Raw genomic sequence first — 124,251 nt, forward strand, 5'->3', positions numbered from 1 at the left:
CAGTCTCTCTTTCAATGTTTTAGCCACCCTTCACTTCTGACAGTGTCCATTAAATGGTGCTGCACTGTTGCAGCACGTGAATTGATGACTAGATTGCGTTGAGACAGACAGGCAGTCAGACAGACAAACAGACGGGTGCGCCGATGCACGGACGGACGGACGGACAGACAGACAGACAGACAGACAGACAGACAGACAGACAGACATGCGTGGGGACACGTGAATTTCATCTTTCATCAAACTCAGTTATTAGTTTGCTGACAGGTATAGCACGAGAACAGAACCACGACGAAGGGACACGAAGACGAAGCGCTCGTCTCTTTCGTGTCCTTTTGCAGTCGTTCTCCTCTCGCGCTACAACTATCGTCATGTCATACCAACTAGCTCAAACCACCACACATCTATGTTACTTTGCGCTTGGTTTCCTGCATGTTCCCTCATGTCTGGTCCCATCGCAGCAAAAAAAAAAAAAAAAATGCATTGGCAGCGTTAAGCTGCCTTCGGCTTCTTTCTGTGATTTTATTGTTCAGAAAAGGGAGAGGGCAGTCCAAACGAGCTGCTTTATCTTGTATAGAATTTATAACAATCTATTCACTGTTTATAAAAGTATGTAACTACTGGATAAAAAACGTGCTTTACTTGCGTCGGCAACTCTGGTTGCCGTGAAAAAAGGCAATTTTTTTACTCTATGCTCTCTGCAGGTGCCATTTATTCCCTTCGTTTGTTTTATTCGACCGTACTTTAATCAGTGTCGCCATCCTCCAGGAGGCACTCCTGTAAAAAAAACAGCATTTCATTACGCAAGCGCTAAAGAATTTCATTTTTCAAGCTCAAATACACATATGCATGGTGAAGCCTTAGACCCTATAATTTCAATGATATAGTTTTATAAAGGAATGCACAGCGTGCGTGAAACCGGCAGATACAGAGTCACATGACGTTTTACCCTAAAGGCACTGTACAAAAAAGCAGGAACAAACAGAAAAGAGAGTACCTATCATGGTTTAGGTGTGTCCTGAGTAGTCACATATATAGCGCTCCAAGATACATGTTAATTTCCCTTTAGAGAGTCGCACCTCTTTTCAACACGCATCTTTTAAGAGAGTTGTTAAGTTTTCTGATAAAATGAAAGGGTCACCATAACTGGCTGATAATTTACGCTTATGATATGCTGCAGGGTAACCGAAAAACCAGAGAGGACACAGATGCGGATTATTGCGCACCTCTTTGTGTCGTCTCTCATTTTTTTCATAACCCTGAAGCGAATCGCATGTATGAAGCCGTACCAACTAGGCCCTATTGCAGCCTTATTGGCTCATAATATCCGATATTTCGTAGACGTAGCGGGCATTTAGTGTACATACATACTACTGCACTAACCTAAAACGCATTGTGGGTGGAGTGGGACCCTAAACATATTGTGGGTGAAGTAGATGCCTGGTGATACACCACAATATAGCCATACTCAGACATGAAAAGGAATAATCAGCCCTATCTTACTGCAGTTCAATATTGTTACGGGAGTTTATTTTGATGTATGCGGTACATATAGGTTTGTGACGCGAAGTGCTCACTATTGAGTTCACCATTTTTCTCGATCTACGCGTGATGGTATTTTAGGCATAATTTCTCGCGAGAGGGTGGTGCTACATTTGACTCTAGAAATGGGAACCTGTTGGTAACGACGAAATTATAACTAGACTAGTTCAAAGTTATGCATGTCAAGGAAGTCTAGTTTGTGTTGCAGAAGATGTCATTGTGCCCACACAATTTAGCCTTGGCGTTCCCGTTATTTGCTCGAACACCGTTTCTAGATCATTTCATGCCACAGCGGAACCCTCCACTAGGCCTGTGTAATGAAGAGTGTTTTGGTTCCACATGGCTTAGTGGCGGTAGCTCGACGTTTCGTATTATGGACGATGAATTACACGCCCTAGTCTATACTTTCAACTTCCGGCATGAAGCTCGCGTGATTCAGGGAGGAAACGCCGGCGTTACTAGTTTTACTCGAAGCCGCTGCAGAAAATCCTCTTCATCCCTGGCCTTCAGACTCTAAGCTACTTCACATGGTAAGTCACTCAGCACGAGTGATCGACACACGCTACTGGGTGTTTTATCCGAGCACTTGCAAGTGTTCGACTTCTCCTTAAACAATAAAGCGTCCACGATGCCTACCTTTCAAGTTCGTCATCGTATCAACAGAAGGTCACCACACAATATACGATAAATGTCGTAGCATGTATCACCAGGTGAACGTAAAATAATTGACGAGCAAACCTAAAAATTGTTTCTGAAGGGAGTAATTAAGGAGCTCGAGAGCCCTGGGGCTGCATGTGTCATTCTCGAAGGAAGGGAAATGGCACTTGGTGATCTTATGTAGATTACTCGCGAAATACTGGTGGTTGGACCTTTTTGAGCGAGAGTTTACAATCATCACCGACCTTCACTCCTTAGTCTGCCTTGACAATCTTCGTGATTCGTCGGGACGCCTTGTCCATTGGGTCATCTGTTTGCAGGATCACAGTTTCACTGTCTTCAACAAGAGCGCGCGATGGCATGCTGAAGCCAACTGCCTCTTCAGAGTCCCTCTTCAGGCAACGGAATGTGACGCTGACCTCTTTGGCCATTTATTCGCAACCGTACATGGGAATTGGGCAGAGGTCGCAATCTTCGCGAGAGAGCATATAGAACATCCGAGCTTAGAGCCACTTTTTAATTCCACGAGAAGGAAGACGACATGCCATTTTTCTAAACAAAGATCAACAAATCACTTGGTGGCGGCTTCAAACGAATTCATTCCCTTCCCCGTATACGTATTTCCAGCGTCAGTTACATATTCGCGCGCCCTTTGCCAGACAAAGACCACAACCTTAGACCACATCATCTGGGGATGCAGCAAGGACCCCCCCCCCCCCCCCCCGCCCCAACCAAGCTTCCAAGACAGTCACCTTCAAGTGAGGCCTGGGAGAGAATCCTCACGACCACAAGCCTAGACACCCAGCTTCGTGTCGTCAAACGCGCCGATAAGAGGTGGCAACCAGGCATGGCCTGACAATCCTCGCCACTTGAGAAACCGTCAGCTGCACTAATAAAGTTGTTTACCATGGCTACTCTTCAAGATGTGCCGCTATACAAGAATTTTTCCGCGACAGGTGCACACTTTCTTTCCGTGGTGCCAGAAGACCTTCACTCATGTGTATTGCGCGTCGTGAACGATGACCTATTGGCAGGTTGCCTAGGATCCGCGCAGACAGTGTATTGTGGCAAGGACAGATTTTACTGGCCTCATATGCGCAAGACAACGGAGACTTATGTAGCCAGCTGCGTCAAGTGCCAAAGCCACAAGGTAGCTACCATAGCCCCAGCCGGTTGCCTGAAACTTGTGGTGCCACATAGCTCACCATTTGAACAGATAAGCATCGACCTAGTAGGAGCATGCTCACGTTCATGCAGAGGCAACCTTTGGATTATAGTATGCACTGACTACCTGACTCGGTTTTGGGAGATGGCAGCGCTACTCTCTGCGACTGCAAGCGAAGTGTCAAAGTTTGTACTGAATTCAATAATACTTCATCATGGTCCTCCTTGAAAGGTCATTAGCGATAGTGGTAGTCTGTACACCGCTGAAAAGATCGAACAACTTCTACGTCAGCATACCTGAAATCTTCGAGATTCAACGCCCTATTTTACTGAGATAAAGTGCTGGGCAGAGCTGACGAATAGAAACTTCGGGAACGTGCTGTCCACGTATCTCAGCGCTGGCCACAAAAGCTGGGATTACACATTGCTATTCGTCACATTTGCCTACAATATCGTGCTGCGTCACACCACTGGATATAGCGCGTTTTCCCATCTTTACACGCGTCCGCCGAGGTAAACTTTACACACCATCTTTCCTTTCTGTGATCGCAACAACGCATGTATCGCGGAAACCTTCTGCCACGTGGAGGAGGCTTGGCGCCTCACTCGATTGCGTACTCTGGATTCAAAAATACTATATATAGTATACACCATCATGTCACCTACAATTCTGGTGACCTTGTGCGGCTATGGACTCCGGTACGAAAACGCGGGCTGTGTCAAAAAAGTCACACCTTTGCCACAAAGGCGAAGCAATGAACGTGATAGCAACAAACTAGAAGGTCACGCGCAGAATGGCAAGCAGATCGAAACGTGTGCAGCGTTTCTCACACAGAAAGGAAGTACGAAACGTACTCACAGGTACAGATTAACACCAATAAGCGTCTTAGTTGTTACTTCGATGTGTCTGAAAAGCATGCCCTTTTCTCAAACGGAGGCTGTGAAACGACTGCAGTGACCTTTGGACGCCCGGTAAGTACAGCAGAATCGTTCCGAGGAAACTCAATGGCTAGCCAAGACGTACGATTCTCCCCACTGCAAGCTAAGGGCACGCGATCAAGCGTCCACCTCCTTATTCTCTACGCGGGCCAAAGCACGCGTGAGAGATGAGAGCCACCGCGCGCTCACAGCCCCATATTTCTGAGAATGCTGAAAATACGTTAGTTCCCCCGAGATTCCCGCCAATGGCGGTAAGTTGTAGATATGAATAGATTGCCATTTGAACGTTGAAGGAGGTAACTTTCAGTGACCCGGTGATGAACGCCTCGAATTCACGCGGAGGTTCCACGTTCGATTCTGCGCGACGCACTGCTCTGGAATTTTCTTTCTTGCCTTTCAATATATATATATATATATATATATATATATATATATATATATATATATATATATATATATATATATATATATATATATATATATATATATATATATATATATATATATATATATATATATATATATACTATACATCAGCGTAGATGTGATACGGTGCATCACGTCGACGTGGACGCCGACGCAGGCGGCGAAATCCAGCTGAGAGTGTCTATATAATTGCTATCGCAATAATACTGCTCTCTAACTATGTTGCACGGTTTGTTGTGATAGATCATCTCAGTGAGTAGGATTGCAGGATTGGACGACTCACTGCCAGGCGAAGACGATCATCGAAGTCGTGCATATTGAACGCTTGAAGCCCTTCACTCAGCGACCCTCTCGCTTGCAAACGAAGCCTGTGGGAGCTCCGTCTTCAAATTGGGCAGTATTACATTGGGTCTAATCAATAGCGAACCAATAGCAGCAGCAACAGCAGTGGAGCAGGGGGAAGAGAAGAATGACTTGCAGTACCGGCTGACACTCACCATCCAGCTCTTACAAATGAACCTCTCTTTCAAACCTCCTAACAATATGCACAACATGGACTTCAAAGTGATTAAGCTGCAACTAAGTCCGTAGTTTGACGTTCGTATATATGCCTAACGTGAATGAGTAACAATATAATTTTATAGGCAGCTAAATCTAGACCTTTGGGAGAGTTGATATATATTGACGCTGAAGCATAGCCCCCCAAAAAAACAGGACACAGTAAAGAACGCACAGGACACGCACTATTCTGTGTGTTCCATAACATTTTTCTTGTGCTTTTTTTACTGCTTCCCGTTTTCCTCGCGTTATTCTTAAACTCTAGATATACGAAGTTTAATGTCGCCAAACCACGACTTGATTACGAGAGATGCCATAGTGGAGGAGTCCGGAAATTTCGACCACTTGGGGATCTCTATAATGCACCTATATAAAAAACACGGGCCACTAGCATCTTTAGCTCCTTCAAAAATGCAGCCGCCGCGACTGGGATTTCACGACGCCACCTGTGTGTCAGCAGTCGTGAACAGTACTGGAATCACTGAACCACCGTGGTCGGTAGTTGCTAAGAAAGCTCCCTCAACTGCGGCTGCCTTATGCACCCTTTTCTCGCTGTACTCATAGGCCGCGAATTTCACTTTCTTAAAACAATGTTTTCAATACATTAGCTTCTACGGGAACTGTGAAGAGAAGGGACGATTTGCGTGTCATACCTGTTATATTGATACAGCCTGACTAATTACGAGGTTTAAAAGAGGTGACAAGCCAGGGTACACAAAACAGACTAGAATTATTCTTATTTTTGAGAGAAGGAGAGTGCGACGTAGCGGATCTTCATGTGATCCTTAGGAAGGCGCCTTCCTCCTGTCTAGACACGAACAGTCATGTGAGCTGAACACAGTGCTTGCCCATGCACTAGACTCTTCGTCATACACTACAATTTTTCCCCGGAGGTAGCCAAAAATTAGATGGTCATTCTTTTGACAAATGGGAACTAAAGGATATCAAAAAGTGGAAAAGACGCGACAGCATTTCCAAGAGTATCTTCTTATAAAGGAAGTGCTGTATGAGTACAGATAAAATTACTTTGTTCTCAAAACTTTTTTTCCATATTTGACAGAAAGAATATTTTCCCGCACATAATATCTTTATGGACTACTGCAAGACGTCAGATGGAGGGCGCATTTACAACGACGTTGATTGCCGACATCGCAGGAATATATTGTTCTGTGGTTTTGACTGATGGTAACAGGGTACAGTGAGACATACTCTGAAATGTTTCTGAGACAAGAATTGAAGAGTTTGCAATTGTGTGTGAGCTGCTTCGCTTGATTGTCCTATGATTTCAGTACTCTCGGAAATAGAATGCCTATCAGATATAAAAGAAGTAGCTATTGGGGCAGATATAATGGAGAGTTTTACAAAATGTGAAGGCTATCAGCACCTCAGACATTTCTGAAAATTTCAGTGGAATCATTATTGAAAGTTAGAAGTTGTATTGATGAAGTTGCGATACCGTGCCCCCCCCCCCCCCTAAACGTTTCTTTACACAGAGATGGTCTGCCAATATCTCTCCTCTGTTCCCATTCTGCGAAGAAACAGAAACAATTTAGTAGTTTTTTATACTGTCGTACTTATTCATTCGTAAAAAAAAATTAAATATCATTTCAGTGTGAGTGGAGTTACAAAGATTTGTCGCATGCTGCAATTGCATTATCTCTTTTTTTGTCCTGACGACAGCGCTGGAAGCTAGGCAGGCAGGGGTGGTAGAGCAAACTACCATGCCTCTTGACCTTGAGCGCTTATTTTTTTTTTCGAATGCGTGGTTTTTCAGTGTGATCGCACGTGCACGCGTGGACAAGTAGCGGCCTCGCGCGGCGATCTCGGTAACTTGATTTTTTGGTGACAGATGCATGGATGATTTTTTACGATTGTATTTGAGTGAAGTAAACTCAGCTGCCTGGTCTACTCAAAATTTCAGTTTTCTGACGTAATTTGGCTTCTTTTCGATTTTATTCAAGTGAGATAAACTCAGCTGCCTGGTCTACTCAAAATTTCAGTCATCTGACATAATTTAGCTCCGTTTTCCTTCTATCGATTATTATTTATTTTATTACTGATTTATGTTTGAAATATATTTTGCTAATATTTTCTTTTACAATTCGAGTATTAAGCTGACAATCATTGTATAGTGTTCACATATCAGCTACTCCAAGCTTGCTTGGCTGATCCGCCAGAATGGGTATGTGCCAGTGTTCACAGGCAACAAACAAACGAACAAGCTATGCGATTGCTACGGACTGACTGGTGTTATTTTCAAGTTATTTACATGTTATAAACATGTCCTAAAATGTCCTTTGGCCCCACCACAGTGCTCTAGTGGCTAAAGTACTCAGCTTTTCACCCGCAGGTCGCGGGATCGAATCCAGGCTGTGGCTGCTGCATTTGCGATGGAGGCGAAAATGCTGTAGGCCCGTGTGCTTCGACTTGGGTGCACGTTAAAGAACACCAGGTAGTCGAAATTTTCGGAGCCTTCCACTACGGTGTCTCACATAATTATATAGTGGTTTTGGGACATGAAACCCCACATATCAATCAATTGAAATCTCCTGCGCGAAAAAATAGTGTTTGTTAGCGAAATCTATGCCACCAGTCAGCCCAAGTAGCCACTTTGCTCTGAAATTGTAGGACCAAGTGTTTGACTCGTATTTAATATGTCGCGCACTGTTAATACTAGAGATGCCAATTATTGTGAAAAGTATACGTCCCGAAATGATATGATATGTGGGGTTTAACGTCTCAAAACCACTATATGATTATGAGAGACGCCGTAGTGGAGGGCTCCGGAAATTTTGACCTCCTGGGGTTCTTTAACGTGCACCCAAATCTGAGCACACGGGCCTATACGTCCCGAAACCCAAATATAAATTTGTCAAAAGCCGTAATGAATAGCTCAGGTTCTTTTGATCATCTAATGTTTTTAACGCATGCGGAAATTTAAGCACATCAGCTTCCAGAATTTCGCCAGCACCATTTACTGTGCAAGCAGACTTGTACTCATTCGAGAGTAAGTGCATCTTACCCTCAATTTCTGGGCTCCTTGCACTACATGGTGCCTCGTGCGGGCACCGGCGTCAGTAAAAACCTGTAATTAGAAGAGAGGATTGTTCAAAATCAAGACGCACGCAATAAATATGTTGATAATTTACAGAAATAGAAATGATAGCAGGTACATTCTGTTTTACATACCCATCGAGGAAGCCTAATTCATTCGTGTGCAGAGTGACGGAGAGCTCACTCTGCACAAAGCGCACTCAAACCGGCGCGTTATCCGTTGGTGTGATGTCCCTGCTAAAGCCTGTGTTCGCCAATTGTTCATTTGCTTAGGCTGTTTTTCGTGATATCGCCGCTCCCACTGACCGATACATCGTTGTTGGAACTGTTCAGCGGCGCGCATTTGCGCTATCGACGCAATATTGAGCTACGCGTGTGCGAACGGCGGTGCTTTGTCATCGGTAGTACAGAAGCAGCAAGCGCAGTAACTTCAGTGATTTGTGTACTCACGTAATCACATTTGTTTGTAGCAGTGGGGCGCGTGCCTGGGGATGCTGTTGCCAGCAGGTGCTACTTCACAATAGCTACATGTTTCCCATTAAGCTTATGTTATAGCAGAAGAGGTAATGCGGTTCTACTATGTTACGTGTTCTTTCAGCATTGGTATGCGCATATTTTGGCCGAAAATGGCAGGTAAAGTGGCGGACGGTGTGCTCTAGACACGCAAGACTCAGCTGTACCTTTTTCTCGGCATCGAAGATGCAAAAGTGACAACACAGAAATGTTGTTCTTGTCGGTTTGCTTATCGCAAGTGAGGTGACGTGATTAGAGGCTTGATTATGGTGACACGTGCAGATACTTTCGATTTACTGGTGACACCCATTGCGCAATTCAGGCGAGGACGCTAAGTGATGGAGTGCGAACATATCCCCCCTGCACTAGCCGCGTGGCGTACTGCGTTTAAGACACGATTTCAATCCCTTGTTCCTCTTGCGCTGATTGTATGTGCACCCGTGCACGACATAGTGATGCCTAGATAATCTTGACACACACACACGCACACACACACACGCGCACACACACACACACACGCACACACACACACACACGCACACACACACACACACGCACGCACACACACACACACACGCACACACACGCACGCACACGCACGCACACACACGCACACGCACACACACACACACACACACACACACACACACATATATATATATACATACATATATATATATATATATATATATATATATATATATATATATATATATATATATATATATATATATATACATATATATATATATATATATATATATATGTGTGTGTGTGTGTGTTTTTGCCTAGCAATTTTGTTTTCTTTCTTTGTTTCCTTTCTCCTTTCCTAGCTTTTTCTTTCTTTCTTTCTTTATTTCTTTTTTTTCTGTGCTGTAGTTGTTTTGCACATGCAATTTAATGCATCCAATGCCGGAAAATGCAGCGCAGTCAGAGGGTTCCGGCCCATAAAAAAAGGAAAACAATAAACAAGCTCCTGGAGTGGAAATTACATTTGGGAATTGAAGCCAGACCACCGCCGTCTTACTTCTGACACAAGAAGGCCCGTGTGAATGGAAAAGATGTTTAACAATTTAGAGTAATTGGCACTGTACTATGAGAAAGTATGAAGCCAACCCCGTTACGCAAGCTCACCCAACATTTCCAGGAGCTACCGCCTGTCTTTTAATACAGGCATAATAGGACATGTGTTTAGAAAACGTTGTTAATGATTTAGAGTACTTGGTTCTCTACTATGGGAGAGCAAAAACCTATCCCGTGGGCCTCACATTCTATGAGGCCATGTCGAGAAAAATACGCCGTGAATGAGTTAGCGGGCAGCACCAAGAAATGGCTAGTCACAGAATGCAACAATGGCGAACAAGACCTTAGCAGACAGCCATGGTGTTCTGCTCACAGGCTCTACGAATTTATTAGCGGAAATTTATCGAATTGATATGCTCCGCATGTGTCCTAGTGTTACTGGTTTCCTTTCGAAACCTCTCGAGGTCTTGGAACATTGGTAAAAGAAAGCAAGCTTACTTTACGAATTCATATTTATTACTTTTATCACAAGCATCGATCTCTAACTGATGCTCTAGCTAGCATTTACATCAGCAAGTCAAAAGCGCCATCTTGTATTCAGTATCACACGAGAAAGCCGTGCTTTGAGGAAGACTCCAGGCGAATGCTGGCTTCACATCTGCTGCCAAGACATAGAGAAAGCTTCCACTCAAGAATTTGCCAGGCACACATGTTTGGGAAGCAATGCCGAAGAGTTGAAGAGGATGAACAGACTGCGTGCAAGCCATGTTATTGTGTTACACGCGTTAGAAAAGTACAGGGCAGTTATGGTATATCCAGTGCACGAACGTGTTATCGTTTAGCGAAAATTATAACAGATATATTGTACAGCAAAAAAAGCAGAGCAATAGCAGGGGTACCCACCTGCTTCATAAGAGGCTCCCTGTCATTCCAGCATAAGAACAACAACGGGAACTGCAAAAATAAGAGGTGAGAAATTCTCATTTTAACACAATCCTATATATTACGAATATTTGAATATTAACGTACTGATGCTGTTTTGCAAGGTATAGTTATTTGAGACTTTGACGTATAGATGGGTATTTATCAATACCTTTCGAACGTTCACATATTGCAGGTGCACTATTTCTCGAAAAACAGAAAAAAAAACACTGAGAACAAAATTATTTTCTTTACTTACTCTTGATGTTTTAATCTCCCATAGCCAGACTTTAGAGTATCATTAACAAAGGAAGTAAGAAATACGTGCGACTGAGCGTTGTTGCTGTACAACTGCTTCAAATTTGTGAAATAAATAAACAACATACATTTTATTCTCCGCACAATTTGTTACATGTTACAGTTAAAAAGAACATCTTCTATTATTAACACTCGCTGCCACGAAATGACTTCTTTCAGTTCGTCTCATGTCTTGCATAAAATCGAAATCAATCGATATTTATTCTAAAACGTTGGCTTGCCGTAAACCGTAAAATATTTGCTGAGCCATAATCTTGTTTAGGTATCTAATTGAACAAAATATAAAATGAAGAGAATAAAACATGCTCTCTAAGAAAAGTCTTGCAAGGAATGCAAAGAAACAATGCTGCTTGTGAAGATCAGGCAACAACATATCTGCTGACCGTCAGGAGGCAGATTATGTTAGGAAACCTAGCCACCCTGTTTACGAAGTGTCGCCTAACGGGCAGGGTACGAGAACGTTGGAAGAATGCTAATATAATCTTAATACATAGAGAAGGAGATGGCAAGGACTTCATGAATTTCAGGCTGATCAGCTTGCTCTTCGTCATGTAGAAGTTATTCACAAAGGTAATTGCCAACGGAGTCAATACCACATTAAAATTCAATGAACTAAAAGATTAAACAGGCTACTCAACAGTCTACCATTTTCAAACCATCAATTCAGTGATAGAGAAATGTTCAGAACACACTGAACCACTAGATTACGAAGATAGATTTGCTTCAGTAGAGATCTAAGCTCTCATGCACGCACTTTGAATCAGGTAGTCGACAAACCATATATAAACATCCTGGAATAGGTCTACAGAGGAGGAACTGCCACACATAGTGCTTCATAAAGAAAGCGACGGAATACCAATGAAGAAGGGTGTAAGTCAGGGGGATACAGTCTGCCCAAGGTTATTCACCACGTGGCTAAAGCAGGTTTTGAAAGACGTAGAATGGATGGAGTGAGGGTACAAGGTAATGGAGAGTATCTTGGCAACCTACACTTTGCGACGAGATTGCATTGCTGAGTAAGTTGCGGGATGAATCACCATCAATGTTTGTTGATTAGACAACAAAAGCAGAAAAGTTGGTCTTCGGTAGCAGTTCACTTGAAGTTGTACAAGAGTACGGTTACTTAGGACAGGTAGTAACGGCGGAACTGAACCACGAGATGGAATTAACTATAATAATAAGAATGGGGTTGAGCACATTCGACAAGCATTCCCAAACTTTATAGGTAGAATGCCTCAATTCCTTAAAGGTATATAAGAGCTGCATTTTACCGGTGCTTACCTGCGAAGCAGTAAACTGGGTGAATAAAGAGAGGGTTCAACCTAAGTGGAGAACGACGCAGTGAGCAATAGAAAGAAAAATGATGAATGTAACCCTAAGGGACAAGAAGATATAAGAGTGTATCATGGAACAAACGGGTGTTCTTGATTTCATTCTAGATGAAATCAAGGAAAAGAAATGCTCATATGGGCAGGGTGCGTTGCGAAAAGGCAAGATAACCGCTGGTCATCAAGGATCACAGAGTGAATTTGAAGAGAAGGAAAGTGGGTGAAGGGGAGACAAAAAATTAGGTGGGCAGATGTTTCTAGGTATAAAGTGGGAGTAGCAAGCACCGAACTGAGTTGAATGGCAGAAAATGGGAGAGGCCTTTGTCCTGCAGCAAACGCAGTCAGGCTAATTATGATGATGATGATGATGAATCTGGTTTTGGCACCCGAGCGCCTGGTATGGGCACCCGCATGGATGAGGGAGCGCAAACTTTGGTAGTCCCCCTAATTGAAAGGCGTCCACTCTTAATTAAATCATGAACGTTTGCGTGCCTACACCACGGCGTAATGATCATGAGTGTCTTAGTGGAAAGATGCGTCGGAGCACTTTTCTTTTCACCTGAGGAGAGCCAAAAGAAAACAACGCTACAAAACGTCGTGATATTACACACCTTGGTTCTCTCCTGAACATTGAAGTGCACTGAAGCATAATGATCGCGCAAATCAGAAGGCGAAATGTCCTCCATTCAGCAAGTGGAAGTAGGAGTTTAGTGTTTTTCAAACTCTTTCTAAACGCCTATATAAACAGGGCCACAGTTCATAACAAAAAAAAAAAGCTTCTGACAGGGCAGCTGAGTTTTGGATGTATGTACGCAAACTGCCAAGCAAAAGTGGGAGGTCCTTCAGCCTACTTAATTCGGATGCTGTAGAAGTCATTGCCATCGCTGACTGTTTCGCCGACCATTTTTCATCCATTTATAAGGCCTACAACTCTAAGACTCACATAGGCCAACAGCACAAAGTAATTAGCACATATAGTAGAATTTGGCAGCATTAAAACTCACATGCTATAGATTAGGCGTTTAAGACCGTCCATATCGTGTGGCCTAGATTTCACGTGGCTTTATAATAATATTTTACCCCAGAAGTGACTGCAATATTTATCAATTGTGTGAATGCTTCCACATAACGCATCATGTGAAAAACTGCTCAAGTTTTTTTGTCAATATTCAAGTCGCACTGCAAGATTTGTTTCTAATTATCACCCGATTTCTCTACTGGGTGCCACATTGAAGATTTCTGAGCTGCCTCTTCACAACATATTGTATGTTCGCGTGAGAACCTCCTTCTTAACTAATCAACACGGGTTTTTCCCGGCGGCTCAACTACAAAGCATTTTGCAAGTTTCATAACGCTCATAGCCCCACCTATTTCTCAGAAAGAACAGATAGATGTAGTCTTTTGCGGCCGGAGCAAAGAGTTTGGCGTAGTCAGCCACTCTCTTTTTTTTATTAAACTTGGGTACTTTGATATCGACTCGTCTGTTGTGGATCTCTTGCACAGCTTTCCGGCTGTTATATTGTTATATTGTTGTAAATGGCGTAGGATCTTCATTTTACAGTGTTACTATTTGGTTCCCTCGAGAGTCGGTATTTGGCCTACTCTAATTTTAATGATTCCTAAACAACATTGTTTTGGCATTCATTATACTCCTTTTTTTCTTGTATGCCAATGTCATCAAATATCTAGAAAAATTCGTTCAGTTAATGACTGTCGCTTGCTGCAGTCAGATTTCGCTCGCCGTAAACGATGCGCACGTCAAGTTTTCTGCTAAACGAGCTCATGCACCCTATCGCTTTAACACAAATTAAGTATCCCGTGAGTATTTTATTGTTTGAAGTGCAGGCACATAGAACGATTATCAAATGCGCAATATTTCTTAGCGAACTTCGGCGACATTGAGCGTATCTATCTATCTATCTATCTATCTATCTATCTATCTATCTATCTATCTATCTATCTATCTATCTATCTATCTATCTATCTATCTATCTATCTATCTATCTATCTATCTATCTATCTATCTATCTATCTATCTATCTATCTATCTATCTATCTATCTATCTATCTATCTATCTATCTATCTATCTATCTATCTATCTATCTATCTATCTATCTATCTATCTATCTATCTATCTATCTATCTATCTATCTATCTATCTATCTATCTATCTATCTATCTATCTATCTATCTATCTATCTATCTATCTGTCTGTCTGTCTATCTATCTATCTATCTATCTATCTGTCCGTCTATCTATCTATCTATCTATCTATCTATCTATCTATCTATCTATCTATCTATCTATCTATCTATCTATCTATCTATCTATCTATCTATCTATCTATCTATCTATCTATCTATTTATCTATCTATCTATCTATCTATCTATCTATCTATCTATCTATCTATCTATCTATCATCTATCAATCAATCTATCTATCTATCTATCTATCTATCTATCTATCTATCTATCTATCTATCTATCTATCTATCTATCTATAAAATATCATCAAACGCCGGAAGAAGAAGAAAGAAGACTGCTGCCTGGAGCGAGCACGTGCTACTCCACTTCTTCTAATAAACCGTATTCGTTCGAAGCAGTCCCTGGTCTCCATCGTCTTAATAATGATACCATGAACCAAGATACTACCTCCTCGCCGACAAGAAAGGTCAACCTGCCACGGAGCAGCAGAGAAGAAAAGGGCGGAGGAGCAGAGGATCGACCTGGATCGAGTGACGAGACCACGGTGGACAGTACGAGCATAAGAACGAACGACTGACACGTTAGACGTCATTGTTAACCGCCTCAATATGAGCAAGGAAGTGATAACGAAGAAAAGAAAAGCGCTTCGCTCCCAGATCACGCGACTGATTAACGCAGCCGAGCAGGAAATTAATGATGGAGCTAACCGGGAGCAGCTGCTTACAAGGCAGGTGCATAATAAAGCAATAAGTGACAGTCTCAAGAGCGCGAACGAGGAAATGGAAAAGTTTCTGACAGAAGACAATGCCGAAGCTGAATTCGAAAGCGTCATAGAGTTCGACATGAAATTAACGGCGACCTTATATTCAATGGAATTCAGACTTCGACAGCCTGCACAATCGGATTCAAGCGATAGGACAAGGCAGGTGACGCCCTCAAGTACAGGTCAAGAAGCAACGGAGCTAGTTAAGCTACCAAAGCTAGAAATGATGAAGTTTGGGGGAAAAGCTTTGGAGTGGAACCACTTGTGGTCTCAGTAAGAGTCGGCATTTCACCTGAGACCGAACATGAGCGAGGGACAGAAGTACAATTACTTGTTAGCATGTCTAACCGGGAAAGCGGTGGCTGCTATTGAAGGACTTCAGTACTCGGCAGAGAAAAATTATGATGACGCAACGAAAATACTGCAAAGAACGTACGGCAATCGAGAACATTCTATTGAAATGCACATGAATCAGCTATTGAGTTTGGAGAAAGTGAGGTCTGTTCAAGATACCAATGACTTAAATAGGCTAGTACAGAGAGTGCAAGTTAGCATATTGGCACTCAAGTCACTAAAAGTGGAAACCGAGAGCTATGCGCCGATGTTGTTACCGGTATTGAAAAGAGCAATCCCACCAGAATTCTCAGTGCAGTTCAAGTCAAAAGAGGCTATTAGAAACAGCTCAGCTTCAGAAAACGGCAAGCAAAACACCACAACAGAAAAAGCATGCGAGGAAAAGCTCGACAGGCTTATTTTTAAAAGAGCAAGCGGTTTTTCGTGAAGAAACGCAACGGGAACAAGAGAGGATAACAGCAAAACCAAGAAAAAACTGCGGACAGATGCGCACAAGTTCAAGCTTCTATAGCTCAGCGGACAGAATATGCTTATTCTGCAAGCAGAAAACCCACGCAACCGAAAACTGTCGTAGGAGCATTCCAATGGATGAAAAAAAGGTAGGCTTACCAAACATAGAGCATGCTTCAAATGCACGCGACCAAACCACACTGCACGCATTTGCAAGGCCCAAGTAAAATGTAAGCAATGCAAGGGACGACATGCCACGTCAGTGTGTAGAACGGTGATGCAGAAAACAAGGGCACAGCTGGCCTCAACAGCGCAAGCCGAAGCGACGACGTCTACGCTACACGCAACCAAAAATATCAAGCATAAGTTTGTGCTTTCGCAGACTGCTGTAGCATGCGTAGAAGGAGAAACATGTGGCCGACATCGCCGTTTGTTAGTAGACAGCGGAAGTCAACGGTCATTTATTGAAGCAGGATTAGCAAAAGAAATAGGTGCGAAAGTGTTGCGACAGAAAAGGCTGACGATTGGTTCATTTGGAGGAGACGGAAAGGTCAAACTAATAAACGTGGTGCAAGTGACTGTAGGATCACGAGAAACAAGCACGACAACAGTGATAGAAGCGTTACAAGTCGACGTTATCTCGCACAGTTGTATACCCACTCCAACTAAGGAACTCAGCGAGAAAATGAAACAGCTAAAGATGCAAGTGGCTGATCATAGGAACGAGACGACTGCAACAGATTCTGTAGAACTACTGATCGGCTCAGACTATTATTATGAATTCTTGGGAAGTGATTCTCTCACAGAACGCTTGTGCCTGTGTCTCAGTATTTTCACTTTGTTTTCCTGGAAATGCTGGGGGCTGCCGCTCCCTCCTTTGCGGTGATGCTTCAGGACACACCTGAGAATCTTTCAGGCGTGCAGCCATCGCGCCGGGCTTCGTCGTCCAGGAAGCGTAGCAACGCGTCGAGCGACACGGACAGCGAGGCAACCGATTTGTAATCGGACGGATTTGAGTCATCGGATGATGACTTCACGGTCGTCATGAATCGATCTACAAAACGAAGACTACTGCGGACGGCATCGTCGGCAAGTGTTTCCACCGTTAAGACTGCACCACAGCGGTGGCCGCACACCATGCTGTTTATGCCCGAAGACCCTGCATCTAACTTGCGACTCTTCAACAGGCAAGTTCTTTCTGTGATTCTCAAGGGAACCGCGCCGAATGAGATCAAAGACGTGAGGATCAATGCACGGAAGAATGTCCTTGCTGTAGACGTTATGCACCGTAGCGCACTGCAAAGCCTTCGGCACATAACAGAAATCGGCAACGTGAAAGTTCGGCCAATGGTCGCTACAGGTTGTAATGGCACTGTAGACGTCATTTATGATGTGGATCTTTCCATCTCAGCAAATGACCTGCCAATACTATTAGAGCCAGCTACAGAAGGCACCCGCATCACGCACATTAGCAGACTCGGCTACTCATGCTGCTTGAGGCTTGTGTTCGAGGGAGACAGCCTTCCCTCGTATGTCAAAGTTGGCCATGTTCGCCACTCAGTGCGTCCATACATACCGAAGCCACTGAAATGATACAAGTGCTTCAAGATGGGACACGTAAAAGGTGTCTGTGAGAACAAAGTTGTGTGTCCGCGGTGCGCTGAGTCTCACTCAAAAGACGTCTGCGGTGCCACCGTGTTACGATGTCCAAACTGCCACGGCGCTCATGAGGCCTCATCCAATCATTGCCCGCGGGTGCGAAACGAGCACGCGGTGCTCAGGCGTATGGTGCGGGACAATTGAACGCACAGGAAAGCTGCCACTACACTACGCCGACGACGGCATCGGGGGCGAAGACCATCACGGAAAAACTGCTCTACCGATAGAGAGATGTCATCCTCTATCAAAGAGGCTGACCCACAAACACCGAGCTCACTGAAGACGGATACTGCCAAACAGAAGAAAGGGACAGCAGTCGCCCCTTCCGAACAGTGGCCCTAACTTCCACGAAGTCAACCTACTTAGGAGCTGCATCAAATCCCGCCCCCCTCGACGACCCCTCAAACCAGTGATGCGATGAATGAAGATCAAGTGATAAGCTTGCTGCAATCGCTGATGAGTACCATGCGCGTCCTACTGAGTAATATGAAGACTTCGGCTGCGCAGACCGCACTGCATGTGCTGGACACCCTGAGCCTGGTGCTTGCAGCTCTAAGGTCAAATCATGGCCAGCGAGGCACCGTCGTTTTGAGCGGAAGTCAAGAATGCATCTGCCTTTCAGTGGAACGCCAGAGGACCTAAGTCGTGCATGTCTGACTTAAGACAGTTTGTATTTGTGAACCGCTTCCCCATTATCGTGATTTGTGAACCCGACCTGTGTGCTTCAATCAAGCTGTCAGAATATGAGTGCTTTATGTCCTCCACACACAGAGACTGCAGCAAGGTTATTGTATTCATGCCCCATGACCTCACTTACGTTCTCCACAGAGTCTCGCCTGATGAAGGGAATCAGTATGTGTGCCTTACTGTGAAGGAGGATAAGGTTGCTTTCACGATTATCGGAGCTTACTTATCCCCATCAAGCCACGTTGACTGCGAGCGCTTACGCGGTATTCTGACATCGACTCCAAGACCATGAGTGATCACTGGCGACTTCAGTGCCCACCATTTCATATGGGGACGCTGCAGGGACAACTCTAGAGGAAGAAAATTGGTGTGCTTAGCCTCGGAGTACGAACTCTGTGTTTGTAACGATGGAAGCCCTACATATTTACGCGGATCAGCCTATAGCAGCTGCTTGGACTTTACATTGGTTTCTCGCTCACTTACCAGGAAAGTGCACTGGTTTTCGGATCTGGAAACGCGGGGCAGCGACCATATACCAACTTACCTGTGTATAGAAGGCTTCTCCAGCTCCAAGTCCTCAAGAGGCTTCAAATGCACCGATTGGCCGATATTCAAAATGTTAATGCAAGACTGCTGTACCGACGGCTCATCTTATAACCTAGAGGACTCGATAAAGGATGTCCTGCAGAATACCACGCATACACATTTGACTAGTCACAAGCGCACTGATTTTGACATCGAGCTTGAAAAAATTCACGCAATACGCCGTCGTGCAGAACGAAGGTACCGACAGACAAAGTGCATAGATGATTTGAGGCTGGCTAGACGCATTCGAAAGAAAATGCAGCGGAACATGGATAAACTGGCTAGGCGATGTTGGACATCCTTTTGCGAGTAGTTTGATCCACGAAAGCCCCTTTCACTGATATGGCGAACTGTCCGGAATCTTAGCACAACCTTGGGTCAGCGACACCCGTTTACATCTCTGGCACTTCACCTTCGATGCAGAGAGATTGTCGTCGCAGAATCTTTCTGTAGAAGAATTGCCGGTGATTCCAATTTCACTGTATGAAGAAGGGGAACATTTGACAACCCACCGCCCTCACGTGATCCCCGTATGGAATGCCAGTTTTCTATGGATGAGCTAGAGGCGGCACTGGCACTGTGCAGACTGTCATCAGCACCCGGACCTGACGGCACAACCTATCATGCTCTTTGTAATCTTGGAGACGGAGCTCGGAAGGCACTCTTACGCATATACAACGACTCCTGGCAGACTGGTACGGTTCCCGAGGAATGGAAGTCAAGTCGCCTCATTCCACTTCTAATGCCGGTAAATCTCCTTTGGATATTGCCTCATACCGTCCTATCGCACTTGCCAGTTGTGTGGGAAAAAATGAAACGAATAATTCTAACACGAATGGAGTGGTATTTAGAACACTACGAAATCTATCCAGTATCCATGACCGGATTCAGGCGCGGCCATTCGTCAATCGACAACGTTGTTGATCTGATGACATATGTTCAACACCAGAAGGCCTGTAAGAGACTGTGCGCCGCCCTGTTTCTAGACGTTAAGGGGGCTTACGGCAATGTAACCCATGAAGCCATTCTTAGTGCTTTGGAAACAGTAGGTCTTGGTGGCAAGATATATATGTGGGTGTACAGGTACTAACAGCTGAGATCATTTTACGTGATGACAGCGAATGGCCCAACACCTGATTATTACAGCCGCCGAGGAGTTCCTCAGGGAGGAGTGCTAAGCCCTACACTTTTCAACCTAACTCTCATTGGTCTAGTCGAGCAGCTACCTAGCACTGCAGAACTTTCTGTCTATGCTGATGACATCTGCATTCGGACATCAGGTGTGACAAGGCCTCAGCTTCGCGCCCGCCTTCAGAAGGCTGCTGCAACGACGTCATGCTAACTTCGTAAACATGGCTTTGAGGTGTCCTGCGGAAAATGTGCAGTGGTAGCGTTCACGCGGAAACCAATGTTTGCTTACAGCATATCGATTAATGAAGAATACATATCGTTCAGCAGAAGCCACAGGTTCTTGGGAGTCATAATAGATACAAACCTGTCGTGGACTCCACACGTGAACTATGTGAAGAAGCGGCTGATCGCAACATGCCACTAGTTCAAATTCCTTGCAGGAAAGAATTAGAGAGTGCCCATACCATCCATGCTATAACTTTACAGAGTGCTGTTTATCGAATTCTTACGGTACAGCTTACCTGCAATATCTAACACCGGCAAGACCAACCTGCGCACAATTCAGAGCATTCAAGCCCAAGCACTTAAAAAATGCCTTGGATTACCCCGCAGTGCTTCAACGGCTGAAACCATCGCCATCGCTCAAGATCACTCGATAAAGACGCATAACAATACTGAGACGATGCGCATGCACCTCAAGCAATATGCCAGGACCCCTTCTCACCACCTGGCGAGCCTAGCTGCTGAAAGGCCCCGCATGACATACGGCACTACTGTCTACAAGAATCGTTCATCGTCCACTCAGACATACGCACCTGCATCAAAGCCACCGCTTCCTCCTTGGAGCTTGAGCCGGCCGCGAGTTCACTTAATGATTCCAGGAATGAGGAAAAAATCGGACTTACCGACACATGCCCTGAAACAACTGAGTCTATTCTTACTGGAAGAAAACTACAGTAACCACGTGCACATTTACACGGATGGCTCTACTACGCCGTCTAGTTCAGGCGGAGCAGTGGTTATACCATCACAAGGGGTAACTTGGTGTTTTAAGACTTCACATGTGACAACGTCAACGACGGCAGAACTCGAGGCTCTGCGCAATGAACTGTACCTCATCAATTCAGAAGAAATACCAGGTGAATGGGCTGTGTTTTCTGACTCAAAACCAGCGTTACAGTGCCTGATATCAGTTCTCCGACGCGGATGCCACGACCAGTTGACCTACCAAACCATGAAACTTCACCACCTTTTAATACAAAAAGGCCATGACATCGTCTCTCAGTGGTTACCTGGGCATTGTGGTATAGGCGGCAATATGTCTGCAGATCATGCTGCTCGCACGTCACATAAGGAAGCGAACAGCGTTCCGATTCCGCTTTCAAGAGCGGATGTGGCGAGGCAGATTCGTCAACTGGCCCGCAGTCTTACACTGACTGAGTGGAACACACCAAGCGTACGACGTACAAGACTGCACAAGCTCGACCCTTCACTACAACTCCGGCCTCCACCCAGCCACATAGACGTCCAGCTTCGCTTTTGTATCGCCTTTGGCTGGGAGTTGCTTTCACGAAAGCTTATACCACGTTAATCAGAATTACTGACAGTGCGGCGTGCGATGTTTGCGGCACCGACGAAAATATCGAACACCTGCTGTGCCATTGTTCTCGATTTGCCTCAGATAGACAAGTACTTGCCAACGCAATGCGGCGACTGGATGATCGGCCTCTTTCTGTGCAGGTGCTATTACAGCAAAGTCCACATGCCTCGACAGCCCACAAGGCAGTGAAAGCCCTGCTGTGTTTCCTGAAAAATACAGGCTTGTGTGAACGCCTCTGACATGCGGTAGTGAATTTCACGCTGCAGTGAAATTACTGTCATTCTCTCCCTCACCCCTTTTTTTCTTTTCCCTGTCTTCCTTCTTTCTCGTCTTTCTTGTCCCCTTCCCTAATCTCCCAGTGTAGGGTAGCCAACCGGATGTCTTTCTGGTTAACCTCCCTGCCTTCTCTCTCTTGTTGCTTCCTCCTCCTCCCTTTACTGGGAGAACTCAAAGAATCGAGGACAGACTGATGGCAGTAGAAACTATACTGGGATGGGTACTGCAAGGGCCGTCAGAGCAAAGCAAGACAAAACTAACACATAATCAAGAAGTCATGGTTCTGAAGGTGAAAGCTGCGGAGACAGAACCCCAGCAAGAGCTACAGAAGTTCTGGAGCCTGGAGTCAATGGGGATCACAAGAAATAGTTTGGATAACACCGAAAAGGAAGTGGTCGAAGAATTGGAGCGCAAGATTGTACTACAAAACGGTTGCTATCAAGTCAGCTTGCCATGGAAAAAGGATGTAAACTTGGAAAGCAACAAGGAAAATGCGATAAAAAGACTACAGCAACTGACTAAAAGGCTGCAGAAAATTGAAGACATGCTGTATCGCTACGAAAAGGCTATATCAGAGTATATGGCATTAGGAGTCGTAGAGAAGGTCCAAGGCCATCAGAACAGCCAAATGCACTTTGCTACTACATGCCACATCATGCAATCATTAGAGAACACCGAGCCACATCAAAGGTTCGAGTAGTGTTCGACGCCTCATCACATTCTCGAAAAGGTATGTTTTTAAGCGAGAACCTAGAGGCAGGACCCAATTTGAATGAGGAAATGCTATCGCTGCTCTATAATTTCCGAAAAGAAAAGAAAAGAAACCGGTCTTCCACTTGTTTCAAATGGTGTTTAATTGTAGCTGCCAGTATAAACGTGCTCGGTGTTGTTCCGAACGTTACTCTTGTCATGCGCCATGTTTGCACTTCATTCATTAACCTTCCTTCAGCGTCATGCTTCCGTTGGAAGCATGACGCTGAAGGAAGGTTAATGAATGAAGTGCAAACATGGCGCATGACAAGAGTAACGTTCGGAACAACACCGAGCACGTTTATACTGGCAGCTACAATTAAACACCATTTGAAACAAGTGGAAGACCGGTTTCTTGATACGACAAGGAAACTGCAGAAAGGGATCTACGTGGATGATGTCATTCAGGGAGCAGCAACGCTTGATTAAGCAGTCAAGTTGTACAAAGAGGCAAAGCAAGTGTTCAGAGAGGCAGCGATGAATTTGAGAAAATGGACAACCAATGAAGAGCGATTAAACAAAATAATAAATAAAAATTAAAGTGACGATTCTCATATAAATATTCGATCTAGAGAATTTACAATGCTTCTGGGCTTGATATGAAAACACTCAAAGGACATGGTTTGCTTTCCTATAAAAAAGGAGATTTTATTACCAGATACAACGTACTTGACAAAAAGGGCCGTGTTACTAACCACAGCGAAGATATTTGACCCACTCGGTTCGTTGTCGCCATTCACAGTACGCGCAAAAATAGGACTGCAAAGACTGTGGAAAACGAACGTCACGTGGGACGACCAGCTCCCTAAAGATGAATGCGACAAATCGAAGAACCTTATGTCTGAAGCAGAGGTCTTTAGAGTTCTAGAAATCCCCTGATGCTACGCAAGCAAGAATCAACCAGTACAAGCAAACAAGCTGCATGTATTTGCCGACGCGACTCCATTAGCATACAGAGCGGCAGCATACTTGGTAGCAGTATACTGCGATGGAAGCAAAGAATCAAGGCTGGTAACAGCAAAAAGCCGCGTAGCTCCATTTAAAGAGCTGACATTGGCGCAACTTGAACTGATAGGAGTGGTGCTAGCATCAAGATTATGCGACTACATTGAAGGTCACTTCAACGAAAGATTGCAGAAAATACGCTGCTGGATGTACTCGATGATTTTGCTTCACTGCATCAAGGAAACAAGCAAAAGAGATTCGTTTGTTGCCACCAGAATCGAAGAACTTAGAGAAAAAACACTTCAAGCAAGCTGATCATTCGCTCAAAGTGACGACAACCCTGCTGACCTACTTACACGAGGAATAAGCGCAAAGGCATTGATAACGTCAAAGTTATGGCGGAAAGGTCCCGAATGGATAACATCACTGGAAAAGAACTTATTAAGCATAATTGACACAAATACAGACGTGGAAGACCAGCATAAAACACAATGTCACATATGCATGGGAAGAGCCAATATTGAGCCAATCTTGGAAATCGAAATGTATTCATCATATGAACGGCTTATAAGAGTGACAGCACGGGTGTTCAGATTCATAGACAACACAAGAGAGGGAAATCACTAAGGGCCATTGACAAGAAAAGAGGTAACAAATGGAGAGAAATACTGGATAAGACAGACCCAAATACCACTGAGACAAACAAAAGGTGAGGCGTATTCAAACATTCAATCATTTGAAATTGATGGACACGAAGTCTACCTTGAAGACGATGGAATCATCAGACAGACGGGACGATTGCAGTGCAGCCAAGAATTCAACAAACACGTTATAGTAATTAAAAAGGATGAGCATTTCACGGCACTGCTAATACGTCACGTGCATAAAATGGCATTACACGGAGAAGTTCAAGTTACGCTAGCGCAACTTCGAACTAAGTTCTGGATATTGCAGGGTAGACAAGTAGTGAAAGGAGTTCTGAACAGATGTGTCGTCTGCAAGAGGCATAACTACAGACCGGCGACTCAAGACATGCCTCCACTTCCGGCAGACAAAGTCACTGAAGCAGAACCATTCAAAGTTACGGGAGTTGACTTCACAGGACCTTTTTACGCAAAGGACAAGCACCAGATTAAGAAGCAAAATGTACTGATATTCACCAGCGCGGTAACGAGAGGAGTACACTTGGAGGTTACCAACGATTTGTCAAAGTCAAGTTTTCTACAAGCATTCCGAAGATTTGCAGTTTGACGGGGAATGCCAGCAGTAATCTACTCGGACAACGCCAATACATTTATAAAAGCTGGAAAGTAAATCAACATAATTCTCGAAACAATTAAAAACGAGGTCTTCAAGAATTACTGCAGTGGCCAACAAATTCAATGGAAAACAATAGCCGAGTGTGCGCCATGGTGGGGAGTATTTTACGAGCGCCTCATAAGAAGCTTCCAGACGTCGATGCGAAAAATATTATCGAAAAGCGCAGCTTCGGAAGAGGAGCTACGCACTATTGTAGCAGAAGTTGAAGGAACACTCAACAATCAACCATTGACTTACGTATATGGAGAACCTGACGAGCCAATTCCACTAACACAGGAAGACATCATAGGTGGATGTCGACAGCTTCAAGACGGACAAACAAGACTGTACAACGGTGACATTGAAGACGAATGGTGAAGCAGATGCAAATTCGTGCGCGCTTGGTGGAAAAGATGGCATCAACAATACATCAAGAAAATAGAAGCTACGGTCAAAGCCAAGACACGGAGCAAAACCACTCTTACAGGGTGACATCGTGTTGGTTGAGGACAAGGCTCCGAGAACAATACGAAAAATGTGCCAGATTCAAAAACTTTACCCTAGGCGAGACGGAATAACAAGAGCTTGTTTCCTTTGCGCAAACAAAAAAGAGCTTCTTAGAAGATCGGTGAACCACATATACCCTATGGAAGGTTGTTTCAAATAGCCAGTGAATGCTTATCCCATTTCAACTTCGGTAGGCGGGGGCCTATAAAATATCATCATCAAACTTCGGAAGAAGAAGAAAGAAGACTGCTGCCTGGATCGAGCACGTGCTACTACGCTTCTTCTAATAAACGGTATTCGTTCGAAGCAGTCCCTGGTATCGATCATCTTAATACTATCTATCTATCTATCTATCTATCTATCTATCTATCTATCTATCTATCTATCTATCTATCTATCTATCTATCTATCTATCTATCTATCTATCTATCTATCTATCTATCTATCTATCTATCTATCTATCTATCTATCTATCTATCTATCTATCTATCTATCTAATCTAGCCGCCTAAGACTTTTAGCTCCCGGGGCCATGTCGTTTGCGGTATCAACACCAAATTTGATATGGCATAACATAACATTATGGCGAACATACTTGAGTAGCCATAACATAACTATCATGATATGTATGTCATAAATGTCATTGTTTTATTTCGTAGTCTTTCCGTAGTCTTGCTTTTCGCATAGCCTTGCCTTTGCATAGTCTCACATAGGCTCGCATAGTCTTTTCGTTGTCTTGCTACGCATTTCATAGTCTTGCTGCTCTTGTGGTGATTTTGTTCACATGACTTATTGCAAAATCGGCATGGTGTGACATGACTGCATGGGGAACACTAGAGACAGACCCTAACGTGGAAATAATGACATGCTTGTATTGTAAGTCATGAAACATGACTACACGCCCTGCTCATGGTTCGCTTGCAGTCGTTTTGCTAGCTTCGCATTTACCAAATTTGCTGTTATGGGACGTGAATGCATGACGAAGGTATGTGACTGGTGTTAACATGATAACAATAAAATGCATGTCATGTAACATGACTACATGCCACACTCATGATGCGCTCGCGGCTGTCTCGCTAGTTTCACATACACGAAATTTGGTATTACGGACGGGAATAGATGACGAAGGTTTGTGACTGGTTCAAACATGATAATTACGAGATGCGTGTCATGTAACAATATGACTACGTGCCACACTAAAGGCGCGAATACACATTTACGTGAACCGGCGTGTGTTGACGCCACGTTCGTTTCATCGAGTCACGCCGGAAATGCAACGCCAGGCGCCCATCTGTCTGGCATATGCTCGGAGGTGTGCGCTGCGTTGCTTTGACGCATGCGCGTTTGAGTGCGCCCGGCGTCCCTTTGTCGAGTAGCTTGGCAGATGAAGTGCTCTCTGGGTAACATCGTCGGCGCGAAAGGCAGCGTGTCGCATTTGGTGCCGGTTGCCAGCGGGCCTCGCCGACAGACCCTGGTCGCAACTAGCGTCCGACTGTAGAGTGCTCAAGGGTTGCTTGCATAGCGTCGCTGTGCCCAGTGTGCACGCACATCAACGCTACGTGCGCTCACCGCCGTTTCGCTAGCTCCACATATACCAAATTTGGAATTGCATGAAGTGAATAAATGACGAAGACAAATGAAAAGTCCGAACGTAATAATCATGATATCCGTCTCATGTAAAACATGACTACATGCTACGCTCGCAGCCGTTTCGCTAGCTCTACCTATACCAGATTTGCTATTAGGTGACGTGAATAGATTAAGAAGGTGAAGGACACGTACAAACGTGATATTCATCACATGGAAGTCCTACGCGGCAAAATTTACCTGCACCTCTTAACGTCGTGCTGATTTTAAAACGACATATCAACCTTCTTCATTCGTGCTTCGCATGTCAACGATTCCCACTTTACGTGGGATCTGTCATTTTCTATCTATCTATCTATCTATCTATCTATCTATCTATCTATCTATCTATCTATCTATCTATCTATCTATCTATCTATCTATCTATCTATCTATCTATCTATCTATCTATCTATCTATCTATCTATCTATCTATCTATCTATCTATCTATCTATCTATCTATCTATCTATCTATCTATCCATCTATCTATCTATCTATCTATCTATCTATCTATCTATCTATCTATCTATCTATCTATCTATCTATCTATCTATCTATCTATCTATCTATCTATCTATCTATCTATCTATCTATCTATCTATCTATCTATCTCGGCAGCTACATCTAGGTGCATTTATTTGAGGTTTAACAACGTGAAAAAAAAATACACGGCGGACAGGAAAAAGACAGGACAAGCGCTGACTTCCATCTGTTTTTTTTTGTGTTCACTCGCCTTCATGTCTATACAATTTCAGTTGTAAGTCAGTGCTTGTCCCGTCCTTTTCCTGTCCACCATGTAAGTGTTCGCGCTGTTAAACATCCAGTATGCTAAGCCAACTAGCCTGGTCAGCCACTTTGTTAAATTTAGGTGCAGTCCTGACCGCCTTGGTATGGCATCATAACCGACCTTGACGAAGATGACTATCTTGTCACGGCAGGAACAACGTGAAAATCCCGTCGCGTATGTCGTCGAACCTTCCCCTTCAGACATGTGTGTTTATAAAACAATGGTTATTTGCACTGCAATTTCAGTAATGTTATATTCATGGTATCGAGAAGCAAATGAGTGGCTGCGCGGAAAAATAATTGGAAATTCTGCGAAACGAGCTCATTAAAGCTGTCACGTTAAAACGCAAAGCAGATGCTTTGTGGAGGTGTCGCATGCTCAGACGGAATTAACGCTGATGCACATCGGCGACTAGCAGCGGTCGCGCGACCATTCGCGACTGGCGACCAAAAATCGACTGGTGCTCACACCGGCAGAGGCTCCATGCGAGTGACCGAAAGTCGCGAAACGGATTTTGTAGTCAGCGAGAACTTTGGAGGCCGGCGCCGATCAGCTGATCACCGCCAGCTGAGTGAGCGCAGCAAACTGAGCGCGCCGCATTTGTTGTTTTCGTGCGTTCTCGAACAGCGTTCCCAACAGCGTCATGGAGTTCAATTCAAGCGAAGAACAAGAGATTGTCATGGTGCTGGTGCTTTGTGCCATGGTTTCAGTGCTGGGAGCACAGATGCCTCCAAAGAAAAAAGCCGGGGGTGGGTGTGACCATCCCGTCGATCGCGAGAGTTGGCCGGCCATGCAAGCCGCTTACCTCCCAACTGTGATGAGGCAACGAGAAGTATTTCCGAGAGTCGTAGGCATTCAGAAACGCTCTCGAATTTATCTTGACTTGCCACAGCCTCAAATGCAGCACAAACGCGTCTCGAACGCGGTGTCTTAAGTTGTTGCCAAGGCATGAAGCACAAGTGCGTTCCAAAAGCGCTGCATTGAAGGCGGTGACAAGTCAAGTTCAAGAGAAAAAATTCGCAGCATATTCACGGAGTGAATGATGGAGAGTGGGGCGAAGTATTCGTCCGTCCAATCGTTCTTGCTTCCGTCCGTCTGTGTGACCGTGCATGCGTCCATACGCCCGTTCATGCGTGCGTCTGTTTGTGCGTCCATCCCTGCGTTCGTCCATGCATCTGTTCCTGCGTCCGTTCGTGCGTCCATCCATGCACCTGTCTTTGTGTCCGTTCGTCCATCTATTAAACACCCCAAGTACCACCATCTCGCATCTTTACATCATATCTTCCTCATATACAAGCACCGCCCTCCAGCGAACATTCCAAGGACTAAACGAGAGGTGGAACACGCAAACTTTCTTACGGCTTGCGCTTTGGGTCTACTTCCCACCTTTAACCACCTCGAGTTCATGTTATGTACTAGTTCACTGTATTCATGGCACTGCAGCCCAACGCTCGCTAAACCTTTCTAAAACCAAGGAGGTTACGCCGAGCGAGTATAACATGGCAACCTTTTCCAGTCAGATAGTGCTCAATATACATGCCAATGGCTGCTAATGGGAAATGACAGACAGGAGAATTCGGCTTTTACTTTCTTACGGCTTGCACTTCGTATCTACTTCCCACCTTTAACCACCTGGAGTTCATGGTATATATTAGTTCATTATATTCAGGGCACTGCAGCTCAACGCTCGCTAAACATTGTAGATGCGGAGCATCTAATACTCGAGGCTTGTAGTGCGGCGCCATTTGCAAGCTTCCTCCTCCTCCTTCCACCATCTGTGCATCCCTTCCTTCTCTACACACCACGCGCGCTTCCCTCCTCCACCATCTGTGCAACCTTCCTCCTCTACACACCGCGTACGCTTCTCCCCTTCACGAACATTCGCTAGGTGTATAATGTAGCGCGCATGCGCCGTCACGCTTCGAGAACATCGGCAGCTGACGCGCGCGCATGCGCTGTCGCGCTTCGAGAACATCGGCAGCTGACGCGCGCGCATGCGCCGTTGCACTTCTCCCCCTTCTCGAACATTTGACAGCTGAGCGCGCATGCACCGTCACCCACCATCTGTGCCGCGCTCGCTTCTCCCCTTCGAGAACATTCTACAATTCTCCTGATTCTCCAGTGGACGCGCATGCGCCGTCGCGCTTCGAGAACATTCAACAGCTGACAGTGCATGCGCCGTCGCGCTGTATATATACTCAAGGTCGGCGCTCGCTCGCTCAGTTGCCGCTCGTCGGTTGGTTTGTACGGCGCGTCGACGTCCAAGGTCGCGGTGAAATGAATGCCAACGAATCCACAAACACAATGATCGACGTCCCTTCGACCAGCGCCGCCCTTTCGCATACGTGCGTACGTGTTCACTCATTTAACACCCCCTCCTACAACCACGTTAACCAATTTAGCCATCGACCCAAGTAAGTCGCACTTTAACACCCCGTTAACCAATTATATGCTGCGCATCCTCCTCAGTGTTCCCCAGAGGGAAGCTGCGGGCAATCTTTTTAAAACTAAGGAGGTTACATACATCTAGTATAACATAGCAACCCTTTCTTGTCAGATAGTGCTCAATGTACATGCCAATGGCTGCTAATCGGGATCGCAGCGTGCGCGTTAACCAAAAGCCAAATTCTTATGTCTCTCATTTCCTTTTAGCAACCATTGGCATGTAGATTGAGCACTATCGTTTATTGTTCATCAACGCACAGAAGAAATCTCTCACCGGCACCACCTTGGAGGTCAAAATGTTATACTTGTTACACACTACAACGGCTACGAGTGATGAACGGGTGCCGCTATGAGGAGCTTCACCCCTAAAAAATGGCAGCATATCCACGGAGTGAATGACGGATAGCGGGCGCAGCATCCGTCTATCAATTCGTACTTGCTTCCGTCCATCCGTGCGCGCGTCTGTGTGGCTGCCCGTGCGTCCATCCGCCCGTACATGCGTGCCTCTATTCGTGTCTCCACACGATTATCTGTGCGTCCGTCCCTGCTTTCGTCTATGCATCCGCTCCTGTGTCCATCCATGCATCCGCTCCTGTGTCCATCCATGCGTCCATCTGTCCGTGCAGCCATCCGTCTGTCCGTCCGTGCATCTGCTTGTGTGTCCGTTCTTCTGCCTATTCAACACTCCAAGTATCATCATCTCGCATCTTTTCATCATATATTCCTCATATAGAAGCACCCCAATCCAGCGGACATTATAAGGACTGAACGAGAGGAGGCACACGCACACTTTCTTACGGCTTGCGCTACGGTTCTACTTCCCACCTTTCACCACCTCGAGTTCATGGTTTATACAAGTTCACTGTATTCATGGCACTGCGGCCCAACGCTTGCTAAACCTTTCTAAAACTTAGTAGGTTATGCCCAGCGAGTATAACGTAGCAACTCTTTCTTGTCTTCTGTGCGTTGTTGAACAATAAAATATTCGCAGCGTGCACTTAACTAAAAGCCGAATTCTCCTGTCTCTCATTCCCCTTAGCAGCCATTTGCATGTAAATTGAGCACAATCTTTTATTGTACGACAACGCGCAGTAGAAATATTTCACCGGCACCACATTGGAGGTCAAAATGTTATACATGTTACACACTACTACAACAGCTACAAAGGACGAACAGGTGCAGCTATAAAGAGTTTCGCCCCTAAACACGATTCTGAATGTGGGGGAAAAATTGTGCACAATTTATTTCCTCTTTGACGGTGTTTAGCTTCCTGCAAATGCCGCCACGTAAATCCGGTACTTTTCTAGAGCTTCTGCACCCCGCCATCTCCAAGCCAAGTATTACGTGGAGGCTATGGTGCCGCATACCCAGATTAACGCACTCATTTGTATCTGGCGGCATGAGACCAGCGCAATGAAAACACAAAAAACTGAGCATCGCTGATTGGTTCCAGCAGCTTTGCGGCTGCAGTGACGCGACTGAAAAATCGATCAGGAAAGGCTGGTGCACACCGGCGACTAGCAGCGGTCGCACGACCATTTATTTGCGACTGGTCGCCAACAGTCTCGAACGGTCACAAACGGTCACAAAGTGACTGCTTTGGCTATTCGCTTCCTGGCCGATTTTTCAGTCGCGCGACTGCAGTCGTAAACTTGGTGGAACTAATCAGCGACGCTCAATTTTATAGTTTTTTTCATTTCACTGGCCCCCGGCCACCAGATACAAAGGAGTGAATTTCTATGGGTCTGTGTCACTGTGGCCACCGCGGAATACTTGGCTTGGAGATGGCGGGGCGCAGCAGCTCAAGCAATGTGTTGAATTTACGTGGCGGCATTCGCGATAAGCTAAACAGCGTCAAACTAAAGAGATAATAAATTATGCACTATCTTTCCCCCGTAATTTCAATTGTTTTTTATTTGTCTTGAACTTGAATTGTCACCGCCTTCAAAGCAGCGCCTTTGGAACGCGTTTGTGCTTCACGCTTTGGCAAAGGCTACGCGTTCGAGACGCGTTTGTGCTGCATTGGAGGCTGGGGAAAGTCAAGATAAATTCAAGAGTGTTTCTGAATACAAAGCGACTCTCGAAAATACTCCTCGTCGTCTCAGCGCAGCTCCGGAAGCAGGCGGCGTGCATGGCCGGCTGACTGTCGAGATCGAAGGGACGCTTTTTTAGGGGCTAAGCTCCTTAAAGCAGCGCCTGTTCGCCCTTCGTAGTAGTCGTATTCGTAGTCATAGTGTGTAACCAGTCTTACGTTTTGACCTGCAAGGTGGTGCCGGTGGGAGGTTTCTCCTGTGCGCTGTTGAACGATAACACATTCGCAGCGTGCGCTTTAGCTAAAAGTCGAATTCTCCTGTATCTCGTTCCCCCTTAGCAGCCATTGGCATTTACATTGAGCACTACCTGACAAAAAAGAGTTGCTACGTTATACTCGCTGGGTGTAACCTCCTTGGTTTCAGAAAGGTCTAGCGAGCGTTGAGCCGCAGTGCCATGAATACAGTGAACCAGTATATACCGTGAACTCGAGGTGATTAAAGGTAGGAAGTAAATACGAAGCGCAAGCCGTAAGAAAGTAAAAGCCGAATTCTCCTGTCGCTCATTCCCCATTAGCAGCCATTGGCATGTAGATTGAGCACTATCTGACAAGAAAACGTTGCTACGTTATACTAGATGAGCGTAACCTCCTTTGTTTTAGAAAGGTTTAGCGAGCGTTGGGCCGCAGTGCCACGAATACAGTGACGTATATACCATGAACTCGAGGTGGTTAAAGGTGGGAAGTAGACACGAAGCGCAAGCCGTAAGAAAGTGTGCGTGTGCCACCTCTCGTTTAGTTCTTGATATGTCCGCTGGATGGCGGTGCTTCTATATTGGGAATATATGATGAAAAGATGCGAGATGTTGGTACTCGAAGTGCTGACTAGATGAATGAACGGACACACAGACAGATGAATTGACGTACACAGGGATGGCTGCACGAACGGATGGACGCATGGATGGACGCAGGAGCGGATACTTGGGCGAACGCAGAGACGAACGCACAGATAGACTTGCGGACGCACGAACAGACGCACGCATGGGCGGGCGGATGGTCGCATGGACGGTTACACAGATGGACGCATGGACGGACGGAAGCAAGAACAATTGAATGGACGGATGCTCCGCCCCACTCTCCATCATTCACTCCGTGAATATGCTGCCATTCTTTTTCTTTGAAGGCATCTGTGCTGCCAGCGCTGACACCATGCCACAGCGCACCAGCACCATGACAATCTCTTCTTCTTCGCTTGAATCGAACTCATTGACGCTGTTGGGAAGGCTATGTGAGAACGGACGAAAACAATAAATGCGGCGTGCTCGGTTTGCTTCGCTCACTCAGCTGGCAGGCCACCCGGTCACTCGCATGCAGCCTTTGCCGGTGTGAACATCAGTCGCTTTTTGGTCGCCAGCCCCAAATGGTCGCGTGACCACTGCTTGTCGCCGGAGTGCACCAGCCTTAACGCGAAACCACGTATTTTTTACAGAGTGGAGAGTCCACCTAGACAGCTGCGGCGGCTGCATTTTCGATGGAGGCCCATGTGCTAAGATTTGAGTGCACGCTAAAGAACCCCAGGTGGTCGACGTTGCCGGAGCCTTCCAGTACGGCGTCTCTCATGATCATATGGTGGTTTTGGGACGTTAAACCTCACATATAATCATCATCGTTATCATCATCATCGTCGTCGTAGTCGTCAACCTAGACGCCCCGGCATTCTAGACAAGGGCGTTGACGAGAACATATTTCACACGTTGTGTTCCACTGATTAGACGCATAGGGGTCATTGTGGATATGACCGCATCGCGTTACACATCATTTATGTTTAATAGTATGGGACTCTAGTAGGCCGCTTGCACATAACCACGACAATATAGGCTGTTGAAATTTTCGAGCTTACCAGTGTGGAATCTAGACAGTTCGAGCCATCCGAGTCACCGTACACGGTTTGAAGGCAGTTAGAGCCAGAGCGAGTTCTTCCCTGCATCCGCACGTTAATCTAAAACAAAAAAAGAAAACACGATTTGTTGAAGACAGATCCAGCTTCATTATGCTATAGCATGGATAACGTGAGTATTTCGAAGCACACGGAAATGGGTAAATTGGTGAGAAAGCAGCTGAAATAGAGAACGTGCGTCGAGATTCAAATCTCCACTGACCCGCTGAAACGTTTCAAGCAGATAGCCATGTATGCTATTTTTATCATAGAAGAGTAATGGTAATTGGCTTAGCTTAATCACGCAAAAACATCTCTTCAGTTTTAGGCCGATAGTAAAATGAATGTTAACTCGTATGTGACACTATATATTAGTAGCCATCCCATTTGCCATGTAACCAGAGTCTGTTTCTTGGACGTCATCATCGAAGAGAAGCCATTCGTCGTCCTGCTGTTCAAAGCGTCATGGCTTCGTGATGGAATAGGCTCAATCACGTAGGAGATTACTGATGAGCGTAATTTTGAAATAGAGGGAAGCTCGATCTGACGAGTTTAATATTAGTATGCTACATGAAGTATCAACTGCTTTTGATATTATCCTCAAAGGGTCAACTTTCGCACTTGGAGACACTGCACAAAAAAAAGAGGCTGCGCTTAGCCATCAATTGGCTTCGAACAAGAAGATTAATAACGACACTTACACTTTATATCTTGGGCTTTGTTAACATATAATTTGAAGCTTGGAAAATGATTCGCAGATGCAGCACTTGTCCGGGAAACATAAGCACAGACCACTTTCACCGTGGCTATGAACGCCTTGCGAATAGCAAGCTTAGAATTCGCAACTCCATAAAATGGTCCGTGTGCTGGTAACAGTGGTCGAAAAAGCAAAAGTGGCTACGCCTATGATAGGGTCAATGTGGCACTTTCGTTTGGTGCTGTGATGATGTTCTATATTTAGGCAACGAATTGCCGTTGCTTTGTCGAAGGCGAGAGGGAATCAGCCGCGGACCACCTGATTCTCGTCGGCACAAAGGATTTCCCTGGCAAAACAGCGGAAACAGTTGCACTGTGACCACAAACATTGAGGCTCTGGGGCAAACCACATCAGATTTACTTCAAGGTGAAGAACCTGTATAGTGAGCCCTAGGTGAAAGAAAGGAATCACACATTTTTAGCGGGACTCCTCGAAAGGTGCTAGCAATGTTGCGCTGCATTGCTACACTGCAAACACTGATCAGTTGTAGAGGTAACTATGCTGCGACTCATGCGGCCGATTCCATGTATCCCATTGAGTTCCATTGTGTCGTCAAAAGCAGAACACGCATGCCGTTCACTTCATTACAGAACGAAGGAATACCTGGGCCAGGGTATTACGAGTTACGGCATATCGTAGTTTCGATTGTAATAGAAGTGCTCCTTTTGTTTCGTTCGCCAATTCATGTTATTAGGCTTCTAATGAATAAGGCTGTGCGCTTCCGAACACTCGCTTGTTCCTGTTGGCACTAGCTAGAATTAAAACAGATATATGCGCTCACACTACACACACCCTGAATGCACGGAAATTCTATTTATATATTGTTACGATGGGGCGTATGTACGTTAGGGAAAGAAGGTCTTTAAGTACACGCGCACAGACACACACGCACAGACACACACACACAGTTTAATCCAATCATATATATATATATATATATATATATATATATATATATATATATATATATATATATATATATATATATATATATATATATATATATGTATATATATATATATATATATATATATATATATATATATATATATATATATATATATATATATAGATAGATATAGAGATATGACGCTATGATGAATGGCAGACGTGGCCTGGCTCATACGCTATGTTTATTCCATTCTCACTTCTTCGTCATCAGCCTCGACCTTCAGTCTTTACTTACTTACGTTACACGATTCCCCTTCCCCCCCAAAACATGCCTGTGTTGTATAATACAATGCATAATGAATGAGCAGTCCTACAACGAAAAAAAAGACATCAAAATGGGCCGTAGTTGCACATCACCTTGAAGTTCTATAAGATCGCACAAAGTCTTCACAAGAGAGGGCAGCAATCTGGCGTTATCAAGTACAGCTCCGGTGGGCTAGGCTGGCTGTTACGCTCTGGACAACATAAACATGCTTTGAGTGTGGAAGCAGATGGAAATACAGCCGGTATTCTTGTAAAGAATGAATGATGTTGGAATGGTTTGCAGGATGGAATGTTTCGTAGGCGTCGCATTTTTTGTCGTGGGTCATACAACCGCCGTGCATGCAGTTTGCGCGCCCGTTGATTGTGTCTGATTAGGCGCTGCTTGTGTTCCTACGGAGTAAAAGCGGTTGTTTTGTACCTTTTGAGGAGTTTTCTATGGTGATGGCGCAGATATTCAGACCGAAGGCGCAATCTTGAACGCTGGTGCAGAAAAGTTCCTTGGCTTTTCTTTGTGCGAAGATAGCTCGGATGCGGAACCAGTCTTTTCTTTAGTGTTTGTTGATCCCGACACTCTTTAAGCCGCAAGTATCCTTGCGATGTCGCTTTAGTTGTTCGTTGCCGTTGTTGGTGTGGCCGTTTCAGCTGTTGATGTTCCTCTTGTGGCATTTGTTGACATTGCTGATGTTTCACTATCTGACGAGGTGGACTTCCTATGGAAACATGAGCCCGCTTTTCTTCGTAGGTTGACGTGACCAGCAAATAGTTGATACTTGTTAGGGTTTCGCGATTTGTGTGAGGCAATGAAGATAGTGCGCCGGAAATGGCAGAAAAATCTGCTGAGGCTCTTGCAACTCCATTCTTAATGAACGCTTCTGGCACAGGGCAGTGCTTGAGAGCTGATCCTTCCGAGCTCCCTGTGTGGGTTGGGCTCTCAGGTGGCTGGGTATTTGACGGCGACACTGCGAAAGGACCGGTTTGGTCAGATTTTACTTGGGAATGACTGTCTTTCTGCGCAACGAACGATGCGAGCTCTTCTGGCGCATGAAAGTGAACTCTAGGTCCCGGGCTTGACTTAGTATGCTCCGAGCTTCTCCGCTGTATTCCGACCACAGTGAACGTGTGAGACGCGAGGTGGGCGTTGTGAGCGACCGAAGATCCACGCGACGGAAAAACAGCAGGTTGGCCAATGCATGAAGACTGCCTTTGACTGTGGTGACTGAGTGCGGTTGTCAGCGGATGGTGGGTTATTAGCAAGTCTTTGTCGTAGTCGTCATTGTATTCTTTAAACCAAACGGTCATTTCTTCTTTGATCTTTTCCCATGACTCGTCGTTTTGAAATATGTGGGTGAGGTATAATTTGAAAGCCTCACCAGAGATGTAGTCGGTGAAGTTGGTGATAATCTCCCGTTCTGACCAAGATGCAGTGGTGGCGTGGAGATCGAAGAGGTTGAACCAGTCTTCTACGGGTCCGTCATCCGCTGATCCGGTGTACTTGGGGATGTCAAGTTCAGCAGATGTTTTTGACCTGATGCTGGTCTATGTGTGATGCTAGGCGCTCGTACGGTAGTCCGTTTGTGGTCAGCGTGTCTTGCGGAGAACTGCGTCGATGCTAAGCGACTGATGAAAGGGCAGACAGGTCTCCATCCAGTCGACTCGAGTGACGCTATGATGAATGGCAGACGTGGCCTGGCTCATACGCTATGTTTATTCCATTCTCACTTCTTCGTTATCAGCCTCGACCTTCAGTCACTACTTACTCACGTTACATATATATACATGACGTAAAAAGGTAGCGATGGTTGGTAGAAGCCGATGAAGAAATGCCTTAGGAATAACCACGGCGTATGAGACAGGGCACGTCTCTCGCATCCAGCGTCACACGAGTAGGCGGGATGGATGGGTACCTGCCAGCCTCTGCATCAGTTGCACGTCATCGACAAGGTTCTTCGCAAGACACCCTGACCATAAAGGAACCACCAAACCTAGTAGTACACATCGACGAGCATCATGATGGAATGATCGACTGACCTTCCCATCCTCAAGTACACCGGATCAGTGGACGATGCACCTGTACAGGACTGGTTCGACCTGTTCATGCTCCACGCTACCGCTGCATCATGGTCAGAACAGGAGATGATCACTAACTTCACTGACTACGTCTCTTGTGAGGCATATAAGTTTTACCTGACACGCATATTCGAAAACGACGAATCATGACAAAAGATCAGTGAAGAAATGATTGCCCGTTTTAACGACTACAAGGACTTAATCATTACCAACCATCTGCACACAATGACACTCGGTCGTCACAGTCCACGCTCATTTCTCAAAGAAGATAGCTTCCCACCAGGTTCCTCTTCACGAAAGCTGGTGTTTTCAAAGTCGTCGCTCCAGCGCACGACACGAGACGTTGCTTACCCACCTAATGTACTTCCTTCTTGGTCTCGCGTACGTGGTCCACCACCCGGGTTTCAATCACGCGGCTCTTCAAGCGCTCCTGACGCTCACCGTTTGCCTCATAAGGACGCCATGTTTATGAAAGACGAGCAAACGCAACGGGATAAAAACCCTGTCGAGCCATGCTCCTGCCGCACGTGTTCATGTATCGCGTTCCGGTGCATACACACTCGAGAGTCGAAGCAACACCGAAAGCTCAGACGCATCGAACGTCGCACGTTGCAATGCGCAAGAGACTCTCGAAGTGAACAGGGTAGAATAAGCGCTTGAAGAACTTTCTACCAACTCTTAAGATTTATCTTCATTGCCCGAACTACATAACAACAACCCACAGACTACCAGCTGCTGGCTGGGCACCACATCAAGTTGTCAAGAAAACCAGTGCGATGTTGACGAAGGAATCCCTCCGCGATACGTTCTACAGCAACATCAGCAACGCCAGCAAAAGCTAGTGCACGAACCGCAGACACTCCAACAGATACACCGACAACAACGACGACGCAAAGTAAGACTCTTAAAACATATTAAAGACGTGAGGCATCTTCGCATGAGGCATCGGCGCCAGAAACGCATTTGGCGCAAGAGATCAAGACTGCGCCTACGAGTACAACTCCGAAACGACAAAAAACAACAAAAGAGATGAGAAGGCACTGCTCATAACACAGAGACCAAGACATCATTCCGATTTCATCAGCTGCGACCATCGCACACGCAAACTGAAAGCACGCCGTCTGTTCCCGCCACGACACACAACTCGACGCCTTCAACATGCGAACTTATGCTACAGGGACACTGAGTCTCGTCCGTTCCTCGCAAGAACTTAACCCATGTAAGCACCAGTGCAGATCTCCAGGGTGTGGTTATGCCATCCAGAACGCAACAGCCGACGTCGCCCACCTGAGGTCTCCTAGATATCACCGGACTGCCTTTCCTGTGAACGTTTTTTGCAAGTGCATGGAACCACCGTGTGACATAGAACTACTGCCTTTTTTGGCATTATTTTTTTGTTTTGAGACTGCACTTGTTCATGCGTTGTAGATTCTAGTTCGCACATTCATTCGGGGGGAGGCAGAATTATGTGGTGTAGAAAGGTAGCGATGGTTGGTAGAAGCCGACGAAGAAGAAGTGCCTTAGGAATAAACATGGCGTAAGAGCCATGCTACGTCTACCGCATCTAGCGTCACACACACACACACACACTTTATACATACATATATATATATATATATATATATATATATATATATATATATATATATATATATATATATATATATATATATATATATATAAGCGTGCATGCACGCGCGCGCGCGCGTGTGTGTGAAGAAAAGACAACGACGAAAGACAACAGCAATCAAGCACAAGCACCACCGTTAGTAGCAGCACCAGACTCGAGCTCGCGCTTGGCCGGATATTGGCTCGTTGATGCCTGCTGCTCTTCGTGACTCTGCGTTTAACGTTTGTCGAGATGCCCTGACGTCCAGCGTGAATAAACCACGTCGCATTTGGTTGAGGTACGTGGATTCCTTGTACTAATTTGGAGCTTTGCTTCCGGGGAAACTCTCCCTGTTTCGCGACCCCACTCGTGGGGGGGAGGGGGTGAAGATCATTGTGTTTGAATAACGAAAATGTCATCGGTGGGCTTTGCCATGAGAATGGCAGCTCGCCCTTTCCTTAACAATTTGGTGTTGTGAAATCCGGGACAAAGTGCCTTCAGAGGTGAGATGGAGTGGACTTCATACATTTTCACCACAGTCGTAGCGTCGATGATGATATATGTTGTTTAATGGCGCAAAGGCCAATGATGGCCAAAGAGCACCAGGAAATGATATCGGATCGGAGCAATGGTGATGTTAAATGGCTGTAAAAGGGTCTCAGATTCTGCGCTCTAAAGGTGCGTAAGACATATTTATGAAAATCATGAAAGTGAAGTGAAGCATGCCTAGTGAGAATGAGTTCTAAGTTATCATGACATCATAGAATAGGAGTGTTATATTAGCACTGATGCCTCGCCAGCGCCCTTGGTCCGAAGGACCGGGAGACAGGTGCTCTCTTAAAATTTAGCATCCGCAGCAGCAGCTTCCTTTCAGAGGCCCCTGCTACCGATCACTTGAGTAGATAACATGCAAAATATTTACTTCCTTTAAGAACGCATTCAATGCATTATATTTTAAAAAGTGGTTCGCGACCAATAAACAGAGCTGGATGAAGGGGTATGTGTTCCTTGAACACTAGTGGGAAATGTTTTTTCCTGTAAGCCTCTAGCTCAGAGCATTCAAGGAGTATGTGGAATACGGTAAGTGGACGGCCACATTTGTGACAACTGGCTGGGTCACCACCGGACAAAAAGTGTGTGTGCGTGCTATGTGTGTGTCCTATTCTAAGCCGACAGAGACTGACCTCTCTACGGTGCGTTTTCAACGTGGGTAGCCAGTTACCGAGGTATGGTTTGATCAAGTGTAACTTGTTATGAGTTTGTAGATCCTATAACTTGCGCCAGTAAGCCCTGAGCTTTTTCCGTATGTTTGGTTTTAGGTTCATTATAGGGACAGCATATGAAGAGTTGGCAGTGCTTCAATTGATTCACGGGGCGAGCTGGTCAGCCAACACATTTCCTTCGATAGCGCGGTGTCCTGGCACCCAGCACATGACGATATGTTGTTTGAAAGCATAGGCCGCGCAGAGTATTGAATAGAGGGATATAATTACAGGGTTTTTCTGTTTTTTTAGATTTTTCAACGTTTTTACGATGCTCAGGGAGTCTGTGCATATAACTGCGCTTGGCGTATTCAATTCTTTGATGTGTTTAACGGCTACGAATAACGCGTAAGCCTCGGCTGTGAAAATGCTTGTGCTGGTGGACAGAACGCCGGCATCCGAGAAAGATGGGCCGACCACCGCACAGGACACACCAGTATGGGACTTGGATGCTTCAGTATAATATTCTGGACAGTCATACTTATGTTGCAGCTCTAAGAAATACATTCTAATGTGTATGGGGGAGGCATGCCTTGTGACAGCAACGAAAGATGTGTCAAAGTCTATAACCTGCCGCTGCCATGGCGGGAGCGACAGAGCGGGGGGCTGAGGTGGTATTCAAGCAGTGGGACATCTGTTTCTTCAGCTAGGTCTCTAACACGCAGCGAGAAAGGGCGTGCTATTGCGGGCCGATTGCAAAAAAGTTGAGAGCTGGACAGGTCGTTGATGGTGGAATATGCGGGTTGCTCACTCTTCGCATTTCCTTTAAAGAAATATATGAAGGAAGGATATGTTCTCTGCAGATAGAGTGACCACTCGTCCAATTCCATAAAGGCTTTCAACGGGGCTTGTTCGAAAGGCGCGTGTGGACAGGCGGTGCCTTGATGATGAACAGGGTGTAGCATTTTCAGAGCGTTTGGCGTGGCAGAGTCATAGACTATTGCCCCATACTGAAGGCGTGAGCATATAAGGCTTCTATACAGATTCAAGAGGCACTTTATGTCACTGCCCCACGTTGTTCGTGACAACACCTTTAGGATATTCATTGTTTTCAAGCATTTATTTTTAATATGTTTTATGTGCGGTACAAAGGCTAACTTCACATCTAAAATATACCTGGGAACTTATGTTTTGTGTTTACGGGTGGACGTTCACTCTTAACGACCACTTCAGGATCAGGGTGCAATAGCCTCTTTTTAGCGAAAAAAGGACACAGGTGCTGTCTTGTGGGTTCAGTTTGAACCCGTTTTCATCAGCCTATTTGAATACCTTGTTAAGGGCAAGTTGAACCTTTCGCTGACAGATCCCAAGAGAACACGATTGAAAACCTATCTGGACATCGTCGGCATATGTTGAATAAAAGATATTACGTGGCATGTACAGACGGACAGAATTCATTTTTATAATAAAGAGCGTACAGCTGAGCACACCACACTGTGGCTCTCCAGTTTCCTGTACAAATGTTCGGGACAGAACATTGCTCACTCTAACACGGAGTGTACGATCAGACAGATAGCTTTCAATGACACTGAACATACTGCCGTGTATACCTATGTATGAGGCGCTCAATATTCCAAACCTCCACGTAGCATCGTAGGGCTTCTTCATGTCGAGGAACACAGATAAGAAAAACTGATTATGAACAAAAACCTTACGTATTTGTGCCTCAATACGTATAAGATAATCTGTGGTAGATCGGCCCTCTCTCAACCCGCACTGGTATGTGTCGAGCAATTTGTTTCTAAGTAGTGGAGTAAGCGGCAATTGATCGTTTTTCCAAATAGTTTGCAGAGGCAGCTTGTTAACGCTATAGGCCTGTAACATGATACAGTAGAGGGATCGCTTACCAGCTTCGAAATTGGAATTATAACAGCCTCTTTCCAGGAGGTGGGGATCCCACCTGAAAACCAGATGCGATTATAAAGAGAGAGGAGGTTTTTTTTTAGTTTCGGAGGGTAGTTCCTTCAGCATCGCGTACATTACGTTGTCAAAACTTGGGGTAGATGTATTACAGCAGCTGAGTGCTGTTCGCAGTTCATGATATGCCTCATTCCTTGCGGATTTTCTTTCTAACTATTGTTTTTCTGTTCGTGCTTTGTAATTCTGAAAGGTTTCGGAGTAGTGTGAGGAGCTCGATATGTGTTCGAAATGTGTGCCAAGAAAGTTGGCTTGATTCTCCAAGCTTTCATCAAGACTATTTACTAGTGGCAGGGAATACGTTTGTTGGCCCTTAATTTTCTTTACCTTATTCCACACTTTGCCCTCATCTGTGTATGAGTTGATACACGATATAAACTTTGTCCAGCTCTCGAGTCTAGCTTGTCGACGCGTTCTCCTTGCCTGCGATTCGACCTGCTTAAAATTTTCCAAGTTTTGTGCTGTTGAGGAATCGCGATGCAACGCCCATGCTATGTTCTGAGTGGTCCGTGCTTTTCTGCATGTGTCGTTCTACCATAGAAGTCGCCGTTTAGAAGATATGTCGTTCGTTTTGGCAATACATTTATATGCGACATCAAGTGTAAAAGCTGTAAAATACGTGCCAGTGTCATCTATCGTCAGGGCAGACAGCTCAGTCCATGTCATGTGTGTAAGAGTTCTATATCCTTCCCAATCAGCTGAGTCAATCTCCATCGAGGAACCTGCGGTGGTAGTTGATCTTTGTTTGGCGCACTCAGGATGATTGGGAAGTAGTCACTCTCATAAAGGTTTTTAGGAACGTTCCGTTTAAAAACAGCTAAAAGGGACTGTGATGAAATGCTACGATCTATGGAGGAGTACTTGTTGTTTGCAAGGCTAAAATATGTAGGCTCCTTTATACTTAAAAGACATAAACCACAAGAGAAAAGGAGCTTTTCAATGAGACGTCCTTGCGCATCACAGTGAGCATCGCCTCACAGGACATTGTGTGCGTTAAAATAACCTAGAATCAGAAACGGCTCTGGGAGTTCATCTATTAATGATTCTAGATCACGTCTGTGTAGCTGTTGATGCTGTGGTATGTACACAGAGCATATGGTAATGAGTTTATTGAAAAGTACTGCTCGAATGGCCACTGCCCAAGGGCCGTTTGGAACTTCAAATGCTGGCATGCTATACTTCGATCAGCTATGATGGCCACACCACCAGATGGTACGACAGCATCCTCCCGGTCTTTTCGGAAAATAATATATTGCTGTAGGAAGTCCTTGTGTTTGGGAGTTAAGTGTGTTTCTTGCACACATAGCACTTTCGCGTTAAACTTACTCAAAAGTTCTTGGACATCATTTAAATTTCTAAGTATTCCTCTTACATCCTACTGTATGATTTCGTCCATTGTGGAAAAAAAGAAAAAGTGCTGTTTGCAGAGAAGACGGAGATCAGCTCATTTTACAGGGCCTTTGTCAGGCCCTGTAATCGGCGTTTTGTCCTTTTTGGGGCGGTCGAGAGAAGCTCGCCACTCCTTTGGCGCTTCCTGGTCTGAACTGGTGTCCATAGCCTCTTGCGAGGCACTGGACGCCCGCTCTACAGAGCGATCTGTGCGTTGCTTAGACTGCACCTCGATCGACGAAGTCTTTTTACCCACCGAGCTGGAGGTCGATGAGACCCTCTTGGCCTCGTGATTGCCCTGGCTGCTGCCAGAGCTTGTAGAGGTCACTGGTGGAGACAGGCTGAATGTGGGCAGGGCAGCGCTGTCTGCTCCCGCCGAAGGGGCTTGTGGCGTTGGCCTCGGCACGCTAGGTGCGGTCCGGGCAACTGCCAAGGGCCTTTGTGGTGCCGCCCCTCGTGGCACCATTTCGGGAAAAGGTGTTTTTAGTGCCAATGATTACGAAATTCGCTGTCTTGCTTACCTGAATGTGATATTTTCCTTAACTTTTATAGTTATGATTTCTGTTTTTTTCGAGGCTGGGCACGCTCTGGACTATGCGGGGTGACCACCTTCGCAGTTTGCACAAAGGACCTTGTCATGACTACATTCATCAGCACTGTGACCGGTTGTGCCACACTTTGCACACATCAGCTGCCCTCGGCAGCTCTGGGATGCATGACCAAATCGCTGGCATTTGAAACAACACCTCGGTTTAGAATGAAGGGTCGGACATGGAGTTTTATATGGCCAGTTTCGAGAGTCTCATGTAAAGTGGTTGAGCTGAAGGTGAGTATCAAATGCTTTGTTGCTATAACGTTGTTGTTACGTCTGATTTTGATGCGCTGGACATGTATTACACCTTGGTCCTTCCATCCATCAAGGAGCTTTTCTTCACTCAGTGTCATCAAATCTTCGTCCGATACCACGCCCTTCACTGTATTCATGGTACGGCGTGCACTCACAGAGACGGCAATATTACCAAAGGCCACAAGTTGCGAGAGTTTATTTCACTGTCCCTTGTCTTTCAATTCCAGAAGCAAATCTCCACTTGCCATCTTCATGGCCTTAGAACTGGTTCCAATGGTCACTCTCAAGCACTTGGCCTTAAGGAAGGGTGAGATTGCTCTAGCTTTTGTAGATGATTGCTCGCAGTGGAGGACATGGTATTTTGGGAAAGTGTCTCTGATTTTGGGCCAAAGTAGTGAAGTTGCGTCGGTGCGTACCCTTTTCGAGGCACGATCAGTTAGAGAGGGGGTCTAAGATCCCATGCGACGATGTGCATTTTTCGGTAACGGCGCCTACCACCCACTACGGAGCCCAACAAGGGGACGTGGCAGAGCATGTGGACATGTCTGCGCAACGCCAGCAGTACGCAGTAACTATAGCCCCATATGGTTTACCCTAGTTTGGATAGCCACACAAGGTTAACCTTTGCCGCCAGGAAAAACAGAAGTAAATTGAAGAGAGGAGAGAACAGGAAAGATTGAAAGCGAGAGGGAAATATGAAGAGGGAAATATGAAGAAGAGGGAGAGACAGGAAAAGGCGACTGCCGGTTTCCCCTGGGTGGGTCAGCCCAGGGGTGCCGTCTACGTGAAGCCGGGGCCAAAGGGGTGTGTTGCCGCCGCTGGGGGGCCTTAAAGGTCCAATCATCCAGCATTGGCTCAACCTCCAGGATCCCCTTTTCCCCGAACACGGCTCAGCCACGCACGGCTAAGCGTGGGAGGGAGTCGACACTCCCCCGTTAGCTCGGGTCCGTGGTGTCACTACACACCAAACGCCTACTTGCACAGGTGCCCCTGCGGGGAGTCATAGAGTCGAGGACTTCTGTGAAGCCGCCGTGAAAAAAGTTGATGTGCAAGCCTAATCATATTACAGACCTTTACCATAGATAATGATTTCTCGACGATACCTGAATCTTAGTTGTGCGACCCTCTTGCGACATTTGGAAGCTGATATTTGCATTTGGAGCAATTTGGAAGGTGAGACGGAGAAAGCGCTTATTTACCAGGACCATATATTTGAGGAACGTTCAGAGCAGAATATAATATCACAGAAATCTGCAAATTTTGACAGGCTCCCTTGACGTCATTGAGGCAACGCATTAAAATGCGTTGCCTCAATGACGTCACTGGGCACGGTGGCACCACAAACATGCGGACCGCTGCTAACCCGTTCCTGTTTATTATACAGGTTTTTGGCCTCCTGCATAACGTCAACACCACGCGTCGTGGCAAGTGCATTGCCGTTCCCACGGCGCATGACCAAGAGAGGACCGACTGCCTCGTGCCGTACCACTTGGAAGGGTTGTCATGGACTTTGCTGCCCCGTCACTCGTCCACTGCGCGCGCAGAACGTCACGTGATGGAGCTGCGGATGACGACACCCGTCTACTCGGCTATAAAAGGAAACCCTGCTCAAGGCACGATCACTGGGCACGGTGGCACCACAAACATGCGGACCGCTGCTAACCCGTTCCTGTTTATTATACAGGTTTTTGGCCTCCTGCATAACGTCAACACCACGCGTCGTGGCAAGTGCATTGCCGTTCCCACGGCGCATGACCAAGAGAGGACCGACTGCCTCGTGCCGTACCACTTGGAAGGGTTGTCATGGACTTTGCTGCCCCGTCACTCGTCCACTGCGCGCGCAGAACGTCACGTGATGGAGCTGCGGATGACGACACCCGTCTACTCGGCTATAAAAGGAAACCCTGCTCAAGGCACGATCACTGGGCACGGTGGCACCACAAACATGCGGACCGCTGCTAACCCGTTCCTGTTTATTATACAGGTTTTTGGCCTCCTGCATAACGTCAACACCACGCGTCGTGGCAAGTGCATTGCCGTTCCCACGGCGCATGACCAAGAGAGGACCGACTGCCTCGTGCCGTACCACTTGGAAGGGTTGTCATGGACTTTGCTGCCCCGTCACTCGTCCACTGCGCGCGCAGAACGTCACGTGATGGAGCTGCGGATGACGACACCCGTCTACTCGGCTATAAAAGGAAACCCTGCTCAAGGCACGATCACTGGGCACGGTGGCACCACAAACATGCGGACCGCTGCTAACCCGTTCCTGTTTATTATACAGGTGAGAAAGCATTACGGAAAGTGCTTTTGCTCTAGCGACCCGTTTGTGGTGGTGCTGCCGTGCCCACGGCTTTTCTGTTCAGAGATTTGTTGCTTGATGTATGACGCTGCTTCGTTGTGCTGGAAGATACTCTTGCTAGGAGGGGATATTGAGACCAACCCTGGTCCAGACCTGGCTAAAATAGCGAAACAACTTAACGAAATCGCTAATGATATTAAAGAAATCAAAGAAAAGCGGCTTGGAGACATTGAAAGGAAACTAGATGCCTTAACAGTGCTTGAAACCAAGGTCTCCTTATGCCAAGAACAGATTGCTTCCATGTCTACTACAATTCAAACCCTTGAGAACAAGCTAGATGACCTCGATAATCGTAGCAGAAGGTCTAACCTTATCATTTACGGACTACCTGAAGCTAAGGACGAAAGCAGCGACACGTTGGAACATACTGTAAACCAAGAGATAGTCAAAGGCATTCTTGATTTGGATCCTGTGGGTATAGAGCGCATTCATAGGCTGGGAAGGCCATCGCCCAGAAAAGTAAGGCCAGTAATCTTCAAGCTGCTGGACTCAAGGGACAAAATTGCCATTTTGAAAAAAGGAATCAAATTAAAAGGCACAAATTATTCGATAGGCGAGGATTTTTCAAAAAGAGTGAGAGAGTTGAGGAGGAAGCTCTGGCAAAGTTCTAAGGAAAACCGCGAAAATGGAGAGAAAACTTCGCTTAGTTTTGATAGATTATACATAAACAAAAAGGCCTATGTCTGGGATGACGAGAAAAACGACAAAGTTCCTGCCCAAAAAAACGAAATCGCAGAGTCAAGCCGCCCAACTACGCGAAGCCAAGGGCAATTACAGAGCTAATTGAAAGGCATGTCAGCGTCTCAACTGTACGCTCCGCCGATTCATTCACTGCGAAGATCACATCGTCTTGCTCAAACACAAAAAATGTGGTTAGTGAAAAACAACTAAGGCTACTGAATATAAATGCACGCAGTATCATTAATAAGATAGATTCACTGGAAATTCAATTATTGCAACATGATCCGCACATAGCCGTAATAACTGAAACTTGGTTGCGAAGTGAAATAGGTGATGAAGAAGTTTTTCCACCCTATTACAACGTATTTCGCAAAGACAGGGCCACCAGAGGAGGGGGCGTAGCCGTCCTAGTGAAGCCGCCATTAGAGGCTAGGATTCTAGCAGATGTGGGCAGTCTTGAATGTTTATGCCTACAGATTAAGAGCTGGGGCCATAGCTTTCTTTTGTACGCGTGCTACAGGCCTCCAGACTCAGCTCCAGATTATCTAATCACGTTGCAAGCACATATGTCCCTGTATCTTAATAAAAAAATATTTTTAATAGGTGATTTCAATTTGCCCACCATCGACTGGGACCGGTTGCAAACTTGTTCGCAGCCTAACAAAAATGAGAATGCTATTTTTAACATCATGCTCACACACGACCTAATTCAGCTAGTTAAACAACCTACTCGTGTACAAGGACAGTCGAGCTCTATTTTAGACTTGGTGTTTGTGAATCGCGACTTTTCTGAGCACTCTGTATTAATAGAACAAGGGTTATCGGATCATAGCCTTGTCAGCGTATCTATTCCGCTCCTGAAATTCGTTTGTTATAAAAAACCGTCCGTTCAAACTTTTAAAGATTATTCTAGAGCAAACGACGCTTGCGTGATTGAACATATGGAAGCGGCCTTAGTTGACTTTAGCAATGAGGACAATGACGCATGCGCTCTTTGGGATCGCTTTTTGGAAATATGCCGCTACTGTATCACCAACTTTGTACCGAACAAGCGTAAAAAAACTAACAAACGCACACCTTGGATGACACGCAGTATCATCCATCTAAAGCGGAAAATTAAAAAATTGAAAAAGAGGCATGCCCAGCGAGATGTGATCCAAAAGCTACAAAGAAGCCTGGCAAGTGAAGTGCAACAATCCAAAGACTATTACTTTAAAACGTTAATGCCAAACTTTATTAAAAACGACCCAACAAAGTTCTGGAGTTATCTATCCGATAACAAAAAGCCAGTGACGTCAATTTCTGTCAAAGGGTGCACGGTTACAAATCGCAGTGACATCGCAAATCACTTCAACAGTTATTTTCAGAGCGTGTTTGCCAATTCAGCAATATGTGTACCAGAAACGTTTTTGTTTGAACCATGTGAAGCGAATTTCATTTCTTATTCTGGTTTGGTTTCAATGCTTTTAAACTTGAAAGCAAAAAAATGCTGTGGTCCTGATGACCTTCCCAATGTGTTTCTTCGGCGTTACGCTGAATGCGTCGCCAAATTTCTTGTTGTAATCTTCCAAGCGTCCCTGTTAACTGCAACACTACCACGTGACTGGAGGATCGCTAGAGTCATCCCTATCTTTAAAAAAGGGGATCGATTAATTCCGGATAACTACCGTCCTATATCTTTAACTTCATCATGCTGCAAATTAATTGAACATATCATAGCCAACCGTATTCTTGAATTCCTTGAAAGACACTCAATTCTAACAAGCTTCCAACATGGTTTTAGGAAAGGCTATTCGACTGTGACTCAACTGGTCACCGTCACACACGAGTTTGCAAAAGCCCTTGATAATAATGTTCAGGTAGATACAATTTTTCTTGATCTTAGCAAAGCATTTGATAAAGTTCCTCATGACAAATTAACTCAAAAATTAAAGAATATAAATCTTCCCGAAAGTTTGGTAGCATGGGTGTCTAGGTATCTGATGAATAGAGAGCAGTATGTCTTGATTGATGGTCATGCCTCGAGCTGTCTTCCCGTCACATCCGGAGTGCCTCAAGGTAGTGTTCTGGGGCCGTTGCTTTTTCTGTTATACATCAATGATATTGTCACTGTAGTTACACCCACCACTCATGTCCGGCTGTTTGCAGATGACTGTATTTTATTCCGTGAAATCTCCAGCATGCAAGATCAAATAGAACTTAACACAAACCTAGACAATATATACAGTTGGTGTAGGGATTGGGGCATGGTTGTCAACGCAGAGAAAACTGTTTCTCTCCGCATAACGCGCAAAAAATCTCCATTCCAATTTCAGTACACACTGGGATCATGCGCGGTGAAACAAGTCAACAGCTTCAAATACTTAGGCGTAACGTTCACTAGTAATCTTTCCTGGAACTTGCACATAGAAAACATCTGCTCCTCCGCTTTTCGAAAACTGTGTTTCTTGAGACATAAACTTCGTAATTCGCCTCCAAGTGTTAAACTTCTTTGCTACCATTCATACGTTAGACCAAAACTTGAGTATGCTGCTGTAGTATGGGACCCGTATACCAAAAATAACATCGATAAATTGGAAAAGATACAGAGGAAAGCTGTCAGGTTCATTTTTTCAAAATTTCGTCGCACGGATTCTCCCTCTGAATTAATGATTGCCAATAACATTCCCAAGCTTCAATTAAGAAGACAAAAATTTCGTCTCGATTTCCTCTGCTCACTTACTAAACATGAATTAGCTATCGACCCCTCCCTGTATATATCCGCCCTGACCACAAAACACACGCGGCACCATAACCCTAGATCGCTAACACCATACCAAGCGCATACCGATACTTACAAATTTTCATTTTTCCCGCGTACCGTGGCTGAATGGAATTCCATTGCTGAGCCATACTTATTAGATAATGTATAGCCCCATTTTTTGTTAGTGTTGTTAATTGTGTGTTGGATTGACAATGCAATGTCCGCCGTTTAATTTCATTTTCATTTTTTGTCCCTTTTGCTATTTTTGTATTATTGTGCTATTCAAGTGCTCGTCCTGCCAGGACCACAACTGTGGTCTGCAGTATGTATTAAATAAATAAAAATAAATAAATAAATAAATGAATGCAGAAAGAGAGGTACTCTATCCGTCTGCGGTACCACCGTTTAGATGATGCCTATTGCACAAAAATTTGGTGGCCCAGATGCGAGACGAGTTGGCCTCACGAAGAATTCTTGAACACAGTGAAAACCTGCAGCTTATTACCTTAACGCAGTAAATAACATTCAAGAAGCCCGCACAGAACAACCGCTGTTTAAAAAGATCTAGACCACGCCTTCAGAACTGTCGTCAGAGTGCGGTGCCCATGAAACCCTTGACAAGACGTCTTCAACAACTGCAGTGTTTGAAATGGAAGGCATTCCAATGATTGAAAACATGGCAGACTTCAATCATTGCGTTCAGGTGAAAGCTGGCAGACTCAGACGTTGTTAAGTCCTTATCACCATGCGCATGACAGCCCAACTGATGAAATTTAAAGACAGTTCACAAAGTGAGAAAAACACAAGAAAGAAAGAAGGGGCATGTCTATATAAAAGCAAGCCTCTTGCACTGCTGAAAGTGTATACTCTTCGAGAAAGCTACGAAAGTCGATAGAAATGTGTATGCCACATATTGTTTCCGCGAAGTTTCGAAATGCCGGAACAGCGTCGCAGCAACGAATGAACAGGGCAGACAAAAGCGGGCCCAGAAGGCTGATGCTTGGAAGGTAAATGCAGCAATGATTGATATATGTGGTTTACCATCTGAGAACCACCAAATGATTTAGAGAGATGCCATTGTGAAGGGCTCCGGAAATGTCGACCACCTGGGCTTTTAACGTGACCCAAATGTGAGCACACAGGCCTACAGTATTTTCGCCTCCATCGAAAGTTCAGCCGCCGAAGCCGGGATTAGATCCCACAACTTGCGGGTAAGCAGTAAGTACCTTATACATAAGACAACCGACGGGGCATAAGTGAAGAAAGGAAGAGAATGCCAAGGAAAAGGTTTCTCAAAAACTAGCTACACGAGATCCTTCTGGAAGAGTGTTATCTGCGATTTTTCATGTGAAATAAAATTGCTCAGCGACAATGAAGGCTTACCAAAGTCAACACGTTTAAAGGCACGGGGTAGAAGAAGCGTCGTAAACATGGCCGGAAGGCCGGGCACAAGAAAAAACTCAGATGATTTGACCAGGACTGACTTAGAACTCGTATGGATGACCATTGCGTGCTCGGAACTCATGTGTGGTTTGCTTTTGGTGTGCTTCGTTACTAGTTGTCACTGTTGGGGAGCGGATGGTGGAGAATATTGTGTATACGATGACGAGAGGCGCTATCATCATTGGAGTTGGTGGAGATCAATGTGTTCGAATAAGACAGTGCTCATCAATGGCTTCGCAATGGGGACGGCGGCTCATCCTCTCTTCAGCTAGCCTCTCAGATTTGGTCTTGACAGGGACGGCTACTTGTCGCTAGCTTGATCCCTTTCGGTTATTTCCGGCACTCACCATCCTCTGGACGAGATGTTAGGCTTTGTCTGCTGCTGCCTCAATGCTTCAAAACAGCTTGGTAGTCGTCCTTGACTTTTCGTGATCAAAGGCCTCGTCCAGTGGTTGTATAGGGTGCAGTGATCTTGTCGAATGTGCCAGTAATTTTTTTCAAAACTGGGCGGTGTTCGGACATAATCTTTGAGAGCGTAGCGAGGTGGAGCCCGAGCCTCATGATGGAGATCGCCACCGTCTTCGAGGGGTCCAGAAGAAGACGCCTTCACAGCTGGAGGAATTCAACAACATAACTTTATACAAGACTACCAGAGCAAAAGGAAAACGTGATTACCCGTGGGTCCATCAGCAGCAGTGCCACAGTCATGCCGGCAACCTTCTAGTAGCCAAAAGACAACGGTGGCTCTCCAGGCAGCGTCTTTTATTCCTTCACCCTCGTCCCCCAATGACTACTCATCGCCTTTGGTCATTAACACCACCTAATACTAGACAGGCCGGTTTGTTGAAGAAATGGAAGAGGAGGCGATGAGTGCGGCTGTCTTGACTTATGCAAAAAATGGCAGCATATCCATGGGGTAAATGATGGAGAGTGAGGCGAAGCATTCGTCCGCCCATTTGTTCTTGCTTCCGTTCGTCCATGCCTCCGTCTGTATGACCGTCCTTGCGTACATGCGCCTGTTCGTGAGTGCGGCCACAAACGCCCATAAGCTTGCCCACTCCCAGGCGCGATACCTTACTCGCCGCGTCGGGAGAGAGGGCGGCTCACACCCAAAGGACGAAAAATGGCCCTGCACTATCGTCTGTAACGGCGAGAGTTCTCGTTACCGCACCCTTTGCTCAAACGACCGCAAGCATATATCCTTCCGCCTCCTACAAACAGGAGCATATCCCTCACCGGCAGTTTATGCGAGATTCATGAGCGGAGTAAAGTCGGGGTGCCCTGATGTGGCATCTCGTGATGAAACTTACAGGTATGCAGTGGTAATTCCCCCAGTTGCGCGTGGAAGACGGGTCTCCAATCACAGAAAAAGACTGGGATGCTTTCCTGACAATTCTCCACGAGGATGACCAGCTTCGGGCCATCCAAGGGCTCATGACATGGTCGTCGAGTTTAACCTCCTGGTCTTGTCATGTGCGCGGCCCGCAGGCGGGGCCCCTTATAAGGTCATCGCCTCCTCAGGACCAAATGAAGTTACTCAGCCAGTCAGTCAGTGGCCAGGGTCCGTACAGTCGCGGAAGACATAGGGGGGCCGGACTGGGGACTACTCCATTATGTACAGTGTCAGCCCCTTAGGCCTCCTCAACCAGTGACTTGTAAATAGTTGAAATAAATATTTTTCACCACCACTACCGCAGATGTTTTGCTAGGTGAGTGTAGTGTATTGTAGCAGTGGTGACGAGGACAACGAGAACCTGCACGAGTCCTGGACACGCAGAACCATGAGAGTGGGACAGCTACAGTGTTTGAAGGAACGTGGTCGACGTTTTGAGTTCGCCTCGAAGCCTACTTTGATGCCCAGGACATCACAAAAGCGATGAAGCGACGAGCAATGTTAGTGGCCTCGCTACCGGACAACGTGATTTGAGTGGTTCAAGGACATTGCCATCCGCAGCAAATTAACGCATTGAACGGTGACGACGCTGTTAAGTACCTCGAGGTGTACTACGCCCCGGATGTCAACGATATAGCTCGAAGTGATACTTTTTTCCATGATCACAAAAGAAGGAGACTGTGTAGAGCAAAATTATTGCCGAAGTGTGGCTGCTGGTGGCAAATGCAATCTCAGATGGTCTCTCGCACGATTTCTATTATAGCGAATCGAGTGTAAGATGAAGATGGGATATATTTGCTGACTCTGAGACGGCTGATGCTTACGAAGGCAGAGGATTTCACTATTTCAGCTGAAAACGCTGCTGCAAAAGCTAGAAACATGTAATCTGTGGATTATAGCAGCATCTATCCTTTTCATGCGGCAGAATAGACCAAGTAAAGGGGAATAGAAGGCCGAAAGCATGGCACCTTGGCATAGTTGTGGCAACGAAGCTACTCCACCGAACAGTGCTATCGCGTCTTTACAGTATGCCGCTGACGCAGTAAACGTGGACGTGTCACTCTAGTGTGCCCGGAACAAACTCAATAGAAGCTTCATAGAGCTTACGAATTGTCGGCAGCAGCCTATGCAAGCTCAGAAGATGAGAAGACGCACTCTGATATAGTGGCTCATAAAACGAGTAACGGCCGCATGGCTAAACGAATTTTCAAAGATAATACTTGGGATGGGGAGACTGTTACTATGGTAATCGACATGGGGTCACCTGTTAACATTACTTCAATGAGTCGGCTCGAGCAGAATCGTAGCAGAAGGTCGCATTCAAGTAGCACCAGTCTCTGATTGTCATAATTTTTGGGACAACTTCCAGTGGTCGGAAAACTCCACCTGAAACAACCTGTGATTGGCACGACGTACAGGGCACCTTGGTTGTTGTCGATACACCTGGATCAGCGCTATGCGCATGGGATACGATGAAGGCGTTTATCAGCTATGGAGTGACCATATTGAAGCCAAATGTCGTCGCAAGCATCAACACGTGCAAAACAAAAATCACAGGAGCCAGGAAGTTCAGACTTCGCTCAAGCAGTTCGAAGATGTATTTCTGCGATGTGTACAAAGGTCCAGACATGAAGCTGATCCTGGAAGAGAAAGCCACGCCTTGCTTTTCCAACGCACTACGGTGCCATACGCTTTGACAATGAAGGTGTCTGATGCTTTGGACCAATCTGTTCCTGACGGTGTTTTATCTAAGGTTATGGTAGCAAAATGCGCGACACCAGTGGTTCTTGTCGTTAAGACTAATGGGTCGACTCAAATTTATAGGCATTTTTGACTGACAGGGAACACGGCCTCAGTGACTAAGCAGTACCAACCACCTCGTGTGCATACCATCTGCCCAAGACAGAATGGCGGTGAAGCAGCCAGTGTAATAAATTTGACTCAAGCGCACAAGCAGCTGCCCCTGGACAACGAGGTGAGGAAGCTTACAGTCATAACTACTCACAAGGGCCTATGTTGCCTCAATAGTCTTCGTTTTCGAATTAGCTAAGCTCCAGCCATCTTCTAAATGCATATGTATTCTCTGTTTAATGTATTTTTGGGTGTAGAAGCCTATCTCGATGACATCATAGTCGCCGAAAAGCGAGTGACACGTCATTGCTAAAGCACGTTTTGCAGCGCTTACGTGACTATGGTTTCAGACTGAACATCAAAAAATGCAAATTTAGTAATGAAGTCAGCTTTCTCGGACATTGAGCTGATGGCGACGGGCTCAAATCGAATGATGACTACAATGAAGCAGTTCTCCAAGCATCGGCCCCCAAGCTGGTCAGCTAACTGAAATATTTTTGGCTGAATCAACTATTAAGCAAATATTTTAACGAACGTTTGCACAGTATTTATACAATCTGCTAACAGAACGACGTGAAAATGGCGACAGGTACACGAGAAAGCGGTTTGACAGGCTTAGCAGGCCATACAAGCACCAAAGCTTTTGACACACTTCATCCCTACCAAACCTTTCAAGTTGAAATGTGATGCCTCACCTGTAGTTGTGGGGGTACTGATTTGCCACAGCATCGATGGAACAAACTATTCTGTTGGATTTCGCCCCAGAACTCTCTAAAGCGGAACTGAAGTACTCCAAGTTAGAAAAGGAAGCATTGACTCTTGTATTCGGTGAGTTGTGATTTAAGAGCAACTTATATGGGAATCGCTTTGCTATGGTGACCAATCATGAACCTTTGGCGGATTGTTTAACCTAGTAAAAGCCGTTCCTCCCAGGGCTACGGCAAAGACTCAAAGGTGGGCTCTTAAACAATCACAAATACACAAGCCAGTATTGCAAGGGAACATAAAACTCAAATGCAGATGCCTTAAGTCACCTGCCATTACCGAACAAACTGGACGATACCAGAACAGAAAATCTACCATAGTATTCCCAATACTCAGAATATTTAAAAAAAGATTAGTGTCAGATATGTGGTACACTTTACGGAAACGATTCCTTTGCTGGAACAAGATAAAATCTGAATTGAGAAAAGCTTGCCGAAATTTTTGTGTGTTTAACAGATCCGCTTCAGCCGGTACTCCATCAAGAAGGCTGCGCTGACTTACTACCAAGACTTCATCTACTGGGAACACTGATCGATTTTCCTATGGCTTTAACATACAAATGCTGAACTTGCTTCAAGAAACATACCCAGGGAGTGCGACCATGAAGATTCCAAGACCCTGTTTGGGTTTCCGGGTGTAGATGACGATAATGAACCATTAGTGTATGGATGTGCTGCCTGTGTACAGGCTGCGGCGATGCCTGCCGTGCAAACAGTTGTACCATGGCCCATGACAGGAGGCAAATAGAGCCGGTTGGACGCCGACTATACCGTTCCTATAAAGGGCTGTTAAGAATGACAAGATGAAGAAAAGAACAAGAGAAAGAAGTTGCCCTAAATATGTAATTTAAATGCTGGAATGAGGGAGAAGAAGAGGAAAAAGAAGAGGAAAAAAATTCCGCCATATCCACGAAGTGAATTATGATGAGTGGGCGAAGCTCCGGAGGTAAACCTGGTAAACCATGAATCCTCTGTATATTTTGCCCACTCGATTTTATTACATCGCTCCCCCTAGCGTACGTCGCCGCACTAAATCGAACGATTGCCTTCAACCAATGAAACGCGCCATATGTGACATCATTCCTATTTTATAAGATCTCGCGTCTTTCATCAACTACAAGTACCACTTTCTAGTTTATAACATCTTGCATCTTTTCATCATCAGCTACAAGTACCACCATCTAGTAAACTTTACAAGAACTAAACGAGAGGTGGCTACATACAGGAGACGGTACCGCCATCTAGTGAACACTGCAAGAACTAAACTAGAGGTGGTTACATACAGGGGACGGTACCGCCATCTAGTGAACACTGCAAGAACTAAACTAGAGGTGGCTACATACAGGCTACAGGGGACGCACAGCCCACGCCCTAAGGAGCTTCGCCCCTAAAAAAAGAGGACGTGGGGCGAGTGAGGAACGTGAGAGCCGGGACGTGGCGTTCGAGAGGCCAAGGGCTGCGGAAGTTCGAATTAGGTCTCGCCCCAGGCTCCCGCCCGAGCACCTGACTCGGTGAGCAGCGCAAGGAAGTACCGCTGATCCTGGACGACAATGGTTCTCGCAGAAGCACCTGACTCGGCAAGCGGCTCACAGAGCAACCGCTGATCCTGGGCTGCAGTTTCCCGCCCGAGCCCCTGACTCTGCGAGCAGCTCACAGAGCAACCGTGGATCCTGGGCTGCAGTTTCCCGCCCGAGCACCGACCTCGGCGGGCAGCCCCGAAACCATCGCCGATCCATGGCTGCAGTTTCCCTCCCGAGCATCGACCTCGGCGAGCAGCCACGGAACCACCGCTGACCCTGGTCTGCAGTGTATTCTGCCCGAGCACCTGCCTCGGCGAGAAACCACTGGAGCTACCACTGTAGTGGTTCTTCTACATCGTCGCCACCATTGAGCATCGATATGGCGTGTCATCACGCCTGAGAGGGACTCCCAGCGGACCGGAGGCCACGTCACGACTGTAAGCGCGAGAACTAGAGAACGCAAACGGTATCGGACGTTGAAACGCGCGTCATTAAGACATTTCTTTTTTAGTTTATCAATGTGTGTGTGTTTTTGTTGTTGTTTCGTTTTGTGATTTTCATGGTAATTAAGTGGGAGTTTAGTTTGGTACCACCAGCCTCTATGGTTCATTTCTCAACGCCCGACGAGCGAACCAGGCGTCAGCATATACGCGTGACAATGGCGAGCCTAGCAGGATCCATGTAACTTTGTCACGCGCCTATGTCTGTCGGGAGCAGTGAAATGGATCTGGAACGCTTGATGGCAGCCGGTAGTGCTGCGGGATTATCGGTTGAGGCTATAATGACGCTCTATCATGAGGAACAGAAAAGATTACGTGAAGAGCGTGCAGAGGCACGAGAGGCCGCGAAAGAAGATGAAGAGCGAGCGAAAGCCGCTGACGAGCGAACTTATGAAAACTTAATGCTGGAAAAGAAGCTCACTGAAAAAAATTTGCAGTTGCGCGCAAGCACTAGTGTGGAAGTACCAGATATGTCAGAGATGGTACCTCAGCTACCAAAAGTGAGTCCGCGTAAGTTAATCGCACCTTTTGACGAAAGGCGATATGACCTCGACGCTTATATACAGCGGTTCGAGAGAATAGCGATAGGACAAGGCTGGCAGAGAGGTGATTGGGCGACTGGATTACGCATGTACCTTGCGGGAGAGGCATTGGCTGTTTTTAGCCGGATGGCAGCAGCGGATGCGCTGGATTACGACAAGGTCAACAGGGCTCTGCTCCAACACTCCAGATTAACTGCCGAGGGTTTCCGAGAGAAATTCCGGAGCTCGAAACCACAGGAAAATGAGACAGGCCAGCAGTTTGCTGCTCGAATCCCCAATTACTTCGATCGGTGGTTGGAGATGGCTAACATAGAGAGATCATTTGATGATTTAAGAGATAGCATGATTGCGGAACAATTCCTTGCATCGTGTAACAAGGGAGTGGCAATATTCCTGAAGGAGCGGAACTTGAAGACGGTGGCTGAGCTGTCCGAACACGCCGGCCGGTATTTGAAAGCTCAAGGTCAAAGGAATCTAGGGAAAGCCCAAGATGAGAAAGGTTTGGAGAAGAAAGAGCAAACCCGGAGTTCAATCAAATGCTACCTTTGTGAAGAGACTTGGCATAGAGCAGCAAATTGTGCCGCGGGTCGCACTCACAGTTCATCGTCGAAATGCGATCGGTGCGGAGAGCGGGGGCACACAACAGAAACCTGCCGCGATCAGTCAGGAAATAAAACGGCTTGCATGGTTGCAGATGAAAGCTCTGCTAATGCTGACAGGGAAAAGCAATGTGACCGGGTGGACAAGGATAAGACAAGTGCTGTTACGACATCTGTCAAGGCGGGAGAAGCCGAAGATGATATGGCAGTTGTCATGTGGATGTTGCATGGACGTAAAGTGTCGGTACTTCGAGACACGGGTTCCAACATTGTATTGTAAGAGAATCCATGGTGCCAAAAACGGATATCACGGGTACAGAAAAGCCGGTTCGGTTGGGTGATAAAACAGTAAGGTGGATGCCAGTTGCTAGGGTAGTGATTTTTTCGTCGTGTTACTGCGGTTGGATTGAAGCCCAATGTGTCAAAGACCCTCTTTTTGACGTAATTCTCGGTAATATGCCAGGAGTCAGAGGTGCTGACGATCCGGATCCCCTCTGGAGATTGCCTACTGCAACGCGCGCTGAGAACACGGAGTTCCAACCTCATAAGGTTATGAATAAACGTGAAGAGAGATGTGTTGATTAGCATACCAGAGAAGATTCAGCCTATGCCGTAGAGAAAGCTACGAGGAAAAAGAGTAAAAAGGAAAAGGAGGGCATCAAGGAGAACAACTCAGTAGCAGCCATGGACATAACTGCAGCAGAAATGGGGAGAATGCAGGAAGCGGACAGTACGCTGCGACGATGTTTTGAAATTCAGGGCAAATGGATCTATTGTAAGAGGAGTCGGGTCGTGCATAAGTTGGAGAAGCCTTCAGGTCTGCTGTACAGAATAGTCAAGACCCATGAGGAAGGGGAAAAGAGACAGTTAGCAGTACCGGTGAGTTTACAAAGGACTGTTATAGACTTGGCACATGACACTATTATGGCTGGCCATCAGGGAGTAAGAAAGACAACTTGCAGAGTCGCTGACGAGTTTTTTTGCCGTGCATGCAAAGCGACATCAAAAGGTTTGTGCAATCTTGTGACACATGTCAGAGAACAACACCAAAAGGTTTGCTCTCGAAGGTACCTTTGAGGACTATGCCTATTATTGAGATACTGTAGCGCCCTCGTTCGGGCGGCGCGCAAACCGGAGAGCGCGCGATGGCGACTGAAGAAAATAAAGGCGCTAGGCCGTGGCACGTGAAGCCACGGCTCACGTTTCGTGCTGGCATCGGTTATCGTCCAGGCGTGTCTTTCTTTCGCTCCTGTGGCATAAGCCTACAAGTGGTGACCTCGGACGAAGACAATGACTGACTCGTATGCACCCTCAACCGAGCAAGCCTCACGCCCGCAGGATGTCTCGGCCGTGCAACTGCGTCTCCCATCTTTCTGGCCACAGGACCCGAAAGTTTGTTTCATCAGGTCGAGGCGCAATTCTCCCTGTACCGCATCGCCTCGGAAACGACACGCTACTACCACGTAGCCTCCGTCCTTCCTTCTGACGTTGCCAGCGAGCTGTCCGACGTCCTTTCCAACCCCTCGGACACTACGCCATATCAGCACCTTCAAACCAAGGTGCTGGAACGATTCATGCCTTCGGAACGCGTCCGCCTACAGCAGCTCTTTGCAGAGGGGGACCTTGGCGACAGGCGCCCCTCCCAACTACTGCGCCGAATGCGACAGATTCTTGGGAAACACGACGTCTCTGCCCACTCAGCGTTGCTTCGCGAGCTCTTCCTCCAACGTTTTTCTCAGCCAATTCGCCTCGTACGCGCGGCGGCCGGCGACGTCAATCTCAACCGCCTGGCGGAGCTCGCCGATCAGGTTCATGAAGCGACCTCCCCATCTGTCAACGCTGTCTTACCACCAGCAGACACAGCGATTTCGCGCCTTGAGGCCCGCATCGACGAACTCGCCGCCTCCATTGCCGCACTCCGGAGCCCCCTGCAGGAGACTCGTTCGCCTCGTTCCGGTCGTCGAGCTCTTCCACGCACACGAGATGCTCGGAGTCCCAGCCCTCCACCCCTCTGCTGGTACCACCGGCGTTTCCGACACCGAGCCATTAAGTGTACACCCCTATGTTCATGGCAGGGAAACGCCTGCCGGGATCACTGACGGCGGCGTGTGATCTCCCTTCTCGTCCCAGCCGCCTTTTCATGGTCACGGACCAGCTATCGGGCGCTAGGTTCCTTATAGATACGGGCGCGGAAATTAGCGTTGTGCCCCCGACTAAGGCTGATCGTTCAAAGTCACAGGGACAAGTGCTTCGTGCTGCCAACGCCTCGTCTATAGCAACGTATGGGCTCCGATCTCTCACCCTCGACTTCGGCCTTCGCTGCATTTTCCGGTGGCTTTTCGTCATCGCAGACGTGGTTCAACCGATCATCGGCTCGGACTTCCTCTCATACTTCGATTTAGACGTCAGCGTGCGGCGGCGCTGCCTCATAGATAGTAAGACTCGTCTCTCCATCTCGGGAGTCCTGTCCGACATCGCTCCAATGGCCATCCGCATGCTGATACCTTCCTCTCCGTTCGAAAAAATCTTGGCGAGTTTCCCGGAGTTAACTAAACCGTGCAACCTCACTCAGCCGCCTAAACATACGGTGACACACCACATCGCCACCCGGGGTCCACCGGCAGCCGCTCGACCACGCCGCCTGTTCGGAGACCGCCTAGCTATTGGTAAACGGGAGTTTGACCACATGCTGCAGCTCGGCATTATCCGCCCGTCGTCAAGCGCTTGGGCTTCCCCTATGCATTTGGCGCCAAAGCGTGATCCTGGGGACTGGCGTCCTTGTGGGGACTATCGAGCGTTGAACGCCAAGACTGTCCACGACAGCTATCCTCTACCTCACATCCAGGATTTTACATCGCGCCTTGACGGCTGCACAATTTTCAGCAAAGTGGACCTTGTTAAGGTGTACCACCAGATTCCTGTCGAGCCCGCCGACATACCTAAGACCGCCATCGCGACGCCCTTTGGGTTGTTTGAATACGTGCGGATGCCTTTTGAACTCCGCAATTCGGCTCAAACTTTCCAGCGGTTCATTTCAGAGGTCACACGGGGTCTTCCTACTGTGTTTGCGTACCTTGACGATGTCCTCATCGCCAGCCGCACACCTGAACATCATGAGCATCATCTACGCGCTCTGCTCCAACGTCTTCAGCAGTACGGCCTCGTTGTGAATGCCTCTAAGTGTACTTTCGGCGCATCTGAGCTCGAGTTCTTGGGCCATCACATATCATCCAAAGGAATACGCCCTCTCCGGTCCCACGTTAAAGCAATTCAGGATTATCCTCAGCCTACAACACTGCACCAATTACGCCAATTCCTGGGGCTTGTGAATTTTTCCAGGCGCTTCATACCACACTGTGCCGAACTGCTACGACCGCTCACCGACCTCCTTCGGTCAACCGCCGGCCCGTCCTCCGCCATTCCTTGGTCGTCAGAGGCTCAGGCCACCTTTGCTGCTGCTAAGCAAGCGGTCGCTAACGCCGTGCTTCTCATACATCCACGCAGCAACGCCCCTACTCGGTTGATGGTGGGCGCATCCAGCGTGGCCGTCGGAGCCGTCTTACAGCAGTGCATTAACTCCGAGTGGAGACCCTTGTCGTTTTACTCTCGGAAGCTACTTCCTGCTGAGACCCGCTACAGCGTCTTTGGCCGGGAATTACTAGCCATCTACGCTGCAATACAGCACTTTCGGCATTTCCTGGAAGGATGCTCGTTTTACGTGCTGACTGACCATAAGCCACTGGCGTATGTTTGCCGCACTGACTCATCCAAGTACGTGCCCCGTGAACTCCGCCATCTGGCTTATATATCGGAGTTCATGACTGACATCCGCCACGTGAAAGGAGCTGACAACACTGCCGCAGATGCCCTTTCTCGTATAGACGCGGTTGACTCTCCACCGCCAACCATCGACTGGGCCTCATTCTCCCCGGCACAGCAGGATGATAGAGAGCTTGCCGCTTTTCGGGAGAACCCCCGTTCTCTCCGACTACGCCTGGTGCCTCATCCATTATCATCTGAGCGCTTGTGGTGCGATGTCTCAGCTGACCTTCCCCGCCCTTTCGTTCCCACTTCATTACGACGCACCGTTTTCCACTCCTTACACGACATCTGTCACCCTGGCATTCGGGCTACTCAGCGTATTCTCACCCAGCGCTATGTCTGGCCCGGAATCAACGGTGATGTGCGCGCTTGGACGCGCATGTGCCTGCCCTGCCAGATGACAAAGGTCTCCCGTCATACTAAGACGCCGCCCCAACCTTTCCTTCCACCCGGCCGTCGTTTCGACCATGTTCATCTAGACATTGTGGGCCCTCTACCAGTGTCTCAGGGGTACCGTTATATATTGACCATGGTCGATCGCTTCACACGCTGTCCAGAGGCTGTTCCAATTCAAGATATCACAGCCGAGACAGTTGCCCGCGTATTCATTTCTACGTGGGTATCCCGTTTTGGCTGTCCTGACAACGTGACAAGAGACCGTGGACGTCAGTTTGAGTCCTCGCTGTTTATTTGCCTTAATCGCATCCTCGGAGCCAGACATTGCCGTACCACGGCTTATCATCCCTGCGCCAACGGCATGGTGGAACGCCTTCAGCGACAACTGAAGACCGCCTTGACTACCCGCCTCAATAGAGCCACCTGGGTTGATGCCTTGCCACTGGTGCTCTTAGGTTTACGAGCTGTCATCCGGGCAGACCTGCAGTGCTCAACAGCAGAGCTGGTGTATGGCACTTCTCTACGGCTTCCGGGAGACTACTTCACGTCAACGAAGCTACCAGACCAGCCACAGCAATTCCTACAACGCCTCCTCGACTGCGTTCAAGACCTCCGGCCCACTCCACCCAGACCTTCCGAACACAAGACCATATTCGTCCACCCTGATCTGGCCACTGCAACACATGTTTTCATGCGCCACGACGCGGTCAGACCACCTTCGACACCAGCCTACGACGGACCATTCCGCGTCCTTCACCGCACCCCCAAAACTGCCACTCTACTTCAGAACGGCCGTGAAGAGACAGTCAGCTTGGACCGACTCAAGCCGGCGTACCTGGAGACCGCCCTAGAAAGCCTGTCATCTACGACTGATCTTCCGTTGGAATACCACAAACGGCATGTCACATTCCGACTTCCAGTCTACACGGCGGGCCCTGTAGCGCCCTCGTTCGGGCGGCGCGCAAACCGGAGAGCGCGCGATGGCGACAGAAGAAAATAAAGAAGGCGCTAGGCTGTGGCACGTGAAGCCACGGCTCACGTTCCGTGCTGGCATCGGTTATCATCCAGGCATGTCTTTCTTTCGCTCCTGTGGCACAAGCCTACAATACCTTTTCAAAGAGTCGCCGTGGACACTGTAGGACCTATAAAACCAGTATCCCAAAGAGAAAATAAGTGCAGACTTACAATGGTGGATGTGGCTACTCGGTACCCGGATGCGGTTCTAATGAAAACCACGGATACGGTAATAATAGCGGAGGTCTTGGTGAAAATGTTTACGAGGTATGGGGTTACGAGAAAGATACTAACGGATAGAGGAACCTATTTCACCTCGGAATTGATGAGGGAGATTTGTAGACTGCTGTCTATGCGACACCTCTTGAGGACACCTTATCAACACAGGTGTCACGGCTTGGTTGAAAGGTTCAATGACACGCTAAAGAATATGTTGCGCAAGGTGTGCCAGGAGAAACCCAAGGAGTTGGATCGATACCTACCGGCACTCTTGTTTGCATATAGGGAAGTGCCGCAGGCTGGCACCGGCTTTTCGCCGTTCGAGTTGATTTATAGAAGAGCGTATAGAGGACCACTAATGGTTCTGAGGGAAGGCTGGTCGAAGACTGAATTGAAATAAGAGCAAAAGTCATCGTATATGTATCTATTAGAACTTCGGGGCAAGCTTGAACAAACTTGTCGCATCGCACGGGAGAGCCTCGCTGAGGCCCAGGCATCATACAAGAAGTATTATGATAGAAAAAGCCGAAAAAGGGTCTTGCAGGTTGCGGACAAGGCACTGGTACTCCTACCAAGTGACAACAACAAGCTCACAATGAGTTGGAAGGGACCTTTTGAGGTGAAGAAAAAAGTGACTGATGTCGACTATGAACTTGAAATTGGAGAAAGACGAAAGGTATTGCATGTCAACATACTGAAAAGATACGAGGACAGGCAAACCAACAAAGCAGAGGACGTCGCAGGCATGGTCGTTTCGTAGACGCAGTTGGGAGATCCATACGAAGAAGAAATACCCACATACAGCATAACCAAAACAATACGTCGAGAGAAGGTGGTTTTAAACCCCGATCTCAATTAGGTGCAGAGGAAAGAAGTGGCAAATGTGTTACAAGAGTTCGACGAAATCTTTTCAGACATTCCAGGCAAGACGACGTTGCTCAAGTGCAGTATGCGAATAACCATGGAGAGGCCGGTTCATGTGAAACAGTATCCTCTGCCACTAGCTGTCCAGAAAGACATAGATATGGAAATCAAACAGATGTTGGACCTGGGGATTATTGAGCGTTCCACATCTGCGTACAACTCACCTCTTGTGGTGGTAAAAAAGTCTGACGGGTCTAACAGAGACTGTGTGGATTTCCGGCATCTAAATAAGGTACTGTTTGATGACGCAGAGCTCATACCACTAGTTAACGCAGTATTTGCGAAGGTCGTGGGAAGAAAGTATTTTTCAAAGCTGGATCTAACTAAAGGGTACTGGCAGATACCCTTGGATGAAGCATCAAAAACAAAAATGGCCTTCTCATGTGCACAAGGGTTATTTCAATTCAGATTCGTGCCCTTCTGACTGAAAATTGCTGCGCAGACTTTCACTAAACTCATGCAAATAGTGTTAAATAAACTCCAAAACGTGGAGCATTATATCGACGATATCCTGGTGGCGACAAATTTTTGGCAGGAACATGTGAAGACATTACAGGAAGTGTTTCGTAGGCTCCAAGGGGCGGCGATCACAGTGAAACTGACGAAATGCCGAATAGGGTTTCAAGCGATTCCCTTCCTTGGACACACCCTGGGAATAGGACACATCGCAGCTCATCCTGACACATATGAGAAGATACAGTCTGCTCCGAGGCCATTGAACAAGAAGCAGTTGAGATCATTCTTGGGCCTTACAGGCTAATATAGAGAATTAATCCCTCATTGTTCGGATATAGTGAGTCCCCTTACCGATCTCACCAAAAAGAACGCACCTAACATATTGTCTTGGTCGAAATGTCATGAGCAGGCATTTGAGCAACTGTAGAGGTGTATGGCTGAACCCCTGGTCCTTATGGCACCAGATCTCAGTAAGACGTTTGTTTTGCGAATGGATGCATCAGAAAGGGGTGTAGGAGCGGTGCATTTGCAGGAATCTGATAGGATCTTGCATCCAGTCTTGTACGCAAGTCGGAAGCCGAATGACCGGGAAAGAAACTACGCTACGGTGGAGAAGGATTGTTTTGCTTTAATATGGGCTGTTAAACGATTTCACATTTATTTGTGTGGAACCCAGTTTGTGGTGCAAACGGATCACCAGACGCTGGAGTACCTCAACCGGGTGAAGCATAAAAACGTTGAAGTCATGCAGTGGAGCCTTATCTTACAGGAGTTCAGTTTCTCGGTCCAGTACATAAAGGGGAGAGACAATGTTGGCGCAGATTTTATGAGTAGAATGATGATATAGGAGACTCTGTGCGGACACATACCTAGTATCGTTGTTTCATTGCAGATGTGGGGTGACAGTGAAGTGTGACTGTGACTCACGAAGATGGATGTGCGTGTTACTGTAGGCAAGTCTAGTGGTGCCACAGTGAATTTAAGTGTGCCATGCAGTGACGTGATGTGCCGTGAAGTGAAGTGTCGTGCGGTGAAAGGAAGTGCCGGGATACGTCATGAAGTGAAGTGCTGTGTCGTGCAGGGAAGTGTTGTGCGGTACAGTGAAGTGTATTGTGCTAGTGGAGACGAACTCAAAAAAGTGGGGGCCATTGTCAAGAACGACCAGATGAAGAAAAGAAGAAGAAAAAGAAGTTGTCTTGAATAGGTAATTTAAATGCTGGAATGAGGGAGAAGAAGAGGAAAAGGAAGAGGTCGTGGGGCGAGTGAGGAACATGAAAGCTGTGACGTGGCGTTCGAGGGGCCAAGGGCTGCGGAAGTTCGGACTGGGTCTCGCCGCAGGCTCCCGCCCGAGCACCTGACTCGGCGAGCAGCTCACAGAGCAACCACTGATCCTGGGCGGCAGTTTCCCTCCCGAGCACCTGACTCGGCGAGCAGGTCACAGAGCAACCGTGGATCCTGGGCTGCAGTTTCCCGCCCAAGCACCGACCTCGGCGAGCAGCCCCGGAACCACCGCCGACCCTGGTCTGCAGTGTATCCCGCCCGAGCACCTGCCTCGGCGAGAAACCGCTGGAGCTACCACTGTAGTGGTTCTTCAACATCGTCGCCACCGTTGAGCATCGATATGGCGTATCATCACGCCTGAGAGGGACTCCCAGCGGACTAGAGGCCACGCCACAACTGTTAGCGCGAGAAATAGAGAAGGCAAACCGCATCGGACCTTTAAACGCGCGTCACTAAGACATTTCCTTTTCTTTGTTTTTCAATGTGAGCGTGTTTTTGTTGTTCTTGTGTTTCGTGATTTTTATGGTAATGAAGTGGGAGTTTCGTTTCGTACCATCAGCCTCTATGGTTTATTTCGCAACGCCCGACGAGTGAACCAGGCATCAGCATATACGCGTGACAAGGACATATGATATTGGTAGTTGTGAGTTCCAAAACGAGGTGGATAGAAGCAGTTCCAATGAAATGTGCAACAGCAGGAGTGACAGTGGAGGCCCTCAAGGCTATTCTTGCGATGTTCGATCAACCTCCTACTCTTGTGATGGTTAATAGACCTCAGTTCTTGGGTTTCCCTTTGCGCATTTTCCGAACTCAGAGTCAAGTAAAACACTTGGCTACAGTGCCCTATTGTCCCGCATCACATTGTTTAACGGAGCGAGCCATCAGAACGTTGATAGAAGGCTTGAAGGAAAACGATTAAAGCCCCGCCGCGGTGGTCTAGTGGCTAAGGTTGTCGCCTGCCTGCCCGCAGGTTGCGGGATCAAATCCCGGCTGCGGTGGCTGCATTGTCGATAGAGGTGGAAATGTTGTTGGCCCATGTGCTGAAATTTGGGTTCACGATAAAGAATCCCAGATGGTCGAAATTTCCGGAGCCCTCCAATACAGCATCTCTGATAATCATATGATGGTTTTGGGACGTTACACCTCACGTATCAATCATTCAATAATGGAAATTGAAGAAATGTTGCTACAAACTCAAGCATGAAGACTTCTGTTGCCTCACCGCCGCGTGTCAGTGAAGGGGTCTCCAGCAGGGGGGGGATGATGATCAATTACGAATAAAACTTGATTGAATTTTGCCGACCTCTGAGGCTGCTAGAGCAAAGCCCAGCAGCGAGCAAGATCATTGATGGCCGGCTGGGCAGAGTGCGTGGACGCAAATTGTCCGGCCACGGAAAACATACAAAGCATATCTACGGCCTGAAATATGATGACTGGTGTGAAGCGTCCGTTCGTTTGTCTGTCTTTCTGTCTGTCTTTTTGTATGTATGTATGTATGTATGTATGTATGTATGTATGTATGTATGTATGTATGTATGTATGTATGTATGTATGTATGTATGTATGTATGTATGTATGTATGTATGTATGTATGTATGTATGTATGTATGTATGTATGTATGTATGTATGTATGTATGTATGTATGTATGTATGTATGTATGTATGTATGTATGTATGTATGTATGTATGTATGTATGTATGTATGTATGTATGTATGTATGTATGTATGTATGTATGTACGTACGTACGTACGTACGTATGTCCGTCCATCAGTCCATATGTCTCTCTGTCTGTCCATCCTCCGCCCGTCCATCGGCCCCCTCCTACCCCAATATAGCGCACATCGTACAACTAGGTGGTCTCGTGCCACGATAAATACAAGGGATGGACAGACCGATAGCTTTATGAGCTTTGCCCCTAAAAGTGGATACCAAGTATCATGCGTTACCGGCAGCGAAAGCGCATCATTACAGCAGGCACGACTCAGGGAATGAAATGGCGGCATGCTGACCAAATGCGACGTTGGGCGTTACATTTGGTAAGCCGCGCGACACTGACACACCATCGGCCGGTCAGAACTTTCGGGCGAAAGCGAATATATTTTATGACTCTGGCAACTGGACGTTTGCGGCACTCAACGTGACAGCGCCTTGCTCCAGATCGTTCGAGCTCCTGAGAAAGGAAAAGGATTTGACATCTAAGATTACGATCGTCATCAAAAGAAAGGAGTTCGGTTCGCCTGGCTTGTGACGCTCACTCTACTGGTGATATCTGCTTTGCCTACTGAAAATAGCGCTAAGAAACGGGAACACAAAAAGAGGACACACGGCACAGGCGCTAACTTCCAACATAATGTTTATTACCACCGCACGCTCGCCTATATCACCAAAAAAAATAACATCACATGATATGAATGATGCGCAGAAAAATTAATTTCTTAGAAAATACAATTCTTTATCACTGAGCGTAAGAGAGGGAGTGCTGACGCACTTAGACCCCAGTGAAGCGATAGCCTCAGCCTCAATAATCTCTCTAGTAAGCTTGTCAAACATTCTCTTGATAACTGTGCATGCATTGAATATCGGCGCGCAGCCGCAGGATTTACAATGTATGGCCAACCAACTCCCCTGGCCGTTTTTCACATTATTACAATGTTCTCTTAATCGATCATTAAGGCAATGGCCCGTCTGGCCAATTTACTTTTACCACAAGAAAGCGGGACCGATAGCCTCAGCCTCAATAATCTCTCTAGTAAGCTTGTCAAACATTCTCTTGATAACTGTGCATGCATTGAATATCGGCGCGCAGCCGCAGGATTTACAATGTATGGCCAACCAACTCCCCTGGCCGTTTTTCACATTATTACAATGTTCTCTTAATCGATCATTAAGGCAATGGCCCGTCTGGCCAATTTACTTTTACCACAAGAAAGCGGGATACGATAAACAACGGATATGATGCAGGGAACATAAACAGTTCGATGCTTCTTACTACAACCTTTGAGTTTTCCGTCATGGTCATCAAGGCCACAAAGGCTGACCAACTTCTTGGGAGCCGAAAAGACAACCCTAACTTCAGAGCGCTTAGCTAATTTCTTTAGGTTGTGCGATATCTTGTGAGAGTATGGTATGACGACTAGGTGCTTCGGTTTCTCGGCATCACGACTCGCTGTACATCCTGGGTTGCGAAGCGTACGAAGCAAGCCTTCTGCAACTGAAGTTTCGACGTGCATAGGATAACCTGCTTTCAACAAACGGTCTGACTGATTATGAAAACTATTGGCGGTTTCATGCTCACAAGATTTGCTTAAAGCATGACGAAAACAATGACTGATGATGCCTCTTTTCACTAGTTTGGAGTGAGCTGATTGGTAAGGAAGGACCGGTTTGTTCATACGTCGTTGGTAAGCCCAACATATGCGGTTGGGATGAAAGGTGAAGAGGATATCGAGGAATTTTATGGCATTGCACTCAGGCAGTTCGTGTGTGAGAGTCAAGGGTTTAAAACACTCAGAAAAATGTGAAATTATTTTTGCCAAGCCTGCCTCGTCCGCTACCGTGTCGTTAGTTAATAAAACAAGATAGTCATCGACATACCGGAACACTTTTTTTATCTTCAAATTATCTAGATGTAGGTAAATCGATCTGTCAATTCTACTTAAAAATATGTCGCTTAAAATGGGCGCAATGCAAGACCCGATACAGATTCCGTCCTTTTGAATAAAAGGATTGTCACCCCATGAAATGTAGGTCATCTTGAGGCAAAATGATAAAAGTTCTAAAAACCGACTGACAGGAACACCACACTCAGTTTGAAATCTAACAGAGCCAAACAAATCTATGCACTTTTCAACCGCAGCAAGCAACTGATCATGGGGAATAGAATAATATAAATCAGTCACGTCGACCGAAAAACCATAAACATGCTCATCGACACAAGTTTTCACATAATCTATGACTTGATCAGAACTTTTTACTATGAAAGGATCATCAACGTCAAGCCAGTTCAACTGTTCTTGCAAAAAAGTAGCAATAGATTTTCGCCATGTATCACATTCTGAATTCATTACCCTAAAAGGCATATTACTCTTGTGAGTCTTTGCATTAAAAAAACACTTTTAAAAAGTCATGCTTACTATTTGTGATGCCACCGACAACTCGAGAGAGGTCAAGGTCTTTGCATAGCTTTTTTGCTTCCGATTTAACTTCTTCAATGCGGACGTCCTCGCGAGAGAAGAAAACAGAGCTTACGGCAGTGTGAGCCTTAGAACCAAATAGTCCCAGAGTCAGGATGGCGAAACCTCCTTCCTTATCAGCGGGAAGGACGGTAAGAGAGTGCTCCTTGAGAAAAGCCTCAACTCTCCTGAGAGGAATTTTGGATCCTGCTGGTCTGTAGCGCGAAACGGTGTCGACGCCTTCTGAGACGGAGTGTGGTTGCTCTTGTTCGGGCACATGGCGCGAAACTTGTCGCACCATGGCTAGAAGTTCCGGTGGAGACGTCTTAGGTTCCATCGCAAAGTTGGGCCCGAGGCTTAAAGTCCGGAGGATGTCGGGAGGCACGGTGATCTGTTCAGGCACGTGAACTGTCGGCTTTTGATCGGTTACTTTTTTGGCGACGCCTGTGTGTAGCACCAGCAATTGTCGAGCCCAGAGGAATTCCGTGCTTTGGTCGGCGAGGCGCTGAAATTGTCGAAGCTGCTGCATGGCCACACTATCTTCGAGACGAATAAACAGAAGGGCGGACAAGTAATTTTTATGTAGACGTGCTTGTTTATACCATTCTGCCTTCAAGATTTTGCACACCCTAAGCCCATGACCAACTGAGGGGGCAACGTTGCCGAAAAGGCGCTTGACTTCCTGAGGCATTATGCTGTGGCGAATGCAAAAAGCAAGGGATCGAGCTTGACAGGACGCAAGAGCGATGTAGGCGAATGTGGCACACGGGTTTGAAGATGAACATAAAGAAGGGCCCGTTGTACGAGAAATAAAGTTCAACACTGTCGAAATTTGGGCTTCTTGGTGCATTGTGACGACTGAAAATAGCGCTAAGAAACGCGGACACAAGAAGAGGACACATGGCACAGGCGCTAACTTCCAACATAATGTTTATTACCACCGCACGCAGTATATTGGACAGACGGGCCGTTGCCTTAATGATCGATTAAGAGAACATTGTAATAATGTGAAAAACGGCCAGGGGAGTTGGTTGGCCATACATTGTAAATCCTGCGGCTGCGCGCCGATATTCAATGCATGCACAGTTATCAAGAGAATGTTTGACAAGCTTACTAGAGAGATTATTGAGGCTGAGGCTATCGGTTCACTAGGGTCTAAGTGCGTCAGCACTCCCTCTCTTACGCTCGGTGATAAAAAATTGTATTTTCTAAGAAATTAATTTTTTTTGTGTGCATCATTCATGTCATGGGATGTTACTTTTTTGGTGATATAGGCGAGCGTGTGGTGGTAATAAACATTATGTTGGAAGTTAGCGCCTGTGCCATGTGTTCTCTTCTTGTGTCCCCGTTTCTTAGCGCTATTTTCAGTCGTCACAATGCACCAACAAGCCCAAATTTCGACAGTGCTGCTTTGCCTGATTTCATGTAGATGTGGAATTAACGACGTGCAACTGAAGTTTTGTTTAGTGAGTGTCGTGCGTTGTAGCAAACAGAGCCGCGCTGAATGGCACCACTTTTCTATCTCCAGTACAACCAGGCCAAAACGGCACTTTTCGACCACTTGCATCGTTCACGAAAGTAATGCCAGATGTTTTTTTTTCATTGAACGAAGTAGAAATGTTCCAGCACCAATGTACTGCGTGTTCTAAGGCACCGAAGATTCTTTTAGGGGCGAAGCTCCTAAAGCTGGGGGTTTGTCCCTCCTAGCTCGTAGGTGACTGCTTAGTTCGTTGATTCACTCAGAAGGTGCGGACGGACGAGCACACAGACAGACGGACAGATGGATGGACTGACGTTCGGATGAACGATTCACGGTTTACCAATCAAACACTCCAAAACTTAACCCCACTCATCATCTTTCACTCCGGGAATAAGGTGTGATTTTTTTTTACTGCAGTTGGTTTCATTACTCGTAGTCAGACGGTGTGACACCGTTAAGATCACTTTAGAATGTCCCCATTCGTGTTGCTTGTGCTGCCGTTTAATTCCTCACTTTCTCGGCTAGTAGGAAGTTGCTGTTGGTAATATTGATGTTTTAGATATTTCTAAACATTATATTTTCACTCTGACGCAAAGTTCATTTGTCTTTATTGTCCCCTTAACTACTTGGAGGTCGACCGAAAAGGCATACTTACACCTCGCAGGCGATCTCGCCACGCACGAGATTCAGCAAAGCGGTCCACACACTTTTGTGCACGGGGGCCTGCATCAGCGAAAGCATCAGTTGTGGCGCTTTTGTAACAGAGTTTCACTTACAGGTTCCAGTTTAAATATACCGAAAACCAAGCAGCAGGATTGCTTTGTTTTGGATATGAACGACTAATACGAGAAAGTGCCACATTGGTGGTAAAAAGCTTTATGATTCAAATTTACTTTCAAGCGTTGTAAGCATTTTCTGAAACAATTTTAGGCCATTCACTACAACGTCTGTAGTTCATGTGCTTTGATTCAACAAAGACTACTACAACTCTTTAGCCGGGTGTTTTCTGTCGCCATCATTTTCCGTATAAGGTTGAAATCAGTAGTATCACTCCGCAAGTTATGTGTTCCACGTACGTGTAAAAGCACGCAAGCGCAGTTATTGAATGTGCCTGAAGCGAGGTGAAACAAGGAATGAATGCATAACATCGCACTTCACTGGATGCCTGTAGTCGAAGAGCGCTCAAAGGACGAGCAGGGGCTGTTGTTTGAGGTGCAGCTACGAACTTAGCTCATAAAGTCGCTGGCGCGAGGCATCGGCAGACGGCTCGTAAACTCTCTGGGCTCGCAACGCCTTGCGTTTGAAGGATTGATGACATGAAAGCCGCTTCGGTCCCTGAAACTGCCATATCCCCTTCAGCATTTAACACCTGTGTGGCTTGCCCTAACATGGTGATCTGGTGACTAACATACTCGGCTGCTGAGCCGCAGGTAGCAGGATTGAATCCCGGCTGCTGCGGCTGCATTTTCGATGGAGGTGGAAATGCTGTAGGCTGGTGTGCCCAGATTTGGGTGCATGTTAAAGAACCCGAGGTAGTCTGCGTTTTCGGAGCCTCCACTACAGCGTCTCTCAAATTCATTTGGTGGTATTAGGAAGCTAAACCCCACGTATCGATCAATCAATATTCATCACCTGGGAGACGCGAAAACGGCCCACAATTTGAAGTTTTAAGACAGGCGTCGTTTCTTTCTCGTGAGCTGTGCAGAGATAGAGAATGAGTGACCCCGCTCATAGAAGGTTGCGTCGCAAGCGCTAAATTTTACGTCCACAGCAGCAGTGCAGTCGCATTCAAACAGGCTGCGAGCCGTCACTGCCCATCATAGGGCAGGGAATACAACCATAAGTCGATTCACTCTGGCTCACTCAGACTCGGATCGAGCCATGATTTCTAGTTTGCGTGAGTATAGGTTAGTAATGTTTGGGTGAGTTTGAGTTCCAGTGACTTTGGTTGAAGAAACCTTTTGTGAGTGCGTGCCCGAGCGAGTCTGGCTCAAGAAAATTTTGGAGAATATGAGCCTGAATGATCCCAAGACGCAAAGTATATTTCATGAGAGTCCGAAGGAATTCCACTATTTTTGCTGACACGGTACGCCAAGAAAGGATGCGTAAGGATAACACAATAGGAAAAAGGGCAAGTGGCTATGTGGTCTTGTAAGCATGGCACTATTTCTTTATTTAGAGTCGTGCTGCATTGTTCTGATATGCTCGTTTCACTTCTGAAAGGGACGCTGAAGAGAAATTTAGCCTTTCTCGTATACTGGGTGTTCTAAGTTAAGCTCTATAATTTTGTTCAAATTCAGCAGTGGAAACAACATATAAAGCACGACAAGGCGACACAATGTGTGACAAAAATTATAGATGTCAGTGGCCCTATTACGCAAGATGTTATGATTAACCTCTCTCTGACTGCAGCAAGCATGTATACTTGTGTTGAAAAGTTGACGACAGACTCGTTTCTACATAGTTACACTTGGAAGAAATATTCTAGATAAATAACTTTACAGTGACTGCAGCAAGCATGCATATTTGTATTGAAAAGTAAGAGGGAGCCGCGTTTCTTCACAGTTACTGTTGGAAGAACTATTATAGCATGTCTGCGCTCTGACATATCCTGTGACAAAGTTCTATTGCGGTTTGCGTGATTACGCATGCTAGGCGGTGAATATGGGCGCAATGTTCCTCCCTCATGGGACGAACGGTTATAGCTTGCTATCGCCAGCCGGTGATGAAAGGGTAACCGATACCATCTGCGCCTATGCCTTCGACGCATTTGCCACGGCCCATCGGGAAGGAGCTTCACGCCAATGCTCCTCCTTGGATGCGCACTCATGCAAAACACAATTAAACTTTGGCGAGGAATATCTTGGAGCAGAGACATGCTAGAATAATTCTTTAAAATGTGACTGAGCCGAAACGCGACTGCCTCTAACTTTTTAGTTCAAACCTGCCTGCTTTCTGTAGTCACAAAACATTTCATTGCTACTAAATCTTGGTTGATTGGGTCACTGACAGCCACATTTACTGTCTGAATTTGTGTCCCCTTAAAAAAACATAGGTTATCTGCAAAGGTAGTTGTCACATTTTTTCAGCGCCGAGTTTTAAGAAAACATTAAAAAGCTTAATTTTGAACACCCGGCTTAAGTAAGTTACATTATCACAATACTAAGATCAACACTGTTACAGCCCGAAAACGATGAGCATAAAAATGCGCGTACAAAGCGCAGGTGACGATGTCACATAGGTTTTCGCACCAGGTAAACGTGCTGTGACATAACATCGCAGTATCTCTTACGTTCTGTGTAACCATCTGTTGCCATAAAATATTACTTACATTGTGTTTAAACGAATACATAACATTAAGAAAGCAAATATAAGGCACTTACATGCAACTATTGTGGCCAGAATTCGCAAAGAAAGGCTAAATTTTGTGATGTCACATTGACGTCCAGGTGGCGAAATGCTGGCGTGCAAGATAATATCTTACACCTGCCTTCACTCACTTTTAAATACTTATTTTAAAACTAGTTCACACGAAACCTGTGAAGGCATAAGTTACGTCTGATGTTATAGAGCACTTTAATTTACTGCTTCTTTAAAGAGATCCAATGAACACTGCGGCAGTGTTTGTACATCAACGCTAGCCGGTAGAAATGACTCAGACTTGTTATGTGCAAGCGTAGGTGTTTAACTGCGTGAATAATAATAACGATGAAAAAAGGGATTGCTTGCCACAAGAGCAACAAACCCTAATGTCATATACAGTAAAACAAGCTGCTAGCCTTATGGAATTCAACTTGGCGGAAGTGCTCAAAACTCTGTAGTCAGCGAATACGGCAACTTCTTGGGGAGAAGCGATTTGGACGCAATGGCGGGAAAAAGGTTGTTTTGCACAAATTCCGGCGTCTGTAAGGGCGTCGTTGATTGTGAACAAAAAGTCATTGTTTGCATGACCGGAAAAGAAAGATCCAAAGAAAACAAAGAGCAAAATTTTCCTAGCTTGAGTGAAGATCGAACCCAGGCTATTTGAGGGGCAAGCAGGTGTCACACCACGCAGCCGCGCATCTTTTTCGAAATTCAGTGAAAACGATGTTCATTCTCTACAAACACAGGCATTCATTATACAAGCTTCATAATACAACCTTCAATATTGCAGCATTATTGCGTGGTACAAGGTACATTGCCATCAGGCGTCAAAATATGTGATGATCATAACGACCTAGTGGTCAAAGGACAGCGTTTCTGTCGAACACGACTGCAATTCGCACGTAACTCACGTGGTTGGGTGAACAAGTGCTACTCTAACGCTCCTGGCACTTCTCGCGATGACGTACGTGGTCTTCTCTGGAAATGTTGCGGGGAAGGCGTCAAACCCGGAGGACACATCTTGTGATTTCTCGCATCTCCACCTTTTCATCATCGTGGTTGTCGTGTTTCAAGTGTAGCCGGTCTAAGAGGCGGCTACCCGGATGTGTCTGTACATATTGCGTTTGTTGGTGGGCGAGGTTGGCTTATCGAAGCTCCTTAGCGCTCGAAAACGCGTGAATCTTTGCGCGGGTTCATCGGGTGGATTAGAACCCGCATGATCGTATTTTAGTGGATGACCTGTAGTTGATCATTCTGTTTGCGTATGTGCAAGGTGGTGATGAAGTGAGATTTATATTGGTTGCAAAAGTATGGCCAAGGTGGAGTGCATCCTTGCATAGTATGGCAGCGCACTTACTGGAGACCCGGCGGGCTATGGTACGGCCCACCTGTTCGCCCATCGTATACAAAGCTTGGCCGAAGTGGAGTCGGCTCGGCGTTGGGTAGGCACGAAGATTCCAAGCAGGGGGATCTGTTGGGCCTCGCGGATTGGCCTCGAGGGTGGATTGATGCGTAGCTGAGTTTTATACCGAGGGCGGTGACGTGCAGTGCGGATGAAAAGAAACCGAAGGCCAGCATCTTCGCGAGCCGTGTCCAGGGCCAGCATCATCGTGAGCGTCAGCGCTTCATATCAGCTTCTGATGTTGCTATACGCAGGTTAAAGTTGACATCAATGCGTAAGTGCAAACAAGTGGTTATATAAACATCTGCAACTGTTCAACATATGTCTGTGCGTGCAACGTTTGTACATATACTTAGCGTCATTTGATGACGTGTCCCTCAATAAAAATTGCAACACGGTCACCTTCCCTCCGCATGCTTCGCGTACCTTCGATTCCCCGGTACGTGGGATCTGCCGATTTTTTTTTTCTTTTGTTGCGAGGTCTCGAGTAATGCAAGGAGGCCAGGCGAAGACAACACAAGAATAGCGTCAGCAGCGCTCTCCACACATTGGTATGGCTTTTCATACTGATGTAGCCTGCATTGCTTTAAAAGACCCCTTGAGTCACCCATCAGGAAATAAATAACCATTCTAACATCTTTTTATTGCCGCCAAGGTGACACGGCGATGACCACTCCTCCACCCCCCGTCCTTCCAGACATTCAAATGTAGCTGGGGTGCACTGCAGCACGCTGGTCCCGTAGTCATCGGCTACAGTCGTTGGTGATGGCAGGGAGGTGAAGCACAGCGAAATTTAAAAAAAGAGGGGGTGATGAAGACAAGACCATGCCTTGAGGCGTTCCCTTCAAGGCGATGGTGTATGACCTGTGCCTAGAATGATGTACGCTATGTTGGCTTGAATGACTGTAAGACCACTGAATTTGTTGGCCTCACACCGCTAATTGCTTGACTTTATACGTGAAGCAAACTTGGATCTGTATTTTTGAATCGCATAATATTATGCATAAGGGCGGAGTTCTTAAAAATAAAAAAAAACAATGGCGCATAAAAAGTGTTTAATGTAATTGAGTGTTTTGTAACCCCTATGAAGTGCCTGAAGTTGTCCAGGATTGCTTTGTGATAATGTTATCGAATGTGTCTTTAGGTTCTAAAGCCAGACCTGAGTTGTAGATGTAGAAAAATTCGACAGGGTCCAATATGTCAGAACAGCCGTTGATGCTAAGTTGGGCGTGGCATTATGTAAACAGCGTTGAGTTCTTGTGCGTGGTTTTGTTGGATCCACGTTCAGTGAGGGGTGGGCAAGGGGCTGATTAAGTAGGAATTTCAGATATGTTCGCATTTTTAGGAGCACCAGCTGATAACTACGGCCACTGAACTCAATGTTAGATTAAATTTGGTTTATGAATAAATAAATAATGTACGTACAGTAATTAGCTCACTTTTACGTCATCTTGCAAATAATTGCTGTGAGAAACACTGTAATTTTTTCTAACTGTTTCATTTGCTTTAAATTCCAGCTCGAGAATCTCGCATTGATATTATGTAGACTCCAAGAGTTTATTATCAAAATATCACAGTGAACGTCGAGAAGTATTAAATAATGTCGGCAAAAAACTATGTTTACTGATTGCATGAAAATGAAAACTACCGAACATATTCTCAACAGCGTCGTGTAAGGCGAACAGAGTTTTTCAACATCATAGAGCGCCATGCCTGTGCTTCATCCCCTGTTAGGTTTTGCGCGTCTCTCTTAAAACACCTGCGCCGATTTTTCCGGCTGCACTAACTATGATGAGAGATGCTATTATGGGTCTGAAAGGAGCATCACTTAGTTTCTATGCTGACAAGACAAAACACTGTGCGCAAAATCTACAGAAGTTTCTCTTGTCATTTGTGTCACGGCACCACTTTATTTCCAATACCAAAACTAGCACAAATGTGCGATACTGTACTTATTCTCTTCATCCTACAGGAAACACGCACCTACCAGACCAAGTGACTTCTTTCGTTCAATCCACACTTATTAGAATTTCAAGCGCCTCGATTTCTGTCTTTTTTGGTCTATTTAACCGGATAGTAGGTTGTACTTACTCATAAATGGCTGAAAACATGGATGAATCTTGACTTCATCAGCAAGAACAACAAGGAGAAAAACCAGCCACAGGCTGAATATTATCGCCTGCTCCGATCGAATAATCGCCATTTCAAGCTGCACCAGCAAGCGTGTGGTGTTGCCTAAATAAACACTTTTGAATGTGCTCCGCAGTGATGAGAACTATAGGGGAGCTTGCCCCGTATTTAAAGCTGGCAGCTCTCATAAGGAGAGGCGTCTGGTTCCGCATGGATATATGGACGTCTCAAGTGTAGATTGCTTTCAATAGCGACATTTGTTGAAACAAATGCTTGTGAAAAGAAACATCTGCTATATCTATGAGCTCCTAAAGAAACCAGTGTTCACTACCCGCTTTCACTTTTGTAGCTTGGCGTTTTAGATTCTCATGAGCGCTCATTTTGAATTGCGGATAATGTTTCATATTGCACGTAATGCATTTTTCTTTAGTATTTTGTGGATCACCGGCCCTTTGTGATAGTTTAATAGCTCTGCCGTCCAAACCTTGTTGTTCTCAATTTTTTTCAGTTATCTTGATATACACGGTGCTTGAAGATTGTGCCCAATAATACAGAAAAATTACACAAAGGAGGTATTTGCGTACTATCCGAGGCGTTCCCATTACTGTGGCAGAAGGTACGTTCAGATGCGTACTAACATTAGGTATGGCAGTAATTACAAAATGAAAATAATACACTGTTTAACCAGTGGAAATGAGCAGTGTAGTCAAACGGGCTAATTTAAAGGCTCGCGTCGAATAGTACATAACCAAATAAAATTTCCTGAAAGGGGGCCACTGGTAGCCTCCGTGGTGCTATGAAATCTGACTAAGTTAGCCGAAACCAAAACCTATGCGCCAAACGGTGCATCTAGCCCCGCCGTGGTGATCTAACGGCTAAGGTACAAGGCTGCTAATCCGCAGGTCTCGGGATTAAATCCCTGCTGTGATGCTGCATTTCTGATGGAGGTGTAAATGCTGTAGGCCCTTGTGCTCAGTTTTGGGTGCCCGTTAAGGAACCCTAGATGGTTGAAGTTTCGGGAGCCCTCCCCTACGGCGTCTCGCATAATCATAGGGTGGCTTTGGCAAGTTAAACCACAGATATCGGAGACTGCATCTATTGTTCACTTCGAAAACACCTTCAGTGACGACAGTGTTTACTCTGTGTGATCAAGCGCAAATCTAGATGCTTCGTTATGCGACAAGAGTTTCCTGCAGCATGGCCGCTTATGGAAACTTGCTTATTCTGCTCTGCAATGTGAGGGAAACATCTTCATTATGGGTGTTTTCAAAGTGAATTGTACGTGCGCTAGTTGCGCGTAAATGTTGGTTTCCCCAGCCTAATTAGCGGGGTTTCGTCACGGCACAGTGATTACCTTTGGCTGCCTTTCAGAAATTTCAAAGTGGCTATCGACCATGCGCAGAAAGGTGTTGATTTCACCCATTTTACTCAACCACTTATTTCCACCAGTTAAAAACTTGATTACTTTATTTTTAAATCACTGCCTTAATAACGTCTGTAGGCCTCTCAAGATGCCCTCTACCACAGTAAAGGTAAAGCTGCTGCTAGCGCGAAGAAACACGTTTCTGTAAATTTTAAATTATATTGGACACATTTTGAAACATTCTTTGTACGTGAATTCAAGCGACATGACATTATTTTGTACCGGACATAAATTATATGTTCCAACATAAAAATAATGGTAGGTATGTCACATGCACCATGACTTACATGACGTGGTCTTGACGTGACGTTAATGAGAATCAGCTCAAGTATTCAAGCAGAGGAAAGTCTACGTGACATTATCTATGCTACTTTAAGTGCATTGTCGTGAATAGGTTGCAGGTGCGAAAAACGCATTGGGCGAGAACGAAAACACTCCATGTTGGCAGAGACCGAACCTGCAACCTTCGAGTTACGCATCCGAGTCTCTTGCGAACCGATTTATGGTGACCGTTATCTTCTATTATCTGGTATTTAACTCCTATTATCTGGTATTTATTCGTATGACAACTTTCTATCTGTATCACAACACCTATTATACTCTTAAAATTGAAAAACAGCACAACTAACGTGCCATGAATCTGATCTGGCTTCATCATCTGTTGATTTTGATTAGCTTGCTATCAAACAAAGGAATGGGCCTGCGAGATTTCCCCCTCACTTATACAGAGAGCCTCCTTGCGGCAGATTAGATTCTTGAGTAGCATGGACTGCTGGGCGAGTTGGTAATTCACCTTAACTGAGTTGCGCGAAAAAAATTGAAGTACGAAAGGAAGGAGCGCTGTGTTCATGTGTCTTCCTTTTGTACTTCAAATTTCTCGCGCAAATGCGTTAAGTCTAGATTCCTTGAGGTAGTGTGTAAGTGCTTCGTGGTCAGAGGTCCTCTGGTTAAACTTTCACGCACAATGTCACGCCTGTCTGTATGCACGGAGTGAATGATGATGAGTGGGGCGAAGCGTTTGTCAGTCCGTCCGTCCATGGGTGCATTCGCACATCCGTCTATACATTTTTTCGTCCATCCGTGTGCCCCGATGTCCGTCTGTTCGCGCGTCCATGCGTCCATCTGTCTATGCGCCCATGCGTCCATCCGTCCGTCAGTCCATGCATCCTTCCGTGAGTCTCTGCTTTCACTCGCCTGTCCATCCATGCATCCATCCATGCGCCTGTTATTCCGTCTGTCCGTGTGTCCATCTATCCGTCCGTGAATCCGTACGAGCGTTCCTCGAATCATCCATCCAGTGAACACTCCAAGTAGCACGATCTCGCATCTCTTTATTATATATTCCCCATATGCAAGCACCGCCATCCAGTGCACATTCCAAAGACTAAACGAGAGATGGCTACCTACTTCTACTAAGACCACGACTACTACTACTACTACTACATAAATCAGACACGCACGACCCACTGCTTGAGTAGCTTCACCTTTAAAGCGTGTTGTACACTCGCCATCATTGCTACAGGTGGCCCCGACTAACAGTCTTTCCGCCGTAGCTCGATTGGTAAGAGCATCGGTTCTGTAATGCAGAGGCTGCCGGTTTGGCTCCTGCCTGTAGAAAGTTGTAAAGTTGTGTTTCAATCTACTGTAATTTCTCTACATATATATTAAAATTACTTCGATATACTGAAACAGTAAAGTTAACGTCCCTGATATCTTCCTCGGCTTAATTGCCGGTGTTTATTAAGACTGCGTCAAACAGAAGCAAGGCCTCAATGTTTCTTGAGATAGAATGATTAAAAAAAAACACTACGCACGCGCACGCTTCATGCCAGAAAATTCGCCGCATCAGCAATATATATATATATATATATATATATATATATATATATATATATATATATATATATATATATATATATATATATATATATATATATATATACCTGGAATCGAACCCAAGTATACTGTGTGCAAATGAAGCATTCTGCCACAAAGATAGGCCAAGTCTCTGAACTATTTTTCAAATAGACACTAATCTTCGTGAAGGGTTAATAGTGCTTGCAGTGCTGGCTATCAAATTTTATAAACAAAAAGTATGTACTCTTTTGGTACAGCAGACACGTCAGGTTAACGTTAATTGTGGATAGGCGCCATGCGCTGAAACCGATTTATGTAGCAGTGTGCAGGGTCAGCATTCTCACGAGTATTAGCACTACATATTGCCTTCTTGTATTGCTAATACGCATGTTCCAGTTGGCATCGTTGTGCAAGTGCAAACAACTGGTTATATAAACATCCTCAACTCTTAAACATACGTCTGTGGGTGCGACATTTGTACACATATTTAGCGTAGTTTCATGACGTGTCGCTCAATAAGGAAAATTGCTACGCTCTCACCTTCCCTCCAAATGCTTCGCATAACATCGATTCATAGATGCGCTGGATCTGCTGAATTTTTTCTTCCTACATTTGAAATTCGCATAGAAAGACGGTCAGCAATTTTAGGTAACTTACGTCATGCTGACCTGCAGCATGACCTAATACCAGCACAAGCACACAAGATAAGTTCAATAGATGAGCTAAATATTGTGTAAAGGGCGCGTGTATGAGTATGTTTGCGTGTGTGTGCTTAGATGTTAGCATAACGTGCGAAAGTTCAGTAGAAATGTTGGTCTCTGGCTTCAGCATTTTAGAACACGTTCGAGGAGTAACACTGCAGTATACTTGAGCGTGGCTGATGATATGTGGGGATTAACGTCCCAAAACCACCATATGATTATGAGGAACGCCATAGTGGATAACCTGGAAAATTTTGACTACCTGCGGTTTTAACGTGCATCTCAATCTTACCACACGGACCCACAGAACTTTCGCCTTCATTGAAAATGCAGCCACCACAACTGAAATTTGGTCATATGACCTGCGGGTGAGCAGCCGAGTACCTCAGACACCAGACCGCCGCGGTGGGACTATACTTGAACGTGGTTTATCAGGCCTCGCAACCATGTTCAGCTTTTCCCGTTAAAACAAGCCTCTGCTTAGTGAAAATCGTCGTACTGATCGACTTCAGCGAGGTCTACTATGGCGGGTGTAAATAGGACCACTGCTGTAGCAATAATCCCGTAGTCAACTTCAAACGCTCTCGGCCGAGATTCCTGCCCAAAATCTTAGAGTGACAAAATCTTCACAAACACAACTACACGTTTTTCGTATGCAAAAATCATTCAGTGCAAAATATCCCAGGAATGATAATAAGATATAGCACCAAAAGTTACTAAATCATGTCAGCGCAAAGCGACCAAGCAAAAGGTGGCTAGGTGGCGGACGGGTGGGCGGCTTGCGTGAAAAACTTCTGTTGGCGGATTGAACCCGTCCAGCTCGTCCTCTTTTTTTAGCCACGCCACTGCTCGGCCCCAATGCCTATTCAGGGCAGTTGCTCTGCTGATTAAGCTAACGAGAAAGCTATAAACTGATAGCACTAGAGAGAATTCATTGACAACACGAAGCACATGAACACAAGTATTGCAAATGAGTCTGGCGGAAACCCGCAAGGTTGCGGAAAGGTTAAAAAAGGAAAAGAAGACAAACTTTCAGAGAAAACCTTTCTGCTTTGGTTTCTGATAAGTTCCTTGTGGTGTCTTGCTAGAAACGGGTGTTTGCTTTTCTTTCTTGGTAAGAGTTCATTTGAGCCGACCGATGTGGTGGGACAAAGAAGAGAGGAGAATCATTTCAAACAAGCGGAAACTAACAACTAAGTTTAATAAAGAAAAAAGCAGCCTTTTGAATATTCTCAGTCCACAGAACTTGTCTCTATCGGATCTAACAATAAATTAACTAAAAAGCCATTAAAAATACGTTAAGTAGGTATTATTACAAACGCTAAAACTTGTGAAAGAAGCGCTTAACGGTCGAAAACGTGTAATGAAACATCAAAGAAAGCAGTGCGGAATAAAACAGAGGATGTGCGCACGCGAGAAAGGCACAGACATTGATCTCGTTACCTCACAGGTAGAGCGAATACATTTTGCGAAATATTTCAACGCTATATAGTACATAGTAATAAATCACGAAATGTCTTGCACATGAAAAAGAAACTAAAGCGGCTTAAACGTTAGGGTGCTCCACGCAATATTACTCTTTCTGCCCAGGACACACTGAACGAGGCTGTGAGGATAGCTAAGTTTAGATACTTTCAGGATATTCTACCCAACTTTATTACGTCTGCCCCACGAAAATTTCGGAACTTTTTGAGCAAAAAGACCAATTGTGTTGCACAAATCACACATGAAGGAGAAACTATTGTCGATAAGAAAACTATTGCCAATCATTTCAATTTGTACTTCCATAACGTTTTTTCTGCCTCTAACGAGCCACTGCACCAATTTTCTCGAAATAATGACGACGTTCCAGATATTTTATCTTTACCCGGTAATGTTTCGTTGCTCCTGAATTTGAAATATAAAACTTCAACCGGTCCTGACCAAATTCTCAACACTTTTTACGACGATATGCCGAGATGCTATCAGAATTCCTTATAATCATTTTCCGCGCTTCCATCCATTCCGGCCGCTTGCCTCGTGACTGGAAAGTGGGACGCATTGCTCCAGTGCACAAAAGGGTGATAGAGATTTGCTGTCAAACTATCGTCCAATTTCTATAACGTCTTCGTCTTGCAAAGTGCTTGAACAAATCATAGCTAAATTTATTATAACGTTTCTTAATGAAAATAACATACTTTCGGATGTTCAGCATGGTTTCAGGAAAGGGTTTTTCACAGAAACTCAGTTAATTTCTGTTTTGCACAGTTTTTCACAAATTTTAGATCAGGCAGGTCAAGTTGATATCATCTTCTTGGATTTCACGAAGGAATTCGATCTTGTTCCTCATGATAAGCTTATTCAAGAACTGAAATCGATTGGCCTTCCAGAATTTATGATTTTCTGGATTTCTTCCTATTTGTCTGACCGCGCTCAGTTTGTAAGCATTGCCGATAATTGCTTTGACCCGCTCCCTGTAACTTCTGGGGTTCCCCAAGGAAGTGTACTTGGGCCTTTATTATTTTTAATTTATATTAATGACATTGTTGATACTGTTTCTTCGCGGATTCAGATCAGACTGTTTGCTGATGATTGTGTGCTGTTTAATGAAATAACTTCCTATGACGACCAGGTCTTGCTAAACACTAACCTCCAAAATATCTTTGCATGGTGCGAGCAATGGGAGATGAGGTTAAACACAGACAAAACCTTCTTTATGCGAGTAACAAACAAAAAAAATATTTTACCATTTACATATCAATCTGGTACCCAGACACTCGCTGAGGTAGTTGAGTATAAGTACCTTGGTGTCACTAACAAACGACCTCAGCTGGAATAAGCACATCTCTAATATTTGCGCATCGTCTTTCCGTAAACTTCGTCTTTTGAGACATAAACTAAAGCATGCTCCTTCTACTGTAAAAAAAACTAGCTTATTTGTCTGTTATACGCCCCCCATTTAAATATGCCTCAATCGGTTTGGACCCATACACAAAAAGAAACAATGAGGCTCTCCAACTAATCCAACGCAAAGCAGTACGTTTTATTTACTCCAAGTACCGAAGAACTGATTCCCCCACAAACCTTATGAAAGAAAACAGTATACCCACACTTGGAAAACGTCGTAAAACTCACAGGCTCAAATTTCTTGTTCTTTTAAATAACAACAAGCTGTCAGTAAACCGTGATTTGAATCTGAAACCGCTTACAACAAGACAAACCCGGCATCAACAAACTCATTCATTAACACAGTATTGTCCAGAACAAACATTTTCAAATACTCGTTCTTTCCTCGAACCATAAACGACTGGAACTGCCTACCTCAATCGTTAGCCAGCTCTGTAGAGGCACGTGAGCGTATTTAACCATTACCTATGTTTTTGTATCTTTTGTATATGATGTAACCTTTTTGTTCTTGCTGTTTTACACCTATGTGCAATGTTATGATATTTGCCCCTCCTGCTGGGGCCCTTAAATGGGCCTGCAGTATTTTGTAAATAAATAAATAAAATAAAATAAATTACCCAATTCACTTTACTGTTAAAATAGTCTCTCAATATGAGACTTACAATAGATCCCATTCAAACGGCAGTTTTTTGCACGCCGAGTGCATTTCGCACTCCCATCACGGCAGAACCTAAATAACGTTTTTAAGCTTCTAACTTTCGGACTGTTATTCAAGTGTTGCTGGAGTAAAAAATTAACTTTACGTGCGGAAAAGTGTCATTTTCATGGGCTCCAACTTGGTTCCATTAAAGAAGGGTGAATCACTCAGCCATGCACAGTTACTACTGACAAAGGATATGCCTGTTCTTACTCCACGTACCAAGTGACCAGCTCAGTCTACACGGCATTCTCACGTGTGCGCATCTGTCCTAATGCAGGTTGCCTTTTCACGTTCGTTGAGCTTTTCTGGTTGCCTCTCACGTGCTATTACGACAAATTTAAGCTGTTTCCTTGATGTCTACTGATTGAGCTTTTTTCGCGTTTTTAGCTGTTAAATTGTTAGTTCTAGGGGTACATTTCCTGTTGGCGGATACCATTAAATTTAATTTCATGCCTCGGTAAAACCAGTTGTTACTTTGCGTTAGGTTGTCTTGATTGTTCATTCATGTCTCGTTCAACTGCATGGTTCGATGAAACTGAAAAATTGGCACCAGGGACCCTCATTTTTTATTCTCTAGTTTACTCGGCAGGGAACGGGAGAGCGGGTCTTAGCGATCTGTTTTATTCTGCCGAGCACTTCTATAAATGTTTTCGCTGGTTATAAAAAGACGCAGGTACTGCCTATAAAACGTACTCTACTTGCTGCGACAACTGAGGTTGCCGTTAAAAAAATGGGCATTTATTTTACACAGTGGTCTCTGCAAGTGTCTGTCCTCTTACTTACCCTTTGTTTTCTCTCGTTGGCTGTGCTCTATTCGAAGCCTTTATTCTCGAGGAAGCAACTCTGTGAAAACCAGATTTTCATTACTCAAGCAGTAAAAATTAATATCAAATAAAATTTATAGATGTTCATATGAAAACATTGAATTACATATCTTTGAAGATATAGTTCTAACGAGCTGGTAATGCTTGTGCAAAACTGGCAGATGAGGACTCAGATGACGTCGTATCTGGAAGGTGCAATACAAATGAACAACAAAGCAAGAGAAAAAAACAGATAAGAGAATTCCTGTTACTAGGTGGGTCAGCAGTGTCTTGTTACATAAATCACTCTCTCTCAAAACATGATCCTTCACTCTCTTTCAGAGAGTCGTGTCTCCCATAACAATCTGGAAGTATGGCGATTTTCACGGAGAGTGTATGCACATTTTTAAAGAGTTCTTAAGTATTGTTATAATAAATTGGAAGGGTCATGGGGATTCGGTCATTATAAGCAAAACGTTGAAATAGCCGCAGAGGGCCCTTACTGCCCATATTATACCCTGCATTTTCCCAGAACAAGTGGCGGGTGAAGTAAAACCTCACTGAACGGTGGTACACAAAAAGACAGCCGCACTTCGAAATAAATGAAATTATGAACACACCTAATTATTGTAGTTCAATCTGTAGAACTCGAAATTCAGCTCCCTAAGCTGCAGAGAAGTTCATAATTTGGCGTTCGTGCATCCGCCTGATACGATCGAATAACAATAAAATAACATATGGGATGAAGTGAAGTGGCGTATAGTCCTGAGCGAGTTTGCTTATGTGGACGCTAAGGCATTAGCTAGTAAGAAACTACTCAACCAGGAGAAGCTGTAATGCGAAGTTCGAACGTGAACAATTTCTTCTTCTTTGCCTCAACTAGCTGTCAGCGTTTATTTGTACATCATATTTCTTTACATATCCCACATACAGTGGGAATCGAGGCTAAGCTGGTTCACAAAGCGGAAGCCACCCAGCAGTTCTTCAGTTCCATTTCCATTTACACTTCCATTTTCTAGGGCACTTTCATTTTAGCGGGATGGCTCAGTGCGCTCCCATTGTTGAGTACGCAGTACTCCAACTTGTTAAACATTTTTGCTAAACACATTATTTTTCACCGCCGAGGCAGTAGGCCCTTCCAGGCGATGCTGAGGTTGAGCGGGACATTTAAACACCTTTCTGTTTACTGTTTTGATGGTGTAAGCCCGCATCAGGGCATTACTACCAGGGTGTACTTTCAATGTTTGGCCTACTGGCCAAAAGCATTCATTCTTTTTGTAGTCTTGCAATAGTACAACCTCCCCTACTGTTAAAAATCGCTTACGCCCCTGCGGATACCAGTGTAGAGTCCACAGTTCCAGGAGACATTCCTCTCAATCTTTACTACAGATGATTTAATGGCATTTTATGATAATCCAGCTTCTCTTTAACACCATGCCTTGTAATCTGTGGCCAGGTTGAAGTATCACACGGGCTAGGATCCGGATGAGCAATAATGGGTATCTCGACGAGAAATTCAGCCGGTTGCACCAGCAATGGGCCCCCTGCCGGCGTGTACGTGTAGGTTAGAGGACGGGAATGGATCACAGCTTGGACTTCTGAAAGCAATGTCATCATCTCCTTGCTTGCAGGAATGCTTTAATCGAGAAGTTTTCGAAAAGTTGAATTGAATCAACAGGGTGAGCTTTTCCCACCAGAAAACACACCAATGGTTGTTAATTACGAAAACAATAATATTCACCATATTTGATGAGTTGCAAAAAATGCAGCTAAGGGAGATCCACTGATAAGCTCCCTTTGCCATGTAGCTGTTTTCATGCCTTCTGAAGGTCTTGTCTGAGAACACAGAAATAGGCACCCCTCTGGGAGCAAACAATAACCTGAAGGCAACAACAAAACTGTCCAATGAGAAAGAATTTACCACTTCTAAATCTATCGCTCATGGGGTTACGTAAATAAACAGCACTGTGTACGCCTTGGTACATAGGGGTTCCCTCTGGTTGGGTTTCGTATATTACGGGCCTGCACAAACGATTCCGACAACTTCAATGCGGCGAGACATATTAGCTAGATCTCACAGGGAGGCATTTTCCACATTCATGGGCTTTGTTCGGAATGGGTTTCAAAGGTAACAATTGTTGATCAACTTTTTTGTCTCCTGGCGTGCATGAACAATCCAGAAGAACTCATGAATTACTGCCAATGTGGCGGATACTCCTCCGCGTCAAACTCAGCATTGTGCTTCTGTGATTCCCTGTGCCATAAATTCATGGTAGTTAGACCAAAGCAGTGGATGTTTTCTTGAATTGAAAGTTGCGCTTTATGTACACGTCCGTGTGAAGGAAGTCGTCCTTTTGTATCCGAAATTAGATGCAGGTCACGAAGAATTGATGAACTTGAGATTGTGCGTCTTTTGGGCAGTTGCTTCATTTCTTGACAGAAAGCATCCTGCTCAGCTCTTATCAGCCGAAACTTCTCGTCTATATTAAGCTATTCTGCAGAAAGCAGGTCCCGTATGCGATGCACGTGCGCGCTGTGTTCTTTCGAAAAATCTGTAAACCGATGGTCTAACGCGAAGACTGATGAAGCTGCTGTATTCATTAACGTTCATGACATTGCTATGTGGAGAATATGTTTACTGGTAAGACACAAAACACTCAGTGGCGGACAAGATGGCGCAATGATTGCAGTGTATATCAATATTGTCTTCGTCCCTGCCCTCCTGTTTGTCCTCGTCTGACCGTTACATGAATTCCCGGTGGCTAGATCACCGACCCGTAGTAATCAGGAGGCGTCCGTAGGATATGGCTTGAACCGCGTAACATGCATTATGTCAGTACGAGGGTGAATGATGGTGGGGCTTTTAGGTGTGATTTCGTAGGTGACGTCGATAACCTAGCGTAAGACCCGGTAAGGGCCTGAATAGCGTGGCAGTAACTTCTGGAAACGTGCAGCGTGGTGCGAAGAAGACCAAAAGAAGACGAGATTACCGGGTGAAAATTGGACGTCAGGATGATGGGCGTCATATACGTGCTTCTGATTCTCCTGGAAGTTCAGTAGTCGTCGTGGAACAAGTACGCGCGACTCTATAAAGCCTTGGTTATTGCGTCCCAAGCATACTCAGACGTGTCATTCAGTCCGATCGGTAGGAGAGTGTCCAAAGCTACTTCAGGGTCATGACTGAAGAGCACAAGATATAGAAAGAACCGAAGGGTGTCGTGTCGAGAGAATTTTAGGTGGATCTTAAAAACGGTAACGTAATGTGCCAGTCATGATGGTCGGTGGATAAATGTGTGGACAGCATGTCAGAAAAAGTGGAGTTGAGCGGTTATGTTAGACCATTCGTTTGAGGAGGAGAAGCAGTCAAAAGCTTGTGTTTAGTGGCGCAGGAGCAGAAGCGAAGAAGGTCATGAACCACTATAAAAGGAAAGGAAGTAGCGGCCTCGGTCGGTAAGAAGCTGCCCAACACAAGCCATGATAATCAGTGACGACTGCAAATCGCTGGTCGTACAAATAGGGACGAAACTTCCCGACTGCCCAAGTTAGTGCCAAACAATCACGCTGAGTCATTGAACACGTCCACGCAGTAGATGAAAGAAGGCGACTCTCATGAGCAACAGCACGTCGTGTCCTTGTTTCTGGGTCAGAACTGCACCAATGTCATAGTCACTTTGTCGGTTCGCACTTTCGTTCGCGCAGAGACGTCAAAGTTAGTGAAGATACGTAGAAAAGTAAGCAACCGCTCCAGATTTTGGAACACCTCTGCTAACTCAGGGCCCCATATGAAGCCAGCGTCTTTCTTGAAGAGTTGAGTGAGAGGGCGTGTAACTTCGGAAGTGTTTTCAACAAAGCGTGGAAAGTACAAGCGGTGGCTAAAGAAATGTGAACGTCTGTTCTACAGGTGGGTACAGGGGAATATTGTACTGCCCGTATTTTATCTTGATGAGGGGGAATCGACAAAATCACCGAGATATCCAAAGTTCATGACGGCCGAAGTAGCACTTGGCCTAATCGGGTTGTAGTGACACCATTGAAAAACTGAAAATATTTGCGATAGCATTTCAAGGTGCATCGAGGAAGATGGAGAAAAAATGATGACGTCGTTTAGGTAGCATAGGAAGATGGAATGCTTCAAGCCATAAAGAGGGCGTTCATCATGTGTTTGAATGTTTCGGGTGGGCTGCATAAACTGAAAAGCATCATTTTAAACTGGTAAATGCCGCCAGAAGTGTAAAGAGCCTAATCTCGTGGTTTATGTCATCAACGACAATTAGTTCATACACGGAGCGAAGGTCGGTGGAAGAAACATAATTTGTGCTGTGAAGGCAATCCAGGGCATCACGAATACGCAGGAAAAGGTAGACGTCCCTCTTGGTGATCTTGTTTAAATGCCAATAATTGACGCAAAGCCTGCAGCTATTGCCCCCCTTCTTAAAAAATACAACAGGGGACACCCATGCACTGCAGGAAGGCTTGATGACATTCCAAACAAGCATGTTGTCAACTTTCTGTTCGATAATGCGTTGCTCGGTATAGGAAACGTTGTAGGGTCACCGATGTATGGATTGCCACTGTCCATTCGATGCTTCACGATGAAACGTTGGCTGAGGGGGTGACCGCCAAGGTCGGGGATGTCCCAAAAGGATGTAAGGAGGGAACGCAGGTCATTAGGTAGTTAGGTCGCTAAGTCGGGCGCAATCATATTGGTTATCGCACTCTTCTCTGATGTAGTAAAAGGGAAAGTTTTTGCGCACATGGCTTGCAATTATGACAATCTATTACCGGCATGATTTCCACGAGGAATATACCATGAGGGAAAACTTGTGTACACAAGCCAAAATTCACTACTGGTATGCGTTGTCTGTTATAGTAACGACAGTGTGAGAAAATGCAACGCTACGCGAAAGCGGGACGTCAACATTGGGTGACAGAAGTCACCGGCTGACAAAAATGAGACCGAGGAGACGCCTATGTAAACAACTGTTTGTTGGGAGAGACGCAGGTGTTCTGTGAAACGTAGCTGGCATGGAGGGCCACCGGGAGGATCAACAATAGCAGGTAGAGTGAGTTCCACTACACTGAAAGAACAGTCGATCGAAGCCGAAAGGTCCGACAAAAAGTCAAGGCCCAAATTATGTAATGAGGGCAATGTTTTAAGCCATAAAACAGACCTTATGTGTCATTTCTGATGATAATGACACGAGCTGAGCCCACACCAATTACGGCAGCTAGTCAGCCTTCAGCAGTTCAAACTGCAGGAGTTGGACAGACGTTAGCGCTTTCTTCAGCCATGTTCTAAGGTCATCGTTCATGATATACTTGTGCAATGAGGGCGGTAACTTGTACACAGTTAACGTCAACATCGCTAAGGTTCTCATGTTTGGGCAAGATCGGTACAGGATTTGGCATCTGGTTGGTATAGCAGTATCACCTACAGGAGCTGCTGCCGTCAGTTTTCCAGAGGCAAGCGCCTGAAGCCGTTTGCGGATTGTGGTTGACAGGATGGGGGCAAGCGGGAGAAACTGCGTCGCGGCGAAGGGGAGAGACTGGATCGAGTAGGCGAGCAGTCGTCAGGTGTCAGCGTTTCTGTGCGTGGTGACGAGCGTTAATTACGGGCAGGTGGGTGATGGGATGGAGGGTAACGCCACAGATTCTAACTGGACCAAGCAGGGCAGCGGCGCGAAATGTCGCCTATACGACCGCATTTGACGTATGTTGGCTCTTAACCTGGTGGGTGCCATTCTGCCGGGTTGCGAAAACGTGGGGTAGCAAAAAAAAGACGTCGCGTGTGCGCGACAATGACAGGGGGATTTGGTGCGGCGTAGCCAGGGCAATAAATGGAGCAGAGGTTGTTCGAACCAACGTTGACCTATTCCTGCCTCATGACGGTCTGGATAAAAGTGACGGTGGCTTGATAGCCGTTGGAGTTGAGGGAGGGACACACGTTACATTAAACCTCACATTTAAATTGATTAAATAGTTGATTGATGAATCATGAGATACAAACTCACGTTGGCCAACATGAACGTTGGTACCATCGCATACGTATGCCCACTCGCTCCTGTCTCTGCAGTCATACTTTACGTCGATGCGATCAGTGTCAGAAAACATACGTGAATCTCTCGGAGGCTCCAAGATGAAGGTTGGCGGGTCAGTTGAAGAAGGCATAGTAGGCGGTAAGAAGTCGGCCTTGTTCACTTCGGAGGTTGCCTTGGAAGAGGCAACTAGGCGCCGCCTGCTACGAAGCTTTGCTTGGGTGAAGTAACTACCCCACACTTTCCACCAAAGATGTTACGGGGATAACATGTTTACTTGTTAGATACAAAATAAAACAAGTGGTGCACATGGCAGCATCCAACTCGCAGGGTCTCTCAACGTCGCCTTCTTTCTATCCTCTTCGTCGTCCTCATACACCCGTTAAAACACCTTCAACGGCCTCTGGCGTCTGTCAGAAGTAGCCCTGTCTAGGGTTTCTTTGTCGTAGCTTATTTTTTGGACAGCAAACGAAGGTGAGTCGAAAGGCCAAGCGCTTACAGGCTGAACTAACTGTTCTGGGTCATTTCACCGGTTGACGCTTTCTAAAGCGCTGCTGCTGTTAATCGTTTTCTAAGATAATGAGATCGCTTTTCATCTCCAGGACAATAACGCCATTGTGCTCTAAGGGTACATTTGTATATCTCGGCCACTCTATTTCTACCAAAAGGGTTGAGTTTATCTTGCATCGCCACAATCCAGCTCAGAATCATTGTCGAGTGCGACCACATTTTATGTGAGCACTGAACCGTGTCTGATGACTTCTTGAGGTACCCTAGAAGTCTAGCTCCAACAACTGCACCCTTAAGTTCCAACTCTGTCATGGCCGAGGCTTTTACATGTGCAAAGTGGCACTTAGCCATGATAATCTTCGTACCCCACTGCCTTTGAGGCCCACCGTTGTAAAATATGAATATGCTTTATAGGCCCTTGGACTAGCGTCAACCAAGATATGAACTTACGTCATGTTGATTTTTTTCGAATGACTCATGACGTGGTGATTTATCCTAATAAAGTGTATGTGAGCCACTTCAGTAGACTATTGTTCTCCCACTTTTTCAATTTTCAAGACTTACTTGAAACCACATTGTGTCTGTAACAGCCATAATTTCCGAATAAGGTGTTGGCTATTATTCTAGCTCCAACAACTGCACCCTTAAGTTCCAACTCTGTCATGGCCCAGGCTTTCACATGTGCAAAGTGGGACTTAGCCATGATAATCTTCGTACCCCACTGCCTTTGAGGCCTATTGTTGTAAAATATGAATATGCTTTATAGGCCCTTGGACTAGCGTCAACCAAGATATGAACTTACGTCATGTTGATTTTTTTCGAATGACTCATGACGTGGTGATTTATCCTAATAAAGTGTATGTGAGTCACTTCAGTAGACTATTGTTCTCCCACTTTTTCAATTTCTAAGACTTACTTGAAACCACATTGTGTCTGTAACAGCCATAATTTCCGAATAAGGTGTTGGCTATTATTGTGAAATAGGAAAGAATACCGAGAGACTCGCATAATCTTGAAGCAGTTGTTAAGATGATCTGCCTTGAGTCTTCCTTGATCGTAATCATTAACTGCGTGACAGACATTAAAGAGCCTGAGTGGTAATCATGTCGCTAATCTAGAGCATACCTAGAACCAGTGCTGAAGCACTGTCAAATCCTTCCAGTCATAAATCATTTTTCGAGAACACTTCCTGAAGTTGAGCCCCGTTTGTCTTCCACTTGCAAAAGTTTGTCGCAGCATTTCTAAAAATCGATTTCCCTGTTTCCTACACGTAAAAACCTTCGTCAAAAGTGTCTTCTCCTACCTTCAGGTCGCCCATGTACAAACACTGATTCAGTGTCCTGGTGAATGATTTAACTAACCGGTTGCGTTGTACAGGCAGTGGGGTATCATTGCCTTCTGCAGGAAAGAGTTTTATGTCAAACCCAATGGCAAATCTGTCGTTAGCCATTCAATAAGGATTTTGTTTTCACCACAAAGCACATTCTCAAACAAGGGAGTCGTAAATAGATCTTTATCCGATTCCAAAATTTTAGGGGCAAAGCTCCTAAGGCGTGGGTCGGTCGTCACCTGTATGCATTGTAAGGAATAAACGAGACAGAGACAGCACCCTTGTTGGGGCCGGCTGTTCTTATTCTAAACTCTTCTTTTTCTTCTGCTTCACGCTGGCTCAGCTCACTCCAGTACCAGGGCACCGCTCTTGCTTCCTCACACTTGGCCACGCTGCTACATTGAAAGGCCATCAGCGAAATCATTCCTGGAGGGCGGCATTGACTGTTGCGCACAGGTATGTATTGGCCACCCATGGAGTTGGTCAAATGAGGTGCAAACAATGTTTCGCGCCGGGTGGTACTGGCTGTGCCTGGGTGGTCTTTCTTTGGCACGCCACGGCAGGCCGTGTCGAGGTTTTGATGTCTGAGGTGGCCGGAATTTACAGCGTCTTTGTAGCCACAGGTCTTGGCAACGCTTCGGCTTCACTGGCGTATTTGATGATCGCTCTGGCGGTCGACATTGATTGTGGCGTTGTGGCTGCTTGTCTCGGCCACGCTGGCATCTGGCATGTGGAACTGCTGACGTTGACTTAGGAGGGCGCACAGTAAACGGGCGCATCTCCACCGCTTTGAACAAATACAACCACTTCGCTAGAAAAACTAGCCACCCTGTTTACGAGGTGTCTCCTGACGGGAGGAGTACCAGAGTCTTGGAAGAACGCTAACATCATCTTAATACATAATAAAGGAGATGACAAGGACTTGAAGAATTACAGGCCGATCAGCTTGCTCTCTGTATTATACAAACTATTTACAAAGGTAATTGCTAACAGAGTAAAGAAAACATTAGAATACAATCAACCAAAGGAACAAGCAGGATTTCGAACAGGCTACTCAACAATTGACCACATTCATATTATCAATCACGTAGTAGAGAAATGCTCAGAATATAACCAACCACTATACATAGCCTTCATCAATTACGAAAAGGCGTTTGATTCAGTAGAAATATCAGCCGTCATGCAGACACTGCGGAATCAGGGCGTAGATGAAGTATATATAAACATTCTGGAAGAAATCTACAGGGGATCAACTGGTACCGTAGTGCTTCATAAAGAAAGCAACAGAATACCAATCAAGAAGGGTGTAAGACAGGAGGACACAATCTCCCCAATACTATTTACCGCGTGCTTACAGGAGGTTTTCAGACGCCTAGAATGGGAACAGTTAGGGATAAGAGTTAATGGATAGTACCTTAGTAACCTGCGCTTTGCCGAAGACATTGCTTTGCTGAGTAACTCAGGGGACGAATTGCAACTGATGATTGCGGAGTTAGACAAGGAGAGCAGAAAGGTGGGTCTTAAAGTTAATCTTCGGAAAACGAAAGTAATGTACAACAACCTTGGAAAAGAGCAGCGCTTCGAGATAGGTGATAGTGCACTTTTAGTTGTAAAAGACAATGTCTACTTAGGGCAGGTTTTAACCGCAGAGCCGAACCACGAGAGTGAAGTAACTAGAAGAATAAGAATGGGGTGGAGCACATTCGGCAAGCACTCTCAAATTATGACAGATAGATTGCCACTATCCCTCAAGAGGAAAATATATAACAGCTGTATCTTACCGGTACTTAGCTACGGAGCAGAAACCTGGAGACTTACAAAGAGGGTTCAGCTTAAATTAAGGATGACGCAGCGAGCAATGCAAAGGAATACGGTAGGTGTAACCATAAGAGACAAGAAGACAGCAGAGTGGATTAGGAGAGAGACAGGGGTTAAGGATATCATAGTTGAAATAAAGAAGAGGAAAAGGACATGGGCCGGGCATGTAGCGCTTAGACAGGATAACCGCTGGTCATTAAGGGTAACTAACTGGATTCCCAGAGAAGGGAAGCGGGTTAAGGGGAGACAGAAGGCTAGGTGGGCAGATGAGATTAAGAAGTTTGCGGGTATAAATTGGCAGCACCAAGCACAGTACCGGGTTAACTGGCGGAACATGGGAGAGGCTTTTGTCCTGCAGTGGATGTAGCCAGGCTGATGATGATGATCATGAACCACTTCGCGTCGATGCAGAACCATGACGCGAGCGAGTCGTTATAGACAGCGCTGATAAAACAGGGACGTGTAACCAGCGTGTGTTACACGTATGTAAGAACACATGTAAGGGGACCAATAGTTGTGGTCTTGTCGCAAAGAGAGCAGCAGTGTTTATGGACATTTCTTGCATGTGTTTTGTCGCATTGGTCGAATTAGATTCCTCGATCTCAGCCAACATGCGTTGGCCATCCACACATCCAGGTGGTGACGGCTCTCGAGTCAGAAGTAGGTGTCCCAAAGGGCCTGAGGGCAGATTGATGGCTGTGCTAAACTTGTTTGGTTCCTTGACTTGGAGCGCGTTTAGAACTGGACTAACAAGAATTTGAATGTCCTCAAGCGGTAGTGAACAAGGATACCACATCACCAGCTGGGGCTTCTGGGTGATATTTGTGTCCAATGAGGTGGGAGTCGCGGAATCTGACAGGTGTGGCATGTAGTCGTTCATGCGGCCGGTATCGATGTCGAGCACGTCTCCTTCCACGACCGCGATTCTGTCTGAGCAGGTGGTCCGGGGAACAGATAGACAGTTGAAGTACTTCCCCTCGCCAAATAGCTCTGCGAAAGTTGCCGCATGGGGTTGGGTAGATATGCAACGTAGGGACAATGTCTTTTCCGAGCTTGGATGCCGAAAGGTCCACTATTGTGTTGTTGAGCTGCAGAGCTGCCATCCGCTGCGGAGCCTGAGTCGTAGCCAATGCATCCGAAGGCTGGAGTGAGCTTGGTGCTCCAGTATACCAAGGACTCAAGCCATATGCCTTCATACTTTTGCCACGCCGTGGCACAATCTCGAAGGCGTTAAATAGGAAAGCACCTGTCGACTGCGCCATCGTAAGGAATAAACGAGACTGGGACAGCACCCTTGCTGTAGGTTGGCTGTTCTTATTCTTACTTCCTCTTTCTCTTATGCTTCGCTCTAGCCCAGCTCACGCCAGTACCCGAGCGCCGCTTCTGCTTCCTCGCAGTATGCATGTATGTAGTAGCCACCTCACAGCATATCCACGGAGTGAACGATAATAAGAGGGGCGAAGCTTCGGAGGGTTTTATCGGCAAACCGTGAATGATCCGCTGGCCGCGTCCATCCGTCGTCTCTGTGTCTCTCCGTCTGTCTGTCTGTCTGTCTCTTTCACAAATGAATGGACACATTGTCGGATGCACAGATGAACGCATGAACGGATGCACGGTTGGACAGATGGACGAACAGACTGACGCATAGACGAACTGACGCGCTGATGCATGGACGGACGGATGTACGCATGGATGGACGAACGGACGGAAGCAAAAAAGAACGGGCAGAACTGATGGGCGCTTCATCACTCATCATCGTTCAATCCGAGAATATGCTGTGATTTTTGGTTTGCAGGAGAACTTTCTAAATGCCAGCGTTGACGGCTATCGAATGTCATGAAAAGCGAAGAAGCACTTGAAGTGGATCAGTATTGAGGTTCACACCTTTTTTCAACAATCATTCAGTCACATGTATATTTTATGTGTGATGAGGCGTCGAACTATACTCACAGGTTCAAGGTCAGCGAGTCTTCTCGTAGAACCTAGTCACGCACCTTGTAGTGCATGACGTTTTCAGATTGTCGATCCGGTACCACTTCAACATGTCCCTGTTGCTAGTATGGACACATTGTCATGTATTGTTTCATCAGGACATCGTGCTGCGAGAGTGTTATGATGAGCTTATGAGGCCGGTTAATTCCTGTGTCCTGATTATCTCTTAGAAGTTGCTTGCCATCATCTTTTCATGGTGGGAGCCCCGAGTAGCAGCTGCCTGACTTACAGGCGGCGTCCTTGCGCTGTAATTCGTTCCGATCAATGAGACATTTGTTGGAGTGAATAATGCCCATATACTCGAGCCGACAAGAATACGGTAGGATATTGGCCATTGATACAGCTTCTGTTGCATCCAAATGCAAGACGCGGACAAGGTGTTGAGGTCCACACTCACAAGAGTCTTCTAACTGATAGGTCCTTGTACTGTACAACCAAAGATTTTCTGTGTTGCCACCATACTTGGTATATCTGTACATCAAACAACTTCAACGGTGATCGCTTGCCACATATAGTCAGAACCTATAAGCAAACCAATTCCTATGTCTGGTGCATCCTTAGGCCGGTAGTAGTACGCGAGCATCTTGCCTTGTCTCTTTAGTTCCTAAATAAATAGGTTGAAGCCTAGCGTCAAGAAGATGGTACAGAGTGAAAAACGCACATGACGTGCTATCTTCTGCCTAACTTAGCGACGGCCTTGTGTGTACCATAATGATATATTAACCATGTACCATAATGATATATATTAAGTTTAACGTCTGAAAACCAAGCGTTATAACGAGAGATGCCTAGTGAAGGACTGGAAATTTCGGACACGGGCTTTTTTAACGTGCATCTATTAACGTGCAACATATACTTCTGTTAAAAAAGAAACAAGTGACAGAACCCTTGCTCCAGGCCGTTTTTTATCCTTTGTTTTTATCACTTTTTGTTCTGCTCGTCCTCTTAGTATCGCCAGCGCGTTCTGGCGTCCCAGCAGAGCTGCCATCCTAACACGATGCCGTCACTGCTATATAGCATTGTTATCTGTCCGATTGTCTCTGGCGACCGACAGTAGCTGTGGTGGGTGGTCCTTCTTTTCACAAGACACTCGTCTTGTGGATGCGGCGAAGATTCAGGCGGTCAAGCTTGGCTGACTCGTTGTGACCGCAGGGTTTTGCTATACTTCGACTTTGAGGAAGGAGCTGCCAAAATTGTGTCTTGTGCGTAGCCTTGGCTGTCTCGTGGTGGTCGCAGCACGCTTAACAGGCAATTATGTTTGTACAGTTTGGGGTACTGGCCTTCATGCGTGTCAGTGTGCTGTAGAGGCAAATATATGCGCAGTGGAGATGCGTATGAGGTTGGACAAGCTGCAGAATATGATCGTGACTTGACGTAGCAGCGTACATGTTGCTGTCAACGCAATTTCCGGTTCTGTGGTAACTAGGACTAACTGCGGTCACTGGTGGCTGCGTACCACGTCGGTGCACGAGAATGCCTGCATAGATGCACCCTACGTCAAATCTATTGACGTATTTTGAAGGCACTTGACTGCTTTGGTCGTGCAGGTTACGGTCAAACTAGGCAGTGGTGAACCCCACGAAGGCGAGAGTTACATCGAGCTGAACCCCACAGCGTTCAGACGGTCCGCGGTATGCCTATTTAGAACATTTACCATTGTCAGCAGATATGCACATGAGGCCGACAAAACGGCCGATGCTGGCGCCGTCGACTTCAGGCTCAGTTCTTTCAAGATGACCTAAGCCCGCCATGTCTGCAGGAGGCGCATCAATGGCTTCCGTGTTGGCATTTTTTAGAGAAATATTTCAATCCTTGGCCAGTGACTGCCGAGAAGCCAGCCGATGTATGCCCGACTGTTCGCAGTCGGGCATACATCGTGCAAGAAGTGCAAGAAGTTTCACATCTCTAAAGGATGAAAAAGAGCAGAGAACCCAGTAATGCTTTGAATGGCGGCATTATAGGCGAAGTCATAAACGGGAGCACTCTATTCTAATTGGAGTGATTTGATGAGATGTACTTAGACAGCGTGTCACCAAGGGTGTGGTTGAAGCGCTCTGTCATTCCATTGGTCTGGGGATGATAGGCGCTTGTAGTGCGGTGAACGACGGGGCACTGACGCAACAATGCTGTGATGACGTCTGACAAGAATACGCGACCACGATCACTCAGTAACCCTTGAGGTGCTCCATGACGTAATACGACATTGTGAAGAACGAAAGTCGCAACGTCTTTTGCTGTAGACGATGGAAGGGATGAAGTTTTGGCATACCGCGTGAGGTGGTCGATGGCAACTATGATACAGTGGTTACCGTCTGTATAATGTGGGGAAGGGGACTATAGATATCAATGCCGACACAGTCGAATGGTCGGGATGGGCATGGTAAGGGTAATAAGGCACCGCTGTCGTGATGAGGGGGAGTCTTTCGTCTCTGGCACGTCGAACAAGCCCGAACGTACTGTCGTATAAAACGGTACATGTCACGCCTGTAATATCGGAGCCGTATGCGAGAATAAGACTTCAGGGAACCTGCATGGCCACATTGGGAGTCGTCATGAAACGTGGAACAAATTTTGGATCGCAGATGACGCGGAATCATGAGTAGCCACTGACGTCTATTGGGTGCTTAGTTGCGTCGGTACAGCAAGTTGTCGCGAGTGATGATGTGCTCAACTTGCCGACGCAACGTGCGGGTAGGGGGAGAAGCCGTGCGCCCAGCCAGGATGTCTAGAATCTAAGCAACCCAAGGGTCCTTGCGTTGCTCAGATGGCATGTCGGCGATGGTGATGGCAAGGGCATCACAGATGAGACTTTCGCAGCAGGCCAGGTCAGGCGGTAGGGGTGAACGGGAGAGGGTGTCTGCATCCGAAAGTTTCCGGCCGGAGCGATAGACCACGCGAATATCATATTCTTGAAGGCGTAACACCCATCGGGCGAGGTGACCACTTGGATACTTCAGCGACGACAATCAGCAGAGGGCGTGGTGGTCAGTAACGACGTCAAAAAGGCACGCGTACACGTGAGATCAAAATTTCTCTATCGCCCAAATAATGATGAGGCATTCCTTTTAAGTGACGGAACAGTTGATTATGGCTTTAGTAAGAGTTTGGCTTGCGTAGGCAACCACGTACGCTTGGAAGCCGTCTTTTCTGCTGCGCAAGAATAGTGCCTAGCCCAACACCACTAGCATCGGTGTGGATCTCTGTGGGTGCCAACGGGTCGTAGTGTCGCAGAATAGGCGGTGACGTGAGGGCGCAGCGCTGCTCATTGAAAGAATTGTCACAGGTGGCAGACCAGGCCGAAAGGTCTCTAGAGCCGGCGAGGAGCTTGGTCAAAGAAGCGATGATCATCGCGAAATTGTGGATGAAGTGCCGGAAGTAGAAGCAAGGGCTTATGAAGCTTCGGAGCTGTTTCATGGTGGTTGGTTTGGGAAACGCTGAAACGGCTGTAAATTTGGCAGGGTCAGGAAGAATGCCGTCTTTCGAAACTACATGGCCAAGGATCGTAAGCTTTAGAATGGCCCTTATTCAAATTCAGTTGCGGCCCCGCGGTGGAGATACAAGCGAGGACTTTCTCGAGGCGGGTTAAATGGGTTGCGAAATTAGTTGAAAAGACAACAATGTCATCTAAATAACAAAGGCAAACGTTCCATTTGAGGCCTCGAAGGACAGAGTCCATCATTCACTCGAAAGTATAGCTGGCGCGTTGCAGAGGCCGAAGGGCATGACTGTGAATTCGTAAAGCCCGTCGGGCGTGATGAAAGCTCTTTTTTTCGTGATCTGCCTCAGCTATGGGTAGCTGCCAGTATCCAGAGCGCAGATCTAAAGAAGAGAAGAATTGGAGAAAGAAGAGAAGAGCGCATATCTAAAGAAGAGAAGAAGATCTAAAGAAGAGAAGAAAGAAGAGAAGATTGTGGTCAAACGGTGTTTGAAAACGTCGGAGGAGCTTGAGCAGCTGTTCTTGCTGCCCAGGCGTGAGGTGGCAATCATTGGACTTGAGTAATAAATCCATAGGAGCATTGGCGTCAATTGCGGGTGTAATGACACAAGTCGGTAGAAATGGCTTGTCGTGATACATCGAGTCTTCTAAAATACAATCTAAGGTCTCGAGCATCCCCAGACACTCGCCGCGTAGCAGAATGTATGAAAAGGCAGAGACATTGCACGCATAAAGTACCACCGAAACATTGGAAAAGTTGATGACGGCAAACTGTAGGACGATGGTTCGGTGGCGCGCACTAGCTCTACTTGGTTGGAACAGGAGCGTCGAGTTAGTGGCAGCAGGAGAAAACACAGACACTAGGACGGTGGACAATGGAACGATGCGGACATCAGCTGCGGCAAGCTGGTCAGTATCGAGGTATGGATTCGTCCACATGAGTTCAACACAAGCGCAGTCGACAAGGGCCTGATGGGTAGAAAAGAAATCCCATCCTAGTATGACGTCGTGAGATGAACATGAGAGAACAACAAATTGACGGCGTACTAAACATTTTGAATAAAAACACGTGCTGTGCACTGAGCCGTCGAGGCGATGAAATGGGAGGGGGCTGTACGCAGAGAAAGATTTGTAAGTAGCATTGTAACTTTTCTCAAATGGCGACACAGTTTTTCACTAATTACAGAAACGATGGCATCTGTGTCGACAAGTGCACGTACAGCGACACCTTCTACTAGCAAATTAATTTCGTTGGTCGGACAAAGAGGAGGTCTTGGAGAGTTCGATGATGACGCAGTTCTTGCCTCCGGAACTGTGGCTGTCAGTTTTCCTCTCTAGTAGGACTCGTGCGCTGAAGCATCGGGGATACAGATCGGCGACGGGGTGGAAATGACCGGCGATAGTCGACAGGGCGTCATGGGGACAACAAGTCGGCGATAGGAAAAGATGGTCGCTGGGGATTCTGGGCAGCCTGGTAATTTGCGAAATTCCTACGCTCCGGATGTTGGAAATTGTGACGGCGACAGTAGCGTGCTATATGTCCCACAAAACCACATGCAAAATAGATGGGTCGATTATCGAAGGTGCGCCATGGGTTAACGCCAGAAGGTGCTGGGGACGAAGTTGGATGGGGTGCCTTGTATGTAGGTAGCATTGTAGGGTAGGAGAACCCGGTGCCACGGCATGCACCAGGAACAGGTGAGGCTGGGAGTCTAGCAACGACGGCAGGGTAGGTCAGCGTCGTAGGGACAGATGGCGATGAAGGCAGCGCCTGCGTGACCTGTGTCTCAATGACCTCGCGTAGACGTGGGTCTAACGAGGTTCCTGGCTCGTATGCTTCGGCCACAAGAGAAAGTTGATGCGCAACTTCATCAAGAATAAATTGTTTGATGTGGAGCAGTAAGACTGTTATCAGGAGTGACGTCGTGCACGAGGGCGGAATCTTCAGCTGTATTTTCAGCAGCCCTACGCGTCAAGGCACGCTGCTTACGCAACTCGTCGTACTCCTGACAGAGCTGGACAACGTCGATGACAGTCTGTGGGTTCCTAGTGACGGACATCTGGAAGGTATCGTCGTCAACTCCTTTGATAAGGTGATTAATTTTGTCGTGTTCAGTTAGAGATGCATTGACACGCTTGCAAAGAGTCAAGACATCTTCGATATAACTTTTAAAGGTCTCGTCACTGTGCTGGACTCGACTACACAGACGCTGTTCCGCGTGCAGCCGGCGCACGGCGGAATGACCGAAGACCGTGGCGATGGTGGTCTTGAAGGCGGACCAGTTGGTGATTTCGCCTTCGTGGTTCTTGAACTAGAGGCCGGCCACATCATCGATGTAAAAGTGAACGTTCGTGAGCTGGTCGCAGGCGTTCCATTTGTTGGAAGCGCTTACGATTTCGTACTCGACGAGCCAGTCCTCGACGTCTTGTTCGTCGTTGCCACGAAAAATTGATGGGTCGCGATGCCGAGGCACGCCGATACAGAAGACTGTTGTTGGTGGGGCAGCTTGAGAAGGACCAGGAGCAGTCATGGTGAACGGTAAGGGTAGCGTTCGATTGCGAAGTTCCAGGTTGATGGGAACCCCGGCTCTTCCACCACTTAAAATAGAGATATTGTACGTCGAGAAAAGTTCAGACGCAGCTTGACAAAAGGTGTTTATGAAGCAGGCCTGGCTACTGGTGAGCGGCATGCGCGAGCTACTACTACAGCGAACGATCGTCATCGTCTTCTTCAGTAACAGCAGAGCGTCCGTTATTCTGATTCATTACAATATATATATATATATATATATATATATATATATATATATATATATATATATATATATATATATATATATATATATATATATATATATATATATATATATATTAGCGTTCTCTCAAGACGCTGTCCTCCATCTTTCAGTAGATCTGATGTTACCTGATCCTCACCAACAGCTTTGCCTCTTTGCATGCTCTCCAAAACTTTTCTGACTTCCTTGCATATATATATATATATATATATATATATGTATATATATATATATATATATATATAAGACATATATATATATGTCTTGTTGGTTATTCAGCTCACACTTTTAGCTATAAAAACTTTCGAACACTTCGTTTTCTTTATTTCATGGGTCATTTAATCGGCGCATAAGTCACTTACTCAGAAATGAGACTACACACGGATGGATCTTGGCATGAAGAGCGAGTGCTATGGGAAAAAGCAGCCACAAGCTCCAGATGATCGCCCGCTTCGAACGCATAATTTCCATTTCAAGTCGTGGCGGTGAGTGTGTGATGTTGCTGAAATAAACAGTTGTGTAAGGGCTCCGCAACGGCTGAGAGCCCTGGAGGAGGTTCACCCAGCCAGTTGCTTAGTGCCGTATTTAACGCTGCGGCTCCCATGAAAGAAAGGCGCCTGGTTCCTCACTGGAACATGGGCGCTTTAAGCGTCGATTGACCTCTCTAGTGAAAGTTGTTCGTCGAAATGCGCCCAAATCTGAGCACACGGGCCTGCAACATTTCCGCCTTTATCGAAAATGCAGCCGCCGCAGCCGGGATTTGAACGCACTACCTGCGGGTCAGCAGCCGAGTACCTTAGCCACAAAACCACCGCGGCGGGGCAACACATGAATATTGCCAAAATCTTGTAGCGTACGTCATAAAGCACTTTCTACCGGGTAGCGGCACATACCCGTGGGTGGGTATGTGCCAATGGCATGCGGGTATGTGCCATAGGTAGTTGACGCATTGTATATACCAAGCAACTGCTAGAACACAAAAGGGGTAAGTTAAACGCGTGAGCGTTGAGAAAAATCTGACATCAGCAGCTTTGACCCGACCAATTCCCACAATAAATCTGAGGCCCCCAGCAGTATTCGAACTCCAGCATTCTGCGTAGCCATCAAGTATACTACTGGAGAAAAATTCTAGACGCCTAAGGACACCACAAGAAGAAAGACACACAGAGAAAGAGCGTCATTGACGCTCTTTTTCAGTGTGTGTTCCTTATTGTGGCGTTTTCAGACGTCTAGGATTTTCTCTCAGTATGACAAACCATCTAGCCCAGCAACAAGTACTTCCAAGTATTCAACCACAGAGCTACACCAGGTCTCGAAACTACCTATGTAACAGAAACAAATATTCGTGAAACGCCAGTTGGGGTTGCATTGCTGGATATTCAATAATAAAAACATTACATATATGCTCTTATAATACAGCCGTCATGTCGGGTTAACGTAAATTGTAGTTAGGTACCATGCGCTGAAGTTTATTCATGTAGAAGTGTCCAGGGCCACCATTCTCGCGAGCACCACCCCTTAATATCAGCTTTACGCTTCTGGTGCTGCTAATACTAATACTACTGTTGGCATCGTTGCAGAACCACAAGCTACTGCTTATATAAACATTCCTAAGTGCTAAACATGTGTTTGTCCATGGAATGTTTGCACATATATTTAACATCATTTTATAACGTTACCCTCAATAAAAGATTAGCCGCGTATCTGCATGTTTTACTACAAATGTTGTCGGAAGACGATTGCGTCTAGAAAGAGTCAACAAAATGTTTATTTGATGCTCTGCGCGAGAAAATCAGTGAATTGTGTTTTGAAGGCGCTGCGTTAGAGCGTCTAGATCCGTGCACGAAGGCGAGGGAACGCGTCGAGGCACGTTAGCACGAGCGCTATCTGGCAGGTATCTTTCAAAACGAAGGAAGGCGTGCGTGCCTGTCTCGGAGGCGATAAGTTGTAGAACGCAAAGCGACAGGCAGCGTCTTAGCAAAGCGTTGGAAACACTTGCCTTTTTGTGCATAGAGCATTGCATTGTCAGCGCAGCGTGATAGACGCTACGGCCCTTGGAATTATTTATGTGCACTTTCTCTCGTATAAAGCCACACATACAGAATATTGACGTGTTGTTATGGTAGCTCTGATATGCAAAATAATTGTTTTTAATTGACAATCGCACAAGTATGAATGCTGAATCTTGAGAAATATTGGCGGGCGCTGCGGATGAGGTCGGCTGTGTGGCTATCGTTTGGGGCCATTTGAAGTATGGTTCTGGCCGACAAACAGACGAATGTACAGACAGAATATATATATATATATATATATATATATATATATATATATATATATATATATATATATATATATATATATATATATATATATATATATATATATGTGTGTGTGTGTGTGTGTGTGTATATATATATAGTGATGACCGAATTCCAAGAGGCACAACCAGGTTATGGCAAAATAGCACAGCGAGCCCAGTCAACGGGTGTCGCTTCTGTGTCTAGTTGGGTATCACGTGTCTCAGCTCGCGGCAGCATCTGTGCAGAGCTAATAAACAGAGTGGACAAGGTGACAGTGAGTTTAAGGCAGCATTTATACACAGTAAAAACTGAGGCATCATGTATTCGGCATATGCATGGGGCCGACTGATTATGGAGCTTGCATTGAGATGCGACGATGAGCCGGAATTTCTTCGAATGCTCTCCCTGTTTTCGCGCCTCTTGTTCTTTTATAGGTCCTGGGAAGCGCTTGCATCAGCCACTAGTTCGAAGCCTCCAATCCGGAACCGCCGCAGGTAACTGGCTCGAATTGGACCCGTGGGTGAGGAGGCTTGCCACGTGTTGCGTAAGATGCGCCGCCGCAGATGCGGTCAATTGCATCGGCTGGCTGCAATCGGACCAGTGGGTTAGGGGGCTAGTTAAACATTGCTTAACACGCACCGCAAGGCAGGCCGTTTTTTGCGTCAGTCTGGCTCGCTGGCTGGTTTAGACACTGGTTACATTTGCAGAAGCAATGAAGTTCAGTTTTGACTCTAAGGCATAACAGTCTTACTCTATAATGACGAGGATGGCATTGCAGATTCCACAGTGGCTCCAAGGCAGTACTGTGACGTCGAAATTGCCCAGTCCTCATTTATGTTGCCACAAATCGAAGAACCTTAATTATCAATGCTTCAATGCATGTTTCTCCTCTCATTCCTTAATTACCGGCTCTTACCAGTAGTTCTCGTAGCGTTAAAAAAACAGGTACCGTAAAAGTGCTGGAGGGTTTCTTTATTAGGAACTATTTAATGGACACTTCGACATTATGTCAAGCATTTAGGTCTCAGTCGGATCTTAAATGGGCTGAGTATTCCAGTACCCGCTAGATTCGTACTCCCGAACTATGTAGAACAACAGCATTATTATTAGTTTTTCTGCATGCGAGTTGAGAACGATAGGTTGCATGTTGTGCATCTGTAATTAAAATCTACTTTTTAAGCAAGGGGAAACATTTCTGAACGAGCAATCCGTGACAATGAGGTGACATCAGGTAGCTTGGTCTAGTTATGTTTTGAATACTCGTGGCGTGATGTCATGTGTGCCTGGTGTTGAGCTTTGTTGGGAAAGGAAGGCATGCCAAAGTGCTTCCACATTTATACCATATACTTTATCAAAGTATTTACAAAATTTGCATCGAAAATGAGAAGGGAACTGCTTTATAAAGATGATGCATTTTGAAGAATTCAAATGAAAGCGAGAAAGCCTGTTTTATCTCTTTAAACGAAAGTATTGTTTTTCTTCATGATCTTCTTTGGTTAACAATAGTGCTGTTTTGAAAACAGCTGTAGTATGCAAGTAATAACTCTAGTTACTAGGGCTCCACTTTCAGAGCACTTTAGCCAACGCGAGTTTGCGGAGTCACCATTTCCTTGCACAATACGTGTTCCGTTAGACACATATAGAATTATTTTCAAGATATTTGGGACTTTGATGTTTTACTGTACGCTTTCAAATTGAAGAAAGACTCACAGCATTATTATTTCTTGCTATACATATATCAAGTCGTATGAGGTTGACTGAATTAATTTTATTTCTGAGAGTTGTAAAAAATGTAACAGTAGAATATAAGGAACCTAGGTGGTGATGACGTTCAAACTGACGTATATTTCAGCAAAAAAAGGATTAGAACATGCCAGTTAGGAATTGCAAAATCTTAAGGACAAATTTTTTTAGGTTGGATTGAATAAAAGGATGCATTCAGTGTGTAGAGACATAAAGTTGTTCATGTTAGCTTAGTCGCAAACGGCTTCCAGATACCGGCGTTGAAACCCCGATTCACATGTTGCTATTTGAAGTCTTTGATAAATATATGTGCCTAATAGCACCTCACAAATAAAGCAAGCTTACTGAACTTCAGCCGAACCGAAATATCGTTATAACAATGAATAATAAGAGGAGCATTTTGGTATAGTTGGCAACTTAATAGGCAGTTTTCGGATAGCGTACGCCAAGTTAGCGGGCGTTGCGGACTTACAGTTTGAGAATGGTTGCCGTATGAGTTTTGGAGTATCTTTTGCCCCCGCAAACGCTAACGCACACCCGCAGCATTCTCACTCACCGCAAAGAGGCTTTGTGGGCCTTCCGGGCGACACGCTGTTTTGTACTTTTTGTGGGTGGACCGAAAACGCTAATCGCGGTCAGCGTAATAACACGTGCGCAGGGCAGCGACCGCAACGATTGGCGTACGCTATTTGAAAACTCCCTATTACTACAAAACGTTTGCAAGGCAACAATCATAAACGAGGAACACGGGCAACACAAAAGAAAGCGCAACCAGCGCATATAATCAAATAAGGTTTGTATGCTGCTGAGTCTGAATATTGATACAGTTAACGCTGCACCTGCGTGTACTTGAAAAAAAATGAAACAGGCAAGAGTGAAAAGATGCTCCCCAATGGTTGATCAAATCTACGGTCTCTATAATAGAGAAAAGAAAATCGGCTGACCGCGCTTGATTGATTGATTCATGTGTAGGGTTTAACGTCCAAAAACCACCACAGGATTATGAAAAACGCCGTAGTGAAGGGCTCCAGAAATTTAAACCACCCGGGGTTCTTTAATGTGCACCCAAATATAAGCACACGGGTCTACAACATCTCCGCCTCTATCGGAAATGCAACCACCGCAGCCGAAATTCGAACCCGCCACCTACGGGTTAGCAGCCGAGTATCTTAGCCACTTGACCAACACGGCGGGGGACCGCACGTACATTGAGAGTCAATTTTGTGCAATGCATGCGGAGGGAAGGTGACTGTGTTGTAATTTTTGTATTGAGTGAAACATTCGGAAATGACGTTAAGGACGTGTGCCGATGTACCCACAGACATATCTCGAATATTTGTTATGATTTATATTTATTCATTTAATAATGCTCAGGGCCATATGTCTTTACAAAGGAAGGTGGGTTATTGGAATAAAAATATATAATTGAACAAAAAGCAGTGAATGCGGTTATATCATACAAAAAATCTCGTAAAAGTACAATGTCTGCTATTATAATATATAATAATACATGTTAGGCAATACAACACTCCACCTAATTATACAATGTTAACTATTGCAGCAAAAGCAACTTATCACACAATGTTAGCTAATGAAACACGCAGCAATATGTTATCGCTAATAGCAACAATGTCACCGGCAAGTCTGTTTCGCTCCTTTGATGTGCAAGGCAAAATCAATTGAAGAAAGTTTTTGCGTTACATGAAGGGACGCCTACTTTGTGATCGTGGTCAATACGGAGGGATATGTGCTGTGGGCGAAGTAGTAGCTGGTTATGCAAGATTGGATGATGGTATATCTTGTGACATTTAGTTAAACGGGAGACTTTTTTGCGTGATGCTAAGGAAGGCAGTGCAACAGAAGTTTTCATGGTTGAAATGCTCGTGGTGCTGTTATAATTGAACAATATGAAGCAAACAAAGTTATTTTAAAAAAGCTCAAGGGAAGTTACCAGATTATAATAGGCGGAGTCCCACACGGTGGTAGCATGTTCTAATTAAGAGCGTATTAGCGTTTCATAAACCTGCAGTTTTAAACGATGTGTTGAAAAAGTTACGCCGTAAATAGCCAAGCATGTGGTTAGCATTAATAATTATTCATTCAATATGAGGTGACCAGTTGAGGTTAGTTGTTATGTGAACTCAGAGATACTGATAACAGTTAACAGAATCCAAAGGAATGTTAATAAAATATTAAACAGGGGAAGTTGAGCAAGTCCTTGATACATGCATAATTTTACACTTTTGAAAGTTTAGGTCTATTAGCCAATTTTCACACCAGTTAGATACAGCGTTAAAGTAAGACTGCAATGTAATATTGTCATTATCGCGAGTAATTTATACAAAATTAACACAGTCGTCAGCAAATAGCCGATTGTTAGATGATACAACAGATGACAGCTCTTTAATATAAATGAGGAACAACAGCGGGCCTAAGGCGGACCCTTGCGGTGTGAACTTAGCGAAAAGAAGAATTGTGACCATTTGCACTAAGGAATTGTGATTTGCTAGTGAGAAAGCATTCAATCCACATAAGTAGGTCACTGTCAAGATTTAGTTCGCTTAGTTTATAAAGTAGCAGTCTAGGGAAAACCTTGTCAAAAATGTTTGAAGAATCCCGGAAAATACAGTCAGCATGGGATGATTTATCAAGGATCTGATGTAAGTGATGAGTGAATAATAATAGCTGAGATTCACGTGAGATGTTTTACGGAAGCAATGTTGTGCTGACGTGAAACATGAATTTGATTCTAAAAATTCACTATGTTAGTAAATATTATAAGCTCGAGCATCTTAGAACAAATACTGGTTAAAGAAATGGACGATAATTGTTCGAAGAGTGTTAGTTACCAGATTTATGGAGTGGAACGACTTTCCCGAATTTTCCCGATATAACAATAGCATGCGTATTGGTCCCACCAAAAGTGGTAAGCTGATATGAAGCGATGGTGCTCGCGAGGACGATATGCCTTTACACTGCATAAATCAACTGCAGCGCAAGGAGCCTAACTCCACTTGGTGTTAACTCAACATGGACGCTGTGGCATTAGGAGCACAAATGTAATGTCTACATACAATTGAATGGCTGGACCTGCAATCACTATTGGTGTCTCACGATGCTAATGGCCTATTTCAAAAGAAGTTCTGAAGCTTGGCGTACTAGAATATTGGATTGCCACACAAAACGTTGGGGTTCGTTTCCTCCTGGGACCCTGACATTAACTTTTCTTGAAGTCGTCTGGTCAACGCTGCAGATGTCAGTCTTTTCTTAACACTCACGAGCTAAAATTACACGAGTGTGTTCTCGCCGTTCATGAGTAGATATTGTCAAGAGCAAAACGAGACCTGCAGCCGGGAGTTCACTTGAACCAGAGCAATGAAGATGTTCTCTTCTTCTTCGCAGCCCAAAAACGAGTATGAGCCACAATGGCTCGTTCAACAATGGTGGCAATATAAACTGTCTATCACATGTGGCGCAGGCTTGCATACCGGTGGTACATTCCTGTCTGTTGCATACGTCTGTGTGCTACACCTGTCTGAAGAAAAGTGTTTGACAACATACGCGACTGGATCATCACATTGTTCAAGTAAAGGCCAGTGAGTGATTGTTGTCAAGCCGTCTTACTATCCTATGCTAATTTTGGTTAACCCCAAGTTGAAGGGTGATCATAAGAGCACCCAGTCATAGGCGGCTATGTGATTAGATAGATAGATGATAGATAGATAGATGATAGATAGATAGATAATAGATAGATAGATGATGATGAATGGATTGATTGTTATAGATAGGTAGATAGATAGATACGCTAAAATTACTTGCAGTGCGCAAGGAAACTATTCACTACAAATCAGAAACAGGGTACATGCAAGCAAGACCAGCTGTTTTACCAGGCCTTGGAGATGCCATACTATGCTAGTGGTTCCAACTACATATGAATGCACACTGTTTCGAAGCAGTGGCTCAATCACATGTGATGTGTAATACTACTACAACTCAAAGGCATGTCTAATGAATAAAGCGGCTGAAAGTTCAGGGATTCACTTTCCGTAACGTTAAGAAGGTTTCACATCACTCGTAAGCAAAAATTTTCTCTGCAACCGAGTGCCTGTCAAGCGCAGAGATGGCTAATACGAGAATAGAATGCGCTCACACTAGGACACCTTATCACAAAAAGCTCGCAACAGCAGTTCGCGTGAAGTTGAACTTAATGCTGAAGCAGGTCGTTCTTCGTGAATGCGTTGGAGATTGAGAAGCACTTATACGAGCTTTAGTCGTTAGAGGGTTGCTGGCTGCAGAATGAGAACATTGCTTGTTGTGGATTGAACGGAGCTGTGGCAAAATGCCCAGGGACAGAGCATTGAGGCGCGTGCAATAGTATTAGAAAGACGAGAAGGAGCAAGGAGGCAGGCTTACGTGCTAGAAAGCAGTTTTGGTATCTATGATAAATAAACAAGAAGACTCCATTTAACGTCGGTGTAACTAGGCATTTGTTACATGTGATGCATGAAACCCGAGATCCACTCTTTGGAGTCTTCCCTTTACGTCATGGTGATGGTAAACTCAGACCAGCTATGCAAGAAGCGTGGAGCTTTCCATTCCAGCTTCGCTAGAGCACTCACGCTTCTAACGGACCTGCTGGAACAACTGAATCCTGAGGCCTCTCAGATCAATGGCCACATGGATTACTTCAAGGACAAAGAGCTGCACTGTGAAAGCTTGATAACGCCATACTTAAAACCTCAGACCAAGAAAATCTTGACTATGAAGTGGGAACAGCGAAGAAAGACTACAACAAGATTCTCTGTGCGGCGTCACGCGCCAAGTTGCGGCCTCAAGAACGAGATATAAATGCCAGAACACCGCCTCAATCAAGTCAGCATAGGCTTAGCTACCTCGGATATCTGAACTCCAGCAACGCAACAGGTCAGGTGAGAGAGTACCGTCAGCGTTAAGTTCAACTACGGAAGCTGCAGATACCGACATTCTATGGTTGTCTCCCTGGATGGCAGTCGTTTGGGGACCATTTGGACGCCGCAATCCACAAGAACACTGACCTGCCACGCATTCAAAAGTTCAAGTAGCGGCTCTCCTAACTATAGCTGATGCACCAACGGGGTGATGGAAATATCCGGTTAGCCGAACACAACTACAACCTTGCAATCAAGACGCCCACAGAGCGCTTCGGGCGCAGGGATATGTGTGTCAACGAATAAGTAAATGATGCTCACGCGCTAAGCTTCATGAAACGTTCATGAGAGTCCCAAAGCCACACCTACTACACGACAACCTCCAGTTCCGTGTCAGCGCCTTAGAAGGTCTCGGGCTTTCACCAGACCAGTGCACCGTGGTGTTAAGCCTTGTCCTGATGTGATGTCTGCTAGAGCATCACGCCATCATGTACTGACAGGAGACAAAGGAAACAAACTGTGGATCTAGCACCACCGGTGCTTCTGATGATGGAGCACGGCTAGCCAAGGAAATATTACTGTTCTCCGTATCACAGTGGAAATCCAGGAGCAGTTCCGGCTGAACTTGCGTCGTGCACTGCAAGACGAACCAACGACGCACATTCATGAAGGCATTTGAGTTGCGAAATCCACACCGTCAGTGTGAGTCCAAACTGAGTCCACCTTGCCTGTCAGACCAATGTACCCGCTCTGCCAAAGAATTATATGATTGCTTGCTGCAATGCTAACTTAACAGCTGAGGAAAAGCGCGAAGCCGATAAGTTAGCTTAATATAGCCTCAGGTAGCTGGTCTATGTGTAGGTTCTCGGAAAAGAGCACATAGCGTTTTGCAACAAAGTGGTGAGCACCCATATTTCATATCTGCTGTCTAAACAGACGTGCGTTGGGGATATTTTTGGCAAAAACACAATTTTCGTATTTTCCCCTTGCAACCTTTTAAAAGCTGTGTTTCGTTCACTAATATCATCGGGATACAACAAAGAGAGAATAAGTCAAGCTCAGGTTTATTACAAACACGTTTGACTATTGATTTCCGTAACGAAGTTTAAGCATGTCTAATGTAATTCTCAGTCAAAGCGCTCAAGCTAAAGCTTATATAGGTATATACATTGTAACTCTCAATACCTTCAGTTTAAGACGACACCGTCAGAACAGCGCCGCATGCATTAGGATCATTTTACTATTCAAATGCAAATGAATTTCTTACTCGGGCTATGTCAGGCATCCATCGGGATCCGTCCACCGCCCTCTCTTTCCCATAGCAACAGCTGCGGGTGCGTATGCTTGTCTTTGCCTGTAGCAACCAGAACGTGTGGTGCGAGAGAGTGTAAGAGAGGGTAGGTACTCGCATAGCCGTTCCTTCTCTCACCCTTCGCTCTCTCTTCCCCCTACACTCCACTCTCCCGTCCGCTCCGTCTCACTCTCAACTGTTCGCTGGCAGAGCAATTCTCAACACATGCGAAAATGTGAGCTCAAGACGCCGCTGTGAAGCGCCAACGCCGAGCCGATAACGTTCGCGCCCCACGCTCCCGTCCGCTCACTCCTCACTCTCGACCATTTGCTGGTTGGGCCCTCTCAAGGCGATGGCTGTAGTCGATGAAGGCGAATGTCTGACGGCAACGATAAGGTGCCCTCTCTCGCCGCAAGAAATTCGGGCGCATTTCCTCACGATTGCCCTGGGTAAGGTGGGGCATTTTTTTTTTGCTAAGCCTCTATATATATACTGTCTTTTGTTGCCATCCTAACTTGTTTTCTGTTATTTACCCAGGAAAACTCTGAACTGTTCATCCATACCTTAGCCATTTCTGTTGAGTAACAGCGTCATTTGAAAGCGGATGGGGAAGCTCCTAAGTTTCTTGTACAGCTTAATATCTTATATTGTATTACGATGAGCTTATTCGTCCACAGACATGCACTGCAGTAGGTCTTTATTGGAGACAAAGGCGTCCTTGACGCAAGATTTTTAAAGTAGTGGACCTGAATATTCACTTAGCTGATGAAGAAAGCCTACATTATTTAGATGTAAGGCCGCTTACGGTCAAGCCTCTTCTCTCTCTGCGCGGTTCACACCCGCAGAACGCATGTGCAACGACGCTCCCCACTCGTGCTCCGCTCCTTGCCTTCTCGTCCCAACGACGTCATGATCAACGCCATGATGAGCGTCACCAAGAGCAACGGTGCTAGTATTGCTACGGAAAGAAGGGCTCGAGCCACAGCCGCAAAGCGTCAGTGGAAAGCCGACCCTGAACTTCGAGCAAGAGAAGTAGAAACGTGCTGTGAACTCTGCCTGCAATGATTCTACGGAAGCAACGAGGGCTCGCGCAGCTGAAGCACAACATCAACGCCGGTGAGCAAACACCGAAGCTCTGTGGCGACGGTGAGGCAACCCATCCCGGATGTTGTCGACGCGTAGTTCAAGTGCGAGTTCCGGGACCGTAGTTTCGGCCACAGCTGCAAAGGGTATGTGAAGTGCTGTGGTTGGCTCTACTACAACCTCGTCGATAGCGCTGAGAACAAACAGCACCGAAACGTCGTCATCGGTGCGCTAGAAGAAGAAACATGCAACACAACTCCCCCTTTACTCTACAATTTAAGGACCACAACACTTCATACTCAAGCATAACGTGACCCTGATCATTAAGTTTTCTACGGTGATGGTGAGTAAATGTCCTTGCGTATCACATTGTGCAACTATATATATAGGAAATGCTCTGCGTTTATAAGCCAAGAAAAAAAATGTCTGCATCTAGTGCAAAGTTATATTCACTTCTCCTGGTCTTGGTACCTCGTATTTTCATGTCCTGCGAAGATCGCACGCGGCTGAGTAGTCAGGGTTGATCCTGACGTGCTTTGCCGGCACTCCACTTCCTCTGCTGTTTTCGACGCACGCCGTAGACAACATGAAGGGCGTAGCACACAGTTGGCGCACATGCTTGAAATGTACCTCGCTTTATTATCTCCCTTCCAAGAGCGCCTTGTCCTGATGGCTGTGTTAGTTCCACGTTTGTATTTACTTTAAATTGCCAGTGGAAGCAGGTATCATCCAGCAGCGATACTTGATTGCTTATTGCCTTTTGCAGTATGGCTTCATTCGGACGGCGTGCACAACTTCTGTGCGGTGCCGCTGTCTGGATGATGTTACTTGCTTTTCTGGGACAACCTCATAGATCCAAAGACCAAGCTGGCGGAGCACCCTTTATGGAAGAAAAAATGGCAGCATATCCACGGAGTGAATGATGGAGAGTGGGGCGAAGCATTCGTCCGTCCATGCGTCCGTCTATGTGACCGTCCATGCGTCTGTTTGTGCGCCCGTCCCTGCGTTCTTTCATGCATCCGCCCCTGCGTCCGTTCATGCGTCCAACCATGCATCTGTTTGTGTGTCCGTTCGTTCATCTATTCAACACTCCAAGTCCCACCATCTCGCATCTTTTTATCATATATTCCCCATATAGAAGCACCGCCATCCAGCAGACATTCCAAGGACTAAACGAGAGGTGGCACACGCACACTTTCTTACGGCCTGCGCTTTGGGTCCACTTCCCACCTTTAACCACCTCGAGTTCATGATATATTCTAGTTCACTGTATTCATGGCACTGCGACCAAACGCTCGCTAAACCTTTCGAAAACCAAGGAGGTTACGCCCAGCGAGTATAACGTAGCAACCTTTCCCTGTCAGATAGGGCTCAATTTACATGCCAATGGCTGCTAATGAGAAATGAGAGACAGGAGAATTCGGCTTTTACTTTCTTACGGCTTGCACTTCGTATCTACTTCTCATTTTAACCACCTTGAGTTCATTCATGGTATATACAAGTTCATTGTATTCATGGCACTGTGGCTCAACGCTCGCTAAACCTTTCTAAAGCTAAGGAGGTTACACCCAGCGAGTATAATGTAGCATCCCTTTCTTGTCCGATAGTGCTCAATATACATGCCAATGGCTGCTAATGGGGATCGCAGCGTGCGCGTTGACTAAAAGTCGAATGCTCATGTCTCTCATTCCCCATTAGCAGCCAATGGCATGTACATTGAGCACTATTTTTTATTGTTAAGCAACGCACAGAAGAAATCTTTCACTGGCACCACCTTGGATGTCAAGTGTTATACCTATTTCGGGTATGTGCCACTGGTGGTTACATACGAGGGACGCCCAAGCCACGCCATAAGGAGCTTCGCCCCTAAAATAACGTCCAAGCAGCTTTTCAGAGAGCCCACGTACGCGTGCGGGTATCCATATACATATTTTGTCTGCAGGAGAGTTCTTGACGTCTCTTGAAGGCACATTATACCGATTGGGATTGTCTCTTTAGTGCTCCTGAATGCGATGCGGCGCCATCTGCCTTGATCCTTCCGCTCTTTGCGTGAAGGCCCTGGTGATGTAGTCATGGTCGTAGTTGTCATCGACACGCTGCATTGCATTCAGGGGCATGGTAACTGCACTGCCAAAAAGAAGTTGGAAAGGCGTCGTTCGTGTCGTCTCCTGCTGAGTGTTATTGTAAGTGAATGTTGCGTTTGCCAATATGCGGTCCCTTCGATGCTCTTCGCCAACGTAAATCGACATGTCAGGAAACCCACAGCGTATCATCCCCAAGCGAATGTATTGACAGCACGCCTCAATAGAATGTTGACTATTAGAGGTGTGCGTCCCTTTTATAATGAAATTTGTCAGCTCAGCTGAAAAGGCTGTACTTCAATCCCTGAAAGGAACTGTTGGAGCTCGGTGCCACACTACAATGTTTGTCACAAAGAAGTGGGCTACTTCAGTAGCAGTTACCCGAACAAGAGAGCTGTCTCGGCATATCGAGTTCATTGCAACAATCATCCATCGCTTCCCTGCTAACAATGTCGGAAATAGGCCAAGTAAGTCCAATCCCACTGGTACGAAAGGGGCTTTTTGTGGCTATATAGGCTGAAGGAGACCAGCTGGCTTCAGTGGTGGAATTTTTAGTGGCGGCTTCAGTGGCAGTCACGACAAGTTCTTAGGTTGTGCGGCACAGAATCGAGAGACTTTGGTCAACAATATTTTGTGCGAATATGTACTAACGATCTGGTCATTCCTAGATGACCTACTGATGGGCCATCATCAGTAGGTCATCAGATCTCCGGTCGCAGTGCAGTTGGCAGGACAGGCAGGAATGTCTAAGCACCATGTTCGAAATTTATTTTTGTACAAAATGAATTTTCAGAAGTTGAATGACGACAGGTCATAGTAAGAAACACAAGGAAGGTGAACGGGCTGTCCCATTTAATTGCTTGGTGAGCAGTCCTAACTCAGAATGAAATTCCTGGTGCTCTGCCATCTGGGATAAAGTCATAAAGGTCACAATGTCCCACTTTTACAGCGAAAGCTGTTATGAGATTACAACTCGGGTCACGCGTAGCACCGCAGTTGTCTGCTGCCACGGCTGCCGGTGTCCAAAACCACATTGCACGAAATGAAAAAAAATCAAAGTGTGAGCCCTGGACATATTCGTCAACTGCATGACAGTCCATGCAACTGCCAAGCCCTACTTTTCAATCTGGTTGTATGTCTGGTCAGTTCGTGTGAGGCAGCACGGTGTGTCCATGGCTCGGCGCTCACCGCTGAGTTGGTTTTGTAGCGAAACGGCAGCTAAACCAAACAAACTGGAAGCTATTGATACGATGGTCGGGTACACTAGGTGGTAGTTAGCCAGGAAGATGTTGAAACACATTATGTCATTCAACTTTTGGAAGGCGACCTGCTGGTCCAGTCCCCACACCCAGACAATTGTTACAGCGAAAGCTAATGTGAAGTAGAAAGTAACGTGCGGCCGTAGTTCTGCACCACCGCCACCGGTGCCCGTAACCACAACGCACGAAATTAGAAATAGAATGTAATAACAATGACACAGTGAAGCTCAAATCCCGGTCCGCTGGGTGCCACTCAGTATTCTACAGCTGAGGCATGCTGATCCTAGGGACATGTTCGCAAAAATGCCTCAGGGAGGCTTAATGTCAGGAAAACAATCACGTTGATATGAGTGTGATGACGTTTATTGAACCAGAGAAGTCGCAACGATGTCGCAACGAAAAATGGCCGAACGACAAGTCTGGCAAAGGCGGCCCAGGTTCTCGTGCAATCAGAGCACGGGGTTTTTCGTTCTCTTTGGAAGGCGCATATGCATTAGTGCGCATGCTCCACTACAATACCCCCGGGGGGAAGAGTAGCCAACCTGGCGACTCAGGGAGTAGGCACAATGAGGGGTCGTAGTAGGGCTTGATACGGTTGACGTGTACGGTCTCGCGTCCTCGACGGCGCAAATCTGGCGATTGTGTTAGGGGCTCAATGATGTAATTTACCGGCTAGGTTGCGTCAATGACACGGTATGGACCATGGTACCGGGCCAGAAGTTTAGAAGACAGGCCAGGAACGTGCGGAGGCATCCAAAGTCACACGAGGAAGCCAGTACGAAACATAGGCGCTAAGTGATGAGCGTCGTAATGTCAGGTTTTTTGTAGACCTTGAGCTCCATATGTCATACACCGAGCCAACTGACGGCAGTATTCAGCGTATCTGGCGACTTCCGAAAGCGGGGAGCACTCCGATGCATCAGGACGGTACGGGAGTATGGTGTCGAGTGGGTGGGAGTTCGCGGCCGTGCAAAAGAAAGAACGGGGAAAAACCGGTAGTCGCTTGCGTCGCGGTGTTGTAAGCGAAGGTAACAAAAGGTAATATAGCGTTCCAGTTAGTGTGGTCGGAAGAGGTGTACATTCTATGCATGTGGCCAAGTGTGCGGTTGAACCGTTCAGCGAGACCATTCGTCTGTGGATGGTATGCGGTAGATTTCCGGTGGATGATGTTGCATTCAGCGAGAATAGCTTGGATGACCTCCGACAGGAACACTCGACCCCTATCACTGAGTAATCCCCGTGGAGCCCCGTGGCTGAGAATGAAGCTGCACAGAAGGAAGAGTGAAACTTCGTGGGCGGTCGCTGCCGGTAGAGCTGCAGTCTCAGCGTAGCGTGTCAGATGATCGACGCCGACAATAATCCACCGTTTTCCAGAGTGACTATATGGGAGGGGGCCATAGAGATCGATACCCACGTGGTCGAATGGGCGAGCCTGGCATGGGAGTGGCTGTAACATGCCAGTAAGGTGCCGCGGAGGTGTCTTGTTCTGTTGGCAAGTGGTGCAAGACTGAACGTATTTCTGCACAAAGCGATACATTCCTCGCCAGTAGTAGCGTTGGCGCAGCCTTTCGTAGGTTTTCAGGACACCTGCGTGAGCACTTGGGGGGGTCTGCATGGAAATTCATGCAGATGTCAGAGCGCATATGAGCTGGGATAGCAAGGAGCCACCTCCGACCACCAGGCATGTAGTTGTGGCGGTACAGAATGCTGTCTCGCACGGAAAAGTGGGCTGCTTGTTGGCGTAGCACTCTCGTGGAAGGGACAGGAGACGGATCGGTAACATAGTCGAGTAACAATGCAAGGTATGGATCTTTACGCTGCTCCGAAAGCATGTCAGTGGTGTCTATGGGTGACAAGGTGGTAAAAAGGGGTGACAGAGAAGCCACATCTGGGGTTAATGGCGATCGCGAAAGTGCATCGGCATCCGCATGCTTGTGACCGGAACGATACACTACATGGATGTCGTATTGCAATCGAAGTGCTTAACTTCCCAGGCGTCCGGGCGGGTCTTTCAATGTGGACAGCCAACATAGAGCGTGGTGGTCTGTGACCACGTCGAAAGGACGGCCGTAAAGGTACGGGCGAAATTTCGTCAAGGTCCAGATTATGGCCAAACACTCCTTTTCTGTCATGGAGTAGTTCAATTCAGCCTTCTTGAGAGCGCGACTCGCATAGGCGACTACGTATTCGGCTTGCGTGCCTTTCCGTTGTGCCAAAACTGCACCAAGACCGATGCCACTTGCATCGGTGTGAATTTCTGTGGCAGCAGTAGGGTCGTAGTGACGAAGAAGAGGTGGTGAGGTCAGCAGGCAGCGCAGCTGACGAAATGCGTCGTCACATGCTGGTGACCATGCAGATATACCTTTGCTGTTGGAAAGCAGACTCGTGAGAGGTGCGATGATGAACGCGAAGTTGAGCACGAAGCGACGAAAGTAGGAGCAGAGACCGACGAAACTTCTTAGGGCTTTCAGTGATGTGGGCAACGGGAAGTCAGCCACAGCTCTAAGCTTATCGGGATCCGGAAGAACATTGTCTCTTGTGATGACATGTCCCAAGATGGTTAGTTTTCGTGCTGCGAAGTGGCATTTCTTGGAGTTAAGTTGTAGGCCTGCAGAAGTTAGACACGTTAGAATCTCGTGGAGGCGAACAAGATGTATAGGGAAATCAGATGAAAAGACTACAATGTCGTCCAGGTAACAAAA

General features: G+C 45.9%; 1 protein-coding gene across 1 annotated transcript; it reads right to left on the reverse strand.

Moving 5' to 3' along the window:
* Positions 1-499: 499 nt before the first annotated feature.
* On the reverse strand, positions 500-80,774 carry LOC142814040 (uncharacterized). The gene is made up of 6 exons (XM_075891983.1): positions 80,561-80,774; positions 74,360-74,427; positions 34,441-34,539; positions 10,777-10,827; positions 8,306-8,368; positions 500-774 (listed from the first exon to the last, which is right to left on the reverse strand). Exons 1-6 carry the CDS (start codon positions 80,670-80,672, stop codon positions 742-744), a joined length of 426 nt encoding a protein of 141 aa, XP_075748098.1. The 5' UTR covers positions 80,673-80,774; the 3' UTR covers positions 500-741.
* Between the last annotated feature and the right edge of the window lie 43,477 nt (positions 80,775-124,251).

The sequence above is a fragment of the Rhipicephalus microplus genome, chromosome 4 (assembly GCF_043290135.1).
Source record: "Rhipicephalus microplus isolate Deutch F79 chromosome 4, USDA_Rmic, whole genome shotgun sequence".
NCBI lineage: Eukaryota > Metazoa > Arthropoda > Arachnida > Ixodida > Ixodidae > Rhipicephalus > Rhipicephalus microplus.

Excerpts from the sequence above, each read along its gene's own strand:
- LOC142814040 (XM_075891983.1), bottom strand. The coding sequence starts at position 80,672 with ATGGCGATTATTCGATCGGAGCAGGCGATAATATTCAGCCTGTGGCTG. Across the intron at positions 74,428-80,560 it reads ATGTTTTCAGCCATTTATGA|GCCCCCGTGCACAAAAGTGT; the intron begins GTAAGTACAACC and ends TCGCTGATGCAG. Across the intron at positions 34,540-74,359 it reads GGCGAGATCGCCTGCGAGGT|ATTAACGTGCGGATGCAGGG; the intron begins GTAAGTATGCCT and ends TTTTTGTTTTAG.